The sequence below is a fragment of the Nycticebus coucang genome, chromosome 8 (assembly GCF_027406575.1).
Source record: "Nycticebus coucang isolate mNycCou1 chromosome 8, mNycCou1.pri, whole genome shotgun sequence".
NCBI classification, from domain to species: Eukaryota; Metazoa; Chordata; class Mammalia; order Primates; family Lorisidae; genus Nycticebus; species Nycticebus coucang.
Genome location: NC_069787.1, coordinates 133015435 through 133159613, shown reverse-complemented (window position 1 = coordinate 133159613; position 144179 = coordinate 133015435). Strand labels below are relative to the sequence as shown.

The window sequence follows — 144179 nt, the reverse complement described above, 5'->3', positions numbered from 1 at the left end:
GTGGTATATGCTTGAGTTCATTTCTGAACTCTCTATTGTGTTTTGCTGGTCTTTGTGTCCGTTTTATGCCAGCACCATACTTTTTTGATTATTATATCTTTGTAATGTAATTTAAATGAGAAAGTATTATGCCTCCAATTTTGTTTATCATTCTCAAGATGATTTTGATATTCAGAACCTTTAGTGGTTCCTTATACATTTTGGATTTTTTTCTATTCCTATGAAACATGCCATTGAAATTTTGAGTGAAATTGCATTAGATCTGTATAATACTTTGGATAGTATGGGCATTTTAACAGTATTAATTCTTAACCATGGGATACCTTTCAATTCATTTATGTCTTCTTCAATTTCTTTCATTGGCATTTTCTAGATTTCAGCCCACAATTTTTTTATTTCATTGATTAAATTTATTTGTAAGTGTTTTAAGTATTTTTGATGCTGGTGTAAATGGGATCATTTTCCTAGTATCTTTTTCAGCTAGATCATTATTAATGTAGAAAAATGCAACTAATTTTTGTATGTTGATCTTGTATGCTGCTACTTCACTGAATTCATTTTTTAGTTTTAACAGTATTTTTTGGAGTATGGGGGGCACACAGGGACAATTTTGCATTTTTCTTTCTGATTTAGATGCCTTTTATTTCTTTTTCTTATCTAATTGTTCTTGGCTTGTATTTCTAATACTGTTTTAAATAGAAGGGGCAAGAGTGGGCATCAATGCCTGGCACCTGATCTTAGAAGAAAAACGTTTGGTTTTTCCTCAATGATCATATTAGCTGTGTGCTTCCCATAAATGGTCGTTATTACATTTAGAAAATTTACTTCTGTATCTATTTTTGAGAGATTTTTTTAAAAAGATGAATTAATATTAAACTACATCAAACTAACTTGTTTCTGCACAGGAAATAATGAAATGAAGTCATCCTACAGATTGGGAGAAAATATTTGTAAACCATGTATCTAATAGGGGATTAATGCTCAAAATATAGAGGAACTCACACAACTCAGTATTTTAAAAAATCCAAATAACTCCATTTAAAAATAGGCAAAGAACCTGAATACACATTTCCTCAAAGACATAAAAATGCTCAACACATGGGGCGGCACCTGTGGCTTAAAGGAGTGGGGCGTTGGCCCTATATGCTGGAGGTAGTGGGCTCAAACCCAGCCCCAGACAAAAACTGCAAAAAAAAAAAAAAAGGTCAATACCTATATAAAAAGAGGCTAGACATCATTCTTCATCAGAAAAATACAAAACAAAATCACAGCAAGACATCACTCCACACCTTTAAGGATAGCTATTATAAAAACAAAAAAGAGACAACAAGTATTCCTAAGTGTGTAGAGAAAGGGAACCTTTGTGTACCGTGGGTGTAAATGTAATATAGTATAACCATTATGAAAAACAGCATGGAAGTTCCTCAAAAATATTAAAAGTAGAATTACATGACCCAGCAATCCATCTGCTGTCTATATACACCCAGGGAATGAAATCAGCATCTTATTGTGATATCTGCCCTCCCACAGCCACTACAGCACTATTCTCAAGAGCCAAGTTATGGAAGCAGCCCAGGTGTTCCTGGACACATGAACAGATAAAGGCATTGTGGTATTCAAATACAACAGCATAATATTTACCCTTAAAAAAGGAGATTCCCAACAACACGGATGAGCCTGCAGGACATTGTGCTGAGTGAAATAAGCCATGACAGAAAAACAAATACTGTATGATCTCACTTATACAAGGTCAGACAATGATGTTTGCAAACTTGTCCTAGAAAAAGTGCTACCTGCCTCATTGCTGACTATCACTGTGGTCACCTTCACAGCACTCCCCTCGGAAAGCAGTACGCCCACACCAGCACCTAGTCCACCCTTCAGAGCAATTTTGAAACTCTTTTTCTAGCATGTCCATCAGAGCTGTCATCATACAAGATCTGATTAGAAAGTTCACAAACTCATCCTAGAAAAAGTGTTTTGTGAAATCTAAAAATAAGTTGAATGCATTGAAGTAGAGAGTGGAATAGAGGTTACCAGAGCAAGAAGGAAATATGGGTAAAAGGAATACGAAGTTACAGTTACATACCAGAAATAGTCTGCAGATGCCACGTACAGTGAGAAGACTACCATTAACAACATTGTACTGTTTACTGAAAGTCTGTTCTTAACACACACACGCACGCGCAGCATGGACAGCCATGGAAGGTGATGGGCATGTTTATGTCCTATAGTAATTATTTCCTATAGTATTAATAGTAATAAATAATTACCTATAGTAATTATTTCCATGTGTATATATGTATATCAAAACATCATGTTGTACATCTTGAACATATTTGAGGGCTCTGGAAAGTATCTAACCATGCAATATAAGAAGCAGAGGCACATGTGGCTGGGTGCTTCCCAGGCAGCCATGGTATAATAATAATTTTTAAAGAACAGTGAGAAGGTGCCTGTGCCATTCAGAGAACTACTGTGAGTGGAGACATGGCCATTTTAGGGGCTGTGGTCTGAAAAATCTTCTGGGTCCTGCCTCCCTGAGTTTTCTAGGGTTTTTCATCCTTTCTAATTCCATAATCTTTGGGAGAAATGACAGAGCTGAAACATCTGCATCCTTTGCCCTGAAATAAAGTTTTGTGACGTAACATCTGAGAGAAAGTAGAGTCAGTCGCACCTGAGTCCTATTTGAGAAATCAGAAGTGTCATGGTGTCTTATCATGAGCATTTTCTCAATTAATTACCTTAATATTAAGCATTAAAAAAAATGGAAGAAGAGCTAGCCATATGTCCTAGAAACTCCTACTAAATATGAACAGGAAGCCTAAGAATAGAACTAAAGACAAGTAAAGAATCTATATAAGAGCCTTAACTTTTCCAAATTTCTAATTAATTAAATGTGATAGAACAAAGTCTTGACAATGTGGCTACAGCTACTTATTTTTAACTTGCGTCTCCCACATTCCCCAAATCAATGGAAAAATCTCTAACGGCTGCACTGGTGTGATCACAGCAAAAACAGTTTCTATTTTTGAGTTCCTGCTTCCTATTATTCAGACACACTTTGGAATTTTTTCTCCACAGTTTGAATGTTGGTTGCTGCCCTGTTACTTAGCCAACATTGCATGATTTTAATTGAGTGTGGCTGTATCTAAGAGGAAAAGGGCACCAGGTTTGCAGAGCAAACATCACACCCACAAGGCTCAAGGCTTGCTAGTTGTTTTCCTGGCTGATTTAAGATTTCCAAAGATGTTAGAAACGGAATCATTACAGAATCAAAGTCCCCATTAAAATGCTTCATTTATCACACTGAATCAATAAGATGCTGTAAGTTAATAGTGGTTTCCTGACAATGAATCAATGGAATATTTTGAAGTTATATATTCAATGCTTTGTTCGTTTGTCTTGGGAGTTTATTCAAGGATTACATAATCACTCAACTACCCTACTATTCCGGGCCCAGAACTCCTGGGACACTTTCCAACACATTTTTCTCCTTCGTCAAGATAGTTTATTAGTAAAGTATTATATAACCTAACAGACTGATTATTAAAACAACTTTTTTTCTCCATGGAATTAAAAATCTACAAACATTTAAATAAATAAAAAAATATTTTTTCCTTATGAATACAATAGACCAGCACTACCCACAACTAAAATATTAAGAATAATGATGTTTATCATAATAGTGATCCCAAAAGCACAAACGGAGCCCTCCTGAAGACACAGGCACTCAAAGTCTTCCCTCTTTCTTCTTTGCCAACAGGACTCGACAATGACCTTTAAAATATACACCTTCCGAAACTCCCTCCTAGATGAGGACGACCATGTGTTCGAGGCTGTAACATGGAGTCTGAGATTTTCGGTAAAATTTTCAGGAAAGCTATTTTTTTCCTGAATGGATTTTTAAAAAATGAAAAAGGAAAAGTGGAAAAAGAAAAAGACTTTCTGCTGCTTGGCCCCGAGAAATGGCAGCCAGCTATAAGGTGATCAGTCAGCAACAGTCGTGTGACAACTTTGCTCTACAAAAGGCAGACCAAGGGACAAGACAGCCTGCACCTCGGGTCCTTCTGAGCAGCTGCGCCTCCAGTCTGGAATTCCTGCTCCAGATTTGTCTGATTATTTGAGAAGAAACCCCTTTATGTTCAAGGAAGAGTGGTCAGAATTTGTGGCATGTGGTTGAGAGAAACGCAAGGGGTAGACGGCTGAGCCTCGAATTTGAATTTGAACCCTTGAATTTGAACTCAAAGGCTCCATTTACACATAAATGCATATTTTCTTCTGCCTCTCCAAAAAAGATACTTTGAAGATGTAACTCCAGATATCTTGAATATGACTGTATTTGAAAAGAGGATGTTGGCAGATGTAATTAAGATACACCTATAACTGATGTTGGCAGATGTAATTAAGATACACCTATAACTGAAGATGAGGTTATACTGGGCTGAGGTGGGTTCTAAATCCAAGAACAGAGGACACACAGAGAGCAGAAGGCAGCGTGGTGACAGAGGCAGCTGCCAGCCCGGGCGCACCAGGAGCGCCACAGGCACCAGCTGCTCAGAGAGAGATGCCCAGCACACAGAGCCCCAAATGAACTAACCTGGTCACACCTTGACTGGGACTCACGGCCTGGGGAGCTGTGAGGGAATCCGTGCCTGTTGTCTAAAGCCACCAAGTTTGTGAACTGGAACACCATCATACTTTCATTTGCCTTCTATCAACTCTATTTGTTCTGGTAATTTTTCTTGGTACTTTATTTCCAGCCTGGCAGATGCATGATGGGAAAGGAAAGCCTTAAAGTCCAGAAAAACTTGAACACTGACTCAGCCTATTTTTAACTCTTTAAATTTAGGCGAGTTACTTAAGAGAGTCTGAGTCTATTTTCTCAAAGATGATAAACAGGTTCATCCATTCATTGGTTCACCCATTCTTCTGACTGAGCTGTCACCGTGTGCTAAGTGTTGTGCAACGTGCATGGGTAGATATTAATGGGAAGTACTGAATCCTACAGGGAAGAAGCAGGTGCCAGAAAAGGGTCTAGCCTGACTCTGGAAGTTAGTTCTGGAGATGATTCCGAGGATTAAATGACGTACATATGAATGCACTTTATAATCTGTACCTCAAAATGAAAATAAAATTATTATTATAAATATAATTAGATGAATTGATGAAAATGTTTATCGTTATTACCCCTGGTCTAATTGGTAAATAATAGGTAAAAATTTTTTTTTGAAAAAAAAATTTTTTTTGCTGGGATTGAAAAGAAATGGCAAGAGAAACCCTAGAGAATCGTGAGAGGGGATAGGGTTGTGAGAGACTCGTGAATGTGCAGCACTCACGGACACAGCGGATCTGCTCAGGCCCCTCCCCAGGTTTAGCCCAAGCCCACCTTCTATCACGTGCTGTAATTAAATGAGATGGTTGGTCGTTGTTTCTTTTTTCCCCAAAAGAAGATGAAATGCACAGTCATGTTTACTCACGGAGCAGTACACACAGGAAATGATATTGGTATATCAATAATGCAACTCTCAAAATTTAGCAACCAAGAGTTTTCCACCCTTGAGGATAAGTGCTGTCCCCTTAAAACTGAATAAAGTGACAGAGAACCCTGTCCTTCCAGACAGAAGTAGAGCCATGCAGACCTGCAGCTACTCCATATTAAAATTCCCAGGCTGGGAGGCGCCTGTGGCTCGAAGGAGTAGGGTGCTGGCCCCATATGCTGGAGGTGGCAGGTTCAAGCCCAGCCCTGGCCAAAAACTGCAAAAAAAAAAAAAAAGAAAAAAAATTCCCATGCTAAGGGAAGTCACTTTGCATTCTCTAAGCGAAGACTGCATCGGAGTGTGGAAAATCTCCTGGAGCAGGACCAGGGCTGTGTGCGCTACACAGCTGGAGCGACTGGCCCCGCTCAGGACCTGCCTAGTCTCATGGGTCGATAAATTCCCCCCTCACTTTTTCCACCAAAGTTAAAAAAAAAGGCACACAAAAAAATACTGAGTGTATGTGTTTGTGTAAATAAATACACAAAGCTTTGAGTTCACTTTTTAAATATTGTTTATAATAAAAAGATAGATATCTTGCTATTATGGAACTTGGTACATCAAAAGACTTCAACATCACAGCTAACATTTTTTCATGGTATAAATTTTATGTAGAAAAAGTCAGATTGAATATCTTTCATCCATTCAAGTATCAAAGAAAAGGAATTATAGCTTCAAACCTTGCCTTCAGTAATCCAAAATAAACAACCATATCAGCAAGAGGAGATTTATTTCAAGGACTTGAAGGGAATTTTGACAAATGAGGCTATGTTTAACCAGCATGAAAAAAAATGTGAGGAAAATGCAACGACAGGAATGGTAGCTGAGTTAAGTAAGAATCGTACCTACTCCGGACCATCTCCCAACTGTATTGTTAAGTTGCCCCCAAACTGTCCAAACCTCTGAAGTTTTTCTACCATATATCCTGAACACCAGACCCTGCTTAACAATCCCTTGGTATTTCTCTTAGAGTTGACTGAACCAGCTGAAAGTGAAGTGGGTTTATATGGTTTGAATATGGAAAAGATAGGACTGAATGGAGAGACCATTTGAGGGCCAGTGCATTCTACTCAGAGAGGATGATAAGGAACTAGGAACATTTAGAGAGAACATGAGGACTCACAGCAGGAGCTAGAAGGGTCTAGAGACGGATGCATGTTCACACGGACAGTCATCATCTAAAAGGAGACATAAATATGGTATCTGATTTCTCATTTTAAATCCCTAACTTCAGTTATAGACTGTTGGTGTTGGAAAATCAAAAGAGATCGCCTAGCTCATTTTTCTCGTTTCACTGGAGTACACCAGGCAGGAAAGGCAAGGTTACTCAGGACACAGCGCAGAGTGTTGGGAGGAGGTGGGCAGGCCAGAACGTGACCACCAGTGGTTGGGACAGGGGCCTGGCTGGGGGGAGCTCGGGGAAGAGGAATCGCACTAGAGATATGCCATGGAGAAAGCCCTCTCCTCCTTCCTTTCTCCTTTCTGTGGTCCGAGTGTTCACCCCATGCCTCACCAACCACATGGGCTCCATCCACAGTGCTCTCACTGACAGTCCAAGGGAACCTAGTTTCTAGTTTTCTGCTTTTTTTTTTTTTTTTTTACTAGAAACCAGCATGTCAACTAACAGGGACCCCCCGTAAACCTTCATTCATCTGTGTTTATCCAGCAATTACAAAGACATGCTCCTTTTGTGTATGGTATTTGATTACTTGATGAGAATCCAGAGTTTTCCATTCACTCTAGTTCACTTATTTCCTCTTACACACCTAACACACCACACTGTTCAAGAAGAAATTTTAAAAATGTATGTGAAGCAAACCAGTCTTGCTTTACATATTGACTTTAAAGTGTCATTTTTTTTTCTGTCAACTGCCCACAGCTGTTTTTTTAAAAACAGGACTTCTTGAATTCAGTATCACCAATTCAGTATCACCAATCCAATAAAATGAGCAGCTGGGCCCTGGGGCTGCTGGGCTTTGAGGCCCTGGGGCTGGAGAGGTGTCTTGTCTTCTGACTTTTCCTCCTGAGGCTCAGGCTTTGAAGAGAACAAAGTAGTTCTGGAGTTTCTCTCCCTTCCCTAGAGTCATTATTATCTGAAGAGTGAAGAAAATAAGGCAGAAAGTTGCTTCACTGCGGCTTCTCAGTCTTTCATGCCTGTTTCATCTTGTGGTCGTGGTGGCAAAGTTCCAGGCTATGGGGAAAACAGTCTCTTGCAGGAACTGCTTAAGCAAAGAGTAATTTATTAACACTAACACAGAGGAGCCATAGGAACAAAAAGGACTAAACAAGAGGAAGAAGTCCTCAGGCACTCGCCACAGTGAAGCCACTCTTCCCCCAGGAGCCACACTCAGAAACAGCTTCCGGCTCAGGCTCCTGGCCCTAAACTTTCCCGCCCTTGACTGCTCTTTCTCGCAGCCCCAGTTTATTCCCAGCTGGACTTGGTCCCCTGTCTCTGGTCAGTCACAACAGAAGATTGCAATCAGGCACACATAAAATAACGTTACTTACTCACATCAGATGTCATTGCTTTATGGAATTGGAAACAAGTTTAGCTTTTCAGGTTTGGGGTACAAATTAAATATAAAAATATCTATGTGATGATTTTTATTTAGTCAGTCACTAAGGAGAGAAAATTAGTGGCAGCATTCTCCCCCTTGAGGCACTGGATAATTACTCTTTCTACACAAAACCCTTTTTTAAAACCTTAAGATTTTTTAAGTGGGAATCTTTCTAAAATGCCTAATAGGTTTACAGGACTTTGTCAATAGGGCAAACAACACATAATTTAATTCTTTCCTGGTCTCAGGGCTAGTGTCTAGGGCAGCACGCTTCTCCTGAGTGGCTGGGGCCGGCCAGCAGCTGCCAGGTGGCAGGGACAGCTCAGAGACACTGGGCCACTCAGACACTTGGCATTAGGAGAGTCAAATGGAGCCCTGGCATGATTGTTCTCAGAAGTTCTGGGAAAGATTCCTATTTAACTTCTCCAGAGCAAAGACTTGGCATGTGACCACAGCTACACCCAGAACAGCAGACGGGGCTGCCTCATGATTCCGTGGGAAGTCTTCTTCCCGTGGCTGAGCTCTTGTTCACTGCCCACAAGCTGGAAAAGGAGCTCCTGGGCCTCCTCGCTGAGTATGCACACAGAACGCCAAGCCAAGTCTGTGTGCCAAGTACAGATGCATAAAGGACAAAAATAAATAAATAAGATAACATCTTCCTTAAAAGTATTTCACCTGAGTAATACTACCTAAAGAATGCGCTGTACCTTTGAGCCTGTAAACAGTTCAAGTCAATATATCCAGCCCCACCCTTGGGTACAGTTATGAATGTGTTTTGAAGTACTAAAAAAATAATCCACGTCAGTCATGGCAATAACTGATCTATGCTTTGTGGCAAAAGGTTAATCTTTGACAAATATAAGAGTGGTACTAATTTAAATCCTGCACTTTCTTGCACACAATCCACTGTAAATATGTTCTGCTGACAGCTATTGTGAACAATAGTTAAGGAAATACTGTGAACGAAACGAGATTTTCCAAGGTTCTAACCCACATTATCAAACCTTCCTTTCCCATCTTCTGGCATTACATACTGTTTCATTTTTATGATACTGGGTGCAGTTTGCAATATTTGATCATTTTGAAAATCCTATCATGTTTTCCTTTTTCCTAGTAAACAAAGCCCATATGCCTTAACATATTTATGCTTATCCTAATTAGGTCTTAAATTTCGACTTAATTTCTAATCTTCATTACACAAAACCTGTTTTCCTCCTTTTCTGAAAGAGCTTTTCACTGTTCCTACACCATTTCTAAATGTCACCTTCTACAGGAATCTTCTGTGACCCCTCCAGACAAAGGGGCTGCTTCTTTACCTGAGTTTCTGAAGCCCCTTTCCACTTGGCATCTATCATGTATTTTTCTGTTATTTTTTATGTACATCTTATCTCACTCGCTAGATTATCAGTAACTCAAAGACAGACTATGGGTTATCTGCCCATGTGGAGATCATTCATAGCAACTACCTCAATGCCTTGTATATACAAAGTGCATGAAAACACATATACATTAGATCCTTTCAGCTGCAATGTAACAGACCCCCGATTCAAACCAGCTTAGTTTCTGAAAGAGAAATGTATTGAGTCACATGAATAGGCAGTGCAGAGACGCAGCTGATTCCAAGTGTTAGAGGGCGGAGGACCTCCAAAAAATGACATTCCATTTCTTTCTCTGTCCATGTCCTGTTTATTCCTTTATCTATTTGACTTCATTTATCACAGGGATATATTCTACAAGGTGGTCAAGAGAGGCACCAAAAGCCACAGGTCACATCTTCCAGGAAAGACAACCATTAGCTCTGCTTAAATTTCCTGGGGTCACCCCAGACATGGCAGGAGCCCTAGTTACTCATAGAACACAAACAGAGAAGGCAGGGAAGCATCTGGACTGATAAAAACTACAAAATTACCCTACAAATTATAAGTTAACTCTTTCAGAACCTAACAGATTAACAAAAGGCTTAGCTTTACCATTTTTTAATTTTAGTAAAACTATCAAATCAACATGCACGCCTGATACAACTTTGTATTATGTTCGAGGGACACAAATGATAGAAAAGCCAAACTTGTAACCACCAATGGATCAGTGAGGACTCTCAGCCTAGGTGTCTGACAAAATGCGAGGCATGACAATTGGATGAATCTAATAAAAGATATTAGCCAAGTTATAAAAATCACAGCACAGTTTATGACCTTAATAACAACTCAGAAAAGAAACAATGATTGTGGGATAGAATAATCACTGAAGATTTTATGAGGTGGTGAAACTGTGTTGATTAAAGAAAGATAAATTGCTTTTGAATTGCTGGAAGAGAGAGGGAAGGAAAGAGAATGAAATGGTCTAGAATAGGCATTTTATTTGCTAAGGCATAAGTGTAGATCCATTTGTCATGCAGAATTCATATTTCAAATAAGCCTAGATTGTTATAATGAGGTTAGCGCAAAGGTTTGAACACTAGGCTTATGAGCTTCCCTTCCCTTCCTTCCCTCCCCCCTTTCCCCTCCCCCCTTCCTTCCCTTCCTTTTCTCTTTGTTTTTTACTCACCACTATACTAAGGAGGGTGTAGGAGTCTGAACTTGATCTAGTTGTTACAATTTCACTATATATAAGTTCTGAGAATGGACATGATGATCCAGCTGTGTGTCGTGACATAAGAGGGGGACAGAATTAGAGTATTTCTACCGTGAAACAGGCGTCCCTCTTACATCTCTGCAGCCTGTGCAGCACTCAACCCTGCAGGGCAGCAAGCCCGTCGCAGCTTCTAAGGCTGCACCATCCACAGCCCTTCTGACAGTGCACGGCCTGTCTGGATGACTTTCAGGACACAGAGACCACAGAGAAGGTTGAAGAGGAAAAATGAAGCCTAGATTGTAGAGCGAGTTTGAATGCTAGCTTGTGTTTGATGGAGGGGAGCATGGGGGGAAGCTGTCAAAGAACTTTGAAAAGAATAGTAAAGCTGTGGCCAGTGTTTTAGGAAAATTAACTTTAGGCTCTAGGGTTGAGAATCGGAGCAGAAACTGGCAAAACTGAGAGCTGCTATAAAGATTTTGAACAGTGCAGAAAGAAAGGTAACTGTGAGAAGGAGAGCAAAGGAGAGACTGTGAGGCATTTAAAAAAAATAGAAAGAAGACAACAAAGGGATTTTGTGAATCTCTTACAAAAGAAACACAGACCCTGGACTTTTTACTATTATTTATGTAGAAAATAAACAACAAAAGTCCTTGAAATCATTCCCGGCGACTCCGTTGCTCGCCACAGTGCCTGTACAGCTCTGTCACACGCGTCATCACATATCAATATAGACGACTTTTTGAAATCATGAAATTCAGCAATGTTCAAAGCTTATAGGAACAGTCACATGTATAACAAAAGGAAACAGACCTATAATAGAATGTGATTTGATATCGTACCAGCAAACTCACCTATGTTCATCCAGACCAGAAAGGGTCAGACGGGGTGGGTCTGAGGTGGTCTGTGCAGGGGTCTGGACTCCGTCCCCCTCTCAGCCTGCGTCCTCTCCCCAGGCCCATGAGTCGGAGCTGCTGCAGGCTGGCGTGTGGGGTGTGCTACTCTTTTTCTGCACTGAGTCATTTTTCCATCCATTCCACCCTGCAGTTCTCCTCCCTGAAAGTAATGTGACTCTCCTGCTGGTTGTATCTCTGCGAACTTTTCAGTATTTGCCAAACTTATTTTCTCTGCAATGGCTGATGTAATTTCCCTCCCCTTCATTCCTGAAGCTTTTGCCTCGCCTTCCTGGTCTCATTCGGCCCTGGCTGTCCTGCCTGTGTGCCCTCAGCTTTCTCTAGTCTCTCGTGCTGATCACTGTCCAGACTTCCATCTTCCGCCCTCCGCTTTCCTCATGGTGCACACGGTCCTAGGGGATTTTGCTCACTCTCTGAAGCTTGTGTACTGATAGCTCTCCGTTCCGGATCTTCAATCCAGATCCAACGCTGTATGTCTATAATTAGATGTCATACATGGACCTCACAGACTTGCCCAGCCCTGAACTTCTTACCGGTGCCCCAAACCTGTTTTTCCTTTTATATCCTGTTCAGAGTTTATGGACCCATCATTCATGCAAGGAGCTAAGGTAGTTTAAAAAAGGAAAAAAAAAAAAAAGTTTTCCTCGATTCTTTATTTTATCCTCTATATGGTGGTTAGTTTTATGTGTTAATTTGGGCCACACAGTGCCCAGATATTCGGTTGAACACTATTCTGGGTAAGAGTACTTCTGGCTGCGTTCAATATCTGAATCAGTGGACTGAATAAATCAGACTGCCTTCTCCCAAGTGGGTGGGCATCATCCAGCCCAAGGAAGGCGTGAGTAGAATCAGAGGCCCCGTAAGAAAGGGTTCCTCTGCCTGGCCATCTTCAAACCAAGGTGTTGGTCTTCCGCTGAGACATCAGTCTTCCTCTGCTTCAGATGTAAACTCAGACTGGAGCTTGACTATCAGCTCTCCTGGTTCTCAAGCCTTCCACCTCAGACTGGAACCCTGTGCTGTCAGCTTTCCAGCGTCTCCAGGAGACCTTGGACCCCACAGTCTCAGTTATCACATGATCTAATTCTCTATAGTGAATCCACTTCTGTCATAAAAATGATGCCTTTCGGATTTGCTCTATTTCTTAGAAGAAACCCAGACTAATGCAGATTCTGGTACCAAGAGTAATAGTAGAGAAACAGAATTTTTAAGAATGAATGCTCAGATTTGGTTCTGTTGTTCCTGGAATTGGCTCTTGCTGTGATCTGAATGTGTCAGCCTCAAATTCATAGGTATGACTGGGGGAGCCTCGCCTCTGGTTATAGGAGGGCCAGTTGCAGTGACTTGCCCTTCAGCCTCGTTAGCTGTCTCCTCGTGCCCCACACCACTGGGCTCCTAGAACTTTCACTGAGACCCTTGAATTTTCAGGTCCAGATTTATTTCCCATCCTCTGATCTGCAAATATCTCACTAGTAAGTCTAGAGAAGTCACAACATTTTTTCTTCAGTCTCACTCTGTCACGCAGGCTGGAGTGCAGTGGCCTGATTACAGCTCACTGCAGCCTCAACTCCCTGGGCTCAATCCTCTAGCCTCAGCCTCCCAAGTATCTGGTAACATCTTTACCTGTACTCATATGAGAGAGCCGTGTCAGCATGCAGTAACAAAATATCTTAGATGGGGCAATGTATACGCAGCAGAAACTTCAGTCCCCCAGAGCTAAATGGAAGTGGGATACGTGGGTGCTTGACAGGCCCTGGCAGGCCCTAAAGGCACAGGGAAGTTGCAGGAATAATCCACACTTCCCACTTCCCTCTTAGGCTATGTCACCTTCTCTTGCCCTCCCTAACCTATGGCTCCATGGAGAGTTCCTGGTGCTCAGCTGACAGAGGAAGAGATGCCTCCGGCTGCTTTACAGATGGATCCCAGCAGTGTGTACACCAGCTGTAGCACTGGAGGCTCTTTTTTGGTACTTCCCCGAAAGACAATGGTGAAAAGGAACCTGCCTGCGGGGCATAACTTTAGAACAATAAACCTAATTGTTCACTTTCCTTGGAAGGAGACCTGGCCAAATGTGCAATTATAAACCTATTCACGGGCTGTGGCCAATAGTTTGGCTGAATGGTTAGGCTGGAAGAAACATGGTTGGAAAATTGGTGGGAAGAGAATTTGGGGGAAGAGGTGTTTGGATGGGCCTCTCTGGATGGGCAGAAAAAGGGGGAGACATTGGGTCCCATGGGAATGCTCAGAATGATCTCAGCAGAGGAGGATTTTAACAGTCAGGCAGACAGGATGCCCCATACTGGACTTTCATCACCAAAGCCAACCTGGCTATGGCCACCACTGAGTGGTCTAATATTTCAGGAGCAGAGACCAATGTTGAGACCCCAATGTGGCACAATTCCCAGGTGATCTGTGTGCTACCTAGTGGCAAGTTGAGTATATGGAATTGCTCCTATTGTGAACACGCAGCATTTTGCTCTTTGTGGAATAAACACTTGGAATATGAGTTTGTCCTCTGTCCATGCCACGCTTCTGCTAGCACAGCCATGAACGGCCTCGCAGAGCACCCTATTCATCATGAGGGTATTCCAGGCAGCATTGCTTCCAATTAAGAAACTCAGTGCACAGAAAAGAGTGTGTGGCAATGGGCCAAGCTCAGGAAATTCACTGGTCTCACTGTATTGCCCACCGTTCTGAAGCAGCTGGTTTAAGACAACAGTGGAATGGCCTTTCAAAGAATCATCAGGGGTCTGGGAAAGGCTCTCTGGGAAGCTGTGTGCAGTCTGAAGCAGCATCCAGTCTGTGGCTTCTCCCAGGGCCAAGATGTACAGCTCCTCGGATCACAGGATGGAAACCACCCCACTCACCATCACGCCAATGACAGATGACCAGATCTCTGCTTTCTGTTTCTATCTACCCTTACGCTCTGCTGGCCTAGAAGTCCTGGTTCTAAATTCTTCCACCAGGAAACAAAATAAAACAAAAAAACAGTAATTCCATTTACTGCTGGTCAGCCACTTTTAACCCCTCAGGGCTCTGAACCAACAGACAAAGAAAAAAGGGGGTTGCTGTGTTTACTGGAGCGATTGGTGTTGACCAGAACTTGGATGGCCTCACATGGAGATAAGATAAAACATGGCAAGAGCACAAAAGATCCCTTAGGACATCACTGAGCATTACCATGTCCTAAGGTCAAGGTCAACAGAGAACCACAGCAACCTCATCCAGGTGAGATCACTAACAGCCCAGGCCTCTCAGAGATGAAGGTTTGGGTCCTTCTGAAGGTGAAGTACGAGAACCAGCCCTGGGGGTTGCTAAAGGCAAAGGAAATATAGACTGGGTAATGGAAGAAAGTTGTTACAAAAGCAAGCTGTGACCACACGACCAGTTAAGAAATGAAAACTATACCTGTCCTCAGAAGTGTCCCTCCTATTTGCTATGAATATGTTTATGGATGTGAATATAAGTATATAAATATAGACACAGACGCACCTGTATATACATACACATACCAGGCAAATATCTTTTTTCATCCTTCTTTTATTTCTTTATCATGTAAAATAAGCTGTACTGACTGTATATCATAGTACTTATTTTCAATTTCATGTCATTGCCCTTACATTATGGAATGTCAGAAGAATAAGCCTCACCTGAAGACTTTATGCCCTCGTCTGGAGAAGGAGTTAGAGCGCTGTTGGTTATGAACCCTGCAGTTACATATGGCAGGTTAAATGGAGTCATGACCTTCTTTTTGTCTCTCTCTGGAGATTAAATGTGCTCACAAACACACATGTGGGTGCCAAAATGACAAGAGTGAACTTGTGATGGTTAATTGTATGTGTCACGTGACTGGGTCAGGTGTTTTCCAGATATTTGATGACATATTTTTCCAGGTGTGCCTGTGAAGGAGGTAATATTAGAATTGACGAGTCAGGTAAAATAGATTTCTTTCCCAAATGTTTATGGGCCTCATCCAAAGTGTGGAAGGCCTGAGCAGAATAACAGACCCACAAGAAAGAAGCATTCTCATGGCCTGTCTTTGATCTGAGACATGCCTTTAAACTGGAGTGTAGTTTTCTCTTGCTTTTGGACTTGACCTCAGGCTGGACCTTACACCACTGGCTTTCCTCCTGCTCAAGCCTGCAGGTGTGAACCAGAACTAGAACATCAGCTCTACTGTTTGCTCCCTGCCAACTGCAGATCTTGGATTTCTCAGCCTCTGTAACAGCATGAGCCAGTTCCTTCTATCAGTTCTGTTTCTATGGAGAACCCAGACTAATGCACTCACGTATAATGGGTCATCAATTCAGTTCTCCCTGAAATTTCTCTGGAATCTAACAACCCCTCTGTATCTCAGTTCTCATTGCCAGTCTTAGCTCAGTGACCTTCTAGTCAGTTGGTGTCTCTCACTCTCTCTTTCTCTCTCTCATTCTTCCACTCTACAGTCTGTTATTCACACCCCTCTCACAGGAAATGTGCTAATTAAAGACATTATCTTCCTTCCTTTTTAACAACCTTTGGTAACTTCCCAATGCCTGGAAGAAAAAAAAAATCAAAACTTAATTAGGATGACTTTCATAAATTATATATACAGTATTCTTTATTATCTGATGTACCTCTCTCAGAATAGTTGTTTTGAGGCACATCTGTGTTATTCTGTGTGTCAATAGTTCATTCATTTTATTGCTGAGTAATATTCCATAGTGTAGCTGCACCAATATTTGCTTTTGCATTCATCTGATGATGGACTTTGGGGTTATTTCAAGTTTGGGGCTATTACAAATAAAGCTGCTATAAACATTTTTTTTGATGGTCTTTGTATGTTAATATGTGTTATTTTTCGTGTAAATAAATAGATGATATATGGCTGAATCACACTGTAGGTATACTTTTGAGAAACTGACAGATTATTTTCCAAAGTTGTCGCATCATTTTATATGCCACTAACATTGTGTGTGAGAGTTCTGGGTGCCCCCCCCATCTTCACTCACACTTTGGTTTACTGAGATTCTTTGATGTCCCACATTTGGCCCATCTAGGTAAACGACCTATGTGCCCTTTAAAAGAACATGCATTCTGCTGTTTGTTGGGATATTTTGCTAATGTTAGTTAAATCATGCTGAGTGATGAGAGTTTCCCTGGGTCCTTTATATGCATATAGTTTTCTGGCTATTTGTTTCATCAGGTATTGAGGGAAGAGTGTTGACGGCTCCAACTATAACTGGTGATTTGACAATTTCCCTTCATTCTTTTAGTTTTTGCATCATGTATTTAAAAGTCCTGCTACTAGGTGCATAAACATTTAGGATTATTATGTTCTTTGGATAAATTGACCCCCCCCATTATCAAATAACCCATCTTGTTCCTAATTTTATTCTTGATAATATTCTTTTCTCTCAAACCTACTTTGTCTGATATTAATACAGCTACTCTGTCATTCCTTTGCTAAGTGTTACCATGATGTAATTTTTCATTTAGGGAGGGGGATTATTAAAACATTTTTATTTTGAAATGATTTTAGACTTACAGAAAAATTGTGAAAATAGCTGAGTTCTTATATCCCCTTCACCCAGCTTCCCCTGCTACACAATGTCCCTTTATTCTACTTCAGCATCCTGTGTTATAGAGAGTGTCATGCTCCCGCTGGACTCCCCCTTCTCCAGACCATATTACAAACAATCATAAGATTTGCCTCTTGTGTTTTATCTCTCTCTAGGATTCCTGTTGCCTGATATCTAATGTTAGAGACCTTGGGTCCTGTATTCTATAGAGGTTTTAACTTATTCACACTGTAGTATAAATCTAGTCCTCCTGTATGGCATTTTGAACCTTATTTCTGTTCTCACTGAACATTCATCGTATCATTGAGTACCCTTTGAAAGTTCCAAATTAGCAAATATTATAATTTCTTCATTCATATTCACCTGAACACCTTTACTATTTTCTGGCACTCAGGCTGCCAATGTACTTTCACTCCCCATAGCCAGTAACTGAATCTTTGTTAGACGACTGTCCAAAGGGTATTTGCACACCAAGGGCAGGACAATTCCTAGGAATTTACTCCCCTCACTGTGGCCCTTAACCAATGACCCCAGGAGCAGGGAAATAAATACTCCAGCTGTGTTGAGTCTAATGGGGCCAACCGTAAGGTATGATCTACACTTTCTCCAAAGCTCTTCTGAGAGATTTAGCAAGTGTTACTTTCTATGTGATTCTGCTTGTTTGCAATCCTTCCCACTACCATGCTGGCTTTTCATAGGAAATTCTCCCCAACATCCCTCTTTCATATTATTCCTTTATTTATGATCTATTTCTAAGGATTCCAAGCTATAATAATCAGTTTTAATTGCCGGTTAACATTTTCATCTCATAATTTATATAACTATTCCCCAATATTTGAATAGTAAGCTTGTTTTTCTATTTAGCTACCTTTGTAATGATTATCTTAGCATGAAAATATGTTTTTCTGAGATGTGGATTACTTTCTATGGATAGAGCCCTAGACAGGAAATCACTAAATCAAAGGGCATGAATATTTTATAGCTTGGTCTGTGTTGCCAACATATTTTCCAGAAAATGTTATCAATTAGTAGTTCACTTTGCAGCATGCATACCTTTTAAAACTTTTTACCATATTAAATAATTTTATTATCTACTTTTAAAAAAATCTTTGCTAATTTCATGGGTGATAAAAGATTACTAATATTCTCTTCATTTCTTTGGTTATTAATGTGATTGAACATTTTCCACATTATTTTCTGGTTGTTTCACCTTTATGAATTGTGTATTTTATGAACTTTCTAATTATTGATAATTTTAGTGTTTTTGACAATACACATAAAGTATTTTAATTCGAATTCATTAATCTATGCAATTTATACAACCTATGTGATGTCTACAAATATTTTCTCTATGTATCTCCTTTTAAATTTCTTAGTATTGCTTGAAATGAAAGTTTTAGTTTTCAAGGAGTCCAGCCTATTTTTTTTCCTTTGCCATTTTTTCCTAAACCTTCTCTGCTTAAAAAACTATACTACATTTAAAATCTGATAAATTTTACCCACATCATTTTCCTCTAAAGCTTTTTCTTTTCTTTCTTTTCTCTATTTTTGATATTTACTTTGTGAGTTCCTTTGCTTTTTACCTGATGTAGAGCAGGAGTAGAAGAGAGATACCGTCTTGGGATCTTGGATGCCATGTGTACTCATGCACTCAATAAAAATGTATTCAGGTGACTCCTGTGGCTCAAAGGGGTAGGGCACTGGCCCCATATACTGGAGATGGTAGGTTCAAACCCAGCCCCCAGACAAAAACTGCAAAAAAACAAAAACAAAAACAGTTTATTCAGTGTTCACCATGTTCTGGGCACAGTGCTAGGTAGGATTGGAGGAGGCACATGTTGGGTGGCTATTTAAGTCATATCCGGGATCAGTGGGAAAGAGAGCTCAATCAATTAATGATGATGTGAGAGGGAAGAGGAGGGGGAAAATGGAGGCATGGCAACCCCAAGGCTGGGGAATCTTGCCTTCCTTCCATATGGTGTTTAATATCAAGTCACTCTTCGTACAAAACAGAGCAGAGAATGGCTCAACGATATTAAAGACTATGAGTAAGTACAAAATATCATTATAATGAGGAGAATGAGTAGATTTTCATGGGTTATTGAAAATACCTACTTTTTTTCTCTTCGTCTATTTGCTTAAATGTAGTAATAAATATCGCAATAGGTTTACTATAAATGTTTTAATATTGTTATGATAACATTGTTTATACAACTTCACATTCTACGTTTTTCATTTAACATTATATTTGCCTACGTCATGAGCTACCTAGGAAGCATCAAGTCTAAGACTTACGTGTAAAAGGGTTTTCAATGAATCAATTACTCTTTTCAAAGCTGAGTTAGTTTCCCTTCTTAAATAAATTGGTATTGTTTTACAGATTTCCTATTTGGGAAATTATCATACACCTATGCCCACGTTTTCAGTGTCCACATTTAATCAATGTAAATTAATATAGGCACGTAAGATCTTAGGCTCTTGAACGTTTTGTTCAATTGTTTAGGTAATCTTTTCAATTTCTTCCTTTTAGTAATTCTTAAGATCATTTATTCAATAATTTGTTAAGTCTCTAATATGGAAATATGAACTCCATATAATTGGGTATTACCACAAGGAATAATGGTCCATACAACCTCATGATTGAGTCAAACCCTTCTTTATTTCTTAAAATCTATATTTAAATGTAGCACTTCTAATCTTTTTTTTTTTTTTTTTTTTTGCAGTTTTTTTTGGCCAATGCTGGGTTTGAACCCACCATCTCCAGCATATGGGGCTGGCACCCTACTCCTTTGAGCCACAGGTGCCACCCAGCACTTCTAATCTTTAACCTGTTTTTCTCTGCTGGTTCCTTTCCAAAAGCTCTTAAGTGTGTGCTATCCAAAGAAAGCTAAAAAATAAAACAAAACAACCACCACACAAAAAAAACCCACCCCAAACTGAAACAAAGCAAAAACCAAACTTTCTCTCACCCTAGTTTCTTCCTGAAGCTGTTCCCAATTTTACCTCCCTTCTCTGGCAAACACATCAAAAGCAGAGCCACCCACACCACCTTTTCCCCATATTTGCCTTGTAGCCATTTGCTCCCTAACCTATTGCAGCTTTTCACCCCACCCCTAAGCTGTTAGCCCTGTGGCCTTGTTGTAGGTTTTATTTTACCCACTCTCCCTGTAGTCCTGCCTGTAACATTTTCCTTGAAGAATTCTCTTCTCTGTTCCCTTAGTCTCCTGGTTACTGCTCTCACACGCCCTTTTTATTTTTTTAAATCACCAATTCCTCCTTTTCCCTCACAAGCCACTCTACTCCGTCCAATCAACTCACTAGACTGGGGTGACTCTCCCATTCTTTGTGAGTCAGGCTGTCTGCAGCCTCCCTGCCCCTCCCCTCCTTACTCCAGGGCTACAGACTCCTGGCACATGAACGATCTCTAATAGCCTGTACAGGCCTACTGAGCTGAATGCTTAGTGGAGACAAGTGGTTTGTTCCAAAAACTGTTTATGCAATCACACTTGCTATTTTAATTGTGTAATTTAATCAAATCTTATGTAAGCTCAGAAATATGAGGGTGAAAAAAGAGTTGTTTCTATGAAAATTAAGATAAGTGCCTTGGAAAACCTCCACAATGGCTGACAGCTTAAAGAAAAATTACCGTCAAATTAGGCAAAAAATAACACACACACACACAAAAACCCTTTCAAATTTGGATGTTTTCTACGTTGAGATTACCTTACTTTCCACCACTCAATGAAGCTGAAACTGAATCTATGAATGATGCTCTGTGGTTTAAAAGACAGAGCTGAGCTCCGAACAACAGATCTACACACAAAGCAAAGGCCTTGGGCCTACATCAAAGAGAACTCAATGAAAGCACATTCGTGTGTTTCAAGGTGCCCTGGTATCACTTTATGGTCCTCAGCTTTAATTGCCTCTACTGATTAACCAATTACCTGTCCTGCCTGACTTGTTTAAGAGGCCACCTTCTCCAGGAATATCTTGATTACATTATGAGTCCTCTTTTTTTCCCTTGTTCTTCTCTCTCTTTGAGCAATTAAGTTCCAACTAGAACTTCAATATAGCCCTTAAATCAGGGGTCCTCAAACTATGGCCTGCAGGCCACATGAGGTAGTGTGATTGTATTTGTTCCCATTTTGTTTTTTTACTTCAAGTAAGATATGTGCCCTCCAATGGTCTGAGGGACAGTGAACTGGCCCCTGTTTAAAAAGTTTGAGGACCCCTGCAAATGTATAGGTGTGATCTTCAAGTTCTTTCCAATGGGGGCCCCAGGCTCACCTGCGACTGAATCTCCAGCTTGAAATTCTGTCCCTGTCCTGTTACTTGCACATAGGGACTACCTTTAAAAGTTAAGATTTAAAGTGTATTAAAGGAAAGAGAGGAACTAAGCTGGCCCTGGGAGTCTGGAAATCCATGTTGAAAATACAGCAAAATTAACCTGGGATCACAAAATGAGAAAGCAAGTTGGCCTTAAAAAAGTGTCATTCTGGGAAAAGAAGCTTTCTGGGAAAGGCACTTTCTAAACTAGAGTTCATCTAGAGGGAACATTTGGAAGAGATAGAAGGTAGAAAAGTGAGAAAATGAGAGTCAGCTAGGAAACTGATCAGAAAAAGACACAATGAATGGGGAGAGAGAATGTGCCTATGAAGTGAGGCCGACATCCAGAAGGTGGGAGAGAACACACCATCCTTGATCACGAGGAGCTTCATCTGGGACAAGTGAATTTAGTATTTGAAATATAGGAACCAAAGCAAAGATGGCTGACTGAAGCCAGCTTTCCACAGAGGCTCCCATCCAGAAGGAGAGTTAAAGGGCAGAAATTTAGCAAGTAACCTGGTGGATTAGAGCTGCACCAAAAGAGAAGGTTGAAGAATGCACATCAACCCTGCTGAGTCAAGCTGCGACCCCAATATACAAACAAAAGGCAGAAAATCCATCACCAAGTGGACAGGAGTCCCCTCCCCACGAGAATGGCTTGGAGTGCCCCAGAAACAAATGAGCAGAGTTCAAAGCTCCTCCCACTACACTCCACGGGACAGATACTTTAAAAACTGGACCTATCTCCCCTACTAGGGTGCCATGGCGTTCTCCTGCCAGGCATAAAACAGTATAAAACTGTATATATTCTCTACCTGCAACTCTGAGCTCTCAGCACTCCCCTCCACTCTCACTCTGAGGTCTGGAGGCCTGTCCCCCAGGAGTCCAGATTCTTGGGTGATTTCTTGAAGAGTTTGGACAGCACCTAAACTGCAGTTGGTCAGTGCTGATTCTGTGGCACAGGAGTGAGGAGAAGACGGTCGGCTGAGAGGGAACTACACCAGAGCAGCAGTGCCCTGAGGCGCAGAGCAGCAGCCATCTTTTAGCAACAGTAGGGCTCACCCACAGATATTCCAGAGCCACGCCCCAAGTCTCCCTGGGCAACCAGAGGAAGCTGGGCATCTTCTCAGGTGGCAACCACCACGGAACAGATATGGGACTGAAACGCAGGCCCCTGAATAAAAGGTTTGCCTGAGGCGGTACTGGCCTGGGTGGAGCACGGGAACTAGAAAATGCACTCACAGAGCTGGGAAATTCCCAGGGCTGGGCTGACCCAGAGGACCGCTTTACTGAGCCTAAGATGCACCCAGCCCTCAGAGGATCATCAGCCTATAGACAAAGGAAGGCAGGAGGCTAGAACCTACACCTAACCATGCTGCAAATACAAACCTGCAGGAGCACAGGGCCAGAGGCGTAGGTTCTGGGAACTCAAAACAGCTTCTTTTCTGCAGGGGAATTTAGCAGGGACAGAAGCAAATTCCTGCAGAGTTGTTCTGTTCTGTCAGTAACATCAATCAGGGACAGGACTAGAACTGTGTGAACACCCCCAAGCCTCTATCAATCACCTGAGGTTGTCAGGCCTCACCTCCCCCTGCTGGATAGAGGCAGAGAGCAGTGGCCTGGCTGAGCAGATATAGATTTCCTTGTGATTCATGCAGGTACAAAACGTTGGAGTATCTGCTTACTGGAGACAACTGGTTCACAGCCCTGCGGGGCTTTCAGTGACTGAGTGTGACAGAGTAAAAGGTGGGGAAGGAGCCTTCCCAGACTAATCTATTTTCTGGGTGGGTCCTTCTGACTTCACGGAGCACCGGAGCAAGTCATATTTGACTTGTCACCAGACCTCTGCGATCCAATTGCCAGAGACCTTTTATTTTTTTATTTTATTATTTTTTTTAAGGTGATCTATTAGTTTTATTTACCTAAGCTTATTTGCATGATAGTAAAAATTGCATACAACAATAAGAGTGAAGCTTATAGTATGAATTGCTTGGATAACATAGAGCACTTTTTATAGGCAACTGTGTAAAGCACATTTTCTCTATTTAAAACTTTTAAGACACTTTGTTTTACTGCCCATCAAAATACATTTATAAATAGAAAAGAATCAGTATGGTAACAAGAGAAGCAATATTACATTTAACGGAAACTTCCAAAAAATTAATTATAACATGATGCTGCAGGATCTACAAATAAATAATGAGGACTAAATTGTGTTTCACATTTTCTTTTCCTTTTTTTTTTTTTAAAAAAAATGTAACAATGAGAATGAAAAAAAATTACAGTAAACTTTTATTTCCAAAATAAAAACGAATTTGAATTATGGCAGTGCCATATAATACAAGGCATTTGTTGGCATATGTCATCTTTAAACTGCATTCCACAGTCTATAGTTCTTTTGTAACATACAATAGAGTAACAAACTCTTTTATTCTTTTTTTTTTTTTTTTTTTTAAATAAGGGGCGAGTTTCCAAAGATCAGTGTGGAGTGCTACAGAAATAATTAAAGGAGAGAAAATCATAATCACAGAAGTTATAATGCTTGTTTGAGGCTCCAGAATAATAATAATTAAAAAAAAAATCACTGGTTTCATACTTCCGGGTACACACCTTGGTGTGTCCCGTGAACATAAATTTTAATACCAAACAATCCTCAATGCTTCACCTGGGGCTGCCAAGCAGTTTGTAAAACAGAGTAAAACATTTAGTGCAGTCTGTATTATCCTTTCCCAACTTTTCTGTTTGTGCAAGTTTCTGAAGATTCATTGGCCAAACAATGAATGACAAAGGTCTTCTGAGAGAATGCAAGGTGGACTCTTCATTTTGTTAGCAAATACCAGTGGCACTGTTGAGTGAAAATAATACTTTGATCTCAGTCTTTTAAATCCGCATTAATGTCTGTATTTCCTTCCACTGACAGCTCCTCTTCTAGTTTCACTGAAAAAAGGGTGTTAGCATTTTTATCTTGGACACTCTCCTCTAAATCCTTAAGCAATTCCTCTTCTTTATACTCTGCCACATCCACCTCTAGACCGGAATTGTCCTTCAGTTTGCCATGGTGCTTGAGATAATACCATTGGTTCTGAAAGAACTTGATGATGGTGTACTTGGGAAGGTCAAGCTGGGCGGACAGAGTCTGGATGGCCTCTTCATCCGGGTATAGGCCCACATCTTGTATGAAACTCTGAAGGATTCCCAGGGCTTCCACGGAAATTTTTGTTCGTGGCCGGGTCTTCTGCCGGTTCTCGTCGTCTGACTCTGCGGACGAGGCCACAGTGGGCTGCCGTGGGGGGAGGCGGGGGCCGGCCTGTGCCTGTGGCTGCGGCTGCGGAGGGGGAGGCACCTGCTGCTGCTGCTGCTGCTGCTGCTGCTGCTATTGCTGCTGCTGAATCTGCTCTGCTGGAACATGGATAATATGGGGCGGCCTGTCGCCATGGTGATGCACCGCGTTGCTCTCCTGTTCATAAATGGCATCACGTTCTGGCTGAGGAAGACTGAGGAACCTTCGGATCATGGAGAGGTTCTCCCACAGGGTCCTGTTTTCTGGAGAAGGATCTTCTTTCCAGCGCAACAGCTCGCACAACCATCCCTGGCTTTTGGTTGCTGCAACCTTTGCAAACAGTGCCTGGGACACTTTAGCGCGCTTCATTTCCTGCTGAATCTCATCATAAATGGAAGCATTAATGTTCATGGTATTGTTCTCTGGTTTCCCATTCCTCTCAGTGGCAATAGTAGCTGTTTTCACCTGGGGAGGGTGGCTGGGCGGTGTGCTTATCAGGGGGGCAGGTCCCATGGCTGAGGCAGCATTCAAGCTCCTTTCCCTTTCGTCTTGGTATATTCGGTCTCTTTCAGCTTCTGGTAACTGCAAGAAATTCTGCATAGCCCGAAGGTTTACCAGCAAAGACTGGGATGCAGTCTTGGGGTCCTCTTCCTTTCGAAGGATTTCTGAAAGCAAGCCCTGAGTTCTGTTAAAAGCCACACGTGCAAATACTGCCTGGGAGATTCCTGCTCGTTTCAGTTCATCACGTACCCACTGGTAGATTTCGGAAGACACCTCTGTGTTGGTTGAAACCTGTTGCTCCAAAGGCTTATTCATAGATCTACTGACAGGGGGAGGGTGGTTCAAGTATTGTTGGTTTAAGGACTGCTGGGCTAAAAGTCTATTCACTGCATACTGCTGGTTCAGCAGCTGAGCCATCACCAGCTGCTGGTTGACCAATTGAGGACTGATAGGCGTTGACACAAGCCCAGGGTGCAGGTTTGGAAGAGGGGTCCGGATAGAGGGCTGACTGCCATGCAAGAGCTGCGCGGGGGATGGAGGCTGCTCTGCTGTGTTCCCTGGGACGGGCTGCTGGCCAAAATTGACATGGTTGGCACCTTGCTGGGATAGTTCAGAAAGACTATCCATTTCAACCATCATATCTTTTGTCTTCTTGAAATGTTTGTACCACCTTCCAAATTCTTGACATTTTGCTGCTGAGACATTTGCATAGTAAGTGCTGTTCACGATGGAAGAGATCATACTCTGTGAAAGGGGGCACTCCTTGGCCAATGAACTCTGATTCATATCTTTCAGTAAGTCCTTCAGAGCATTCCTCACTTTGGTGTGCGACCATTGTTCTGGAGGCAAGTCTTCTAGTTTGGGGCAACTGTGTAACTGAATTTTCAATGTGACCACATGATACACGTCTTGAAGCATATCTGCTACTGTGGCATCAGGTGCATCTGTCACATAAGACAGTGGAACTGGATTCCACTTTCCAACCTGGATTAGCCCTTTGGCCTGGGCAGCAGAGCTGTGTGAATAACCTAGAGACAGCAATGCCATTTCTATCAGCTGGTTGAAAAGCATATCCTTTCTCACCAACACAAATTCTGCATGTTCCTCCTTACAATCATACTCAATGGCGTTTTCATAATGTTCTACCACACAGAAAACTGGTAGCATGGTTCCTTTCCTAAGGTTGGTTTTCATCAGATGGCCCGAGTGTTTTAAAGGCATTCCCTGCATTTTTGCACCTGTACTCCCAAGCCTTCCTCTTCCTAGCGGGCTCCCATTCTGCTCCAGGCGGGCAATCTTGGCTGGTGGACCCTTTGGATCGCTCACATTGTTAGACATTTCTGAATGTTCTTTCCCCTGAGTTGCCTCGTTCAAATGATCCATACTCAGTCACTGTCTAAAGATCACCTATTTTTTGCAATGTGGGATCCTTTTCAATGAGTTTCTAGCTGGATCGCCTCCCTCGCCCCCACAGAAGCCTATAATCTGCCAGAGACCTTTTAAACTCTCCCACCTGAGACAGGTGATGACTGAGACAATTGATTTGGAGCTTTTGAACTAAGCCAATCACACAAGGACTATTCAAGTAGTGCCCTGGGTGTGTGGTTGTAAGAAGGTTTGATTTTCTTTTCTAATTGTTGCCTGTGGGGGAAGAGGGAGCAGGGTAACTTAATTGCTGGTATTTCTCCACAGCTGAGACTTCAACCCAGAGTAACTGTTTCACTAGGGTCAGGCAGAGACCAGCTGAAAACAAGACAGAACCTCTTAGCTCCACTGCACCAAACAGGTCCCTAGTTTCTTAGGCCATAGTACTGTACGGGTCCTTGACAAAGCTCCAGAGGAAAAGTCAAATGGTGTCAAATAATCATGGAGTGGAATCAGTGGAAAAACTCTGGTAACATGAATAACCAGAATAGATCAACCCCCTCCAAGGAAAGATATGGCAGATGTAACTGAAGATCGCATTCATAAGCAGCTGACCAAGATGTCAGAAATCAAATTCAGAATTTGGATTGCAAACAAGAGTAATAGAATGGAAGAATATTTGGAATTAGAAATAAGAGGAGAAATTCAAAAGCAAGAATTAGAAATTCAAGGAGAAATTCAAAGGTTGTCTCAAGAATTTAACGGATTTAAAGAAAAAAAAACCACCAAAGATTTTGACACACTGAAGCCAGAACTTGCAGCCCTCAAAGATCTGAAAAATACAGTAGAATTCCTCGGTAACAGAGTGGAGCAGGCAGAAGAAAGGATTTTTGACATTGAAGACAAAGCCTTTGAATGCTCCCAAACTCTCAAAAGGAAGAGAAATGGAGAGCAAAAACAGATCATTCTCTCAGAGAGCTCTGGGATAATTCGAAGAAGTCTAAAATCCACCTCACTGGAATCCCTGAAAGTGATGAAGTGGCCTCGCAAGGCACAGAGGCCCTCCTCCATGAAATTATGATAGAGAATTTTCCAGGCATGCCAAGAGATTCTGAAATTCAGATAGCAGCAGTTTCAGAACCCAAGCACGACTAAATACAAATAAGACATCCCCCAGGCATATCATAATTAACTTCACTAAAGTTAATATGAAGGAGAAAATTCTGAAAGCAGCCAGACGTAAGAAATCCATTACGTACAAAGGGAAGACTATTAGAATGACTGCAGATCTCTCTGTTGAAACTTTTCAAACCAGAAGAGGGTGGTGATCATCTTTTAATTTCCTAAAACAAAATAACTTTCAACCCCGGATCCTGTATCCCACTAAACTGAGTTTTATTTATGATGGAGAATTTAAATACTTTAATGACATTCATATGTTGAAAAAAATTGCCATAACCAAACCAGCTCTTCAGGATATTCTCAGACCTATCCTCCCTAATGACCAGCCCAATCCTCTACCACAAAAGTAAACTCACTCAGAAACTTTTGCTCAAACTCCAACTTCCACAGTGGCAAATGGATCAAAAATGTCCACTAGACTTTTGAAAAACTCGATACCCAAAATTTTAGCAGACTTATCAATATTCTCCATTAATGTGAACAGCTTAAATTGTCCTCTAAAGATGCACAGGTTAGCTGACTGGATACAAAAACTCAGGCCAGATATTTGCTGCATACAAGAGTCACATCTTACCTTAAAAGATAAATATAGACATAGGGTGAAAGGATGCTCGTCCATATTTCAGGGAAATGGTAATCAGAAAAAAGCAGGTGTTCCAATTCTATTTGCAGACACAATAGGCTTTAAACCAACAAAAGTAAGGAAGGATAAGAATGGTCACTTCATATTTGCTAAGGGTAATACTCAATATGATGAGATTTCAATTATTAATATTTATGCACCCAACCAGAATGCACCCCAATTATAAGAGAAACTCTAACAGACATGAGCAACTTGATTTCCTCCAGCTCCATAATAGTGGGAGATTTCAACACTCCTTTGGCAGTGTTTGATAGATCCTCCAATAAGAAGCTGAGCAAAGAAATTTTAGATTTAAACCTAACCATCCAACATTTGGATTTAGCAGACATCTACAGAATATTTCATCCCAACAAAACTGAATACACATACTTCTCATCAGCCCATGGAACTTACTCCAAAATCGATCACATCTTAGGTCACAAGTCTAACCTCAGTATATTTAAAGTAATAGTAATTATTCCTTGCATCTTTTGGACCACCATGGAATAAAAGTTGAACTCAGTAATAACAGGAATCTGCGTACTCATACAAAAACATGGAAGCTAAATAACCTTATGCTGAAAATAGCTGGGTCAGAGATGAGATTAAGAAGGTAATTGCCAAATTCTTGGAACAAAATGACAATGAAGACATGAATTATCAGAACCTCTCGAATACCACAAAGGCAGCCCTAAGGGGGAAATTTATAGCACTGCAAGTCTTCTTCAAGAGAACAGAAAGAGAGGAAGTTAACAACTTAATGGGACATCTCAAGCAACTGGAAAAGGAAGAACATTCCAACCCCAAACCCAGTAGAAGAAAAGAAATAACCAAAATTAGAGCGGAATTAAATGAAATTGAAAATAAAAGAATTATACAACAGATCAATAAATCAAACAGCTGGTTTTTTGAAAAGGTCAATAAAATTGATAAACCTTTGGCTAACCTAACCAGGAAAAAAAGAGTAAAATCTCTAATCTCATCAATCAGAAACGACAAAGACGAAATAACGACAGACTCCTCAGAAATTAAAAAAATCCTTAATGAATATTACAAGAAACTTTATTCTCAGAAATATGAAAATCTGAAGGAAATTGACCAATACTTGGAAGCATGTCACCTTCCAAGACTTAGCCAGAATCAAGTGGAAATTTTGAAGGGGCCCATATCAAGTTCTGAAATAGCATCAACCATACAAAATCTCCCAAAATCTCCCGGGACCAGATGGCTTCATGTCAGAATTCTACCAAACCTTTAAAGAGAAACTAGTACCTATATTACTCAACCTGTTCCAAAATGTAGAAAAAGATGGAAGACTACCCAACACGTTCTATGAAGCAAACATCACCCTGATCCCTAAACCAGGAAAAGACCCAATAAGAAAAGTAAATTATAGACCAATATCACTATCATTAGTGATAGTGATATAGATATAGATGCAAAAATATTCAACAAGATCCTAACAAACAGTATCCAGCAACACATCAAACAAATTATACATCATGACCAAGTCAGTTTTATGCCAGGGTCTCAAGGCTGGTTCAATATACGTAAATCTATAAGTATAATTCAGCACATAAACAAATTAAAAAACAAAGACCATATGATTGTCTCAATTGATGCAGAAAAAGCTTTTGATAATATCCAGCATCCCTTTAGGCTCAGAACACTTAAGAAAATTGGTATAGAAGGGACATTCCTTAAATTAATAGAGGCCATCTACAGCAAACTCACAGGCGTTAAATTCAAATCATTTCCACTCAGATCAGGGACCAGACAAGGCTGCCCATTGTCTCCACTGCTCTTCAACATTGTAATGGAAGTTTTAGACATCGCAATTAGGGAAGAAAAGGTGATCAAGTGTATCCATAAAGGGTCAGAAAAGATCAAACTTTCGCTCTTCGCAGATGATATGATTGCATATCTGGAAAACACCAGGGATTCTACTACAAAACTCTTAGAAGTGATCAAGGAATACAGCAGCATCTCAGGTTACAAAATCAACATTCATAAATCAGTAGCCTTTATATATACCAACAATAGTCAAGCTGAAAAAATAGTTAAGGACTCTATTCCATTCACAGTAGTACCAAAGAAGATTAAATACTTGGGAGTTTATCTAACAAAGGACGTGAAAGATCTCTATAAAGAGAACTATGAAACTCTAAGAAAAGAAATAGCTGAAAATGTTAACAAATGGAAAAACATACCATGCTCATGGCTGAGAAGAATCAACATTGTTAAAATGTCCATACTACCCAAAGCAATATACAATTTCAACGCACTCGCTATTAAAGCTCCACTGTCATACTTTAAAGATCTTGAAAAAACAATACTTAGTGTTATATGGAATCAGAAAAAGCCTTGAATAGCCAATACATTACTCAGAAATAAATACAAAGCAGGAAGAATCACGCTACCAGACCTCAGACAATACTATAAATTGTTAGTGATCAAAACAGGATGGTACTGGCACAAAAACAGAGAAGTAGATGCCTGGAACAGAATAGAGAACCAAGAGATGAATCCAGCTACTTACCATTATTTGATCTTTGAGAAGCCAAATAAAAACATTCAGTGGGAGAAAGATTCCCTATTTAACAAATGGTGCTGTGTGAATTGGCTTGCAACCTGCAGAAGACTGAAACTGGACCCACACCTTTCACCATTAGCTAAGATAGACTCTCACTGGATGAAAGATTTAAACTTAAGACATGAAACTAGAAAAATACTAGAAGAGAGTGCAGGGAAAAACCTTTGAAAAAATCGATCTGGGTGAGTATTTTATGAGGAGGACCCCCCCCAGGCAATTGAAGCAGCTTCAAAAATACACTACTGGGGCCTGATCAAACTAAAAAGCTTCTGGACAGCCAAGAACACAGTAAAGCAAGTAAACAGCCCTCAGAATGGGAGAAGATATTTGTAGGTTATGTCTCCAGAATCCACAGAGAACTCAAACGTATAAGCAAGAAAAGAACAAGTGATCCCATCGCAGGCTGGGCAAGGGACTTGAAGAGAAACTTCTCTGAAGAAGACAGGTACATGGCCTACAGACATATGAAAAAATGCTCATCATCTTTAGTCATCCGAGAAATGCAAATCAAAACTACTTTGAGATATCATCTAACTCTAGTAACATTAGCCCATATCACAACATCCGAAGACCAGAGATGTTGGCGTGGATGTGGAGAAAAGGGAACACTTCTATACTACTGGTGGGAATGCAAATTAATACATTCCTTTTGGAAAGATGTGTGGAGAACACTTAGAGATCTAAAAATAGATCTGCATTCAATCCTATAATTCCTCTACTAGGCATATACCCAGAAGACCAAAAGTCACATTATAACAAAGATATTTGTACCAGAATGTTTATTGCAGCCCAATTCATAATTGCTAAGTCATGGAAAAAGCCCAAGGGCCCATTGATCCATGAATAGATTAATAAATTGTGGTATATGTACACCATGGAATATTATGCAGCCTTAAAGAAAGATGGAGACTTTACCTCTTTCATGTTTACATGGATGGAGCTGGAACATACTCTTCTTAGTAAAGCATCTCAAGAATGGAAGAAAAGTATCCAATGTACTCAGCCCTACTATGAAACTAATTTATGGCTTTCATGTGAAAGCTATAACCTAGTTATAATCTAAGAATATGGGTAAGGAGGAGAGGGAGGGAAGTGAGCGGGGAGGATGGGCAGAGGGAGGGTGATTGGTGGGATTACACCTGCAGTGCATCTTATGAGGGTATGTGAAACTTAGTAAATGTAGAATATGAATGTCTTAACACAATAACTAAGAAAATGCCAGGAAGGCTATGTTAACCAGTGTGATGAAAATGTGTCAAATGGTCTATAAAACCAGTGTATGGTGCCCCACAATCGCATTAATGTACACAGCTATGATATAATAAAAAATAATAAAACAATAAAGTGTATTGAAAACATTAGTTTATAAATTATAGCCCAGGAATTCAAAATTGTGCTGGAATGAATGTGTCACAAGAAAATCTACTTTGAAGTTATAAAGTACCCTCTCAGCCATTAAAAAAAAGAAGCTTGGTTGATAATTATGATCAGAAAATAACCATTTTAAATTGAGTAGCTGAAACTTAATTTTTATTTTTTAATTAATTAATTAATTAATTTTTTGAGACAGAGACTCAAGCTGTTACCCTGGATAGAGTGCCATGGCATCATAGCTCATGACAACCTCTAACTCAGGCTCAAGCGATCCTCTTCCCTCAGTTTTTCTATTTTTAGTAGAGATGAGGTCTTGCTTTTTGCTGAGGCTGGTCTCAAACTCGAAAGCTCAAGCGATCCACCCACCTCAGCTTCCCAGAGTGCTAGGATTACAGGCAGGAGCCACTGAGCCCAGCTCTGAAGCTTAATTTTTAGAAAATAAATTGTAGTTTTTTAGAAAGGTATGGACAACTTTTGGTGGATAATGACAAGTCCCACTGTAGGTTTATTTTTAATTTAGTTTTATCTGAAGTCTGAAAGTTTGCTTCTCTCTTCATCCCTGTGAACGAATTTTTTCCAAAGTAAATTTTCTCTGAACTAGACAGGATTGATAGGACTGCCCTTTCCACTTTACAGGTGAGAAAATCAGTTGTCCTAACGGTCACCGACTTCTTGACTTTACAGTAGTTTGTGACTTAAAAGGGTGTTGTGCCCTGACACTGTCTTGAGTCACTCCTGAGCCCCTTTATAACTGGACAGGAGAACTGGGGATTACATATTACCATTATTACCCATTTTTTTTCACCAGGCTGTCTAAGGATTGTGCCATTAGACTTTAGTCTTTTTTTTATTGTTGAGGATTCATTGAGGGTACAAGAAACCAGGTCACACTGATTGCATTTGTTAGGTAAAGTCCCTCTTATAATTGTGTCTTGCCCCCAAAAGGTGTGTCACACACCAAGACCCCACCTCCTCCCTCCTTCCCTCTCTCTGTTCTTCTCTTCTCTCACCCTCTCCCTCCTCTTCCTTTACCCACACCTCCTTCTTTTTCTCTCTTTGCTCCCCCCTTCCCCTACCCCCCACTATGTACTAGGACATGAATTGTCCTCATATCAAGATTGACTACATAGGATTCATGCTTCTCCATTCTTGTGATGCTTTACTAAGAATAATGTGTTCCACGTCCATCCAGGTTAATACAAAGAATGCAAAGTCTCCGTCTTTTTTAATGGCTGAATAGTATTCCATGGTGTACATATATCACAGCTTGTTAATCCCTTCCTGGGTTGGTGGGACTTAGGCTGTTTCTACATTTTGGCAATTGTAGACTGAACTGCAATAAACAGTCTAGTGCAAGTGTTCTTATGGTAAAAGGACTTTTTTCCTTCTGCGTAGATGCCCAGTAATGGAATTGTAGGATCAAATGGGAGGTCTAGCTTGAGTTCTTTGAGGGTTCTCCATACTTCCTTCCAAAAGGGTTGTATTAGTTTGTAGTCCCACCAACAGTGTAAAAGTGTTCCCTTCTCTCCACATCCACACCAGCATCTGCAGTTTTGAGATTTTGTGATGTGGGCTATTCTCGCTGGGGTTAGATGATATCTCAGGCCTTTGTATACGCCAATAACAGCCAAGATGAGAAGCTAATTCAGGACACAACTCCTTTCACCACAGCTTCAAAGAAAAGGAAATACCTAGGACTATACCTAACAAAAGAGGTGAAGGACCTCTATAAAGAAAATTATGAAACCCTAAGAAAAGAAATAGCAGAGGATATTAACAAATGGAAGAACATGCCATGCTAATGGCTGGGAAGAATCAACATTGTTAAAATGTTTATACTTCCCAAAGCAATCTACCTATTCAATGCCATCCCTATTAAAATACCAACATCCTACTTTCAAGACTTGGAAAAATAATTCTTCCTTTTATATGGAACCATAAAAAACCCCGTATATCTAAGGCTTAGTAATGAAAACAAAGCTGGGGGCATCAGCTTACCAGACTTTAGGCTGTACTACAAGGCCATAGTGGTCAAAACAGCAATGTACTGGCACAAAAATAGAGACATAGACATTTGGAATCGAATAGAAAACCAGGAAATGAAACTTACATCTTACAACCACCTAATTTTTGATAAACCAAACAAGAACATACACTGGGAGAAAGCATCCCTATTCAATAAACTGTGTTGGCAGAACTGGATGTCCACACGTAAAAGACTGAAACTGGACTCACACCTTTTCTCCACTCACAAAAATTGATTCAAGATGGATAAAAGACCTAAATTTCAGGCATGTAACGATAAAAATCCTTAAAGAAAGCATAGAGAAAACACTGGAAGATATTGGTCTGGGGAAAGACTTTATGAAGATTTCTGTGGCAATTGCAACAACAAAAATAAACAAACGGGACTTAATTAAACTTAAAAGCTTCTGTACAGCTAAGGAGACAACAACCAAAGCAAATAGACAAACTGCACAATGGGAAAGGATATTAGTTTGAATCAGACAAAAACTTGGTAACTAGGATCTATAGAGAACTCAAATTAATCCATAAAATCCATGAATGAAAAAAGCCAACAATCCCATATATCAATGATCAACAGACAAGAATCGAACCTTCTCTAAAGAAGACACACAAATGGCTAGCAAACATGAAAAAATGCTTAGCGTCCCTAATTATTAGAGAAATGCAAATCAAAACCATCTAGAGTTCAGTCTTTTGGTTTAACACATTGTCCCACAAAATTCTTGGGTGGATTAATAAGTCAGTAATTTATTTTTTAATATATTACTATTAATATATCCAACTTGCTTTTTTTAATTAACTACCATATATTCCCATGTAAAAGGGACACTTTTTGGCCTAAATTTTAGGGGGAAAAATAAGGACGTATATTAAACATGGGTAGTACTAATTCTGTATCTATATAAAGGTTTTTAATTTTTTTATTTATGCCTAGGCATTAAAAGTGTAACTCTAGAAAGCAATAACAATATCTGTATGCAACATAATACCCTGGGATACGGTAATTGCACCCCTGTGCACTAACCTCCTCCCTAGCCACCCCTCACTACAGCTGCAGAAGCCGGCAGTCCTCTGTTGGATACCGGACACCACTGAGGCCACTGTCTTGGAAGCAGGCACACCACCGAAGGCCACACGAAGGCTAGCATTAGGACCTTGGCAAATGCAGAGTGGAATCAGCCCCTTCTTTTGGGAGGGGTGCAGAGTACATAGCCCGCTGCTGGGAAGAAGCCAGGAGTGAGCTTAGCCAGCAGGGAAGAGTGGTCTGTGGATCTGAGTGTCTGACCCCATCTGTCCCCTCCTGGCCCACTCTTGTTCTCAGAGTCTCTCATTTCCACCAGTGGGAACATGGCCCCAGCTGCTCCCCTGAGAACCCCAGTGGGCTTATTTCCCAGGAAGCTGGTGTGAGGGGCCTGGGCTAGGGCTGCCTGCCCCAGGCTCCTGGAGGTAGATCCTGCCCTTTCTGGCTACCTCGTCTCTCCTGCAGCTGCTCCATTCTGAGGCCCCCGGGCCACTGCACTGTGGAGGAAGAGCCCTGAGCTGGGGTCTGGAAGACCTGGGTTCTGAGGCCTGGTTCTACTACCCTGTTTACCTGAAAATAAGACAGTGTCTTATTTTAAGGTGTGCTCCCAAAGATGCGCTAGGTCTTATTTTCAGGGGACATCTTATCTTTCCTTTAAGTAGGTCTTATTTTCAGAGGACGTCTTATTTTCAGGGAAACAGAGTAGTAACCCACTGGTGTGACCTTTTGCCTCAGTCCCCATGAAGTCTTGTCTGCGAGGGCACCTGGCAGAGAAGCACAAACACCTGGGCTATCTGAGCTCACAGATTGTGATTGTGAGCCTCTGACTTGTCTGCACCCCCAAGGTATTGAGTTGTTATAATGTCACAAACTTTCCAGTAGGAACTGTCCAGGATGTTTGTTAAAGGAAGGCATACCCAGGTGATTCTCCTGGAGAGGGGATCACCATATTTGGATGTGTTGTTCAGGAATCTTATTTTAACCAGTCCCCTGTAGGGTTTGAAAGTTTGGGAAAGGCTGGTGTCATTCGTTCTGATGTTACTGAGTACACAATGTCTGGATGGCTCAAGGAGGTCACGGTTTAGTCACCAAACAGAAATGTAAGCACAGAACACTTCAGGGGCACATCAGGAAGGCTCCTGCTCAGTGTGACGTCTTGTACTGTGTGAGAGACAGTGCATCCCGGTTAGAGCAGGAGCCACCATCCAGGGCCAAGGACAGGCAGAGATATAATGAGCTTCCTGGGATATAAACCTGCAGGGGTTCTCAGCAGAGCAGCTGTGGCCAAGTTTCCACCAACACGGTGGAAGGGATAGGTAGGATGGGAAATGAGAGGATGTGGGAATGAGGGTGGGCCCAGCAGGCAGACCTCAGGTTGTGTGGGCCACTCTCACCTGCTCTGTGGACTTGCTCCCGGCTTCTCCCTAGCAGCCAGCTCTGCAACTTGTGCCTTTTGTGAGAGAGGGAGGTGCCACTGCATGGCCACTTCCACCCTCCTTTAAAAAATTAAAATGAAAGATTTTTTCCTGAAGTTTGGGCCAAAAACATGGGCACACATTATACAAGGGAGCACATTATACACAGCAAAATAGGTAGTTACGTGAAGGAAAGGAAATGACAGTCATGGGCGTTTTGCAGACTGGCTTACTTTGTCACTAAGCAGGGAAGTCCAGTGTGCATGTGTGTGAGAGGACAGGGGCGGGAGACTGGGAGAGAAGAGCACAGAGTCCAGAATCCCAGGAAACCAAAGGGGATTACTGAAATATCGAAGGGAAGAGTTGAAGAATTGATGTGGAGAGTAGAGTGAACATAAGCACAGCAACCCAAGACAGATATCTCTATCTCACGGTTTCAACGTGGGATGGATTTAATGCTGAGATGATTAAGATTCTTATTTTTTTAGTTAAAAATTTGCTATACTTTATTTCTAAGTAAAAATATTAGTAATCTCTTTGTTTCACCTGAAAATATTCCTGGAAATGATAGTATTTATTTATTTATTTATTTTTATTTTTATTTTTGCAGTTTTTGGCCAGGGCTGGGTTTGAACCTGCCACCTCCGGCATATGGGGGCAGCGCCCTACTCTGAAATGATAGTATTTAAAGTGTTATGAAACATGTCATGGTTTCTGTTGGGAATACAATAGTTCTAAAATTGTTGAATTTCCAACCCAGGACTTGGCCTTGGATGCCATAAATATGACCAGCCACCTGTCATGACAATGAAGAATTACTGTATCACACAACATACTACATTTTTTTTTTTTTTTTTGCAGTTTTTGGCCAGGGCTGGGCTTGAACCCGCCACCTCTGGCATACGGGGCCAGCACCCTACTCCTTTGAGCCACAGGCGCTGCCCCAACATACTAAAATTTTAATACCAATTCTATAAAATTATCATGGGTAAACTAAGTATGTCTTTTACACAAAGGAATCTAACCAACTATAAATTTGGTTAGAGGATGTTAAAAATGCCATATTTTACTGGCCACTGATTTTTCTCCATGGTCTCTCAGCTCATCTGAAGTTTCTGAGTTACCAAGGCAGTGAGGTAGTAAAAAGGTAAAGAGTCTTTGGAAGATTTGGGAATTTTTACTTCACTTCTGAGGTTCACATATGGTTCCTTTCCATTCATTCTAACATTCTATGAAACTAACCTTTTTTTTAGAGACAGAGTCTCACTTTGTCGCCCTCAGTAGAGTGTCGTAACGTCACAGCTCACAGCAACCTCCAACTCCTGGGCTCAGGCGATTCTCTTGCCTCAGCCTCCCGAGTAGCTGGGACTACAGGCACCTGCCACAACGTCCAGCTATTTTTTGTTGCGGTTTGGCCGGGACTGGGTTTGAACCCACCACCCTTGGTATATGGGGCGGATCCCCTACTCACTGAACTATAGGAGCCGCCTGAAACTAACCTTTTTTCTAAAACTAATATGCTAGCTAGTTTATTACATGGTAGCTATATAAACATTAATGTTAATACACCTTCATACTAATCCTGTGTGCTGCCTTAGAATTTGGAGGAGTTTAGGGTATGCTACATGTCTTGTTTTAGAATATTGTTAAAGGGGGTTGAAATGGTAGTTCCTGCTTCTAGCTACACATCTTGCCCCAAATAGGGCCTTCCAAATGACTTCCTCTGTTATTAAAAGCAGTCTATTTTCAAAAGGTATTTATTGTTCATTATTGTTCATGATGAAGTTTCCCTCACTGAAAGCATTTTACAAATAAGAACCAATCGTGTGCTTTGCCTTCCTCCAATTCCTTAAATGGTGGAAAGTTGCAAAGGTGACAGCTTAGTGTACACACCGATGCAAGGAAGGCCCCAAGATGGGAGGGGTGGGGTTCAATTACTCAATTACGCTGTTAGCCACAGAGCTTTTTCATAGGTTGTTAATCTGTTAACAATTTCTGTCAGGTCACTGACAAAATCTTACGAAAAGGGAGGTTTAGAAATCTCTCTCATAAATCCTCCCTTGAACGAATCTTTCTTTGCCCTTCCAGACCGGTAGACGTGGCAAGCCGGAAAACAAGCGTGTGAATTAGATGACAGCAAACAGGAAAAGTGGCAAAAGGCAAAGCCATGGAGAGTGGGGGCTCTTACAGAGGATAAAGGGTAATTTCCGTAATTGTCACAGGAGAAGTTTTAAAATGTGGCTTGTTAAGACTGAAAAACCGTTCTAAATTTTATTTATTATTCATCACTTATTCTTAAGTGTTTATTTCTCTTACAAATTAAAAAATAGTGAGTGAAATCTGAATGAAAAATTTCTGAAAATGATAATTATTTACTCTAGGATCTTGAACATCATTAAATTAGAATCAACTCATTTTTATAAATTAGACATCAGCTGTCTCTCTAAACCTCATGTTTACACTTGACTTCTCCTATTTTAAAAATGAATAAATTTGATTAGTGTGACAAATTCACTTAAGCTGGAAAGAACGCTGAGGTTCCCAAATGTTACCTTAGTCCTTCTCAAATGTGGACTTTAAGCCTCTTTAATTTCTTCCTGTCTTACAAATAAATACTATTAGTAAATTGGTAAAATTTCTCAGGATTTACGAATTTAATCATATATATTTAGGCATATAGGAATATGATTATATACTATTTTTAAAACAATAAAATAAAATAGAATCAACAACAGACCTTCCAGGACCAGTATAAGTAGTTCATATATTACAATTTCTGCCCAAAGGCAATGTTATGTAAATTTAGTTCTACAGGCCCGGGAGAGCTTCCTCATTTTGGCTGCTCAAAAGCTCTATAGTGATATTTTCAAGAAACTAGCAGCATACTTCACCTTGAAATGCAATATTATAAAGACATTGCCATTAGTGATTTTATGTACTTCACATACCCTTCCTGAATTTGAAATAATGGATAAGTTCAGGTAATAATTTTTGCTCTCTTTCAAATTTTATGACTAAAATATTGAGTTGTGTTTTATGGCCTACATTTATTATATTCTGTAGAGTCAGCCAGCAGCTTCAGGCAAAGAATACCTTTGGAGTCTGGCAGCAGATACAAAGAAATCAGAGGTTTAAAATGGGTAATCATGTATTCAGGAAGTATAAGAATTTCCCAAAGATTCTAAAATGCATGTAAATACTGTATAGTGTATAATATATGAGCAATAATTTTCCAACCGTCTGTACAATTTCTTTTTCTTTTCTAAGGTAATTTTCTATTCAAGTGTGGGCCAGGATTCTTGCTCTAAAATTTATTTTCTCCAGAGCAGCTGGGGTAGTATTTTGGGAAGAAGAGTTTTTAGCAAATTTTACACTAACAATGGTAAGTTTTTGTAGTTATGAGGAGTTCTAAAAGGACTCCAGTAATTTCGCTGCCTCAACTTCTCAAAGGGAGACTGAAATAACAAGTAAGGTTATTTACATAACAGGACAGAACTCCAAAACTTACTCAGATTGCTTTCTTTTAAAAATTAGTTTCTCATTTTCATGGACCATACAACTTCTTAATGTTAACTTGTTTAAATAGACCAAGAGCACTGTTTCTAAAAAAACAATCAAAAAGTGATACAGCAAGATTCTGATCTGGATTCTTTTTTTTTTTATTTATTTTTTTTTTTTGGCCGGGGCTGGGTTTGAACCTACCACCTCCGGCATATGGGACCAGCGCCCTACTCCTTGAGCCACAGGCGCCGCCCTCTGATCTGGATTCTAATCTTGCTGAGCAGTTAGCTTTCTGCAAGGCTCCAAAAGGTCCTAGTTATCACAGTAACTTTGATAAACTTTGGTTTCTTTACCAAGTCTAATACTTATCCTGGTTGTAATACATATTTGTAAATGAAAGCATTTTGAACAATGTAGTGTATGTTATTATTTATTAAGGTAAAGCACATTCCAGGAACACCTAAAATTTACAGTGGTACAAATCTCACAGGCTAGCTTGAGTGTAAATTTGCTAAATTTTATGGCTTTCAGAGTCCACCTTGAAAAATTGTGCACCAGGGTCTATCTTTACGTTGTGTCTGGCCTGGTTGGTCTACCCTCATTTTGAGCGCTCCTTGCCCATTACTGACGGTGACAACTAACATCTACGTAGAATATCATAAAAACTGAGCAGTATGTAAATAATTCCACCACACTAGTGAGGCATTTTAGAAAAAATTTACTTTTCTTAGAATTTAGGTCAAGAGCAGAAACAAACTAGTCACTTACACATAACCTCCACCCCCTCCCCCAAGTACATAGAATCAATTCAGTACAGATTGCTTTGAAGAGGTTCATCGTTATTACTTTCCTTGTACTGTAGTGATTTTTACACAGGGTGCCTTTTTGGCCTTGAAAACGTAATTTTAAAATGTTACTGATGTATTTTTGCCCCCAATAAAACTAATGCATATAACAAAACGAATGCATACTCATTTCAGCCTGTAAAATTTGTTTTTATTCTATTTGCAGCCGGGGGGGAAAAAAGTGAGATCATTTCTTTCCCTTCTCCGCCAAGGGCAAGCGGATTCCCCCAGCCCACGCGGACGGCTGAGCACCAGGTCCAGCGTGCTGCAACCCCACTCGCGCCGCGCCACTGTGGGCACACCGGCATCAGGACAGTTACACCGAGTGGGGTACAGGGGTCGACCTGGCAAGTACAGCAGGCGGGGGACGCTCGGGCTGTGCGGCTCCCCCGTGTGCCCGCCGCACGCGTCCCGCAGAGAGGGAAAGCGCGCGTAGCGAAGCGCACGAGCGGCTGCCGGCCACGCTTTCGTACATACACACACGGTAGTTCTCTGTCCACGTGCGTTCCGAGGGCTGGCTCACAACCAAACGCGCAAACACCGAAACTCAACCCGCCCGGGTCGGGACACGTCCGGGTCCCCCCCAAGCTTCCCTCCCCTCGCCCCCGGTCACTTCCCACCCTCTCTGACTCCACGTGGGTCACTCCGGCGCCAAGAGGCCGCGCTGCCCACGGAGCCCCCCGTCTGCCCCCGCGCCGCGAGGGAAGGCGCGGCCCCGAGGTCGGACGGACAAAGCGGGCGTCCAATCGAGCCCGGCACTGCCTTCCCGAAGGGAGGGAGCCGCGTCTCAGACGGGCCCAATGAGCGGGGAGCCCGAGTGGGACTTCCTCCCGGAATCCCGTTGGCCAGAATAGCGGGGCCGTGGGTGACACGTAAGTTGGGTGGGAGGTGGCGGCGGCCGAGACTCGAGCAGTCCCATCAGTGACACTGGCCCGCCGATCCCCCAAACCAGCCGGCGCCACGAGCCCCCAGCCACCCTCCGAGCAGCCAGGCCGCGCGCGGGCGGCTCGGCCGGAGTCGGGGTCCCTTTGTTGGGCGCGCACTCCCTCCTTTAGGCGGCAACAAAGTCGTGCAGGGGGAGCGGCCGGGGAGGGAGTCCAAGAGCTGCCAGGGACAGCGGGGCCGAAAAGTAGGAAGGAAGGGAAAAGGCAGACGGCATCCGGGGACGGGCGCAAGGGCAGCGGGCTCAGAAGTATGCGGAGGGCCCCTTCGCGGGCTCGGGCACTCGCGGGGAGCGAGCCTCGGCCAAGTTGGGCGGCCGCTGCCCGGGCGGCGTCGATGGCTGCGCGCCCCGCGGCGCGCGGCAGCTGAGCGGGAGCCACTTCCCCTCCGGCCCGGCTTTTGTGTCTCGCGTCGCCTCCCCATGCTGTGTCCAGCCACCTCCTGCGGCGGCCGCTGCTGAGGCGCTCGCGCGGGCCCAGGCGGGAGGAGACGCGCGGACGGCCGCGGGTCCAGGCGGGACTATGGGAAACGGGATGTGCTCCCGAAAGCAGAAGCGGATCTTCCAGACGCTGTTGCTGCTGACCGTGGTGTTCGGCTTCCTCTACGGCGCGATGCTCTACTACGAGCTGCAGACTCAGCTGCGGAAAGCCGAGGCAGTGGCGCTCAAGTACCAGCAGCACCAGGAGTCCCTCTCCGCCCAGTTGCAAGGTACAGTTCGTCCGCCGCGCGCAGCGCGTCGTCAACTTGGCCCCGCGCCTCCGCCGGGCTGGAAAAGTGGCTTTGGTGAGCCCTTGGCACTGTGAATGCTACCTCTGACCTTCAGGGACCTCAGAGGTGAACCGTGCAAAACTGCCGACTCCCATCAGCGTCCCAGTGTCCGGGGCGCTCATGACATTCCCACCCTCCCGCTTCCTCCTGCAGTTAGGTCTGAAATCTGCAGCTCCGGCCCCTCGTCCAGCCGGGCGTTGGTGGGAGGGGTGTGCTGAGTCCTTCTCCAGAGCACTTGTCAAAGGCCCAGCTGCAATTTGGGAAAAACAGAAGCCCTCCCTGCCACTTCTGCCAGCCCATCCGTGAGGCCGCGGTCCTGTGGCATCCTTGGCGATTGCCTTCCGGTTGACTATCATTCTCCTAAAAAATGCGGAGTTTGGGAGAGATTTCTCAAACTCTGCTATTTTTCAAGGAAAAATTAAGCCATGATCCAGTAGCTCAAACTAATGGCCCAATGGAATGGAAATTAGATCTGCAAGTTTCTTACTCCTTTTTCAGTTGGTTTAATGGGGTGACTTCAGAGGTGCTGGATGTGTTGGAAAACTCCATACTGCTCAATTGTTCACCATCTTGCAGGTGTTTTAATTTTTTTAGAAAAAGGTTTACTTGTCTTCCTGGACAGCTTTTAGTTGATCACAGAGCCACAGAGCTGTGTGTGTGTGTGTGTGTGTGTGTGTGTGTGTGTGTGTGTGTGTGTGTGATTTGCAGTTACCCTGGGGAAGTCAAAAAGCTCTGGAGAAACACCATTTTTCACTTTGCCAAACACAGCAAACTTGAGCAACCTGTAGGCCACCAGAAAAACTTACATCCTTTTATTTTAGAATCTCATACAATGTAAATTTCAGAAACATAAATGATGCCTGGTTGAAAGTAAGCACAGGTGGTCTTGTTCTGTCAAGGACACAGTCATGTTATACGTATTTTTTGAAAGTTTTCCCTTGTACTTGTGGTTAGTTTTCAACACATATGCAGCTCTCTCCCCAACGAAAAACTTACAGTAAAAAGCTGTTAGTGAAATGTTGACAGTTTTTGCTGATAATGCAAATATAGCTTATTTCATAGTACTGGGCAGATACAAGCTGAAGAGGTGTTTCTGCTGTGTGTGCATATACAAATATAAAACAGATGCTATTCTTAGTGTTTTTAGTAAAAAAAAAATTGTGAGAAAATGATACACAGCTGATGGCTTGCTCTTATTTGCTTTTCCCAACTTAGAAGAAAAAAAAGTATTTTTAGCTTACTGACGCTGCCTAGCCACGGGCAATGAAAATATGTGACTTGACTTGGTGTAATGGGAAAACCTGTTTTGGTAACACTCTTAGGTTCAGAAAAGTTTCCTTTAAACTTGTTGAGATTTGCCCATGAGTTATTGTTAGTATAAGGGTGGATATTTTACATATGTGCTTGTTTATTTGGAAGATACCAGCAGCTTCCCTGTGAAGTTCAGCACGATTAGATGATGGCATGGCAGGTCTGGGTTTTCAGGAATGTGGCTGGAAGAGCTGTGTGTAATGGACTCCGTTAGGCTATGTGCCTGGGTTTCTTAGTTTAGGGTCAGGAGGGACTGTCATTTTCACCATTATGGCTTCAGAACCACACCTGGCTAACACTCACGAGGAGAATCAATACATACTTGCTCAGCAAACAGAAATCATTCTGAGAATGGTGACAAAATTAATCCCAGGCACTTTGTCTGCTTTCTTAGGCTATGCTTCTGTGTCTCCGCTTTTTGAAAACCAGACAAACCAACAACAGAATATTTTATCCAAGCAGCTCCTGTGCCTCCACTGCCTGTGCTGGAATTTGTTGACTGAGGCCCTGAATTCTGAACCATAGCCTTTATTTGCAGTATTCCATTTTGAAAGTAAACCTCAATTTCTTTGCTCCTCTTAATTTGTGTTCTTTTGGTGGTAGTGGTGGGGGAGAGAGGTGGTAAAGGTTCATACAGGATCGTTAAAATGTACAGTGTTTTCTTTCTTTGTAGCAGGAAAGGAAAGTGTTCTCTCCAGTTGGAATGAGTTTAAAGTTCATTAAGTCCATTTCTTAATTTACTCTTTTGCCATTTCCTCTTGCTCTGTGGTTGTGGTGCTGCAGCACTTACACTGTGATTGTGCATGAATTATTTCACGAGCATGCAAAAGGTTCTTTTTAATGGATTCACTGTTGAATTCTCTGGCATTTATTTCGGATATCACATCTGTAGGCCATTTAGAGAACATTGTCCGGTGGTATGCAGCTTCTGTTTCTCTTCTCTAATGACACATGACATTTTACTCAGCAGCTCTGTGTACCACTTGCATACCTGGTTTTTAAGGGATCAGACTCTGCATTCTTAAGACTTGTTTAGTTAGGTGGGATCTCTTGACCTGGCTGGGATTCAGATCAGAGTTAATTACAAGTGGACATCTTTGAAAAAAAAAAAAATGACTCCTGAAAAAATTTAAGTACTTTAGACCTGTAATTGATGGTGCTATGTATATATTTATTAAGTGACATATTCAGACCATCTTCCTTTTCAGAATGGGTTATACTCTAGATATTCCATTTAAAGTAGTGACTTATAAACCCAAGTACATTTTGCTGTAGAAGAGCCTGATAAATAGGAGATGGTGGGAGTCTATGCAGAAAGGTCAGAGCCTGCTCCCTCCCCCACTAAAAACAATGTCTATGTCTGCCTGTCTGTCTGTCTTTTATCATCTAATTATCCCGTCTCCCAAACTAGTACCTTAATTATGCTAAGGAGTAGGTCCAAGGTCACAGACTGGTGGCAGAGGCACTAACAGTCTTTGGCAGCACAGTGTTTTTGTACCTGCTAAACACTTTTTAACTACTTTCAAGTGGGCCTTACCTATTCTCTGTATCTATAGACAGTGTTTCTCATTCTATGGTGCCCATTAAAATCAGCTGGTCAGCTCCTGGATTAATTAAAGCGCAGTCTATGGGGCATGGAATCTGGGCCTCAACGGTCTTTAAAGCCTCCCAGGTGGTTCCAGTCTGCAGCCAGGCTTGGGAGCCTCAGCTCTGTAGGCTTAAATCAGCCACTTCACACATTTACTTTACTTGCTTGGCCCCAAAGACACTTGATGTTTTTTGGTCTCAAGCATGTGGTTAAAGGCAAATTTGTTTGTAGACTGTGATTCAAATTTTAGTTCTGCAAGTTTTTGTGTGAACTTGGACCTTGTTTTTCTTATCATAAAATGGAGATTAGAATAACGTATTTTATAGAGGTATTGTGAGGATTAATTAGATAATGCCTGCAGAGCTCTTAGCACACAGTTGGCATGTAGTAGGCTCTGCTCCGTAGAGTTAGGTGTTATTCCCCTCAGAGTCACTGTTGGGGCTATTTCATTTCTCTTTCTCTTGCCAAGCATTGAGAAGGATGCTTGTTCACACCTTCATGCCCTAAAAGAAAAGCATCAGGGAACAGTGAACAGAGAGTGGGATGGGACATGGGTAAAATTTTGAAATTGGCGGAGTTTGCTTTTTATGGTAAACTACTTCCTTTTATTGTACCTAAATGAACATTAAGGAAAAGAGGTAAACTGGCATAAATCCAGTGCCCTTGACTCAGAAGGGACCTTCTTTTACAATGTAAAATTTAGACTGTGGTTCCTGATTAACTGTCTTCTAGAGCTTAATAGATTAGGAGAGGGTGTGACTGCCGGGTGAGGACTACATGCCGTAAGATCTGGGGCAGAGACGAGGATCTAGAAGTAGACCTGCCATTTGATCCTGCAATTCTTCTACTAGGTATATACCCAGATGATCAAAAATCATTTTACAACAAAGACATTTGCACCAGAATGTTCATTGCAGTCCAGTTCATAATTGCCAAGTCATGGAAGCAACTCAAGTGCCCACTGACTCATGAATGGATTAACAAATCGTGGTATTTGTATACCAAGGAATATTATACAACCTTAAAAAGATGGAGACTTTACATCTTTTACTGTACCCCATAAATGCGTTAATGTACACAGTTATGATTTAATAAAATAATTTTAAGGCATTTATTTTATAGGCGCACCCCACATTCCTAAAACACTGTATTACTGTGTTTTTGGATTTCCTGATGATGACCAGAAACTCCCAAGGAAAGGCTTGTCCGGAGTTTCACATAATCCTATGGCAGATAAATATGTTGTGACTGTTTAAAACAAATAAGCTTGGTGCTTCTAAGAGCCACGTTTGTTATTTAAGTTAGATGTTCTTTGCGTCGGGCTCCCCGAGCAGTTATGATGTCTCGCTTGCTTGGGATGAGCACATCATATTATAATTGGGTACTTTGTTCTCAACCTCTGCAAAATCTGCTTTCAAAAAAAAAAAAGTTTCCTTCAGCTTGGGGCCCGGCTTCTCTAGGCTTTGTTGTTCTCTCTGCCGGCATATCACAGGCACTCAGTAAACAGTAGGTTCACACCTGAACAGTATTTCTGCTCTGCCTGTTCACCTGCTTGTATGTGGTGGGCAGTGACGTGCAGTGGACATGGGCCGAGGGGTCAGAACTCTTGATTTCCCATTACTTTTTTTACCAGCTATGAAATCTTGGGCAAATTACTTAACTTCTCCATGCCTTTATTTCTTCCTGTGTGATAACTCAGATAACTTCCTGGTGCTTACAATAGTTTGTCATGAGGATCAGTCGTAGCCGTGGCGGGGGAACACTGCTCAGAAGGGTGTGGACAGGACAATGGCGTGTTGAGGAAGCCCCTGGGCAGCAGAGTGGCTCGCAGACCTCCATGATGGAGGCTTCAGGAGTCGGCGGTACATGGTGGGTGTACTCATTTTCAAGTGCAAAGCTAGCACTTAAAATTCCAATTAGACATTGTGTATTGAATGGATATCTTCACTGAATAAATCTTACAGTTAAAAGGATATATATTTATCAATCTGTGTTGTTTAATTCTGCTCCATTCTATAGTATTTGGAACAAAAATAGTCTTTAAGTTCAGTAGTTTTTGCCTATATGTAAGTTTATTCCCTGAATAAAAGATAAAACTTCTAGATATCTTTTCAAATTGACTCAGTGAAGCATTCTTCTGTAGATACATGATTTGCACAAGAATCTATAGCGGATTCCACACAGTGTGCCCTGCAAAGTGGAACACGCCAAGTCTGTAATGAGAGTACTGGGGTCCACACACATATTGGTTGACTGTGTAGGAGAGCAATTGATCGTGATCAGGGAGCCATCAGTTTAAGTCCCAGGTAGATTGGAAGCCTTACCTTGACATTTTTTGTTCTTTCTTGTGTGAGGGAGGACAGTTTCCTGCAGGGCTGGAGCACAAGACCAGACATCAGTGGCTGACGGAATAAGTGAATTAGCACTGGAGGAATGAAGTCTGCCTGAAGATGGTATAGACGAAGAAGCAGATTATAGAGAAAGCAGAAAAGAGGAGGAAGAGAGAAAGAAATGGCTTTCCATAAGCAGCGAAGAAGATGCCTGTTCCCATGTCAGTACCTGAAAGAAAAGCAGCCCGGTGCTGGAACCTGGGTAGGGGGAGCGAGCCGGGCGACAGCGGGAACTCTGGTGCCCACCAGTAGGGTGTCCTGAGTGGTCAGGTGACCTCTCTGAACTTCTCTTCTACCCAGGTTCCATTCACACTGCCGCTGGTGCCCAGCCCACTCTGCTTACCCAGGTTCCTGTAATCTTAGTGCTTTGGGAGGCTAAGGCAGGAGGATCAGTTGAGGCCAGGAGTCGGACACCTCCCTGGGCAATATAGTGTGATTTTTACCTCTACAACAAACAAACGAGAAAAGAATTTGCATGAGGAATATCTGAGTGTCTGAAGTTTAGGAATTGCATTAACTTACCAAATCTGATAAAGCATTAATATTTACATTTAATAATCTGAATTCAAAGTTAGATAAAACACGGACCCTGTGTCTCAGCTAAGCCCAGAGCCCACGTATCCTGACTGCGGTAGAAGATAACATTCTGCCACTACCCCACCCCGTCTGTCACTGTGGACCGGCAGAATTGGGCACTGCTGTTCTTAAACAATGCTGTGCGTTTCTGAGTGGCTTGTTTGTGCTCTTTGTTTTTCTTGGCCCACGTGTGCTTGTGCAAGAGACACGTCAGTCATTGCCCTCTGCTGATAAGCTTTGCTAAGTAGGCTCATGGCCTGGCGGGACAAAGCATAGAATAAACGGCTCTCTATAGCAGTATGCCATTTTAGAAAATATTGCCTGAACTATTTCTTATATATAAAATGTTATGATAGATAATGAATAGAAAATTAAAAAGATGTGCTGTCCTTCTGAAGGATAGGCATTTTAGAACATTTGAATGATACTATTTGCTTTCCTTGAAGAGTGAATTTAAAAATATATACATATGTATTATATACACTATTTTTAAATATATTGATTATATATTTAAATAAATGATTATATATATAAATGATTTTATAAAATCATTTTAGGAGAGTCAAACATTACATTTTCCAGTTCTCATGTCATTTAAAATGCCTTTTTATTTATTTATTTTTGAGACAGTCTCACTCTGTCACCCTGGGTAGAGTACAGTACAGTGACATCACAGCTCACGGCAACCTCAAACTCTTGGGCTCAAGCCATTCTCTTGCCTCTGCCTCCCTAGTAAGTGAGACTACAGGTACCTACCATGACGCCTGGATAGTTTTAGAAATGGGGTTTCGCTCTTGCTTAGGCTGGTCTTTAACTCCTGAGCTCAAACAATCCCCACCTAGGCCTCCCAGAGTGCTAGGATTATAAGCGTGAGCCACCATTCCCAGCCCTAAAATGCCTTTTTAAGTTGGAAACTTTGTTGCAAAAAAAATCTACAATCAGATATTTAAGAGAGCTTTGACACTGTTCATTGCTCTCTTGACAGTAGCTATAATGCTATGGAGTAAATATCATAAACATTGATTAAAATTGAGCAGTTGATAATTATTTGATTATTTAATTTGGTTTAAATGGAGCAATTTATCAAGTTTTACGTTAGTGAAATTTAATGTGATAAATCTGTAAGTCTTGCCCTTCTACATCAATATTTCAACCTTTTAACAAACAGGAAAATTTTAGAAGGTCTTTCTATTCAGGGATGTGGATAATATAAAACAAGGTAAATTATACTGACGTCAAATATCACTTTTATTAGAACATGAAAAACAAATCCTCTTTTTAATGTGGCATAATACTATCTATCTCTGCCCCCTTCAGTCCAGACTGACAGTGTTTCAGTTGATAGAATCATCTCAAAAATTTCATAAGTCTCCTGTGAAGCTTTTTGGAATTTTCTCCAATACACAAAACCACACCCATAAACTTCTTAGAGATGAATCTCCACTTCAGGCTTGTGCTAAGATTGGGGAAAGGTAAGACCCTTGACCTTCCTGCAGGCTCATTGTGAAGATCTGTGAAACTGTTCAAGGTCTCCTGGTCTGATTGACTAGTACTCTGAGACACCATTTCTGATCTCCAGGGTCTTATCAAAAGGGTTTTATAGCCATCCCTTTGGCCTTTGTTTTCATACTATGCTCTTATGATAGTGCCCTGGAATGTGATCTTTGCTTGGAAGCTGTTTCTAATTTTAGCATGATTTGATGTCTCGAGAAACAGAGAATTTCCAAAATCAAGTCCCGCTTCCTTTTCTTTTAACAGTCCTTCCCTGGTCTATCTCTTTCTCCCCATAGTTTACTATAAAACAGTATGAAGAAATCAGGTCACTTCTTTAGCAGTTTTCCAAGAAATCTTCTTAACTGGGTCACCAAGTCCATTTGGCACAGTTTTTTACTTCCTATATAACTAGAAGTGACTGCAGGTCACATAACTATGCCCGGGTGTGGGTATTTCTAAACTTTCTGCCCCTACACACTTTCTGGTTTCCAGTAAACATTTTCTCACTTGCATGTAAGCCCTTACATTAATCGTAAAGTCCCACGTTCTGCAAACAGCGTCCTCAAGGCACCTGACACTTTCACACTCTTCAGGGCCACTCATACACATTTCCGGGGCTGCTCCCCCTTTAGACTTCTAGGCAGCACCCCACCTCTAAGATCAATATTAGTTATCTTTCCCACAAAGTTAATGACCCCGAACTCAGTTCACTGAGAACAATGAGCACTGTCTGACAGTTTCCATGGGAAGGAATGTGGGCTTAGCCGAGGGCCTCTCTGGTTTACTTGCAAGGCTGCTTCAGTCTCCTTGCTGTGGTTGTGGTCATCTTAGAACTTGACTGAGGTCCGATGATCTGCTTCAGAATTCACTCATGTGGCTCTTGGCAGGCTTTAGAAAATCCACTTCCCATATGGTCTATAAAACCAGTGTATGGTGCCCCATGATCGCATTAATGTACACAGCTATGATTTAATAATAAAATGAAAAAAAAAAAAGAAAGAAAATCCACTTTCAATCTCTCTTGTCTGGGCCCTTCCACAGGGGGCAATGACAGCATCAGCTGGCGGGCCTTAGGGAAGGAGCTCCAGGAGGGTGAGAGATGGTGTAAAATCTAAGGGGAAAGTGACAGCGCCTCACAATCTGGTCTTAGAAGTGATGCCCCATCACTTGTGCCATATTCTGTTCATTAGTTTCTAAATTCGGCGTATGCATAGGGGACGTGGTTTCTGAGGATCTGGATTACAGAAGGTTGAGATCAGTGGGGCCCCAGAGTAGCTGCTACCGTAAGACGGCAAGGCTTCCTTGAAGGTGTCGGCAGCACCATCATTGCTGAAGTTGTCAGAAGCTAACTTCACTGAGCATTTGCTGTGCACCAGGTGCTCTTCTAAATCATTTTCTTGGGTCGTCTGATTTAATACTTTTGTAAAACTGTTTACAACATATTAAAATGCGATTTGCCATTGAAATTTGAAGTTGATTAGCATGAAGTGGCGTCTGAAATCATGGTACTTCAGAAGGAAATCATCTGGTATTTAAACCTTCTGATCTGGGAAAATTAAAATCCCATGTGACTCTCTGAAATATAAACCTAATTTGTAAGTCGTCAGGGGAAAATACCAAAGAGGAAGGCACCACGTTTTTGGAAAGTTTGAAAACTTTCCCACCTGTAAGTGTTGTATTTCTGTATTTATTTGGCAAGTAGCTAAGACACGGCGCAGTGTGTGTGTTCATGCAGAGTTTCCGTGCGTCTGCATGTTCATTTTGACTTCATAGACTGTGTCCTTGGTGAACATTGTTTGATAGAAGATAATTTTTTTACATAATTTTGCTGGTCTTAGAAAGGTATCTTTGATCAAAGGAAAGAGCATTAATTGTATTACTGATAATTTCAGCTTGTTTATTCACCCCTACTTTGAAAGTCAAGTTTGAAAAATTACGCGTGGGCGGCGCCTGTGGCTCAAGGGAATAGGGCATCGGCCCCATATGCTGGAGGTGGTGGGTTCAAACCCAGCCCCAGCCAAAAACTGCAAAAAAAAAAAGAAAAATTACATTACATACGTACCATGTAAATACATGCAACCGTTATGTTCCCATAATTTTTAAAAACTTTAAAAAGGAAAAATTGCAATATATAAATATCCTTCCACAGTATCAATGAAATCAAAAGTACACATTAAGAGCATGTTATGAGAAGTCTTTAAATGTGTTCTGAACAGTTGTAATTCTAAGTGTATAGTATGACTTTGTTCATCTGAACATATTTTAGTGATCGAAATATATAAGATAAGTATTTTCATTTTTCTTTTTTTTTTTTTTTTTTTGTAGAGACAGAGTCTCACTTTATGGCCCTCGGTAGAGTGCCGTGGCCTCACACAGCTCACAGCAACCTCCAACTCCTGGGCTTAAGGGATTCTCTTGCCTCAGCCTCCTGAGTAGCTGGGACTACAGGCGCCCGCCACAACGCCCGGCTATTTTTTGGTTGCAGTTTGGCCGGGGCCGGGCTTGAACCCGCCACCCTTGGTATATGGGGCCGGCGCCTTACTGACTGAGCCACAGGCGCCGCCCGTATTTTCATTTTTCATTTGACTTCCATTCTGCTTTCCAATACTTCTCTTAAAGAGTTTAGATTGGGGAGTGGAAAGATGGATAGTGATATTCTGTTAAAGTGTGCTGGGCCGGATTCCAGGCCAGGGTCAGAATCTCTGCTCCTGTCAGTAGGAAGCTGCTGCTGAGTTTCTGCAGAATCTGTGATTCACCTTCTGCTTGTTGCTCTGAGTGCGGGTCCCAGGCTGCTGCCGTGATGGTCAGTGGTCCTCTGAGTCACTGCGGACTGACGCTCTTGGTGATATTCACACTGATACTGTAAGTCTTGTGTGACATCTTCTCTGTTCTCTATTCCTGAAGCCAAAGTGGGGCGTTTTCCAGGTGATCTGGAATGTGTTGGATGGTGTGTCGTGTGGGTCTTAGGGAGACTTCCATACTGTTTTTTCTCGCATGCCTTTTTGCTCTCCGAGTTTGGTTAGGATCTTTGTGGACTGAGCTGCAGGGTGTTCCCTTCTGTCGAAACTGTCCGAGGAAGCATTGGCTACCATTTAGCTGTGATCATGGTATTTGCGAGTGAATGCCTGACTCAGAAGACTCAAAAAGTCTTCATCTGAGGGTCCCATGGTCATAATCCCAGTCTTCTGAGTAGGGCTGAGGCTTTAGAGAAAGTCTCCTTGGTTTTCATGCTGCCTCCAACTGTTATCAAACCTGCCTCCTATCCAGCAGCAAGGCGCTGCTTGAGACCACACCGAGACTGTCTCGTCCACAGCCCTCTCTCTTTGTAAAGAGTGGCGTTTTCAATTTGGGATAGGTGGGGATCCATGAACTTCCTGAAAATATGTCAACTTTGTCTATGTACCTTTTTGTAAGACAGAAGCTATGACTTTAATCAGATCCTCAAAGCATCAGTGACCTGAAAAAGGTTAAGAACCACTGCTTTGGACAAATGCCTTCTTCTGGGTCCTTTAAAACCCATCTTGGGATCTGAGCTCTCTAGATGTGAGTGTAATAGACGTGTAATGGGGTGTTGAGTGCTGGACGCTCTCCCTCTGAAGCCCTGACCATCTTCCTCCTCCCCAAATTGAAGAGGAATCCTGATCAGAGACTTAAAAAAACTGCATTTAAAAAATTGCATTGCCTGAACCTGCTAGTAACTGCTTAGTGAATATCTTTAAAACTCTTGGAATTACATGAGAAATTTGTACTTTCAGAATTGCTGTATATTTGATCCCGAAAACAACACTGTTCTAGGCAGTGATTTTCAATTGGTGTGCCACAGCACATTGGTGTGCTGAGAGGATGTTAGGTGTGCTGCAAAAAATTTTTAAAGAGCATTAAATTATTTTTTAAGAAGATCAAAACACAGTAAGTACATTCTTTCTTTACTCTTTTATTTGATCAACATAATTTGAATGTGCTGTGGAAGTTTAACTCTAGTTCAAGGGTGCCGTGAGATTAAAAAGGTTGAAAAACAGTATTATAGAGCATTATATTTGATAGCATTTGATCCTGAAAGCAACTCTGTGTCAGAGGAAAGCAGTGTGTTATCTTCATACCATTGTAAACCTGGAGAAACAAATCACACAGCAAGACAGTGACACAGGTGGGATTCATGCTCAAGTTACTTCACTCTAACGTGGGAGTCTTACTAATATGTGTACTTCTTCATTTCCAAGGCTCCCTCACCCTGGAACTAAAAATGGGGTTTAGCTGTACCCCCCCAAACATGTTTCTGACTTTGCTGCCTCTGTGTGCATTCTGCTTGTACGGATTCTGCCAGTTGAGTGTATTCTCAGATGGTTACTCACCTGTGCTTTGAAGAACTGTTCTCCTCAGAGTCCACCTGTCACCCCCCACTCCCTTCCGCTGTATCCAGGGGAGGTGCTGACGGCTGCTCAAACGCAAACTGCTAATTCTTATTTCACTTCCGCAGGTTTCCGCTGTTAACACCATGTTTACCTTGCTCCTTCCTGGATCTTACAGGCCCCGAAGGACCCCCTTAGTCTCTGTATGGACTGGGTCCCAGGGTAACAGGGTGGTGGTCACTGCTCAGCTTCACCACATTTTCTTCTCTCTCTGGGACGTTTTTCTTGATTCTGCACTAGGGGCTTGGGTGTTCTCTTACCTTTTTTTTTTTTTTTTTTATTAAGTCATTTGTACATAGATGATAAATACATTTATGCCATTATGGGATTCAATGTGTTGATGATTTGTACAAATTGGAGTGCTTAACATCCTACTAATCAACGTAGGCTTCACCTCATTTACCCAGTTACAGCATGAAGACATGTGTTCTCTTGCCTTAGTGTGATCCCTTCTTTTTTTTTTTTTTTTGGTAGAGACAGAGTCTCACTTTATGGCCCTCGGTAGAGTGCCGTGGCCTCACACAGCTCACAGCAACCTCCAACTCCTGGGATTAAGCGATTCTCTTGCCTCAGCCTCCTGAGTAGCTGGGACTACAGGCGCCTGCCACAACGCCCGGATATTTTTTGGTTGCAGTTCAGCCGGGGCTGGGTTTGAGCCCACCACCCTCGGTGTATGGGGCCGGCGCCCTACCGACTGAGCCACAGGCGCCACCCGTGTGATCCCTTCTAAGACCCTCCTGCATCCTGGCTGTCTCCGGTCCTTACACTCCTGCAGAGTTCCCGCTGACAGTCACCAGGCTGCCGCTACCTGGTAGCAGGGTCTTTACTGTCGTCAGGGGGCTCTAAAGCTCCCCACCCACCTGACTCTGCCCCTGTGTTTTCAGATTCCAGACGTAGAAGTCATATTACTCCCGTAAATAAATCATGAAATGAAAGAACAGGAAAGAAAGTTCTTAGAGCCCAGGTCCGTGGATATGCTTTAGTTCGGCCCATGTGGTGCTTTGAAAATTTTCATCGTAAAGTCTACACAGAGAGAGAGAGATATTTTACGTTAGCGGATAGGTTTCCGTTTCCTCTTCCTTTTGGGAAAAGTTCTAGGACCCTGCCCCACTGCATGTCTAGGTGGTGAAGAGCTGTGGGAATGGGGCGTGTGGGGTTCAGGTGGCCAAAATTCCTAGTGTGATTTCTTTGGGCATTTGTATTAATGGCCTGTCCTCTGTAAGCACCTAAATTTGAAATTCTTTATCTTGAATTACTTTTTTTTTTTTATTTATCAGTGAAGAAAGTGATCCTCAGAGAGAGAGAATCGTGTAACAGCTGGTCTGTCTGCTTCAGCGGCCACTGGTCCCGTGTAGTGTGACTGAGGGACTGTCTCTTACATTTTCTTGAATTTTAATTAATTTAAATTTGAGATTTTAAACCATAGCTATGTAAAATATTTTTCTGTTGAACACAACTTTATTTTAGCGGGCCTACATTTTGACTCTTGTGTCATGTGAGACATTGGTGTGTAACTCGCACTTCCCACTTTTAAAGAATGTGTCTAATAGAAGTTTAAAGATGGCACACAATTCAGAATGTATTTTTCTTGGGCAGCACTGATCTAACACGAGCCAAACAGCTTGTTGGTGACAGGTTGGGATTTTTTTTTTTTTTTCAATTTCAGACTATGAGGGTACATTGTTTGCATTTGTGGGGTAAAGTTGAGTTACAGTTATGTCCTTCACTAAGGAAGTTTGCCACATACCCGTGCTTTGTAGCCATTGGCTGGGAACTGACCGAACCCATCCTCCTCCCTATTCTTGAATTTATGTGAGTTTTTCTCCTATTTTGCTATACTTTTTAATCTGCTAGTTTTAATTTAGTATAGGATATGGGATGCTTGTTTTTTTCCACTCTTATGATACTTAACCTAAGAGAATGCTCTGTAAATCCTTCCAGGTTGTTACAAAAGACAATCTGCATCTCTTTTTATGGCTGAATAGTATTCCATGGTGTACATATAACACACTTTATTAGTCAATTCATGGGTTGAAGAGTGCTTGGATTGATCAGCCATTGTGAATTGAGCTGCTATGAACATTCAAGTATAAATGTCCTTATGATAAAATGACTTTTTTTCTTTTGGATAGATACCTAGTAATGGGATTGCAAGGTCTACTTCTAGATCTTTGAGGACTGTGCATACTTCTTTCTGTAAAAGCTGTACTAGTTTGCAGTCCCACCAGTAACGCATGAGTTTTCCCTCTTTCCACACCCACACTAACCTCTCCTGCCTTGGTACCTTTTGATGTGGACCATTCTCGCTGTTGTTAGGTGATAATCTCCAAGTGGTTTTGATTTGCATTTCTCTGGCGATTAGGGACGATGAGCACTTTTTCGTCTGTTTTTTGCCTATTCCTCTGTTCTCGAGAGAACAATTCTGTTCGTATTTCTTGGTCGGTTTTTAATGCGATTGTTTTTGGTCTTTGTTGTTGATTTGGTTGAGTTCTTTGTAGATTCTGGTTATTAGCCCTTCGTCAGATTTATAGTATGCAAATGTATTCTCCCATCCTGAAAGTTGTCTATTTGTTTTATTGATGTGGCCTTAGCTGTGCAGAAGGACAGCTGACTCCGGCCCCTTTAACTGGATTGAGTCCTGTTTGTTTATTTTTGTTGTTGCTTCAGTTGCCAATGGGATCTTCTTAATAAATTCCTTTCCGAGGCCAATAAGATTCAGAGATTTTAGAGTTTCATGTCTTAAATTTAAATCTTTTATCCACCGTGTGTTAATTTTTGTAAGTGGTAAGAGGCGTGGGTCCAGTTTCAGTCTTTTACATGTGGCTAACCTGTTCTCCTAGCACCATTTATTAAATAGGGATCCTTTTCCCCCAGTGAGTGCTTTTGTTTGGTTTACTGACGATCAGGAGGGGATATGAGGCTGCTTTCATCTCTGGGTCCACAGTTATGTTTCGTAGATACATGCGTCCATTTTTACACCAACATCGTGCTCTTTGAATCACTATAGACTTGGTGTATAACCTGATATCTGGTGGTGTGACACCCCCCCCAGGTTTGTTCGTATTTTGAAGAATTGCCTTGGCTATTTGGTTTTTTTTTTTCTAGTTTCCTATGAAATGACAGAGTGCTTTTTCAAGTTCTTAGAAGTATGGCATTTGTATTTTAATGGGAATTGCATTAAATCTGTAGATTTCTTTGTGTGTTATAGACGTTTCAATGATGTTGATTCTTCCCAGCGATTAGCATGACATGTTCTTCCATTTGTTAACATCCTCTGCTATTTCAGAGTTCTCTCTGTAGAGATCCTTCATATCCTTTGTTAAGTATATTCCAAGGTATTTTATTTTCTTTGATGAAATGCCTTGGAAGGTACTGAAGGGATTGTATCTCTGATTGGATTCTCAGCTTGCCTCTTGTTAGCATATATGAAGGCTACTGATTTGGTGAACATTGACTTTATATCCTGAGACGTATGCTAATTCTTGATCATTTCCAGGGGTCTCCCAGTTGAATCCTTGGGTTTTCTGCATATAAGATTATATCATCAGCAAAGACTTCCCTGTGCTCATTCACTGATCCTTCTCTTCATTGGCTAGGACTTCCAGCACTGTGTTGAATGGTAGTGGTGACAGTCTGGTTTCAGTTCTTTTTTTTTTTTATTAAGTTGAATACACATGGATCATGAATACGTTTATGCATATGTGGGGTACAATGTCTTGATTTTTTTTATACAGTCTGACATGGTTACATCAAACCAATCAACATAGCTTTCGCCTCATTTACTTGATCATTGTGTTAAGACATTTATGTTCTACATTTGACAGATTTGACTTGTACCCTTGCAATATGCTCCATAGGTGTGGTCCTACCTTTTACCCTCCCTCTCTCAAACCTCTCCCCTTCCCTCCCTATTCCTCTCCTTCATCCTGGGCTATAGTTGTGTTCTATCTTTCATAACAAAGTGTAAGTAAATATAAGTAGGTTTCATAGTAGTACTGAGTACATTGGATACTTCCTCCATTTTTGAGATACTTTACTCAGGAGAATATGTTCTAGGTCCCTCCATGTAAACATAAAAGAGGTAAAATCTCCATCTTTTTTTTTAAGACTGCATAGTATTCCAAGGTATACATATTCCACAATTTATTTATCCATTCATGGATCGATGGACACTTGGGCTTCTTCCATGACTTGGCTATTATGAATTGAGCTGCAATGAATAATCTGGTGCAAATATCTTTTTTGCGAAGTGATTTTTGGTCTTTTGGATATGTTCCTAGTAGAGGAATTGCAGGATCCAACGGCAGGTCAATATTTAGATCCCTGAGTGTTCTCCAAACTTCTTTACAAAAGGAATGTATTAGTTTGCATTCCCACCAGCAGTGCAGAAGTGTTCCCTTTTCTCCACATCCACGCCAACATCTGTAGTTTTGGGATTTTGTTATGTGGACTACTCTTACTGGAGTTAGATGGTATCTCAAAGTGGTTTTGATTTGTATTTCTCTGATAATTAAAGATGATGAGCCTTGTTTCATGTGTCTGTAGACCATGCGCCTGTCTTCTTTGGAGAAGCTTCTGTTCAGGTCCCTTGCCCATAGTGAAATGGGGTCACTTGTTCTTTTCTTATTAAAAGGTTTGAGTTCTCTGTGGATTCTGATTATCAGACCTTTGTCAGAAACGTAACCTGCAAATATCCTCTCACAGTCTGAGGATGCTTTACTTACTGTGTTCTTGGCAGTGCAGAAGCTTTTTAGTTTGATCAGATCCCGTAATGTATTTTTGGTATTGCTTCCATTGCCCTCGGGGTCCTCCTCATAAGGTTTTCTCCTGGGCCCATTTCTTCAAGTGTCTCTCCTGCACTCTTTCCAAGAATCTTTATGGTTTCATGTCTTAAAACTAGTACTTCATTTTATGTGGAAACAGAAAAGAAAGAAGGGTGGCGCCTGTGATATTGGCTGTGGATTTGTCATAGATGACTTCTAAGAACGTAAGAAATGCCTCATGTATGCCTGTTTTCTTTCTTTCTTTCTTTCTTTTTAGAGACAAGAGTCTCACTTTGTTGCCCTTGGTAGAGTGCTGTGGCATCACAGCTCACAGCAACCTCCAGCTCTTGGGCTTAGGCAATTCTCCTGCCTCAGCCTCCCGAGTAGCTGGGACTAACACCCAGCTATTTTTTTGTTGCAGTTTGGCCAGGGCCAGGTTCGAACCTGCCACCCTCGGTATATGGGGCTGGTACCCTACTCACTGAACCACAGGCGCCACCCTTCTTTCTTTTATTTTTATTGTTGGAGATTCATTGAGGGTACACAGAACCAGGTTACATTGATTGCATTTGTTAGAAAAGGACCCTCTTATAATTGTTTCCTGCCCCTAAAAGGTGTGTCACACCCCGTATCTCCTCACCCCTTCCCTCCTTACCTTTCTCAACTCTCCCCATCCCCGAACCCCCACCGTGTACTAGGTCATTAATTGTTCTCACATCAGAATTCAGTACATAGGATTTATGCTTCTCCATTCTTGTGATGCTTTACTAAGAATAATGTGTTCCACATCTATCCAGGTTAATACAAAATATGTAAAGTCTCCATCTTTTTAGTGAGTGAATTGGTGAATTGTAAATTGTATTCCGTGGTGTACATATACCACAGCTTGTTAATCCATTCCTGGGTTGGTGGGCACTTAGGCTGTTCCCACATTTTGGCGATTGTAAATTGAGCTTCAGTAAACAGTCTAGGCCAAGTGTCTCTGTGGTAAAAGGATTTTTTTTCTTTTGGGTAGATGCCCAGTAATGGGATCGCAGGATCAAATGGAAGATCTAACTTGAGGTCTTTGAAGGTTCTCCATCCATACTTCCTTCCAGAAAGGTTGGATTAGTTTGCAGTCCCACCAGCAGTGTAAAATCAGCTTGAGAAAGGACTTTATGAGGAAGACTTCCATGGCAATTGCAACAACAATAAAAATAAACAAGTGGGACTTAATTAAACTTAAAAGCTTCTGTACAGCTAAGGAGATAACAAACAAAGCAAATGGACAACCTACACAATGGCAAAGGATATTTCAATATTTTGAATTGGACAAAAGCTTGGTAACTAGGATCTACAGAGAATTCAAATTAAATACAAAAAGGGCCAACAATCCCTTATATCACTGGGCAAGAGAGATGAAGAGAACCTTCTCTAAAGAACAGATGGCTAACAAACATGAAAAAAATGCTTAGTGTCCCTAATTACTAGAGAAATGCAAATCAAAACCACCCTGAGAGACTATCTAACTCCAGTGGGAATGGCCCACATCCCAAAGTCTCAAAACTGCAGATGCTGGCGTGGTTGTGGAGAGAAGGAAACAATTTTACATTGTTGGTGGGACTGCAAATTATTTTCTTATGTGTTCTTACCAAACAAGGATGCTGAATTTTGTCAAATGCTTTCTGCATTGATCAAGAGGATCATAGGGTCTTTGTTTTTACTTCTGTTTATGTGGTGGGTTATGTTTATAGATTTGCTATGGTGAACTGGCCTTGCATCCCTGGGATGAAGCCCAATTGGCTGTGATGTTTTAATTTTTGATGTGTAGCTGAACTCCATTTGCTCAGATTTTATTGAGTATTGCTGTGTCAATATTTATTAATGAAATTGGTCTGTAGTTTCTTTTTTTGTTGTTGAGTCCTTTCCTGGTTTTGGTATCAGGGTGATATTTGTTTTGTAGAAGGAGCTGGGGAGGCTTGCTTCCATCTCCATGTTTTGGAATAGGTTTTACAACATAGATGTGAGCTCTTGAAATTTTGGTGGAATTCTGGTGTGAAACCATTTGGTCCAGGACTTTTATTCTTGGAAACTTATTTATTGTTGTTGCAATTTTGATGGTTGATATTGGTCTGTTCAAGTGTTCTATTTCTTCCTTTTTTGAGCTTAGAGAAGTGGTATGATTCCAAGTGTTGGTTCATTTCCTCCACATTTAAAAGTTTCTGGGCATAGAGTTTTTTCATAGTACTTAGTGATTATCTTTTGTATCTCTGTGTTACTTGTAGTTATTTCTCCTCTGTCTTTTCTGATGGAGCTTATTAGAGATCTTACTTTTCTATTTCTAGTTAGTCTGGCCAAGTGTCTATTGATTTTTATCTTTTCAAAGAACCAACTAATTTTTTGTTAACCTCTGGAATGGCTCTTTTGTTCTCCCTTTCATTTAGTTCTGATCTAATTTTAGTTATTTCTAAATGTGGGATTAGATTGCTCTTCCCTTTTAATTCTTTCTTTTTTCGAGATGATTCATTAGATTGTTGATTTGTGTTCATTCAGATTTCTGGATGTTTGCATTTAATATGATAAATTTCTCTTTTAGGACTGTGTTTGCAGTATCCCACAGGTTTTGACAGCTGTGGATTCATTGCCGTTTTGTTCAAAAAATCTAATGATTTCCTTCTTTCTTTCCTCCTTAACTCAGCTATAGTTCAGCAAAAGGTTGTTTAGTTTCCATGACTTTGTATGGGAATGTATATTTTTGTTGGAGTTGAGTTCTACTTTTATTGTTTTGTAGTCTGTAAAGATACAAGGTATAATTTCTGTTCTTTTAAATGCGTCGAGCTTTGATTTGTGTAACTTGAGTCCTTCTCATGTGGTTTCTTCTTATTTCCTACCCCACATCTCTCACTTTCTTGTTCCCTTTGATCTTCTTTGTTTCTGTTTTTTGAGGTTGAAGTAGCTCCTTCGGAAGAGGGAAGAAAGGAGAAAAAGAAGAGAGAAGGAAAAACCAATAAAAAGAAAGTAATAATAATAATAAGGTAAAAATTAAAGAAAGATAAAAAAGAAATGGATGTATAGCTGAGATTAATATAGTCCTCTTTGGTGCTATGCAAGAGGTAACTAAAGGGAAAAATAAAAAAAAAATTGTAAATACTATGAATTTGGGTGTCTAAGAATTAAAAAAAGCCAAGTGGGAGTACTAGGTCGTGTCCCAGTATTAGGAGAAAACCCCACAGCCTCTCAGTTGGTAGCCATAGAGATTGGGTCTGGTTTTCTTGTTTTTTTTTTTTCTGGGCTTGTTAGTGGCACCAGGTTTGGGGGTAGGGGGTGCGTTCCTGGAGGGTACCCTGGACATCATTAACCACTTTTGTGGTCAGTCATGGTACTCTATAACATTTTTTTTTTTTTTGAGGTGGGAGACATGCCTCAGTGATCCAAATGGTGATTAAAAGGCGGTCTGTGTGGAAGACAGTGCCTCCCTTACCTAACTGGACCATAGCACTGTGTTCTAAGCCCGAAAACACTTGCCCTTGACTGGGGAGGTCGATCCAGAGCCTGGCCTGGGCCCATTTCCTGGAGAGCTGCCAAGCTGGGGCCCTGGGTGTCTGCTGACTCAGGGCCTCTGCGATCTCTGCTCCCTGTGACTTACTGAAGTCTGGTGGCAAGACCCAGGCAGCCAGGTTTCCTGCTGACCATCTCCACCCTAGACCCACCTGCGCTCTGCAATAGGGTCCCCGAGCAGTTTGTGCTCTCTCCAACCCTCCACAACAGGGCTGCTTCTGTGCCCCAACAGTCCTGTGGGTCCCCAGTTCTGCCCTGTTCACACACACTCTCAGCTCAGGGATAGGCCCACCAGAATTCCAGCTGGTTCCCAGTACAACCCCACAGGGGCTATGGTGGGTAGAACAGATTTTCTGGGCCTTAACCCCTTGGGATTCCACATGCAGGCTCTGCTTCCGGGTCACTGCATCCCTCTGCACCCACTTTGCAAGCTGTCCTCCTTCCCCACTTGTCCTCCTCACCCCTGGGGTCCCTCACTGTCACTCTGTACCTTCTCCAGCTATTTCTGGGTGGGACTGACCAGTCCAGGTAGAGGGGGCTGCTGAGAAGATGTCTCCGCACCCCCATCTTCTGCATATCTGGCAGGTCTGGAATTCGTTAGCAGATCTCTACAGCTCTAACTGTAATTTTTCTCCATTATTAAGGTGTAGACCCACTTTCCTACTTTGCTGAAATGGTTACATTCTTGGAACTGTTTCAGTATAACATAATCTCACAAACTCTTACCAGAATTTTCTTTTCTTCATTTTTACATAGTACACGATACAAAAATGATTTTATGTAAAGGAAATTTTAGTCTTGTATCGTATCAACAATAATATAATAAAGGCATTTTAAAGATTAATTTTAAATATAAAGGCTATCTTTTTTTCTTTGCCTTTTTTAACTTTATGTGACATTGACCATTTAATTTTCTCTGAAGTATTTATGTGAAACAATTTTTCACATATTTAAAATGACATTGTGTTTGATTGTGGAACAGAAACATATTAAAATACCATGTAAAATTAATTACGTATTATAGCTCTAAAACTAGATAAGAATTATTTTTATAGCTAATGTATTGAGCTCTTATATTTTATATTGAAAAGAACTTTTTAAAAGTTGTTTTTATTTATCTAAATGATAAGAATGATTCGCATATGTCAAAAATAAAATATAGAGCATATGACTAGTCCAATCAAATTTAGCATTCAGTTAGATGGAATACATTTTTTTTAATAGCTTATTCAACTTTGAGACACATAAAAGTACATAAATTATAAGCAAATTGCTTGATAAAATTTCAAAATTGTGTGTATAACCAGCAACAAAATGAAAACAAACAATGCTAGCATTCCAGAAGCTTCTGTGCACCTCTTGCATTCACTGACTGTCCCCCACCTACTAAGAATAAGCACTAGGGTTAGTTTCGCCTGTTTTTGTACTTTATGTAAATGAAAGCATCTGGCTTCTTTCGTTTAACACTGTAGAATTCATCCAAACCGTTCGGTGTAGTTGTGGGTTTCCCATTTCTATTAGCATGCCACTGTGTACGCCTTTCACAGTTGATCCATTCTACTATTGACAGACATTTGGATAATATCAGCTGCAGCCACTACAAATGTTCCCGTTCTTTGGATTCACTTTGTGATGTGCTTGAAGACCTTTTTAAAGGTCATGCAACTTAAGGACTCCCTGGAGTGCTTTGGCAAAATTATCTTACTCCACCTCCACTAGGGCTATTTACCATCCTCATACATCTGTAAACACTGCTCTGCTCTCAGCGCAAATATTAAAATGTGACCACAAATAAAAACAACTACAACCTAAACGTTCAAAACACAGGTATATTGGTCAGCCGACAGGTAGGCTGCCTGGTGCCGGCTGGCTTCTCGGCTCTCCGTTAATTACACTCACACCCGCTCAGTCCATGCTTTTCCATTTGTACACCAGGAAGAGTTGTTTTAAAAATGACTCACTTCTTTGTTTATTTTAAAAAATAGAATTGCAACATACCAACCTATGGTGTTTTGCTAAATCAATTTCCTGAAACAGATTCACCAACACCTGGTTTAGAAATGCCGCCTGTTGCTGGGAGGATTCACACTGAGAATTCCAGAGGAAGATTACAGACTGAACACAGATGTCTGGTACTAGTTTGAGGAAACAATGATGAAAATAAGGATTAGCAACCTGTACTGAGTCTCATTCATCAATTTATTGTACACGTTAAGTTTTCACAGTATAGTTTTTTTTTATTTATTTGCCATTTTATTATATATAAATGGCCAGAAGGGCAAAAGCATTCATAAAATTTCTCCATAAAATCTCATTAAATTACTTTTGTGATTTGTGATAATTTGCTTGCATTAGACTGAAGTTTATCACCAAATTATGAAAGAAACAAATTAACAAAATATTTGTGTAAACAAAATCTGCCCAAGTTTTTAAAAGAGCAATGTTTTAAATTACTTAGGAATGTAAGAAGGAAAGCTCTCCTTCCATCTAAAAAATTAACAGAAGAGTCTTATCTAGTAATCCAGGCACATCCTATATGTATTGATACTCAAAAACGATAAATTGTACTTAGTACAATTGTTTTTTTTTTTTTAGAGACAGAATCTCACTTTGTCATCCTCAGTAAAGTGCTGGGGCGTCACAGCTCACAGCAACCTCCAACTCTTGGGCTTAGGTGATTCTATTGCCTCAGTCTCCCAAGTAGCTGGGACCACAGGCGCCCCCCACGACGCCCGGCTATTTTTTTGTTGCAGTTTGGCCGGGGCCGGGTTTGATCCTGCCACCCTCAGTATATGGGGCTGGTGCCCTACTCACTGAGCCACAGGTGCTGCCCGGCAACATCTTTTTAATTCAAAATTTTTACTAATTCATACTGTTCCCCCTCCCAACACTAGTTTGTTATACGTGTAAAGTTTTGAAGGGAAGCTACTCAGAAAGTACAAAAAATAAATAGAGAAAGAAAGAAAAAAAGAACTCGAGTATGATAGATGTTTAGTGTTTTCTTTTGGTTCACTTGGAGGACTGCTTGGTAAGTTATAGAAACATTTGAGGCTACAAAATTATAACTTGGGTTTTTTTAAATACAGTTCATTGAATATATTACAGTTTATTTCTGGAAATTAGACTTTAGTTATAAAATGAATGTCTTTCTGTGACAACTTTGTTCTTTAAAATTTCTTTATTTAAAAACAAAATTCTGAGTCTGTTTTCTGAAGCAGAACACCACCAAAGAAAATCACTAGTAGGGCACGGTGGGTCACGCTTGTAATCCCAGCATTCTGGGAGGCTGAGGCAGGTGGATCGCCTGAGCTCACAGGTTTCAGACCAGCCCGAGCCTGAGCAAGACCTCGTCTCTAAAAATAGCTGGGTGTTGTGGCGGGCACCTGTAGTCCCAGCTACTAGGGAGGCTGAGACAAGAGAATAGCTTGAGCCCAGGAGTTTGAGGTTGCTGTGAGCTGTGACACCACAGCACTCTATGGAGGGTGACAAAGTGAGACTCTGTCTTGAAAAGAAAAGAAAAGAAGATTGGTACTAGTTTATGATTAGGATAGGTATATCAAAAAGGTGTGGTTTGGTTCAACTAATGTTATGTGAGTAGCTATGTAAAGATGCAGAGTCAGTGTATTAGTTTTTGGTGTGTATCAATTTCAAAATCTCGGTAGCTTACAATGGCATCCTTGGAATACTAAACCTAAGTGTTCACAGATCTGTAGTTTGCCTGTGGCTTAGCCGTTGGGCAGAGCGTGGCTGGGCCTGAGTAATAGGTTGTGGTCAGTTTCAGACAGGCTCCAAGTTCTCACATTCTGCAGCTTGGGCTGAAAAGATCCTGTCTGCCTGGGGATGCTTTTCTGCTGGTAGATCACAGGCACACAGGAGGGAGGCGGTTAGTGCCTTGGAAGTGGCACTTTGTTGCTCCATTAGCATTCCATTGGTCAAACATTAATAGGAGGGGAAGAGTGCTCTGCCCACAAGGATAAGCTGTGCAGAAGGCAGGCAGGTGCGGTGTGTAACTGGAATGGGGTGAAGGATTTGGCATGGTGAGCCGTCTACCCCGGTCAATTTAAAAATAGGTACAGTGTGAGGTAAAAGAAGAAAACCTCTTGTGTGGAATAAACATTTTACAGTTATCTGATACAGACCTTCAATAAGATTAATGTGAGATAACATACATTTAGTCCTACTTCTGTATTTCTAGGCAGAGGTTGTGGGTTTATAATGAACAAGCACCTTGCATGGGCTAAACAGAAGGCAATAAGGAAATATTTTCTGCCATGCAACAGACTTCTCCCGAAGCTCCTCCTGCCCACAGCTTTCTTGTAGGACGTAAATTTGATTATTTAAGTGCTGCTGTCAGGAAGTGGATTGTAAATGAAGTCTGGTAAAGGCTTTCCATTGGGTTTGAATGACTTCTTTAGGTGGCAGACAACAAATGGAACATCTTTACCAAAGTATTTTGACATTGAATAGGCTGATTTTTGTTGCAAAACTACATATAATAAGCCTTAGGATTTATTGTTATATACTAATATATGTGGGTAGAACGAGTTAGAGCATGGACGTAAGCTTGGACATTTTAAATTTCACGTAAACTTATGGGGAACATATGTAATACTTTGCTGTATAAAAAAAGTGATGTACGATCAGATTCTTTTGGGAAAAAAATGAGAAAATTATGTTGTTAGTATAAACGTAAAGATTTTAATGCCTATTATCACAGCCTGTACCCAGGGCCTTGTTTTCTGTTTTTGTTTTTTTTTTTTTTTAAGAGCTTCTCTGATTTTTAAGCATTACTTTAAACATTATTACTTTTCAAATTGCATATTTATTAATTCTTTTCGCTAAGGTCTCCGCGTGTACGTATGTCTCTGTGATTGTACGTGTGTGACTGTAAGTGGAGGGTGTGTGGACTTGTCACCTTTCACACTGGCCTTCTGTAGTAAAATATCATCATAGCAACTTGTTTATATTTTTATTTTTAAAAACTTGATTCTTCGTATCTCAGCGTAAGAGTATCGGACGCTGGCAGACCCTGTGAGAGGTCTGGACATGTCTTTGTGTACGGAACAGAAGAGGCAGGAGGCGGAGGCAGCTTTCCTCACTACCACTGTGTCTACGCTTTCTGGGAATAGCGCCCGCTCAGACAGCGTTCAGAATGGGGACATGTCGACTCTTGTTAAGCGCCGGCAAGTGAAACTCTAGGTGCCTATGAAACCAGTGAGCAGTCTGCCAATTACCAGTCTAGGTATTTGTTTTTTAGCTCAAAGAAATTCTTTCTGTCATTAACTTTGTTCCCTTAGAAATAGGTTGATGTGGAAGGAAAATCTGACTTTATTTTTGGTATTCCTCATCTCTGTTTTATTAATTCTTTTTTAACTTTGCTAGTTGATCACTTAAACACTTATTTTAACATTGCTTGGCACCATCAACAGGCACCAAAGGGAACTTTTCTACTGACTGCTTAATTCTTTTTTAAAAGGATATTTCCTTCTTTTTAGCTTCCACAGTATAATTCCTAACTACCACACCTACAAATTACTTGTTGAATTTTGAGTTATGTCTCACTAGATTGTACCTAATTTTCCCCTGTCCAGCTCTGTTCTGGTGTCACCTGGGTCACTCAAAAGCCAAACCCTATTGGCATGATGGAGGCTACAGGGATACAATTTTTTGTATAGTTGTGTTCACTCTGTTTTTAAAACCCGTGTTGTGAATCTTACCAAGCTGTAATATTTTTTTATTTCCAACCCCTAATCTGAGTTCCCAGAGATGGTAGCCATGATCTTCTCAACTGGACCAATGAAGTCAGCTTCTGCGTGATTTTCTTGCCGTATCACCCTTACTCCTCCCATCATAGCTCAGCGGTTTACAGAAGTTATTCATTGTAAAATATTAATCAGACGAAGTTACTTCCCATCCGTCATTGAGGGAAATGTTAACTCTTCTCTTGCTACTTGGTTGAACTGACAGCGTTCCAGCCACTTAGGCCTTTTAGCTGTTTCAGGGACATCCCAGACGCACACCTTTTTCGGGGCCTCCACACCTGCTGCTCTTATGTCTGGGATGCTCTTCTCTGAGCTCTGCTCATCACCCTTTCCTTGTCATTCAGGCTTCCGCTCAGATTTCAACAATGTAGACCTTTTCCTGAAGAGTTTACTAGTTACCTATCCCTGTTTAACAAATTATTTCAAAACTTAACAACGTCACTTCAAACAACGAACATATTATCATTGATTTCACAGTTTCCTGAAAGTCAGGAATCCAAGAGCAGGTTAGCTTGTTGGTTCTGGTCCTGGGTCTTTCCCAAGGTTGTAATTGGCAGGGGCTGGTCCTCAGGGGGGATCCACTTCCAAGCTTATCCATGAGTCTCTTTCTCACAGTCGCCCACGTACCACAGTTTCTCCCCCACATGTGTCCCTGTAGAGAATGCCCGTGTGTCTTCCCAGCACAGTCGCTGCTTCCCACTGAGCGAGGGGTCCAGGAGAGGGGGAGCCCCGCAGAGAAGCCAAAGTCTTCTACAACCTGATCTTGGTGGTGATGTCACGTCACCTGGACCGTCTGCCGTTCTGTGTGGGAGGGACGTACCCAGGGGTGTGTGTGCCAGGAGCTGGAGGTCTTCAAGGACAGTGTGGAGGAGGGTTCCTACCACATTTCTGCCATCCATGGAGATTTCATGGTTGCTTTCAAGGAGCCTGTGCATTTTTACCTCTGAACAACTTACAGAGGTCATAACAGTGCCTCTTCCTTTATGTATGTGGGAGCACCCTAAGAAAATAATAACAGTCCATCTACCCAAGTCTACCCTGTTAGCTTATATCATTTTCTTATTTGCATTTACCACTATGTGAAATTTTTGAAATGCCATTTTGTATTTCCTTGTTTATTGTGTGTCTTCTGTGCCCCCTGAGGTTATAGAGACCCTCACTACAGAAAACTGGCATTTCCTGTGCACAATTCCAGTCCTAGAGCTTGGAACCATGTGGGAAACATTGTAGACAATCCATTATTTGGTAAACGGATAAGTAGATTTCTATGTCTCTCTAGTTGGTGTACACACACACACGCACACACACGCGCGCACACACACACACATATATTTTTTAAGACAGAGTCTTAGTCACCTTCGGTAAGAGTGCTGTGGCATCATAGCTCACAGGAACCTCAAATTTTGGGGCTAAAGCAATCTTCTTGCTCTATCCCTCCAGGTAGCTGGGACTATAGGTGCCTACTATAACATCTGGCTATTTTTAGAAGCAGAATCTCAGTCTTACTCAGGCTGGTCTTGAACTCCTGAGCTCAAGCAATTCACCCACCTTGGCCTTCCAGAGCGTTGGAATTACAGGTATGAGGCACTCACTGTGCCTGGCCCTCACCTATGTTTTAACAAGTTTTCTTAATAAAATATTATTTTATTTAATTTCCTCTTGAACTTTTTGCCTCTATTCAATATATTATAGTTGGCTTTGGAGGTAGAATACCTCATGGCTCTGCCAACTTTTAGTTTTGGGTCCTTTAAGCCTCATTTAAAAAGAACTCCTATCTTTACGAAGTTGGTATGAAGCGTAAAGGGGCTTCATTAAGGGCTGGAATGTTATCTGGCACCCCGTTTCCTCCCAGTGCTGCCCCACTGGGTGGATGTGGCCTCATGCTCCTTTGCTGGTGCCTGGGGACGGGTGCCTTGGGAAGGAGCATCCATGGTACACCCCACGTTGGCGAGGACATCCTTGTTTATCTCCTTAGGTGTAGGGCTGCACCAAGAACACCAGCCTTATAGACCGTTTTCCTCCCTGAGATCTCTGGCGCAACTTGAGGGGTGACCCCAGTTGAGTTTCACTGCAGAGCCATCCTAGGAATTTGGCCCTATGGAAAATCCAGAGCTCAAAACTGGCCGTAAAATTAGACTCACCCTCTAGGTATCCCTCAGTGGCCTTAACTGCTATGCGGCACTCCACGCCCTGCCTGGAGCTGAGGACAGTGGATCTCAGCCGGAGGCATGTCAGCTTTGAAGAGCGTAAGGTCGTGGGGATCCCGTCGGGGATGCCTCAGATGCTGCAGATGCTCCAAGTTAACAAAACATGCAGAGCAAGGAATTTCTTAATTAAAGTAAATTCTACAGCCCCCATTGATTACTCCCATTTTTCCACTCCCTCACGTACTGTCTCAGGTTGCCCACCCGTGTGACTCATGCGGTATCAAATGAGTGAAGTCGGCATTCCCTTTCAGTCTTCAACCAAAATGGGTCATCTCCCGGCCTGCTGGGGCCGCTGGTCTGCCCGGGAATCTCATTTCGGTTTGGACGTCTTCCTGGCTGTGCTGCCTCACTTTTCCCCTGGGCTGGTTTCTGCCTCCCATCAGGACGGCCACCACGGCCAGCTTTTTCTCTCCAGGTTTCTCTCTAGAGAATGTTGCACTTCTGTTCACCATCACCACACCCCGAGAAGCAGGGCTAAGATTCTATTTCTCCTTGTTTAAATTCAGCTGAAATTCTTCGGGTTCCGACTGTGTACTTTATGTGGAATTAGACATTTATGCTTAACACTATTGATTAAAAGCAGGAGGCTCAGAATGGCTGTATGTCCAAAAGGGTGAAGACAGAAGGAATTTGAATGCAAATCTGCTGACTTCAAATTCATTTCTCTCTCATTTAGCACAACTGCCCTCTCCCCAGGCATGCCAAGAGGTGAGAATCACTGGTGATGTGAGCCGGAAGCCTTGGTCAGGTCCTGCTTGAGTCCATGCCCCTGGAACCCTTCCTCCCAGGCTTCGGTGACGCTGTGATCAGTACCTGGCCCCGGTGCCATTCTGTGGGTCCCCTTTGCCTTTGTAATTCCAGCCTCCGGCTTGTAGGATGGAGAAGGAGGTGGCACTTTCACCATTGACTTGGAAAGGACTTGTCTTAGAATAGATGTAGCAATTTTGGATAGAAAAACGTCTATTCTTTGAGAAGAGTTAACTAAATATCAAAGTATAGAAGTTGGGGAGTTCCTCTCTGACTTCAGTTACATCAGAGTATAAGTTTGATCTTTAATCACAAAGGTGTTCATTTAATAAGCTTTCACTTTTAAGTTAAAAAGCTATATGCCTCCTCCTCCTCTGGATGGGTTCCCCAAAATTAATTTTTTTCTCTTTTTAAAAACATTTTTAATGGAAAAGTAAGTGGTTTCCATAGGCTTAAAAACACTGGCAGTGAGTAAGTTTATTGTTAAAGCAGTAAAAATAATTCATTTGGGGTTTTATAATGCATTCTTTTAGATTGCCTTTGAATGACTCGGTATTTGCTGAGGCACAAGATTACTTTTGGGGCTCAAGCTGCAGAGTGAATCTGCAACTCAGAGATGAAGAAGCTATGTATTGTCCCAAAATTTGGAATGAGTACAGATCTGAGTTTAAATTTGGACTCTGTTATATATCTGGATGACCTTTAGTAAACTACTTAGCCACCTCCCCAGTACCTCTGCCTATTAAAATAAAGATTATACTTGATTTCTGAATATAAGTCCAATGAAAGCACCTACACTGTGCCCAGCACATTGGTGGGCATTTTGAAAATGTTAGTAATTTAATTTGTTATTAAATTACAACTTCCAAAAAAAGTTACAATTACCCTGCTAATGGTGAGTGGATGACACCATATTTCTATAAAAAAACTTGATATTTGAAAGCCAGATTACTGATTTTATGTAATAACTTGGTGAATAAAAATAGAGATTACATAAATCTCTGATGACCCCCTTTTAAGATCTCCATTAAGGAAAAGTAAATTTAGCATATTATAAGACATGATAATTTTAGCAGGTGTTTTTATTTCTCTCATGTGGTGTATTTTGGAATGCTCTTTGAAAGTCTGCCGTCTCCACCATTAATTCATTTTGCTCTGAGACTATGAACATCAAAGCAGCAAAACTCAATTAGAGGAACAGTTAGGGAATGAAATATTCTGGTGAATTTACATGCCCATGTTCAATACACAACTTCTACCTTCTCCGCCCACATAGTTCTGGTCTCCATATTCACATCAGCCCATTGAATCTGAGTTTTTATTGAAACCTCTGTGCCAGTCTTTTTCTGGAGAAAGAAAGGTAAATCAATTAAAGAAAATTATTTTTGTTTCAGGTTATATTACTGAAAATCGTTCTAAACTAGTAATCACTTTATTTCATTGGTCATTGGAACGTTGATTTTCTTCTAGTGTTGGTGATGTAGATACGCTGTGAAGATTCCAGTAAAGGTTTATAGTCCTGCAGGCAAAGCAGGGAACTAGTCTAATCAGTAGGTTTTGACCTGTCATTTCTTCTAGAAATTGAGTCTAAAATAAAACTAGCAGTTGAGTTATAGTGAAACGTGTATTAGCATAATTAACTGATATGATTAAACTTCAAAAAGTTGTTTGTGTATAAATTTGAAAAGTGGAGAACATTTTTAATAGACCAAAAAAGCATTCATAATTTCAACAGAGAGAACTGCTGTACAATTTTTGTGTTTAATCTCTATTTACAGAATCAAAAGCAAATGGGTACACAGTTCCTTGTTTTATCCAAGTTGTTCTGCTTTGTGTATTCTTATTTTCATTTTAAATTTTAGAGAAATTTTTAGAAAAAATAGGTGAATAGAAATAAAACTTCCCTTTATAGACTAACAACGAAAAAAAGCAAATCCTGTTCTTAACTTCACCAACATTATAGTATTTTATGTAGAATGCAGCAAAAACAAAGAACAGAATTTATTTTGTTTTGTTTCATTCAAGATTTTTCTGTTTCAGCAGATTAGGGGTCATAAATGTGTTTTGTCCCATGGATGAGTCGCATAAGGCTGAAGTCAGGGTGTTTGGTGAGCATGTCACCGGCGTAGTTAACGACGGGCCCAGTGGGTAGATTTTTACCCCCCCCCGCACACACTCCTCCCTTCTTAGTTTCAAGTGTCCGTTACAGCATTTTATGGCTACATGTACCCATAGTTTAGCTCCTAAGTGAGAACATGCAGTATTTGTTTTTCCATTGCTGAGATGCTTCGCATATGATCGTGATCCCCAGTCCATATAACTTGCTGCAGAAGACAGCATTTCATTCCTTTTTATGGCTGAGTAGTAGTTCATGGTGTGTGTGGGGGGGTCTGTGTCTGTCTGTCTGTCTGTCTGCACGCACCACATTTTTTTGCAGTTTTTTTTTTTTGGCCAGGGCCAGGTTTGAACCCACCACCCCTGTATATGGGGCTGGCACCCTATTCATTTGAGCCACAGGCGCTGCCCCACGCCACAGTTTTTAACCCATTCATCAGTTGATGGGCACTTAAGTTGATTCCCTATCTTTCCGTAAATACCCAGTCCCCAGGTTACTGGACCGAATGGTACGTCTACTTTTCGTTCTTTGAGGACTCTCCATGGTGTTTCCCATCGATGTTGTGCTAGTTTACGTTTAGAAGAACAGAGCATTTTAAAACATTTTTTAACCTGCAGGAAGTTGCTGTGTAAACAATAAGTCACATTATCTGTTTTCAGAATTCAAAACAAAAACGTGCTCTGAAAAATTAAATCATTCAGAAGCCGAATTTTAAGAGATTTGTTTTCTCCACTTTATTTTCATATTAAGAATGTTGAGTGAGCAGTTTTTATCATGGTAAGTTTTTGTTGGTTTCTTTCGTTTATTTTCATCCCGGTGAGGAATACAAGCCCGCAGACGGATGCATCCCTCAAGTGTCAATATTTGTTTTACCCTACCTAGAGTAATTTCTAATTGTTAACCTTGTAAGGAAAATCCTGTGAAAGTTACTTTCATTCTATAATGTAGTATTATCAGATATATATGGTCATATCTTATACATTTATTTAAATTCAGAATGAGAAATCAACCTCGTACCATTTTTGATTTCTTAATTCTAAAGTTAAAGAACTGCAAAATTATTTTTGTAGATTCCTCGTAAAACATGAGGCAAGAAAAATATGAACATGCTCCTGTTAGATTTCCTCAGTGTTCTTTCTGATATATGAAACTGGGAAAGAAAAGATGAACACAAAATAAATATGTATATTTTCATATCAGGAGTGTAGAATTTTCCTTTTTTGCCTTACAGGAATTTTTTTCTGAGTCTTGGCCTTATTTTTATTTCTCTCGTGTCCGTTCTGGGTTTCTCTGCTGTGTTCAGTATGGGATGGTTTGCTGAGTTTTGTCATTACTCCGGCAGCTACTTTAAATCAGAGGGGTTTTTGCTGGGTTTTGATTCTTTTTACATTATGTGTGTGTTAGTGTATTTGGTCACCTTCTGTTTTTGTCTTCCTGTATCTACTGCTAATTATTATTCAATTAGGAGATAAAGGAACACATAATTAAAGTGCATTCCTAGGTTTATTGCTTTGGATCAAGGGCTAGAATTCTTAACTCATAAACATGTGGTATTGAAGGGATGAGTTACTTGTAAGTATGGTAATTTTTATCGTGTCCTTGAATAATTGATAACTTAGCCATTAAATTACCGTCATTAAAAGTAGTCTTTCTGTGAAACCAGGGTATGGTGCCCCATGATCACATTAATGTACACAGCTATGATTTAATTAAAAAAAAAAGTAGTCTTTAAAAGTAGGTCCTTTAAAATGTTAAACAGAAAATTTACCTAGTATGCTCTCAAGATTCTAAGCAAAGATGAAACACCCAAGCACGAATAGCAACTAGAATGTGTTGTTTCTCTTACTTTTCTCTATCTGTGCAACTTTCTTTGGGGAAGGACTACATTGTATAGAGGATTTGAAGGTAAATTTGAAGATAATAGTCTGTTTCTTTCTCACAGTTTTTTTGAATGACTTACAAAATTACCATATTAAGTGGATTTCTTTTCTTAGGAGGTAACTCTTCAGAAATGCAGAACAACAAAGCAAGACCATACCCAATCACCAAAAAAGCTTAATTCTTCTTAAGCTGATGCATTTTTAAGCACTGTACATGTAAGATGAGCTAATGGCTAAAGAAGGGTCCCTGTATCTTTTAATGGGGAGATGGAAGTAATTTCTAATTAGCACTTCACTTGTTCACCCACAAATTGCATGTGAATTGGGTATAAAAGCCCTTTGTATATAAACTGTAAAGGACTATAAAAGCGTAGTTTATTATGATTGCTACCAAAGTTGATTTTAGAGAACACTTTTTTCCTGAATGTATGAACACTCCTCTGCAGATATATTTCACTTCTTAGTTACAGATTTACCTACAAGGTGATAAAGAATAGAACCAGGATCTTTAGTGGAAAAACTGGTTTTCCCTAAGAAATTCTGATTTACAGTTTGTCGGTGAAAAAGTAACATCAAATAAAGGGAAAATGTCTAGTATGTTAATGGGTCTTATGTTAAAGGCTATAGCTATACATAGTTTTACTGTCGTTGCTTGAAAAGGAACGTGTGGTATGATGACATCAGCCACTCATGTTCAAGTTACTGTGGCTATTGAATTAGTGGACTCTGGACCTAGTGGGGTTATTCTGGGCCTGAACTTCCTGTTTGCACCTAGCTCCAAATTACTTGCAGCTGTCAAAATAATTTTTTTTTTTGAGACAGAGTCTCACTTTGTCGCACAGAGTAGAGTGCGGTGATATCACAGCTCACAGCAACCTCCAGCTCCTGGGCTTAGGCGATTCTCCTGCCTCAGCCTCCAGAGTAGCTGGGACTACAGGCGCCCTCCACAACACCCGGCTATTTTTTTGTTGCAGTTTGGCCAGGGCTGAGTTTGAACCCACCACCCTTGGTATATGGGGCTGGCGCCCAACCCAGTGAGTCACAGGCACCGCCCTTTCATAATAATTTTAATCATTTTCAGATACTTTGCAGGAAAACAAAAAGGTATTAACCCCCACACACACACCACAAAGATACCGTCCCTCCTCTTCTTTTACCCATTTGTATCCCCACTGAGTGGATCCTGTCCAGGCGGGGCAGTATTCTTTCCACACATCGTTATTCTCTAAGATGTTAAATGCTTATCCAGGTCTTTCCCAAGTCTGATTCCATGTCCTTGCCTGCTAAAAGCGGATTAGAGGACTGGAGAATGTTGGAGTAGGAAGAGGCCTTCAAAACCAGTGGATAAACTCGTTTATTTTACTGATAATGAAACACAAGGCATCAAAGACTTTTCAGATTAAAAATTAAACCCAATCTCCAGGCTTCCAGCCTTTGACCTGTTGCCTGCAGAGACGTGTGCCCGAGCTCTGTCACCCCACGGAGGGACGTTTGCCAGCAGGATTCTCACCTCCGTGTCCAGGCTGCCCACCAGATACACTTGGTTATTTCCCAGTGTGGGGAAGGCTTATGACAGGAAGGGCAAATGGAAACTCAGGTGAGACAGAGAGGACTGAGCAAGCTGCTCCTTAGACCCATCTGCAGGCACGGCGTCAGGTCCTCACGCTGCACCTGTTACTAGCGTTCGTTCAGTGTCAGCACAGGATAATATGTTTGCATTTGTCACAGTTAAACACACAGAAAAGGAGAATTCCACAGTGGGACACCTTAAGTACAGAGTCTCAGTATATACACAATCGCTTCCACGTTATTGAAAATCATAGGTGACAGATACTAGAAATGGTCTCCTTTGGTCAAGAGCCATTTAAAAAAAAAAAAAATTAGAGCCTTCCCCAACATTCTTCTAAACTGACTTTCTTCTCTTATTTCATTTTAAGTCATTAAGAGTATTCAAAACCAATTTGGAATGAATTATGTATTGCCAAGGCCACTCTCTCCTTTACTGTAAAAAAGCATATTTAGAGTCATAAGTTTTAGCATTGGAAGGGCCTTGGCACTTAATTCTTTGATTACTTCTTCTTCTTCGTTTTTTTTTTTTGAGGGTGTAGATAGGTGATATTTTGAACTGGTCAGCATCACCATTCTCAGGCCCGTGTTAGGTCCCCAGCGTACTTAAAAGTTCTCGTTAAACTATCTGTTGGTACCATTGGTTTCTGTCTGTTCTTCTGTCTCTGTTTTTTACTCTTTCCTCCCTTCTGGGATAATCTATCTCAGTCCTATTTGATTATTTTCAGTAGATCTAACCTGAGTTTTAACTGTAAAATGGAATCGAAAAGAAAACCCAGAAGTCTACTTAGAATGCGGATATAGATCATCACGTATTTTTTATTTCTTTCTTTTAGCATCCAGTCATGGAACTCCCCACAGGTCTGGACTGTTGCTTGATCACAGTGGCTCTTTAAGAAGAGCCTCATGTGCTCAGATAAACAATGTGCATAGATTCTCCACCTTCCACGTGGAAACTTTAGAGGTTGTTAGTGGTGTTAAGTTAGATGTGTCAAATTTAAAGTTCTTATAACTGGACTTTTAAAAATCTGTCTTGACGTGCAACCATTAACATTGTTTGTATGTCAAGTTTATGAAATAATTGATAGGAAGAGTAGACCGTTCCTAGCATGTGTATGCCTTGGATCCAATCATTTGTGTGATTCAGCTATTTGACGGACATTCAGCGGGTACCCATATTGGTGCAGTTTGCACAGATAAAGACGCCAACTTTCTCGTCATTAATCCCGTCATGCGGCAGCAATGACAGATCTGTGCATAGTTTATTCAAGGCTAGAGATAGGCCTAGGGTCCTATGGAAGGACGGAGGACGAGGGACATCCAAACTGCTGGTAGGCCTTTGGGGATTATGGTGAGGGCCGTGCTGATTTCACCTTTGCTGGCTCAGATGATTTTATTTGCACAATGCAGGCCAGTGTAATGCAGGTATCTTAAGGTCTCCTCACCAGAAGCAGCTTTCACAAATCGCCCAGAAGTCACAACATCAGCAATAGTCTCCTGTGATCCCCTAGACCTCACAGTGCCTGATAAATACTGTGTCTTAAAGGATGACCTTGGAGAGGCCCACCCAGTGATCTCAGCCTTCTACTCGTATCCATGCCGGGCAAGGATAAGTGATTAAAATGCGCCTCCACCCCACATTTGGAAGTCCCAATATGTCTGTGCAGAAGATGTGATTCACTCAGAGTCAGGTGTGTTTTTAACATCCAGAAAATAATTCATTTTTCTGTAGTAAATAGGAGGACAGAATTATACAGGTGGTACATGGGAAACCTCTGCATACCTCCCTTTTGGTTTTGCTGTGAACTTAAAAGTGCCCTAAAAGAAAATGAAGTCTTAAAAAAATTATACTTACCAAAAGTGAACAGAGAAGGCAGAATGTCACTGAGAATTCCAGTCCAACTGGAGAGGCCGGTTTCAGGCATCTGGAGTGACTGTCTCCCCTCCACCCCACCCTGGCTTTGTCCCCACTGTCTCTAAATAACATCTTTTTAAGTTTCTGCAGTGGTAAATGTAAGTTGTTAAGCAGTTTGGTTGTGGAGGAAAGTAAAATGCCAGGAAGGCTCCGGGCTGTGGTGAGCAGGCAGGCCTGTATTTCAGAGGGTCCTCGGGGCAGGGCTCCGGACGTGGAATTGGGGTGCAAGTGGGCCTTCCCTCCAGCTGCCTGGTTACTCTTCACGTCCCCGTTAACAACGTCCAGAGTGGCACATGGGACGCTGTCCCCGCCCCCCCCCCCCGGCACCTGAGCCATATCTCCCTCAGCAGCTGAGCCAGACACATCAGCGCCATCCTAGACCCATTTCTGTTTCCATCCTCGGATCCATTTTTTCCGTCCTCCCTCCCTTTTCGTAACGTACTTCACATCAGTCGCTGGGGCCTTTCCTCTTATTTCCTGAATGTATTTTGCACCTGTGCATTCTTCGCACTGTGTGATAACACGTGTACTTGAAGGTAAGATGAGGTCCTTTCGCCCTGCAAAATTACCCCTTGGGAAAGAGGTAGTTTCGAACTGGAGTCTGTGCAGAACATTTGCTGTTCCCGGGTGCTGTCCCGGCTGCTCTATTTCAGACAGCAGAGCATTTGTGAAGGAGGCACCGTGGCCCCAAATGACCTTGTTTGATGTGGTTAGATATTACGGACGGCACCTGACAAAATCTCAATCTCTCTCTCTTTTTTTGAAGGCTGTAAGTGATGTTTAAAATAGTGTAGGTATTTCAGGAATGTGTCCTCATAATTGCAAATATAAAATGTCTTTGTAAACAAGCCTTTTCACATAAAAAGAAGTAAAATACAAGAATAAAGAACAATAAATCTCCAATATATTCAGAAATTAGAGATATAGAACGCATGTATATTTACCTATAGGATAAATAGAAACCGCAACCATCCTAATTTTTACTACATCATACTGATGGCTTAGGACAGGCTGCCCAGTGGTGGAGCACCCCTCCCCCAAAGTGGGTGTGCTGGGAACTGGCAAGGGGACTAACAAGGCTGATTGGACTCATGTGAAGAGTTTGAATCAAATTGTTTTTGGGAAGGGAAAGTATACTTGTAGAAAGTGACATCTAAATATGTTTTGTATTTTACTATTAATTTCATTTATGTAGCTAAAGATAACAAACACCATGTTATTGCATAAACAGGTAGCTGCTTCATACAATCTAAATTCTTGTAAAACTAAATTTGAGTTATATGTTCACAAAAGTATATGAATTATAAATAGCTCGATGAATTTATACGAAACACTGAAGGCCAAGAATCAGAGCGTTTCCTACACCTTGTAACGCTCCCTTTTTCTCTCTTCTAGCCAGTACCTGATCACTCCACATGCCCAGTGTAAACCACGCCCTGTCTCTGTCACCAGAGAAAAGACAGTCTCACTCCGTCACCTGGGTAGAGTGCTGTGGCATGATAGGTTATAGCAACTTCAAACTCGTGGGCTCCAATGATCCTCCTGTCTCGGCCTCCCAAGTAGCTGGAACTTCAGATGCCCTCCCCCACACCCAGTTAGTTTTTCTTATTTTAATGGAAACTGGGTCTCGCTCTTGCTCAGGCTGGTTTTGAACTCCTAAGCTCAAGTGATACACCTGCCCCAGCCTCCCAGAGTGCTGGGATTACAAGAGTGAGCCATCGTGCTCAGCCTGTTTTTGAACTTTTTATAAATAGAATCAGTAAGTATGTACCGTTGGCTGTCTGGGGTCTTTCCTTCACATTATGTTTGTGGAATTCCTCTGTGAGTACTAATTACCTCCTGTTTTACTGTTTATTGTGTTTGCTTTGTGTCATCTCCACCCCTCTGCCAGAAGGTAAGCTTCCCAAAGGCATATATATATTTTTTTGGGGGGGCGAGGGGGGGAGACTATATTGTGAGTTAAATAGTAAAAAATTACTATTTAACTCACAATATAGTCCCCAATATTAGAATGATGGCTGATGTATAGTAGATGCTTCATAAATACTTGCTCGATTTATTTGGATGAAATATTCTGGATATGAAAGATAGGAACCTCCAGGGACTGTCTGTCTTCACGAGTCAGATTGTTGTGGAACCTTTGCCAGCATGGGCTATGTATTCTCACACTTTGAAATGAAACCTGGAATGGGGAGTTTGGATGAAGGTGGCTGCCCGTGTCCTGCTTCAGTGGTTTGGAAGGACAAGCCAAGCAGCATGCAGGCTCGTCCTGAGCTGGGCGAGGGTACTCTCCACAATACAATTAACAACCTTGTAGGGGTTGATACTTGAGTGCTGAGTTTCAGGTCGTTCCCTGTTTGCCAGCATTCCTAGAAGTGTCCGTAGAGGCAAATTCTCATGAAAAAATCAGACAATTTACGAAAATTAGATGTCTTTTATCTTTGGTTCACGCATATCAATTTTGAAAAATGTATGCATCATGTATAGTTCCATTATAAGTAAAAGCAACGTGCTTTTGTATACTCAACCCATCTTAACAGCATTCTTAATACGTTCTTACATCAATTTTGCAGGACCTGGAACAGTCTTTTCTCCTCTTCTCCCTCACTCCTCTTTTTCTCTTGTGCATTATTTCCTGAAATGCTATGATGCTGTACAGATGAACTCTAAGTGCTAGATAAGAAAAATGTTACTGTATAGGGCCTATTTATATACATCCAATTTTAGAATGACTTTTGCTTCTACTAAGTTTCCAATGTACAGAGCGTGCAAAAAAAAAAATCATGCATGTTTAAAGAAAGGAAAAAGATTGTAATAATATATACCAATAACAAAAGATGAATACAAGTCTCCTTGAGCACCTCGTAAAATCACAGAAGTCGAATGTGACTTGAATATTAGAAATTCAATACAGTTTTCACCTTAAGATGAGTGTACGTTTTTTGGCGCTGTGTATGTTACGTGTACACGTATCTGTGTCTTTGTGAATGTGATGTTTGCTTGTAGAGCGCAGCATTTTCATGGGACAGGAGGATGTTTTCTCTCTCAGCTCTCAAAGGGATTCTGTTTAAAAATCTGCCAGCTCCTCAGTGGATTGCCTGGTCCCAGCCTGCCCAGCCGTTGGCGATCTCTAATTGTCTTCTGTTCTTCCTGTGTTAGCCTCTTCGCGCAGCCTGAATTGATGGTAAACTTTGTCATGAGAGTAACTTCTGCACTCTGGTGTTTCTGAGGTGCCTCCAGCACTGCTGGCCTGTGATGTCTCAGCTCTGAGCGCCTAGGAGAAGGGTCCTTTCCAGAGGAATGAACAGATTCCATCTAATAACAGAAAAGCTTGTTAGCTCACCAGTTGAAAGAATGCCAAAAAGCAGAGTCGTGTGAAGAGATACAGCTAAGGTCAGGTAATGCAGTGCTTGTCTGCAAAAGCCACCTTTCAGTTAGTGCTGTGAAGAAAAGCCGGGGTCTAAGTTTTATCCAAAATACAAGAGCAGCCGTGCAGCAGTTCCAACCGCGGTTAACACTGCACTCAAACTACAAACTGAGGGCATTAGCAAACTTAAAATAGACACTTGCGTGAACTATTATGGGAACTTTATTGTACAGAAAAAGAAAACCACTGCAGTTGCCAGGTGGTGAAATCTAACCAAACTATTCTTTTTCTCTCAGGGTTCTGAAGGCATCCCAGTTTCAGGGCTATGATTTAACTAATGCACCAACAGATCAACTTGATTCTAGTCTCTGTTCTGTGCCTGTCAGTTCTCTGGGAAGTGCGGGTACTAGGGAGCCAACAGCAGTGGAAATTCACTTGAGCTGGGGCGCAGAGGGCGGCAAGCAGAGGAAGAGGAGCCTGATGCGTCTCCCCAGCCTTCCTTCCCTGGACCAGTGCTGCTGAAAATGACTAGACATCAGGACCCAGGGCCTGGGGTCCACACGAGGACAAGGAGACAGCCTGTCCCCACCTTCAAGGCACGGGGTTGCGCCTCCGTTCCCTCACTCCTCACCACGTGGAGGGCCTGCTGTTCGGTGTACCAGGGGTCAAGAGTGCAAGAAAGTCAATCAGAAATTCGTGCCCTAATTGAACTTCTATTGGAGGAGGATAGACAGGCAGTAAATAAATAAAAAATATAGTGGAGCGTGCTAAGCACTAAAGAGAAAACAAAAGTTGGAAGGTGACGGAGTGTTGAGGGCGGGCAGCGGTTGCAGTTTTAGGCAGGTGGTCATGGGTGAGAAGGCAGCATTGTTAGTAAAGATCTGAAAGAAGTGAGAATCTTGTGATCCAGATTCCTGGAGGGGAACAGTGGGGACCTGCGGGGGAGGAGGAGGCCGTGCCAGGTTCTGATAACAAAGCAGACCCATTATGTTCCGCAAGGAGGCCTCCAGCCGGGGCAGGATGAGCAGAGGGGCAAGGCCTTCTGAGGCGCTGGAGGTCACTCCAAGAGAACACAGGTGACAGGAAACTGTGGGGAGGGTTTGCCCCAATCCTGGGGCTTGAATATGTAGGGAAAGGTGAATTGATAATTAAATTCTGCCATAAGTTGTGAAGCAGATGGGAAGGATTGAATTATACTAAAGACATGACACTGGAATTGAGTGAAAAGTAAAAGCTGGACTTAATGAAGCCAAGTTGTGAAGGTGGGCTCAGACCTCGGAGGGGACATTGTCAAGAGAGATGGGCAGAGGCAGCAAAGGCCATGCCCTGTGCCCACCGGAGACCATGTCCAGGGATGCCCTCCCGTGCTCATGGTTGCACTGTGAGCCTCCGCAGCAGCAGCCGTCCGCCTCCCTTGCTCTTTCCTTGTTTGATGTGGGCTGCTTTCGAAGTAGACCTTCCTCAGACTTCTTATGAGGTAAAATTATTGAAGAGGGAAGGAAAAATGTACCTGTGGTGTTGCCTTTGCGTTCAATTACCAGCTGACCTCCACCTCCTTCTGCTGATTGAACAAATATTGTCGTAAAATTGTATTAAATATGTATGATTTTCGGCCTAAAATATTCTCAAAGGCATCGTCTTCTGCGAACCCAATTGATTTTATTTTTTGTCATCTCTCTTGCTATCCTCTGTAAAAATCTTCATCCACAACTCTTATAAGCATAGATTGGTTCATTTAAAATTTTTATCATGTATCAAGTGATAGAAGTCCTTCTACATGTTAATAGTTTCACAGGGTGAGTTCTGGGACTTTCATACTAACCCTTTTTGTTTGTTTTTTAAGGATGAAATATTATAGGCAGAACCCAAAGCAACATTTCACGGGCTTTTCTTCTACCAAAGAAACATTACCCTCTTTCTGCTTATGGCGCTGAAACACTCCGTGCTGTTTTCTGCCTGATTTTAGAGTGTTGTTTTTTGATTCTGAATTGGAGCAGTTTGCCCTGAAATGACATAGGTGTGCATTCTGCCTGTAGTTAATTTTTCTGGTGACTTGCAGATGGAAGTTAGAGTTAAAATGGAAGATTGCTTAAGAAGCTGGTATGTTATGAAAACCCCAAGCATTTTTTAAGAGAAAATAGTGTCTCTTTTCCTTTCATGATTGGATGGAAAATACTAAACTCCTTTTAAGTAAGCATCAGAGGATGTGAGTGTAATGGATGTTCATCTTTCTCTCATGAGTTCTTATGATTCGGATCTTATCTCCGTTGCAGCATTCTTCTGTGTTTAAGATCTTGAGTGCTGGGACAGACCCATTATTTTTCTGTTTATTTTTCCTTCCACTTGTTTGATGCTGTGAAGATATTCATTCTGTACCTTTTTGTTGCAGAGATTCTAGTTCATCTCAACTGATGTCCTTGACTTGAGAATATAAATAGACAAATAGAGACAGGTGACAAGGATTGATTAGCAGTCCTCCTGCTAAGTGAAGCAGTAAACCTATCGAGATAAATCACTAGCTCCAAAGCGCAGAGAATGCATGATCATGGAAATAAGGGGAGTGTGTGTATGTGTGCACTTTGTGGTGAGATTTTCTAGAAGAGCTACAAGGACACAAAGATTCTATCTGGGCTGTTTTACTCTCCTTCAACTTTTATTGCTTTTTTTAAAAAAGCTTGTGTTTTTTTTTTTTTTTTGTAGAGACAGAGTCTCACTTTATGGCCCTCGGGTAGAATGCCGTGGCCTCACACAGCTCACAGCAACCTCCAACTCCTGGGCTTAAGCCATTCTCTTGCCTCAGCCTCCCGAGTAGCTGGGACTACAGGCGCCCGCCACAATGCCCGGCTATTTTTGGTTGCAGTTTGGCCGGGGCTGGCTTTGAACCCGCCACCCTCGGTATATGGGGCTGGCGCCCTACCGAGTGAGCCACAGGCGCCGCCCAAGCTTGTGGGTTTTAATAATTTAATTTGCTTTCTCTTCCAAGAAGGTTGGAAGATTATTTGCTTTCTCTTCCAAGGAGGATTTTTTTTAAGCAAAAGAAACCTGAGATCAGTAGTATGACCTTTTGAAGTCAATATGTGTGTGTGCATGTCTGCGTATGTATATGACTTTGTTATTATTAGGCTTTAATTATAGGATGGGAAAAACTCATAAGAGATCACCAGATTCCTTCTCTGACACTTATAAGCCATCACAGACAGGTAGAAAAATATTTTTAGCATTTTAGTAGCATTTCTTGTTATACCAGGCAGTATATTACCTCATTGAACTCTGACGTTCACCCGGGGAGACAGGCGTGTTAATGTGCCCATGTGCTAGCCAAGGATGCTGAAGTTCAAGCAGCTCAGCTCACCGTGTGGGGAAGGAGTGGGGCTTGGCCAGGGCACGGCTCTGCTCCCAGCCGTCACATGGCCATTCGTCTCTCTCCTTCGCTTTCTCCCTGTTTTTCCCGGAACTCTCAGTTCCAAGGGCTACTTTTCACTCTCATCTCCCTTTCTCTAGTGTGGTTTCTTCACTCTGAAAAAGGCTCCTCTTCTAGTTACCCCTTTTTTTTCCTGCACCTGATGGGGAGCGGCACTTACCCACCTGCCCACCTTCCGTCTCAGGGGCCCCCTGTGCTGCTGTCCAGGCCGTCTCTGAGCCCCTGAGTTTGTCAGGACCCGGAGCTGCTGCTGGCCGGTTCTGCGTGAGGCGGTAGTGACAGAACGCTTACGGCCTGGTTTCTACGTGCGTCCTCTGTTCCTACTCTACTTGCAAAAGCACATGCCTTACAGTTTGCTCTTGGATATGTCTTAGATTGCCCAAGACCTTTGAATTCTGACCATAACTTACAAACATGTTTGCCTTTGTGTGGACGTTTGATAGGATTTATTCAGGTTGTTTATGAAAGTTTATGACTGGTTATGTTAGGGTCTCCAGGATCTTGAGATACACTGCCATTAATTTGTTAAATATGTAAATTCCCACTGAGCGTGAAACTATCAAAGACAGTTGTAGGACTCAGTGTGCTAAGTGGGCACTGGAGACCAGCTTTGGCACGTTGCCTCCCTGAGTCCCAGAGAAGAGAAGGGAGGGAGGACCGTCTGCCCCTTCCAGTCCCTCTCACCATATCTCTGTGCTCTCTGTGGCTTATAGATCCTCCCCTCCCCTCGCCTCCCCTCCCCTCTCTGTGGCTTATAGATCCTCCCCTCCCCTCTCTGTGGCTTATAGATCCTCCCCTCCCCTCCCCTCTCTGTGGCTTATAGATCCTCCCCTCCCCTCCCCTCTCTGTGGCTTATAGATCCTTCCCTCCCATCCCCTCCCCTCCCCTCTCTGTGGCTTATAGATCCTTCCCTTCCCTTCCCTCCCCTCCCCTCTCTGTGGCTTATAGATCCTTCCCTCCCCTCCCCTCCCCTCCCCTGTCTGTGGCTTATAGATCCTTCCCTCCCCTCCCCTCTCTGTGGCTTATAGATCCTTCCCTCCCCTCCCCTCCCCTCCCCTCTCTGTGGCTTATAGATCCTCCCCTCCCCTCCCCTCCCCTCTCTGTGGCTTATAGATCCTCCCCTCCCCTCCCCTCTCCTCCCCTCCCCTCCCCTCCCCTCTCTGTGGCTTATAGATCCTCCCCTCCCCTCCCCTCTCTGTGGCTTATAGATCCTCCCCTCCCCTCCCCTTTCTGTGGCTTATAGATCCTCCCCTCCCCTCCCCTCCCCTCCCCTCCCCTCCCCTGTCTGTGGCTTATAGATCCTTCCCTCCCCTCCCCTCCCCTCCCCTCTCCTTCCTTCTCTCTCACAGAGTTTCACTCTGCGCCCCCTAGTTATTATTTTTTTTATTGTTAGTAGAGACAGGGTCTCACTGTTGCTCAGGCTGGTCTTGAACTCCTGAGCTCCAGTGATCTACCTGCCTCAGCCTCCCAGATGGCTGGGATTGCAGGCATGAGTCAGCACACCTGGCTGACCCTCCGCTTTCTTACTGAAGATGAAATCACGCAGTTGAGTCTCTGCTTCCTTTCTAAGCCAAAGGTCATTATTACCCGATTACCTGGTACCATGTAACACTGAGTTTGCGAAAGTGAGTTAACAGTGATTGCTGCTGTATGTCATTAAGTAACAAAGAATTTCAGAGTTGTAATTTGTAAATTCAGTTTTTCTCCTCTATCCACGACCTTCCACAGTCATGTTTAATATTTAAGTCTCCGACGTGAACAGAGTGGGCGGTGAGCAGTTGCCCTCACAGATGGGTTTTTTAACTTTGTTATTGTGGGTGTGGCCAGGCTGTAATTGTTCCCTAATGGCCCTGACGTCCTTCCAGGAGCCGCCTAGGCTGGGGACTTGGCTGCTGCAGCTCCAGCTCACCACAGCGGGAGCTGGGCAGCTTTGCCTGTTCGTTTCCTTAAAGTGATGTGTACTGGCTGAAATCCAGCCTGTAATCTTCTTGATGAGTGCGCCCAGATTCCCTTTAACTGGTGTTTATGCCCCTGTGACTTTCTGCCCTGCCCATGGGAACTTGGGCCTGTGGATTGGGTTGGAGGAGAGTTCTCCCTTCCTGCTGGGAAGTGCCTGTGTCTCCACAGCTTCCTGCTCCTGCTTCTGTGGTTCCAGGGTCCCACGTAGCACCTCTTTCCCTGTCATCTCCCCTACCTCCCCAACCTTCCTGACTCTGCGAGTGCACAGTCCTGGGGTGGCTGGGTGGGTCCACGCTTCCCCTCCTCACTCCAAACATCATCCAAGGCAGGCCTGCGAGTACCAGTCCAAGTGATCCAGCAGACCCTGGTCTCAGGAGGCTTCTAGACGTTGTTTGAGGGACTTGAGATGTTTGCAGAAGTCATTTCTCCACCATTGATGTGCCCCCCTGGCTTTGTAGTCTAGTTCCACACTCCTGTCAGTTTATATAGTTAAAGAGGCAAGAAATGTGGCGTTGCAGAGAATTCCTTTGTAATAACAGTGCAGGGGGAACGGATCATCAGATGAGTAGGAAAGGAACCCCGTGGAGAAAGGGAACTGGCAGGATTATTACAACTCCTGGCCGAGGCGGAGGGGAAAGATGGGACTGGGGGTAGATGACACACACCAGCTGGGGTGGTCACAGGAGTCCTGGGAGAGGTTGTAGACAGAGCTGGGCATAGAGGCGGGTTTGCCATAGCAGTAGCAGTAGATGGAGCTCTGGGAACGGGTGGTAAGATGAGGGGTGCAGAGGGCAGGACGGTGCAGGGTCCAGGAGACCACGGCCATGGAAGGAGGATGAGAGCAGCCGCTGGTAACTCAGCTGTAACAACAGGGAGCATGCAGGAGAAGCAGGGAATGCCTGCAGCAGCGAGGGGTTTCACAGGGACGATACTGACTTTGACAGTCGCTGGCTGTGCGGGGGCAGCACTGTGCATGGTATTTGGTCAGCCCGTGACTGATGATGGAGTTGTAGGTGGTCACGGGGAGCTTGGCACCGGTGAAGAACTCAGCTGCATGTTTGGGTCAGCTTGCCCAGGAATGGGATCAGACACACAGCCAAGTGCTGAATGCACAGGACTCAGTGGGGACATCAAAACGTAATTCATTCTCTTCCTCACTTGGTATTCAGACCACTCTGACCGACAGAGTTTTCTGTTCCTGGATAAAATAGAAGACAAACTTAGTTGCTTCTCTGTTTTATCTGATTAAAAAAAAAAAAAAAAGACAGTAACCACATAGCTGCGTTCAGGGATCCTCTCATCTTGTCAGGTCCACTGTAAGGACACGCATTTTATTCAGTTCAAGGTGAGGCTCCCCCCGTCCCAGCCCCTGCTCATTGCAGATGTGGGGCCTGCAGTGGCAAAGGGAGTTATGCCCGGCCCTTCATCCTGCCCCCAGGGCACCTGCTCTTCTCCCTGCTCACCAGGCAGCTCTGGCTGCTTCAGAGCAGACTGGGGGAGGGAGGATGGAGGGGAGGGAGGACTCACAGAACTGGTGGTGTTCTGCCTTTTTTCCTCTTCTGGCCATGGCAGGTGGTGAGCCTGATTTGTCCTGTAGACACTGTCTAGTTCTTTGGAGGGTCCCACCCTCCTCCGCCCTGTGTGTCTCTGGCCCAGTTTCCTTCCCTTGGGAGGAGGAAGGAGATTGCACTTCTCCTCTTCATCCCAGTCCCCTCCCCATGCACAATCCATGTCAACTTTGTGTGTTTATGGGGTATTTGGGCAGAAATACTCTTCTATTGCCTAAGGTGAAACTAGAATTGAAGGGGTAGATGTGGGGTTAAGTGTTGCGGACGGTGGTGAAAGTCCTCAGCATGAACAAGGCTGCCCAGGAAGAGACAAAAAAAACCTCCCAGAGACACTCGCATTTCAGCAGCAAGAGAAGGAAAAGGAGCCGGCGGGGAAGGTGGACCCCTCAATCCCTCATTCTGAGTCATCCCGGAATCAGGCCAGTTAGCAAGTCTCCTCTTTACCTGCCATGGGGGAACTTGCAAAGATATTCTTATTTTAATTATGTAAAGACCCTACACTCTTTTCTTCCTGTTTTGAAAACTGATGTTCATTTTGCTTTAGAGTTTCTAACAACAAGTTTTAATTCTTTCTTTTCCAGTTGTGTATGAACACAGATCAAGATTAGAGAAATCCTTACAAAAAGAAAGACTCGAACACAAGAAAGCCAAGGAAGGTAAATCAATGAGATTTGTTTCCTGTGCTTTTCCCACATTCTTTGACGTATTATGTCTTGGCTTTACTATTTTATTTTTTTTTTTTTGTTAACATACTTCTCAAATCAACCCAAATTCAGTATTGCGGTAGACAGAGAAAATGTCACATGTATTTTCCAGAATATGACCAATTTTATGTATACACACACTTTTAATATAACAAATTAATCCCATTGTCTAGTATCTTTTAAGTTATGCACCTGTTTTTATCTTGTGGAAGTTTCCATTGGCATAGCTGATGGTTCAGCTAGAAAATTAACACTTAAAGTGTGTATTAGGCAATGCTGTTCATTTTTATAAGAAATTTTCTGTCAAGCACAGACCTTACAGCTCTCATGATTTTAAGTTATCTGCATTTTTCTCTGAGAGCATCTCATTCTGTTGCCCCCACTAGAGTACAGTGGTGTCGGCCCAGCTCATAGCAGCCTCCCACCTTGGCTTCCCAGCGTGCTGGGATTACCAGTGTGAGCCACCACACACAGTCTCTAGTGATCTGCATTCTAATATTTATTTATTTGTTCATGGTTTATGATAAATCTTAAAACAGAAGTTGTTCTGTCTGCTCAACCTGCTGGGGCAGGCGTGGAGCAGAGGAGGGCAGTGGTGGTGAGGATGATGCTATACTGACCCACGGATGGAGCCCTGGTGAAGAACAGAAGTGTAACATCATTAAAGTGCTTTGCTAGGATTTGGGCTTTTCTTGTCTTCAGATGCAGAGTGATTTTACAGAGCCATCTAGTGGATAATGAAGTTCTCAGAGCTTTGCTGGTAGCTTGGACCCCCAATGCCTTTTTCCAAGTCCTGAATGATTTTCTTGTGCCCTCTGGTGGACAGCAGTAAATCGTCCTCCTCTTCAGATGAGCTTCCCCCCTTCAATTTCAAGGAGAGTCAATCTCAGAGAAATTCGAAATGCACTTTTAATAAATTGGCTATAATATGGATTTTTTGATGTTAAGATTTGCCGCTTTAACGTAAAGAGGAAATTATATTTTTCCAACTCTTCTAAAGCATTAAGAGCCAAAATAAAGTATATAAATAACCAAATAGATTTTTTTAAAACTAAAACATTTTCGAAAGCCTGAGTATAATTTACCTTTATTCCTTTAGATGTTTTTAAATTCTGTAATAAATTAACTGTATTCTGTTTTCTCCATTTTCCCCTAGATTTTCTCGTTTATAAGTTAGAAGCGCAAGAAACGCTAAATAAAGGAAGGGTAAGGGTTTTCTGTTTGCTTGTGTTTTGTTTTTTTCTTAATTCATTTTCATGAAACTTGAAGGAAAGGGAAATGGAGTTGCAAAAGTTTCTACTCTGTTGATCACTAGGATTATAGAACTGAAAGATTTATTTCTTTTTTTTTTTACTGCCAAAAATTCTAGAGGGATGACTTTAAACATTGTTCTTCTAAAACCTGCCTTTACTTATGTTATTGATGATAGTGACCAATTAGAATTAACCCTAATATTCAACAGTAAAGAGAGGATTGTCGTATTCATTTATTTTCTTGTAGTCTTTTCTTTCTGTGGAATGTAAGGTTCATTTGGTTTGCCTTTGGTTGTATAACATATAACCCAGGACCTAGCCTTGAGTCTGTATTTGAAACCATTTGTGGAATGAATGATTATATTGGCATTTAAAAATCTCTTAAAGTCCAAATTAATTGGAGAAGAGCGAGTCATTTCCTTACTCTAAGAAGAACGTGTAAGCCTTCTTACACATCTTAGTTGATTGATGAAAACATTGGCATTTGGGGGGTATTAAAGCTGAGAAGAGTTTCTTCTTGGTAGCCTAGGAGGCACTTATTTTTTCATTACTAAAATCTAGCAAACATATAGGAATGTTAAAACTTTATTTCTGCTATAAAATAAAGAAATAGTCCTAGAGACTTTTGGGTTCAAGTACAGAATGCATTTTACCTAAACACAAGTGAAATGAATGAAAACATTTTAAGAGCAGTGAGCTGTGTCCAGCAGGCGAGCCATACTTGTTTTCTTTGTGTTGACTTTTGTTTTAATTTACAGCAAGATTCCAATAGCAGATACAGTGCGCTGAATGTCCAGCATCAGATGCTGAAAGTGAGTAATTTAAAGTTATTCATAATAAAAGAAATGGGTGATTTTGAACTAACGGCCTTTAAAGTGATTTTAAAGGTTTATAGGGAGTGGATTTCCGTGGTAATGTGGCATAGGAAAGCCATCTTATGATAAAATTTTATGTAGTTGTAATGGCCCATCATGTTTACCACCTGATTACTAAGAACATGTTTAATTATTGCACATTTTTTAAAAATTAGGGCTCCAGTCACCTGATTTTTATTTTTTCTTCGTACATTCAGGCTGCAGGTTTTATTTCTTGCCACAGTTTTCCTTAGACATCTTTGTTTACCTTACACAGACTGAAAGCTGTAGAACTATGAGAATTCTTTCTTTATGTTACTGATATTTAATAAATGTCCTTTTACTTAACAAAGGAACACAATTTACTATTTAAGGATTTCCCATCCTCGGCCCTTGGATAAAGCTCCTTGAGTGCCAGGGAGAGAGTCGTTTCTGCCAAGAGGAAGTGCAGGCAGCCTGTGTCGTGACATCCTCCCGTGTGTGGCCATGACGCCAGCTCCTCCCGCCAGCCTCCCTGGCTTTCTGTTTGGCTGTGTCTTTTCTCCTGGTGTCAGCAGGGTGTCTGCTTTTTATTGAAAACAGAACCCTTTCTGTCATCAAGAGTGCAGTCTGTAAATTAAAGCAGACGGTCCTCACACAGAGCACTGTAGATGGTGGAGTTTCCCTAGATTGAGATTACCCTGTAGGGTGAATAAGAGTCACTTCTATACATGGTTGATTACTTCCCCCAAAGGGAAAGAGTCTCTTCTCTTCCCTTCTCTATTTATTTTTTTTTTTTTGGCTGGGGCTGGGTTTGAACCCGCCACCTCCAGCATATGGGACTGGCGCCCTACCCGCTGAGCCACAGGCGCCGCCCTCCCTTCTCTATTTTAAACTGAGTTGCCCCAAATGCTAAAACACCAAAGAAGAGAAATCAGATGTGTTCCTGGAAAAACATCAGATTAAAGAGGAAGCCGGTGACATCCAGGAAGGGGTCATTGTGTCTTCAGCTCTGCCTTCTTTCCACAGTCCTTTAGTTCCTGGGAATTTTCCCCAGACCCTTTTTTAAACTATATTTCATGCTAACTTCTCATTGTTTTCACCTAATGTTAAAAATTAGGAGGAAAATTTGGGGGGCTGTGACCTCTATTCATTTGAAATATAGGGGAACTGTACAAATTGAAAGCATCCTGAGGGGAACGCAACCTCTCTCTCCGTCCGTTCTTGCCTCTCTGGAGGAGGAGGGCTGTATGAGGAATGGACTGTTCTGTAAATTGGTGGACGAGTATCTCCACCCGAGTTTTCATTTGCAGAGTCAGCACGAGGAGCTAAAGAAGCAGCACAGTGACTTGGAGGAGGAGCACCGCAGACAGGGGGAGGACTTCAGCAGGACCTTCAGTGACCACAAGCAGAGGTACCTGCAGCTGCAGCAGGAGAGGGAGCAGGAACTTTCCAGGCTGAAAGGTATCCGGACGTCTGATGGCCCGTGTGTCTGTACATAAGCGCTCACGTTAGGGTGCGGTAGAACAGGAGACTGTTCTGTGTGGTGATTGATTTTCATTCATCCTGTGGTCTTGTACCAGACACTTGGTTGTTCTTAACATTTCACATCATCTTTACTTTTTTGGGTTTGGAGAAGCAGACTAGAACACCCAGTGCATTCTTCTGAATCTCAGTGGGGCATCAGTCTTGGCAAGACGTTTTTCTCTTCTGAGTGTTGGGAGTTTTCTGGTGTCTCTTATCCCTAGCCACTAAATACTACTATCAATGTTCCTCACTTACCCCACAATCAAAAATTACTCTAAAAGTGCTCAAAGGGGAAGATAGAGTTCCCACTGATCACTAATAGTAGCTGCAGAAATCTCATGCTGTAGAGCCAGGGTGTCCAGGTCGGTCTCGGGCTTAAACCGAAGAGCCAGGGTGTCCAGGACAGTCTGGGGCTCACACTCTAGCGCCAGGGAATCCAGGTCAGTCTGGAGCTCACCCTCTTCAGCCAGGGTGTCCAGGTCAGTCTCGGCTCACGCCTTAGAACCAGGGTGTCCAGGTCAGTCTGGGGCTCACCCTCTTCAGCCAGGGTGTCTCGGTCAGTCTGGGGCTCACACTCTTCAGCCAGGGTGTTCAGGTCAGTCTGGGTCTCATGTTCTAGAACCAGGGTATCCCAGTCAATCTGGGTGCATGCTCTAGAGCCAGGGAGTCCAGGTCAGTCTGGGTGCACGCTCTAGAGCCAGGGAGTCCAGGTAAGTCTGGGGTGCATGCTCTAGAGCCAGGGTGTCCAGGTCAGTCTGGGGCTCATGCTCCAGAGTCAGGGAGTCCAGGTCAGTCTTGGCTTCTTCAACAGTTACTTGACCGTGGACACGTTGTGTAATCCCTGTAGGCATCATTTGTTTTTCTGTAAATTTGCGATAATTCAAAAAAGTATCAACCTTGTAAGGTTGATTTGATGATGAAATAATTTATGTAAAGCCATGAGAATAGTGATGTACATTAACTACCCATCAACATCAGCCCCACAAGTATTTCAGTAATAATAGGGAGAAAAATGTACCACTTCTCTGAGTCTGTGTGAGTCCTGGAGAAGCAACCAGTGCTTTCTACAGTCAAACATATATGTACTGAAGAAGTTTAAAATGAGAGAATTATTTTTAAGAAGCATTATGGCACATGCAGAAACAGTGGTGAAATCTGAACGAGGTCTGAGGTCTGATTCATTTTATCATAACATGCTGCATTTACGGACGATGTGGCTGTGGGTGCCACCTGCTGATGGGTCCTTAGAACTAGCATATACTTCTTTGGTTTTTGTCTGTAAGTATTTAAGAAAAACAAGTTACAACAAAAGGGTGCATAGGAATTAAGCTGTCGCTGGAACAGTAGTACAGAGGGTTAAGGTGGTCTTGATAGGGTTGGGCCAGGTGTCAGGAGATGATGCCCAAGAGCTGAGGGGTGAGGGCCCTTGGCTTACTCTGATGTGGCAGGTGGTGAGGGGTCGTTGAACATAACAACACAGAGAATCAAAAAAGGGCTGGAGACTGGACACCAGTGTCTTCACAAAAGTATTCTCCAGGGGAAGAGAAGCAGAGGGCTGATGTGTCGGGTGGTGCTGGCCTGTGAGGGGCTGCGCCTGTGTGTGGAGAGGAATAAGACATTTGGCTTATTGGATATGCTGTTTAACATTCACTAAGCAGGGGAAATAAATTATACCAATAATAAGTAGCTGTAGGAATGAAAAATAACATTCTCTAGGTGTCTGATCTCTGCCCAGCATACTTTCAGAACTTAGTACTTTAATTTTAGCAATGGGCACCAAAGGGCAGGTTTTCATACTTCTACTCTGTTTGCTCCCTTTTTAAAACAAAACAAGGAAGGTCCATGTATAATAAAATTTTAACAAATTGTGCATAGAAGTAAGAAATCAGAACCATGGGAAACAGGACACACGTATGTGAGCTCAGAGTACGAAGGTGCTTCAAGCCTTATAAACCCGTCTCTAGTTCCCGGCACCAGGACATTATGCAGTGAGCTGTAGAGTGTATTATACAGGACAGTAAGTCATAAGGCAGAAAGAAACGTACTTGTCTTAGGAGAGAGAAAGAGAAAGAAAACATTTCTGGTACCAGTTTTGGAAGAAATTTCCCAGAGGCCTAAAGCAGTGGAGTGGGATGGCGCCTTTGACACTTCCACGAGCAATTTTCACATCAGCACATCTTTTTGATTGTGATTTTTGGCAAAAGCTTGGGACAGCATTAAACTCCCCTATGGTCCATGCAGGTCAGTAGTGGCTAAAGAAGGGGTGTAGTCCAAATAGTTTTGGGGGGTTTAATGTGATCCAAGGAGCAAATTTAAAGCTCCCAGGGAGCAAACGGGGAGCCTGAGAGCTTACATAATTAATCTTCATTATCAACATTATATAGCTGACACTTAACAAATGTTTTCTGTGTGTCAGTTCTGGGCGAAATTCCTCACGTAGACCTTCTCATTTAATTCTGGTACCAATCTGTTAGATAAGTATTATGTTTAACCTCATTATACAAATGAAATTGAGACCCATAAACCTAACTAGCTGGGGAAATGCTGCAAAGGCTTGGGAGTACTGCCATTAAGTTTATAATCTCAGATTCTTTGAAAGGCTGAAAAGTGTGTGTATGTGTGTGTGTGTTAAGCTGTGGTCCTTTTCACCCAATGATGCACGTAAGGTCCTCTTGAATCACCTGTTTTGCCCTATGAGAAAACCCACCCACTTTGCTGCTGATCGCTCCCACCAACCCCACCATGTCCATATCTTTTCTCCCACCAACCCCACCATGTCTGTATCTTCTCTTCTACAAACCCCACCATGAATCCAATGTCCAGGATTCCAGCAGGGACTATAAAGGAATAGAAATTCCCAGAAAGTATGAGACATGCTGACACTTCCCTTCAGTGCTGGGTATACCCTGAGAGGTGGGGCTTTGTCTGCAGGGCTGGCTGCCATTTAAAGACAGTTTGTCCAACACAGTCCAGGTGTGCACCTGCTGCCCCAGCAGAATTGTTAATGCTCCCCCACTCTGAAAAGTGTTTTCCATGGGAAAGTGATCCTGTTATCACCTGCCACAGTTCAACTTGCATATCATTGCATGAGAATTGCCCTGGTGGTGTCAGATCTTACGAATTCCAGATTTTCTATTTGTAATGCTGACCGCTGTTCAATGCGGAAGCCACTGTGTAGCCCAATAATGTAGGAGCCAACACATAAATGAGTTTGTGGGTTGTGTTTGGCCCAACTGCTGCCAGTTCAAAACATCCAATGTCCAGATACAGGAGATAACGGGAGCCCGTTCTTGGTGAGCAGCAGGGTTTGGACTGGAGGATTTCAGAACTTCTCTCTGACTGATGCAGTCCCACCCTATTTCTCTGGAAAAAAAAAAAAAAAAGACTTTCCTATAGCTATTGGACGTAGAATTTGGATCAATCAAAAGAAAGAAGAAAATATTGAGAAATTTTCAACAGATTTAAGTAGAGTATTCCTCTGCCTCTTATTTCCTGAGTTGCCTTTGTAAATGAAATACATTTTAGACACTGGCTATTATTTATGCTGTGAAAAATAGGTCCTGTACTTTCTGACTTTATTTTTTAATTATCATTTTTTAATTTCACCAAAATACTGAACCTTTATTTTTAATTTGTGATGAGACTCAAATCTGAGAACGCTCCTACCGGTTATTTTAGTGTCAGGGGCTTGCTTATTGACAGACATATTTCATTTTTTGACTCCTGAGTAATTCAAAGGCCCTTAACTTTTGTCTGTAGTGTGTAGCTTCCTTAAAAATATTTAAACTACTGAACCAGGTTGTATTGGGATGTCCAGGTAAATCCATGCTACATCCCAATGCAATATAGTTTGGATGATTTGATTTCAATATTATACTGTCAAGAGTTCACAGCAAATCCTAAAGTACATTCATTGGAGGCTGCAGATATGAAAAGAATACAGTCAAAAGCCTGCAGATTGCAAGGCAGCTTTATGTGTGATTTTTCTTTTTCTAAAATAGAAACTGTGTACAATTTGAGAGAAGAAAACAGACAGCTCCGGAAGGCGCACCAGGATGTGCACACGCAGCTCCAGGATGTCAAGGTGAGATGGCGCTGAGCGCCTGGCTCTCTGGTGTTTAATTGCCTTCCCTTGCAGATAAGGTCACTCCCTAATGGATTCGCTCTACAGATCCATGGTTCTTGTGGGCTTTGTCTGAACTGGAGCGTGCCTGGTAACTTCTTTTGCCACTTTAGCATCTTTAGCATAGAGGGATACTCTGCAAATCTAAACATTTTCATTAGTTCCAAAATGATTCTTTTGCAAGTTGGCTGCATTTTAATAAGCTTTTTGTTCCCAATGTGTAGCTAATCATGAAAGACGCATTCTTTTGGTTTTGATTTCGTTGTGATTGACCGCGGTGTCTGGTCAGTACACCCCGGGTCTGGGAGCATTGCAACACGCACCGTCTTCTGTGATGATGTTTGAACTTTCCAAGGGCTGATGCAGCAACAGATAACACAGCCAGGCACGTTTGGGTGGTCATGTCACTGTCAGCCAGAGCAGAACTTGTCACCGAGTGTTAAAACTCAACCTGTAACATTCTTTTTTGTGTAGCAACAGCATAAGAATTTACTCTCCGAGCACGAGCAGCTTGTAGTGACTCTGGAAGACCACAAGAGTGCGCTCGCGGCCGCGCAGGTCAGAAGGGCGGCAGCCTCGTCCTCCTCTCCAAACCGCTTAACATCTGTGATTTCCTTCCTGCATGCAGTCTCTCTCACAAGCAGTCTGCAGGGAGTGCCTTAGGACGGGCTGTCCTGATCTGAGGACCATGCATGCTATCAGAAATCAAGAGAATACTAAATCAGCTGCTGATTAGTGCTCGCCCCAGTTCTGTGCTGATACGACTGTCTCTGCCCCTTCCAGGGCCTACGTGTAGTGGTCTAGCATTTGCTCACATGGCAGAAATTAATGCACCTGTGTGGCCTTTACAGCTCTCTGATCTGTGTCGACTCTTAGCCTAGGATCTGTAAGATTTTACCATGCTGACTGGGTGAACTATTGTCACACCTTTTCCTCTGTCCCTGCCTTGCTCCCAGCCTTCCATCCTGCACATAGTTCTGGGATAAGGCTTATGTGTTGTCTGGCAATTACAGAAAAGAAGAAGCGAGAAAGAAAAACAAGAGTTATAAGCCCCATTTATTCAAAGTAGAGAAAGAAAAACAAGAGTTAGAAGCCCCATTTATTCAAAGCCCTGAACAGCCCCTGGCACAAGCCGGCTCTCAGTACATGTTTACTGAACGAACCAGGGAACAAATGTAACCTTTGGAGAGCTCATCTGAGTGTCCTGCCACTTTTGGGTAGAAGCAAAACAGAAATGGCTAGTTCAATCGGTATTTTAAACTGACTTCTTGTTAGAGGAATTATGAAAAAAAATGAGCAAAGGGAAGCTGGGTATCTATGCTCATCAGAAGACCATGTGTTATTTTTTGTTTTATAAAATTATTATTATTATTATTATTATTTGCAGTTTTTGGCCGGGGCTGGGTTTGAACCCACCACCTCTGATATATGGGGCCGGCACCGTACTCCGTAAGCCACAGGCACCACTCTGTTTTATAAAATTATTAAGAGGCATAACGTGTTGGGCGCTGACCCATCTCAGAGGCTGTAATGTCTGTGTCTTCGAGACTTCTTTTCGAGGTAGTCTCCCTACTAAACCTCAGCTGCTGCGTGGTAATTTTTTACACATATATAAATTAAATTGACTTTAGAGGAGATTATTTCATGCCATATCTTCTTCATAACATTTTAGTTAAGCTGGGCAGCACCTGTGGCTCAAAGGAGTAGAGCACCTGCCCCATATGCCAGAGGTGGCAGGTTCAAACCTACACCCGGCCAAAAACTGCAAAAAAAAAAAAAAATTTATTTAAGTTATATTAGGTTATATGAAACTGTTCTTCAGACATACAATGTGATGAACTAATTTGAATCATCTGTGCTTTAATGGCCATAAAATTAGACTAAGCAACAATTTGAAAATTCATGGAAATACAAATAAAACAGTTCATTTAATGACTAAAACCAAATTCTGAAGGAAGCACATGGGCAGCTTTATTGACCAGGTTTTGTGATAGAAAAATTTTTTTTTTACTTGAGCTATGTGTATTTTCCTATTTCGTTAAATATCTTTTTTTTTTTTTTTTTTTTGAGAGGGTGCTCTAAGTTTGCGCTGCCTTTTTTATGAAATGCCAGAACTAGCTACAATTCTTAATTAGAGCCATGCATCTTCGTTTAGGCTGCTACAACAAAATACGGTATAGCCTGAGTGGCTTGAAAAAGATGCAGACTTATTTCACACAGTTTGGCAGCGGGAAGTCCAAGGTTGTGGCTGGATTCTGGTGAGGGTCTCTTGTAGACTGCAGCCTGCTGACTTATCCTCATAGCCTCACACGGCAGAAAGAGGTCAGGAAAGTTCCCTGGCTCAGGGCCCGTCGCTCTGTGTTTAGGGCACTGGCCACATACACAGGGGCTGGCGGGTTCCAATGCAGCCTGGGCCAGCTGAACAACAATCACATCTACTACAACAATAACAAAAAATAGCTGGATGTTACTGAGGGAGCCTATAGTCCCAGCTCCTTGGGAGGCTGAGGCAAGAGAATCACTTAAGCCCAAGAGTTGGAGGTTGCTGTGAGCTGTGACACCACAGCACTCTACTGAGGATGACATAGTGAGACTCTGTCTCCAAAAAAAAAAAAAAGGTGGTGCCTGTGGCTCAAGGAGTAGGACACCAGCCCCATATACCGGAGGTGGTGGGTTCAAACCCAGCCCTGGCCAAAACCTGCAAAGAAAAAAAAGAAAAAAGTTCCAGGGTCTCGTTTTCTCATAAAAGCCCCACCCCTTGATACCATCACCTTGGGGTTTGGGGTTTCAGCATAGGAATTCTGGGAGGACACGTATTCAGTCCATAATAGCATAAAACTTTCCCCAAATCTCTTTCCACAGTAAGCACTGCTTCAGGCCTCAACATTCCTCGTGTAAATCACCTTAATGAGACTCTGTCTTGACAACCTGCATTCTAAATGTAGTTGAGGATTTTATTTATTTCAAGATTCCTTGCAATCTAGTGATTTATGTAACTTTTATAAATAAACCAGTGGCCAAAAGGGCAGTAGAATAGCTGCCCCCAAACTGGTGACCAAAACCAAGATTGAAGTTCATGTCGTCCTGACATCAAACTCAGTGCTCAACTCTGAGGCAGTGTTTTCTGAGACTTTTCCCCCATCCCGGATCCCTGGGTCTTTCCCCAGACTTGTTATAATATCTAGAGTGGGCACCTCGGACCCTACATTTTTATCATGGTCCTTAATGCCACAAATGTTTGAGAACCACGGCATTACTGCCTTCAAAGAGAGTGTATCTGGGAAGAGGAGAAAGGGCAGAACTGAGTTTTGTGCATTCTCATATGAACATGTAGGGCTAAAATATTAACCACGTCACCAAATGGATGACATTGGTATTTTTTTCTTCAACCTCCAAGACTGGCTTACAAATACAATAAGTTCCTGAGATAAAGAACCAGATGCCAGTCACCTGGTGCATCTTGGTGTAAATTGTGAAAGTGTCTCCTGGAAGAGAGTTAGCAGCAGACTTCTTCACCTTAGTATAAACTAGAAAGAGGCACCAAGGCAGCCTTCACTGGGGTGGAAGGGCGGTGTGCCATGGTGCATGGCTGCAGCAGCGGGAATGCAGGGGGGCTCCCCTGAGGGAGGCAGCCCGGTCTGAAAAGCTTGTTAAGAAACAGACGTCTGTGTTCTTTTCTATGTGTTTATACACACTTCAAGGTAACAGTTTGGTGTGTGTGATGAGCAACGTATACACAATTCCTATGGATTTTATTAAAGTAATTTGGGTTATTTCTGCCTTTCTAGCTCCTGCATTAAAAATGCCGCATAGACACCCACATATCCACACATCCCACCATGTACACATGATGCACCTGTCTGAGGAGATTCTAGTCTCCAACACGCATCAGGACCCTTCTCACTTCAGGAGGAAAGGGCCTTCTGAATTAAGGAATAGACATCCAGCTTCATATCACACCTATGCCACTGCTTTCCAAAAACCAGAGTGCAGTGTAGGAAGCATTCTGGCAAAAAGTAAGGGACTTTTCTTGAACACGAATTAGGTGGAGGCATAGGGCAGCCTAAGTAATTTTTATATACATATAAAATATATCTGTATGTATGTGTATGTGTGTGTATTTTAAACTTATGATTCATTTCCACTGAAAAATGTTATTCAGATCATATTAGTAAAGGTATCTGCACTTGCATTTGTATGTATTTTAATAGATATAATAGCTGTCATCTTTTAATGATATTTATACTACAGAGTTAAAAAGTTACATACAAAAGTTATGGTTTTCTTAATGTGGCATGAGAAACTAACACCTGTCTTAGATTTTTTTTCTGTTCTCTTTAACTCTGATTCTAATTTGCATGTGCTCAAAAACGGTCCAGCTGTCCACGTCCGGGTGGTAATGCATGGGCGCAGTCCGCACACTTCCCCGGCTTGTACTCAGGCACAGTATGTTTAGTCTAGTCTTCAGTGAGCCCAGATATCCAGCTATGAATGCTCTCTTCCCCCCTCCAATTGCGCAATTTATATACAGACACAGGTCGCAGAATATAAACAGCTGAGAGAGACTCTGAACAGGATTCCAAGCTTTCGAAAACCCGATGAACCAGCCCAGCAAAATCTGACCCAGGCAGCACATTCTCCACCAGGTCACAACACAGCAAGGCAGGGGCCCACTGGAGAGCCTCGGGAGGTAAGAGGCTGTTGCACCTGTGGTTAGGACGCTTCTCTGCCTGCAGCCCTAGGATGTGCTCTGGGTAGTGCCAATTCCTCTGCAGAGCAGTGGTTCTGGAAGTTTTGTTTAGCATATATCAGAATCCCCAGTAGGGCTTGTGAAAATGCAGATTGCTGGGCCTCAACCCCAGAGTTTCTGATTTTGTTAATATGGAGCGGGGCCCTAGAATGTGCATTTCTAACGATTCTGGGGTCTGGTCGGCAGGCACACTTTGAGAACTGCTCTTGCAGTGTTTTCTGGAAAATACTGGCGCCATCTTTGTCATGTGGGTTTATCCATCTTGAAGGAGCTACAGTGCCTGAGTTTTTTCATGGCTGGTTTTCTTTTGCAGGAGACTGGCAGGTAGGGTGAGAAGGATGGAGTGTGACAGCCCACTCAAATATAAACGCCAATCATGACCGTGTGTATTCGAACTTGGAGCATGTGCAAGGTTCACACAGCACACACCAAAATCTGTGTTAAAAGGACTTTTGCAAACACCACCAGGGGCAGGTGTGCTGGCCTCAACACACACTTTGTTCCATTTTTATTCTTCACAAAAATTAAGCCTGGCTTAGGGATATCTCATAAGTGGAACATCAAAAGTAGCGTCACTCATATTAGTTCTTACAAAGTTGTTTTTAACAACAACGTCTGCCAATACTTTACCCCAAGGTACCATCTTATGGGGATAATTAAGTTAATGTGAGTAGACGTCACATAAAAGCATCTTCACTCTGCTCCGAGGCCTCATGCGCTCTGGATCTGATGTTCACAGAAAGCACGACCACATCACTGCCCTGCAGTTGGTTCTATTCTCTACCCTTGTTGGACTCCTGGTTTACTGGATTCATCCACCAGTGATGGAGATCTTCGGTTTTCCCATCTGTGAGCTGGAGGTAGCAGTTATCTGCCCTAACCTTGCTCACAGGGATATTGTCAAGATAAATGACATGTGTTTTAAAGGCACTTAGGACTCTTCAGAGAAGTATTTCCTATAAAGCCCAGGCAGCATGTGTCAAATGTACAGTCGGGGAGCACATTGTAGATGTAACATGTACATCTACAGAAGCTGTCCTCAGATGTCAGAGAAAGGATTTTTCTCCCCAGCTTTATTATCTACCTAGTCCATTTCTTCATGTTTGATAATTATATGTGGGTTAATTAAAAAATAGGATTTCACATTTGTTTGAATTATGACAGAGCTGTCTGACCCAAATAGGTATTCTTTCCTGATTTAAAAAAAAAAAAAAAAAAGATAAGAAAGGGAAAAGGGTGATAAATTTTTCTATCAATATTATGTCATCTCCTTTCCCCTGCTTTCTGAGTAATGCACTTTTTTTGGACGTATCTGAAACTTACCGGGAAAACTATTCGAATCAACCGATTTTAAAGGTGGAATATTCTATTAATATAAAAAGACATTTCTTTTTTTGGTTCAGAGTTTTCTGTATCGACAATATAATATTTATAAAAGAGTCCCTGTGGGTTATGAAGAAATTCTACTTTAATACATCAAGAATATTTTATTGTGTCTTGTTCAATGGGCACTACTTTTCACTAACATATGTTCATTAGTAATGGTATTCTGTTTTTTTAAATTAGCAAATCGAACTAATACGAAATAAACCCACTCCTCCTGAATTTGATATTATCCTTTATTCAAATACTTACTGAAACTGAAATTTACATTTGCAGAAATATTATGTAACACATTTTATCTGAAGTTTTTTTTTAATTATTCTATGGGGAAAAACAGAAGTCAGTTTGCTTTAGAGGGAAGGATTTACTTCTGAGATATGGTTACTTGTAGGCTTTATTTTCCCGGTTATTTAAACGTATTTTTTCTGAGATGAAGTTTTGCTAGTATTACCTCTGTTTCATAGATGAGATTACATAGTGAGGGGAAATTAAGTGACTCTATTGAAACCATATTTGTAATGTGTAATCTCATAGATGAGATTACATAGTGAGGGGAAATTAAGTGACTCTGTTGAAACCATATTTGTAATGTGTAATCTCATAGATGAGATTACATAGTGAGGGGAAATTAAGTGACTCTGTTGAAACCATATTTGTAATTTCTAGATTGTTGTTTATGTTGTAGCCCCATCAACATGGTAATGAAGAAATTACAGCTCTACTTTTGAAATAGAAAAATGTCATTTCCAGTGATGTGCTTGGCCTAGGTGTCTCGAAATAGTGACGTGTGGCAGAAGCGTGAAGCAATTCCTGGAAGGCCAGAAGACTTGAATCCTCAGGCTCCCACCTACAAGGAGGTGGCGCTGCAGGCTCCAGCCGCGCTGAACCAGCAGGCAGCCGCAGGCAGAGAGCCCGAGCGGCAGGTGGGAGAGGAGCACAGACGGGCCCTGGAAGAGGAGCAGATGCAGCAGGCTGGGCGGGCCGAGCGCCTGGAGGAGGAACATGAACTTTCCCCGGAGGAACAGGACCGGGAGTGGAAAGAACCCCGGGAGCAAAGAGAGGAAGCCGACTCCCTGGACGGGCATGCCCACATGCAGGTGCCGGGTCTCCTGGGACAGGGAATGTGGCTTTATTATATTTATATATATATTATTTTTTTTTGAAGCTTCCCCATATATCACAACCTCCAAAAGAAAAAAATGGAGTGATTTCACTAAATACTGTGTACATATTGAAGTTTTCTCTTATAAAGTTAATAGCGACTTATACACCACAGAAAGGTGAAAGGTGGGGAGAGTTCACTGTGGGTGCCTGTGTGGGTTCTTTGCTTTGTCAGCAGCAGACACAGGACACTCAGGCCCACGTCCCCTAACAGGACAGCAGGCGAGCACCAGATCAGCAACTTCCCAACGCGTGCTCCAGTCAGGTTGAGTGTCCCAGAGCAGAGAGAAGTCTCATTTTCTGTGATCAAGGCCCTGCCTCCATTCTTTTTCTGTCAGTTAGCATGCTGGCTTTTGCACATTCACCTTCAAGGCGGATGTTTGGTGATCAGAATGCTGTTTTACCACTCAGGGCTGTTCACTAGGTCAGCGTGTTTAATCACTCTCTGTTCCTTTCTGAGCTTGCCGCGCAGAGGTAAGTAAGACTTTTCCCTTTCTTAGAAAAATAGCCACAATTATTACAAATGATACCTTAGCTTACAGTAAGCCAACACCGAGTGCGGCCAGGTGCCTTCTTTGTGTAATCTGGAAACTGCTGCCCAACAGCTGCCCAGCCTCTTCCCAGGTGCTGAGAGCTACAGGAGGCTCGGAGCTGGTAGAGGCTCAGAGCTGGTGAGTGTGAGGCCTGGGGGCTGCCCTCTGAGGCAACTGCAGACTGGGCCTTGGAAAGCCTCCTCCATCTCAGGTCCTCCCCACAAAGGGAGGTGACCCCCACAGGCCTCCTTCCCCTTCGCTCTCTCCCCTCTTCCCTGTGGAGAGAACTGTGTGTACACAGGCGGGAGAGGAGCAGGGCCCGAGGAAGCATGATTGTCTTACTGATTCACACCAGGCGGACATATCTTCAGGGCAGGTGGAATGCTCTGATGCATCCATATTATATGTGAGGATCAAGTCGAGGTGGTCGGGAGATCCATCACTTCAAACGTTTATCATTTCGTTATGCTGGGAACATTTAAATTCTCCTCTTCTAGCTATTGTGAAATATACAATAGATGATTGATAATGGTAGCCCCCATCCTGTGCTGTTGAACACTAGGTCTTAGTCCTGTTTCCTAACTGTATTTTGTACCCATTAATCAACTTCTCTTCATGCCCCAGCTCTTCGACCGTTCCCAGCTTCTGGTAAACACTAGTCTACTCTGTCTTCTGAGATCCATTATTTATTTATTTTTTTTAGCCCCCATAGATGAGTAAAAATGTGATATTTGTGCCCGAATTATTTCACTTAACATGATAACCAGTTGTGTTCACATTACTGCAAATGACAGGATTTTATCATTTTTATAGCTGAACGAAAAATTCCATCACACATACATCCCAGCTTTTCTTTATCCATCCATTCATTGATGGACACTCAGGTTGGTGCCATGTTTTGGCCGTGGTAAATAGTGCTACAGGGAGCATGGCATGGCAGAGACCTCCTTGATGTACTGGTTTCCTTTCTTTTGGATATATGCCCACTAATGGGATTGCTGGATCACATGGTAGTTCTATTTTTGGTTTTTGAGAAACTTCCACCCAGTTCTCCATAGTGGCTGCACTAATTTACGTTCCCAATAATTGTGTGCAAGGGCTCCCCTCTCTCCACATCCTTGTCAGAACCAATTTTTTCCTGTCTTTATGATAAAAGACATATTTAACTGGGGTGAGATGGTATCTCAGGGAAGCAGAGTTTTTTGAATTGCCATATCTGATTTTCCTTTAATCAGAAGATACTATCTTCTTTGAGGAAAATTGCTTCTTTGCTTTTCCACTATAGTCTGGAATTTGATATATTTATTAGAGGTGCTTAGCCGGGGGTTAGTGTATATATTGCTAGAGTTAATTAGCATCCCTGGGTCTTTAGCTCTTCATGGAAAAGCCTTAGCCACAGCTTTGGGCCCCCAGTTGCCCGAGTCGTGCATGGTTGCCAGGTGCCTGCTTGTGTCAGCCTGTGAACATGGGTTTAATTACGGTCTGAGAGCGTTTTCTTCTTCTGGGCCCTCTGTTCCACTGGAAAAGGGAGTACATTGAAAAATCTGCACTAGTCCCAACAGACAGGGAAGCGGAGTTGCCGAGAGAGCCAGGGGTGATGCAGAGAAGGTTGGGGAGTGGGAGTGCCCTGCCTTCTTCACCTGAGAAGGGGGTGTCGATGAACCAGCCCCACCTCCTGGGTTTGCCGTGAGAAGCAAATGCAGGGGAGCAGCCTTCCCTGGCTCAGAGTCAGCTCTCCTTCCCAGGCGCACCCTTCACCCAAGCCGGCCACCAGATTCCGATCAGCCTACGAGGAGCAGCTGGAGCAGCAGAGGCTGGCGGTGCAGCAGGCGAAGGAGGCGCAGCGCCTACGCGAGCACCAGGAGGCCTTGCGCCAGCAGCAGCTGCAGGGACACGTGTGGCGGCCACGGCAGGAACAGCAGCAGCAGCAGCTGGCCCGGGAGCTGGCCGCCCAGGTGCAGCAGGTGGCGCGTGAGGAGGACCGGCCCCTGCGCTCCGAGCAGCCCAGGTAGCCCACCCTGCCCTGTTCTCCAAACAGCCTTCTGTATTTTGTGACTCATGAAATTGAGCGTCTCGTGTCTTGTGTAGCCAGAGTAGGACAACTGCTTGAGAATTAAAGGCCTCATATTTAATTTTTAAAATAATATATATTTTTTTTTTTCTGCTTAAAAGTGAGAGTTCAGGTCTCCAAACAGCCCATCAGGCTTTGTGCTAAGTTCATCACTGGAAGATGTTTGACCTTCTTAAGGGATCTTTTGAAAGTATATAGGGGACGTAACAACCATGTACATGAAAGTTTTTAGCATGTTTCTATGGCCTTTAAAAAAATTGAAAATCTTGTTTGTTGATGTCTTTAAAGGTAAATGACATAGCTTTGTCAAACTGTGCCAGTTAATTTATGCTACTGAATTTATAATATCCGTGTCCCTTGTAGGCAGCAGGGTCATTATGATACTCTGGATAATGACATCGTTCAGGGAGCCGAGGACCAGGGAGTCCAAGAAGAGGAAGGAGGTGGTGAGACTTCTTAGATGATGTTTTAATAAAATCTCTTGGGAATATTATATCATACCCATGAGCTGTGTGCGTGCTGGAGTAAGGGGCTCTGTGAATCCTGGGTCTTCTCGTTGCTGCTTTCACATTCTTCTTAATCCTCTTAAAGCGTGCACACTGGGAGTGAAAACTCCCCAAGATAATCTCTTTCTCCTCTAACCCTTTTCCCATAATTTGAGTTTTCTGTATACGAAACAGTTATTTCTAACAAATTGCTGTAGGCTGATCAGGCTTTGGGAAACTTCTGTGTTTTCTTACCTTGCAAGTCTTTCCAACATCTCTGTAAATGTTTTCAATATTAGTCAATGGTAGCTTTCCTTTATGGTAAGCATCTGATAATGTAATTTATCAAATATTGTTTACTGTGGTAATAGATCCCAAAGGTAACGCTCTGGCACCATGAACACTTAGATACGCACCCGTCTCTAAAAAGAGTCTACAGGAAAGTGATCCCTAGAGCCTCCCTAACACCTGCTGTGATGTTTTATAGCCTTTGGAGTCAAAGAATTGTTTTCCTTCGGTCCCCTGTGAGGCATTTTACGCTTTCTTTGTTGCACTGTCAGTAAGACTGAAGAGTTTGTTCCCTGCCGTCCTTAGCAAATCTCTGTGCACCTGCAGGAGGATGGCGAGTTACCTGGTACCATTACTTGCTATAGGCTACGTGCTGTCCATATACTTAACCTTTCCTCTTATATCTTCTTTTTAAAAGCTATTTGTCCTTCTCTTTGTGTGCTCTCACCGTTCTCTTCATTGAATTTTTTTTTTTCAAAGAGCACAAGTCAATGTGTGCATACAAAGTGTGCCGTGTCTGCCGTGACAACGTGGTCCTTATCATGGCCATGTCAAAAAATATGCAAAGGACGGTATTTATTTTTGAGTTCTACAGATGGGATTGGTCTTTCTTTAATTTCCTGAAACATTGTCAATTTCTTCTTTTGGAAATTTGCTGTTTCCTATGATATTACCAAACCTTAGGTGGTTATTTCAATGGTGTTCAATTAACTAGGGCTTCTTTTATTGAGAATATTTTTTTTGCACAGTAGAGGGAAAATTGCACCTTTTGTTACAAATATCTGTTTTAGAAGGTTGGGGTAGCATCACCCCTCTGTACCATCTTTTCACACAGTCTGGGTAAAGAATATAACTTTATTCAGACAAGGTGAGACACAGACTTATGCTGAGTTAACTGAGGCAGAGAGAGATTGGGTGATAGAGTGAAATCTACTGTAGCTCTTCCTTAAGTTGAAAAGGAAGATTCCTATTTGATTTGTGCAGGGCTGATTTTAATTCCTTTGATTTATTTGCCAGCCTATGAAAGAGACAACCCCCACCAAGATGAAGCAGAAGGGGACCCAGGAAACAGACATGAGCCTGGCGAACCAGGACCCCCAGAAGCTGACCCCGAGTCTGAGGCAGATGTGAGTGTGCTCGCCTCTGGTCCTGACACTTGCAGATTTGCGAGGAGGAGGGCAGCTTGAAAGGTTGGCTCACCCAGCCTTGGGCCCCAGAAATGCCTGTTATTTCATCAGCACAGAAGGAAGGTGGCTTGCATAATTATATACAAGCAGTGTTTCTAACTGTAAGCCATGTTACATGTGTGGGATGAGATGGGATGAAATGTTGCTCTGAGAAACAGAATCCCAGGATTTTTTCTCTGGGGAATTTTTTTTTAATAAATTGAAAACCTAGAAAAGCAAAATCAAGAGACGTTGAAATATGTAGAAACTCTGAAAGGTGGAGGTTGTGGGAGCGGGGGGGGTGAAAGGCAAGTGTGGAGGTGGAAGAGGGGACCAGGGGAGGGAAACTCACCTTCCAAAGCATGTCGAGCACTCTGCTAGGGGAATAGGGGTGGTGTGTGACCTGTCGTCTCCTAACTGTCCAGTGACTGTCTTTAAAATCAGTAGACCCTCTGTAGTCGACTGTCCAAGGGACTGTAACAAAGTGGTCAACATACGGATATGGCCAATAAATCAAAGGCCTTATAGGTCTGGTCTATGAAAATTAGATCAATTTAAAGGTGTGGTCAGCTATGGAGGTTCTACTGTGTATGGATAGGGATATGTGGTTCAAAATATCAAAAGAGTTTGTTGGGTTTCACGAAATAGAAATTTTACAATATACATAAGTAGACACTTAATAACCTTACCAAAAAAGAATAGACACTCCGGCCCAGCTGTGTGGTCTGGCCTTGGCCCTACCTACAAGTGAGGCATGCAGGTGCTGAGTGAGTCTGTTCTTATGTGTAGGCTTAGAAAACTCTTACCACTCATTTTAGTTCTTCTATGGTTTGCCAGTAAATCAACTACACTGTTAAAGACATTCAGTCTGCACTATCATGTGGGTCCCGTTTATATTGAGCCAGTGGATTAAAAGGAGCGTCATTGTCCTTCCTGGGTAATCATCCACAGAGATTTCCTGTTGCTCCCTAACGCCCCCGTGAGGGCAACGGTGTTTCCACTTACCTTGCACCGAGGTTTGGCGGAACACCTTTCCCCTTGCCTCTGCTTCAGCATTTTGAGAAGTATGGTCCAGGGAACCCAGCTCTGGAATATTTTCAGGAAAGAGCAGGAACTTGAGAGCAGGTTTGTATAAGAGACCAAAAAAATAAGTGTGCAAAAGCCCGTGAGTGTGCACAGGAGGGATGGGGGACTTTTGTGGGCTTCCATTGCTATTGACGCTTTACTTTCCCATCATCTGTTTATTTGTTCTGGGGAACACGTGGGGGAAAACACTGGCATTTGTACCCTGCCTTCTTTTAATTAGAAACTGTTAACCTCACTTGCCCCTCTGTTGGTCTTATCTAACATTATGTGACTGTAATAACCGTGCCTGTTAACTTGCCCTTATTACATAGTTGAAGTTGGGCTAGTGTCTACACTTGTATGAACTTTTAAAAAGATATTTGGTACTTTTTAAAAGAGGAATATGTTACTTTATCCTGTATTTTCTATATAAATTATTGATCATGCACTGAAGGAAATTCATTATGACAAGAGATGGTAGAAGAATTAAACTTCAGAGTGAGGGTGATGATTTGTCCCCCACCACATTCCCAGGAAAGGCATCGTTTGCACTTGAATAAAATGCCGGTCCAGGGACGTCCAGACAGTAGATGAGCGGAGACTATGGTGAGCTCAAGGTTCTTCAGTGAACTGAAGTGGAGTCTTGTCTGAGGAATACTGATAGAGACTGGATCCCGCTCTGTGGCTTCAGCGTCTCCTGAAGCATTTACGGCTTTAGCAAGTGGCGCACTGTGACCTGGGAGTGACTGGGGAAGCTCATAACAAGCGTCACCAGTTCCTGCTCTGCTTAGATGCTGAAGTCTGAATCTCTGTTAGGACGTGTATTATTTGAAAAATGCTTTGGGAGCTTAAGTGGAAAATTGAAATAAGTCTCACGTTGATAATGTGTGAAGGGCATTTGTTGAACACAGTAACGGAGAACTAGCTGGGGGTGTTGCCTAATAGGGTAGCTCAGACCTTCTGTCTTACCATTCCTTGCCAGTCCAGCGTCTCTTGGTTTTGTGGTGGTGTTTGCTGATAAACAAACGTGATCCATATTAGAAACTGACCATTTATTTTTGAGTTAGCCTTTTTCTTGTCTCCTTTTCAGATCTTCTCGAGTTGTTTCCGTTGTGGGCCTACTTTTCTTTCAGCTACTTTTCACCTGCTTACGTGTTAAAAATTGCTTGAACTTGGAAGTTTGTCTGTATGAAAATCAATGTAGGAGTGAAAAGAGTTAGTATTTGCCCATCTAAATCTCCCACCTAAATTACTATTGATTTTTTTTTTATTTTTTGCCTCCTTGGTCCTCTGACTTTTATTAGGTCTTGTTTCTTGTTGTCTATTAAGTTACGTCCACATTACTTGTGTCATAGAGTTTTTAAGGACTTCTTTGGAGTCCTTTGCAGAAAAGAAGTGCACTTCATTCTGATTAATGAGCCTCTGACCTGGAAAGCGGGAGTTGTCTCATTGGACAGTGATGCCCGATGCTTGTGACTCTTGGCAAGGATGGATCTGGACGGTCTGGTGAAGGGTGATTTCATTTTCTGCCTGTGTGTGGCCTTTCAAACAGAATTAAACTTGAAGTGGTGGTTGCTTTCTTTAAACTTTTACAGAGGGCAGCTGTGGAGGATATAAACCCAGCAGATGACCCGAATAATCAAGGTGAAGATGAATTTGAGGAAGCTGAGCAAGTGAGAGAAGACAATTTGCCAGATGAAAATGAAGAGCAGAAGCCAAGTCATCAAAAGCAAGAGGACACAGAAATGGGGGAACATTTGGTGGTGAGCAGGTGCCCCTGGGAATGGGGCTTTAACTGGGGTATTGTAATAAATGCCCGAATTTGGTGGTGAGCAGGTGCTGCTGGGAAGGGGGCTTTAAACAGGGTATTGTAATAAATGCCTGAATTTGGTGGTGAGCAGGTGCTGCTGGGAAGGGGGCTTTAAACAGGGTATTGTAATAAATGCCTGAATTTGGTGGTGAGCAGGTGCCGCTGGGAAGGGGGCTTTAAACAGGGTATTGTAATAAATGCCTGAATTTGGCGGTGAGCAGGTGCCGCTGGGAAGGGGCTTTAACCAGGGTATTGTAATAAATGCGTGCTTTATGCAATAGTTAGTCACCATCCACACTGACGGAAGGGTTGCAGCTCTGGTGGTTTTAGGCCATCGTGCAAAATGACATGCTGCACTCAGAGAAAGGGTAACGGGCTCCTCCGCTTTGTGTTAGGAGTGACTGTTCATCATTTCCTGGTCACAGGCACATTGAAAGTGCACTTTTCATGGTGGCAGGCTTGTCCTTTGTCCCAGAATGCAGTAACAGGCATCTCTGATGTGCAGTGACACGAGCCTCCCCTTTTGTTTCAGCAGATGGCAGGAAATCCAGACCAGCAGGAGGATGTCGTGGACGAGCAGTACCAGGAGGAGGGAGAGGAGGAGGTAGTGGGCTGAGCCTGAAGACCGGTCAGATTGCCCGTCCAGCGCACTGACCTTATTAGACATGAGCAGCGCTGCCTCAGACAGGCCTTCTGTAGAAATGTCCCGGGCGATGTATAGGAGAAATGGACTGTAGCAGTGGAGACGTTTGCTTAGAAGTTAACAAAAGCAGAGTGGTAGCATCTATCCCTCAGCTTCTCACTAGCATTTTTTTTTTTTTTAATTGAGGTGGCGTCTTGGAGTCTTGCTATGTTGCCCAAGCTGTTATCAAACTCCTGGGCTCAAGCAAGGAGTCTTGCCGCTTCAGCCTCCTGAGTTACTGGGACCACAGGCACATGCTACCACACCCAGCTTGGCCAGAAATTTTGATTTAAGACATTTGGCTTTCCAGGAAAGGTGGACTTAGATTTGTGTAATCTTTTGTAAGCGTATTTCCTCCTGGCCCCCTCTGCACATTGAGGGCATCTGGACTAGCTCCTGTAACTTACTCTGTGAACAGCCCCTATAGCCCACCTCTCAGGGTCCCCCCTCAGTGTCCCCTGAATTCCACTTAACATCCTCTAATTTGTAAATGGCTTTCCTTCTGGCCTTCTCCCTCATAGTAATTCAGTATTTAAATTAAATTTAACAAAAAAGAGAAGGGAAATAGGTAAGGAGCTCAGTTGAATAAAACGCATGAGGGTAGAATTTCTTAACATTCTTTCTTAGTTTGATTTTTGTTATAAACTTCTGGCATGTTATTGTTAACTACGTATATACAGTGTATGTGGTGTGCCACGTGTGACTAGCTGGTGAGTGCTGTGTGCTGTGTAGACAGGTGCAGTGAGGGGGGGAGTATGATACTGATGGTGCCTACACCCCGTGTGTAGTCTCTCCATAGATGAGAAAACAGTAACTAAACTACAGCCTTGTTTCAGAGCTGCTTCTCAGCTAGGTATCTTACAAATATGTCCCTTTGAGAAACCTCCCGGGAAGGTGGACATAGGGCAGATGAACCAACAGACCCCCCCAACTGGCCCCCTGAACAGAAAGCACGTGCGCTGTGCCCCCACATGTCCCCCAACCGGGTCTCCTTTCTCCCACTTCCTGCTTGTCTCAGCTTGTCAGAGCTAATGCCGAAATTTGTGCTTCTACCAGGCAAACAGAAAACGGTATTGCCCTGCAATCACCGGCCACATCTCTGGCCATGGGCACTCCAGCTGGCTTAGTCTTCTCATCCTCTCTTTTCTCATCCTAATCAGGACCCCGCTGTCTTATCAGAAAGAACATTAGAGGAACCAGCAGCCTGAATATTAAGACATTTGGCAAGAAAAAGATAATCACCTGGGCTTCAGTTGTAATAGGATGTCCAGACTAATATTACTTTATTTCATTATGTCAGATACAAGGAATCTTTGAAGGATTAAAAGAGGAAAGGTTCACCTTGGCTTCTTTTTAAAAATTTAGAGGGGTAAACATCAAATTTTAATCGGTATTTACTGATTCCTTTTCACATCTCTGTTATGATCAGTGAAGGTAAAGGAGTGAAATGCTGAGATCCAAAGAGGAATCAAAGATAGAAAACAAAGAGAGAGAGGAATGAGGAAAAGAGAAATGGTGGCAAGGCAGAGGAGGCTGTGCTGGCCCCGTGATGTCCTGAACTCAGGCCTGCCCCTAACGCTGCTGTGCCTCACACCCTGTCAACTCGGCTGAATTTCAGGGCTCTTTTCCTCTTGACGCACCCAACTCCAGACCCTAATCTCTTTACCCAGTTCCCTGCTCAGAACTCATATGGCATTTTGATCCCACTTTCCAGCCCCCTCTTACAAGGGCTGCAGCTTCTCCCCTGCCCTTCAGGACTGTTGCCACGTGAGCTGGCAGCAGAAGCCACACGGGCTTTCTTCTTTCTGCTGTCAGTTTCCAGCCTGCCTCCTGAGTGTCCTTTGTTCAGGCAGTGTTGTATTTTTGTGGTCATTTCTGAGATGATTAATGATTGCATTTTTCCATCTTTTCCCATTATTCTCAGGTCATCTTTTGGGAGGTTCTCAAATACCATTTAAGCACTAGTGGTAATCAGACATGAAGCTCTCAGTGACTGTAGCAAAATGGGAAAGGAAAGGACGCCGTTGTAGGTAGAAGCACACACTGTGTTGCTGACACGTTATTGTGTGTGTGAAACAACACTTGCGTGGAACTAGGCATTGTTTTTTGGTTTTTGTTCTTTTTTTTTTCTTTTTTTGCAGTTTCTGGCCAAGGCTTGAACGTGCCACCTCCAGCATATGGGGCCAGTGCCCTACTCCTTTGAGCCACAGGTGCTGCCCAACTAGGCATTGTTTTTTATGCCAGGACCATGCTGTTTTGATCACTACAGATTTATACTATAGCCTAAAGTTTGGTAACGTGATACCTCCTGATTTGTTTTTATTTCTGAATAATGCGTTGGCTATTCCAGTTTTTTTCTAATTCCATATTAAATGAAGCACTATTTTTTTCAAGCTCTTTGAAGTATGACAATGATGCTTTAATAGATATTACATTAAATCTATAGATTGCTTTGGATAGCATGGACATTTTAACAATGTTGATTCTTCCCAGCCATGAGCCTGGTATGTTTTTCCATTTGTTAACATCTTTAGCTATTTCTTTTCTCAGAGTTTCATAATTCTCTTTATAGATCTTTCATGTAAGATAAATTCCCAGATATTTCATCTTCTTTGGCACTATTGTAAAAGGAATAGAGTCCTTGACTATATTTTCAGCTTGATTATTGTTGGCATATATAAAAGCTACTGATATGTAAGTATTGATTTTGTATCCTGAGATACTGCTGTATTCCTTGATCACTTGTAAGAGTTTTGTAGTTGGGTCCCTGGGGTTTTCCAGTTATAAGATCATATCATCTGCGAAGAGTGAGAGTTTGATCTCCTCTGACACTATTTGGATACCCTTGATTGCCTTCTCTTGCCCATTGCAATGGCTAAGACTTCCATTACTATGTTGAATAGCAGTGGAGACAGTGGGCATCCTTGCCTCGTTTCTGATCTGAGTGGAAATGTTTTCAATTTTATGCCATTCAATATGATATTGGCTGTGGGTTTGCTGTAGATGGCCTGTATCAGTTTAAGAAATGACCCGTATAAGCCTATTTTCATGTTTCTGATCATGAAAGGATGCTGGATATTATCAAAAGCTTTTTATGCATCAATTGAGAGAATCATGTGGTCTTTGTTTTTTTATTTTACTTATATGATACATTAAGAAGAAACTAAACAAAGAAATATTAGACTTAAACCTGATCCTAGAAAAAATGGACTTAACAGACCTGTACGGAACATTTCATCCTAATAAAACTGAATATGCATTCTTGTCATCAGCCCAGGGGTCATCCTCCAAAATTGATCATATCTCAGGACACAAGTCTAACCTCAGCAAATTTAAAAGAATAGAAATTACTCCTTGTATCTTCTTGGACCACCATGGAATAAAAGTCGAACTCAATAGCAACAGGAATCTTTATAGTCAAAGTTGGGGAAACTAAATAATCTTAGGCTGAATGATATCTGGGTCAAGATTAGACAAGATAAGATAGGGAAGGAAATCATCAAATTTTTGGAACAAAGTGATAATGAAGACACAAATTATCAAAACCTGTGGGAAACTGCAAAGGCAGTTCTAAGAGGGAAATTTATAGCATTGGAAACTTTTATCAAGAAAACAGAAAGAGAGGAAGCCAACAACTTAATGGATCACCTCAAGCAACTGGAAAAGGAAGAATATTCCAACCCCAAATGCTGAAGAAGAAAAGAAATAGCCAAAATTAGAGCAGAATTAAATGAAATTGAAAACAAAGGAATCATTCAGAAGATCAGTGAAACAAAAAGTTGTTTTTTTGATAAACCTTTGGCCAACCTAACCAGAAACAGAAAAGTAAAATCTCTAATATCATTTATCAGAAACAATAAGGAGAAATAACAACAGACACTGCAGAAATTCAAAAAATCCTCAGTGATTACTACAAAAACTCTATTCCCAGAAATATGGAAATCTGAAGGAAATGGACCAATGCCTGGAAGCACACCACCTTCCTAGACTCAACCAGAAAGAATTAGAAATCTTGACTAGACCTATACCAATCACTGAAAGGGCATCAACAATATAAAATCTCCCAAAACAGAAAGTCTGGGACCAGATGGCTTCACATCTGAATTCTATCAGACCTTTCAAGAGGAACTAGTACAGGTTATACAACCTTTTCCAAAGCATAGAACAAGAAGAAATACTTCCCAACACATTTTGTAAAGCAAATATCACCCTGATCCCCAAACCAGGAAAGGATCCAACAAAGAAAGAAAATTATAGACCAATGTCATTAATGAATACTGATGCAAAAATATTCAATAAGATCTTAGCAAACAATTTGACAATACATCAAAAAAACTATACACCATGGTCCAAGTTGGTTTCATTCCAGGGTTACAGGGTTGGTTCAACATATGCAAATCTATAAATATATATCACATAAATAAAATAGGCATTGTTTTTTAATTCCCAGCAAAACTCAGTCTTGCAGCTGCCCCAGCTAAGCATGGGGAGGCAAGCCTGTGGGTGTCACTGGTTCCCTCCTTTCTAGCCACAGTCAGAATTAACTTCTGTCGGCATCTGCTCCTGGGGAGGAGTTGCATTTGGCCAGTGCCGCACCTGTTCAGAGGCACAGTGCCCATGATGTAGAGACTAGAGCTCTAGTAATGGAGGACCCAAAACAAGTGTGATGTAGGAAATTTGAACTCTCCTGACTTAAAATCTTAGTCGAAGCAGTGTTACTTGAGACATAAAAATGATGGCTGTTAACAAGCATTCCTTGTGTGTTGTTTGGGATTACTGGAGCACAAATATTTGTATTGTGACCCCACCCTCCTTTTTTTTAAAAACTAAGTCAGATTTTTGGAAAAGGTGGATATAAAGTGGAACTGGGGACTTGGTAGGCAAGAGGCAAGGGCTACAGGACAGAAAAGCCTGGGAGCTGCAGGGGCCCCGGGACTCAGGAGGAGATGCTGATTTAGCTCATAGATGACCCAGTCCTGGCCCCGGCTGTTCCCAAGAGGAGACTCTGAGTCGCCAAGGGAGGTGGATAGATGGAGGAAAAATGAAAGAGGTTTGGGGCATCTGGCTGATCCCCTATGGCCAACCACCTCCCTCCATAACCTAGTTCTTGCCCCCCACAGACTTAATGGGAAATGAGAGGGAGAAGAGGGCTCTAAGTCCCAAGAGATAGGTTAAAGGATATGTGTGTGGGGGAAGGATGGCCACTGTTCCATTTGGTATGTGGGGACAGGTGGTGTGAAAGACCCTTGGTTCCAGGGTGGTGGAAACTGTACATGTCCCTCTGTGGCCTGTAACCCCTGGGGCAGAGTGGGTGGTTCCTGCAGCTCACCTAGTGTTTTCCCTGCTAGCGGCGCCCACCCCGGTCCCTCACAGGTGTGCTCCGACTCCGGCTTCTGCTGTGGTGCTTGGTGTCTCTGCGATCCCTCTCCCTGCCTCTTCCCTGTCCCTTTCTCTATCACGATCTCGGTCCCCCCTGTCCCGCTCCCTTTCTCTCTCTCTCTCCCTATCCCTCTCCTGGCTGTGCTCCCGTTTCTCTCTCTCCAGTTGTTGGTTCCGTTGCTGCTCAGCTTCCTTTTCCCATTCTTTTTGCTCCTCTTCTTGCTCCTTTCGCCACTTTTCCTGTTCCTTGGCCCTTTCGGCCCACTCTGCCTCCTTCTGAACAATCTGGCTGTCAGTCAGTGGCAGCCAATAGATGCAGGGAGCTGCCTTGGTCTTTCGGAAAAGGTCATCCAGCAGCTTGGCAGGTGGCTCCTCCTGTGCTTTCTCTTTGTTATCACTCTTCTTTTCTTTAGACTTTGCTTGTTCCTTGCGGCTGAGGTCACGGGACCATGATGGAGAACGGGGACCTTCTCAAACTTTGTCCCAATCCCACACACGCTCTCATGGAGTTCGTTCCCACAGCTCCATTTCCCATTCCCGCTCTGCCCGGGGGTGCTGTGTTGGCTGAACTGGGGGTGGGGGTGTGGGGTGCAGGGGCTGAGGTATCCCCTGTTCCTCTGTCTTAGCTTCAGAGGGATGGTACACCAAGAAGCCCTGGTGATAATCCAGCTCATCTTGCTCAGCATAGTCAGCACAGAGGAATTTGGGATTGGACTGGGGCCATTTGACCCCATGTAGAGCTGTGTGGGTGGTAACGGCTTCCTCTACTGTTGAATACGTTACAAAGCAATGAGATTTGATCTTGTCAATCCATTGCTCCATGAGCGGTGGCCTCCATCACTGCAGCCAGAGTTGAGGTCTTCTTTTTGTCACATGCCATCCACCTCTTGGGCCCTAGTGTTCTCCACTGCCTGACGTCCAGCCTTCTGGTCTCGGCTCATCCTGTGACATCTTCGCTATATAAAGAAACATTGTGAAGACACACAGGGGCAGGGTGGCCAAAGCCCATCTTACCCTCAGCTTTATTTTCTTTTGATCATTTACTACTGTCTCCTCACACAGGGCTCATTTCTAAAATGCCTAAATCATTAGATTTCAGTGGGAAAAAAATTAGTAATGAAGAGTAGTGTTGGGAAATCTTTGACAAAGCGTTTTGTCCACTTTGGCAGGATACTAATGGGGTAAGCATGAGAGAGAGGGAATCGCCGTGTCCACGTTACACACGGGTAACATTTGCTTCTGGTTATTAGTCTAAGCCTGTTTTAAAGATTAATTAGAAACTTCATATCATTTTACTTCTTTTAGTGATATCTTTAAGGCAAGTTAGAATTATTTTTGCCCCAAACGTGGGTAATGTATTTTTCTACAACAACAATATGTACCTCACAGCCTGTTCTCTATATGTCTGGAAAAAATTTTAAATTTCATTTGTGAATTCTATAAATTAAAGTGATTTTCAGATCAGATTTTATTGACAACTGGTAAGTAAACAAACTTTTCTACAAAAGATCCAAAAGGGAGAGAAGAAAGATTTCACAGAAGGGTGGTTGGTTATCTTACTATCCAGTTCATCACTGCTCAAGGAAGTGGTTTGCAGTCTTAGCCGTGGATAAGAATCAACTTAAAGGGTCTGTGACAAATACAAATCCTTGGACCAGATTTTACTCTTGGAGATTTTGATCTTATCTGTTTTTGAATCTAGGAATTGGTGTTAATAACCCCCACCCCCACCAGCCCACCTGCAGCTAAGGCTGATGTTTCAGGATCCTACTCTTTAGAAAAATAGTCCTAGGATGCTGTGGATGGGCTTTGAGAACTGTGAATCTCCTGCCTGGGTATCTGTGTCCCATTTGCTAAGACTTTCCAAACAAAGTCTTAAAACGGCCTTTGACTCCCCAGTCACACATGCACGGGTGCACATGCACACACAGAAAATTAAAGATCATTGACTTTACCCAACCCTTTTATTTTACAGATAAGAAATTTGAGGTTCGTAGAGGGTAGTTACATTTTTGAAGGTCATACACCTGGTTATTTATTGTTAGAAACATTTTAGCCCCCACAAGTCTGATTTTAAAGGCCATTCTAATCAGTCAGTGTACACTAGGCATGGTCACTATGTAGTTTAGTTTTTATTTATTTATTTATTTATTTTTTATTGGTAAATCATAGCTATGTACATTAGTGCAATCAAGGGGTACAATGTGCTGGTTTCATATACAATCTGAAATATTCTCATCAAACTGTTCAACGTAGCCTTCATGGCAATTTCTTAGTTATTGTATGTAGACATTTGTATTCTGCATTTAGTACGTTTCACCTGTACCCATTCTAAGATTCACCCTAGGTGTGGCCCCACCCATTACTCTCCCTCCACTCTAACCTCCCCCCTCCCTTCCTCTCCCATCCCCTTCCTTGGCCCTTTCCCTATAGTCTTGTGCTATAGTTGGGTTATAACCTTCATAGGAAAGCTATAAATTAGCTTCATAGTAGGGCTGAGTACACTGGATAATTTTTCTTCCATTCTTGAGATACTTTACTAAGAAGAATATGTTCCAGCTCCATCCATGTTAACTAAAAGAGGTAAAGTCTCCATCTTTCTTTAAGGCTGCATAATATTCCATGTATACATGTACCACAATTTGCTAGTCCATTTGTGGGTCGATGGGCACTTGGGCTTCTTCCATGACAAACTAAACTTCCATGAATTATGAAGCGGGCTGCAATAAACATTCTGGTACATATGTCTTTGTTATATTGTGATTTTTGGTCTTCTGGGTATAACCCTAGTAAAGGAATTATAGGATCAAAAGGCAGGTCTATTTTTAGATCTCTAAGTATTCTCCAAACATCCTTCTAGAAGGAATGTATTAGTGTGCATTCCCACCAGCAGTGTAGAAGTGTGCCCTTTTCTCCACATCCATGCCAACATCTCTGGTTTTGGGATTTTGTTATGTGGGCTACTCTTACTGGGGTTAGGTGATATCTCAAAGTAGTTTTGATTTGCATTTCTCTGATGATTAAGGATGATGAGCTTTTTTTCATGTGTTTGTAGATTGTGCGTCTGTCTTCTTTAGAGAAGTTTCTCTTCAAGTCCCTTGCCCACCCTGAGATGGGATCACATGTTCTTTTCTTGCTAATACATTTGAGTTCTCTGTGGATTCTGGTTATTAGACCTTTATTGGAGGTATAACCTGCAAATATTTTCTCCCATTCTGAGGGCTGTTTGCTTGCTTTACTTACTGTGTTCTTGGCTGTGCAGAACCTTTTTAGTTTGATCAGGTCCCAATAATGTATTTTTGATACTGTTTCAATTGCCTGGGGAGTCCTCCTCATAAAAATATTCACCCAGGCCGATTCCTTCAAGAGTTTTCCCTGCTCTTTCTTCAAGTATTTTTATAGTTTCATGTCTTAAGTTTAAATCTTTTATCCAGCGAGAATCTATCTTAGTTAATGGTGAAAGGTGTGGGTCCAGTTTCAGTCTTTTACAGATCACCAGCCAGTTCACCCAGCACCATTTGTTAAATAGGGAATCTTTTCCCCACTGAATGTTTTTAATTGGCTTGTCAAAGGTCTAATAACAGTAAGTAGCTGGGTTCATCTCTTGGTTCTCTATTCTGTTCCAGACATCTTCTTCTCTGTTTTTGTGCCAGTACCATGCTGTTTTGATCACCATCGATTTATAGTATAGTCTCAGGTCTGGTAGTGTGATTCCTCCTGCTTTGTTTTTATTGCTGAGTAATGTTTTGGCTATTTGAGGTTTTTTCTGATTCCATATAAAATGAAGTATTATTTTTTTCAAGATGTTTAAAATATGCAATGGAGCATTAATAGGAATTGCATTAAAATTATATATTGCTTTGGGTAGTATAGACATTGTAACAATGTTGATTCTTCCCAGCCATGAGCATGGTATGTTTTTCCATCTGTTAACATCTTCAGCTATTTCTTTTCTTAAAGTTTCATAGTTCTCTTTATAGAGATCTTTCACGTCCTTTGTTAGGTATACTCCCAAATATTTCATCTTCTTTGTTGCTACTGTGAAAGGAATAGAGTCCTTGACTGTTTTTTCGGCTTGGTTATTGTTCGTATATATAAAGGCTACAGATTTATGAATGTTAATTTTGTAGCCTGAGACATTGCTGTATTCCTTGATCACTTCTAAAAGTTTTGTAGTAGAATCCCTGGTATTTTCCAGATATACGATCATATCATCTGCAAAGAGTGAAAGTTTGATCTCTTCTGACCCTTTGTGGATACCCTTGATTGCCTTTTCTTCCCTAATTTCAATGGCTAAAACTTCCATTACGATGTTAAAGAGCAATGGAGACAATGGGCAACCTTGCCTGGTTCCTGATCTAAGTGGAAATGATTTCAATTTAACTCCATTCAATATGATATTGGCTGTGGGTTTGGTGTAGATGGCCTCTATTAGTTTAAGAAATGTCCCTTCTATACCAATTTTCTTAAGTGTTCTGATCATGAAGGGATGCTGGATATTATCAAAATGCTTTTTCTGCATCAATTGAAAGAATCATATGGTATTAATTTTTTAGTTTGTTTATGTGCTGTATTTCATTTATAGATTTACGTATATTGAACCAGCCTTGAGACCCTGGGATAAATCCCACTTGGTCATGGTGTATAATTTTTTGATGTGTTGTTGGATTCTGTTTGTTAGGATCTTATTGAGTATTTTTGCATTAATATTCATTAGTGATATTGGTCTATAATTTTCTTTTCTTGTTGGGTCTTTCCCTGGTTTGGGGATCAAAGTGATGTTTGCTTCATAGAATGTGTTGGGTAGTATTTCTTCTTTTTCTATATTTTGGAAGAGGTTTAGTAATATAGGTACTAGTTCTTCTTTAAAGGTTTGGTAGAATTCTGACGTAAAGCCATCTGGTCCTGGGCTTTTCTTTTTAGGGAGATTCTGTATAGTTGATGCTATTTCAGAACTTGATACAGGCCTGTTCAACATTTCCACTTCGTTCTGGCTAAGTCTTGGTAGGTGACGTACTTCCAAGTATTGGTCGATTTCTTTCAGATTTTCATATTTCTGAGAGTAAAGTTTCTTGTAATATTCATTAAGGATTTTTGAATTTCTGAGGGGCCTGTTGTTAATTTCATCTTTACCATTTCTGATTGATGAAATTAGAGATTTTACTCTTTTAGTCTTGGTTAGGTTGGCCAAAGGTTTATCTATTTTATTGATGTTTTCCAAAAACCAACTTTTGGATTTATTGATCTGTTGTATAATTTGTTTTCGATTTCATTTAATTCTGCTCTGATTTTGGTTATTTCTTTTCTTCTGCTGGGTTTGGGGTTGGATGTTCTTCCTTCTCCGGTTGCTTTAGATGTCCCATTAAGTTATTAACTTCCTCTCTTTCCATTTTCTTGAGGAAAGCTTGCAGTGCTATAAATATCCCTCTTAGGACTGCCTTTGCAGTATCCCAGAGGTTCTGATAATTCGTGTCTTCATTGTTGTTTTGTTCCAAAAATTTGGTTGTTTACTTTTTAATCTCATCTTTAACCCATCTATTCTTCAGCATAAGGCTATTTAGCTTCCATGTTTTTGTATGGGTACACAGATTCCTGTTGTTATTGAGTTCAACTTTTATTCCATGATGGTCTGAGAATATTCAAGGAATAATTTCTATTTTTTAAAATTTGTTGAGGTTAGATTTGTGGCTTAGATGTGGTCGATTTTGGAGTATGTTCAGTGGGCTGATGAGAAGAATGTGTATTCAGTTTTGTTCGGATGAAATGTTCTGTAGGTGTTTGTTAAGTCCAGATGTTGAACATTAAGTTAAATGTAAAATTTCTTTGCTTAGCTTCTTTTTGGAGGATCTATCCAGCACTGCTAAAGGGGTGTTAAATCTCCAGCTACTATGGAACTGGAAGAAATCAAGTTGCTCATGTCTGTTAGAGTTTCTCTTATAAATTGAGGTGCATTCTGGTTGGGTGCATAAATATTAATGATTGAAATCTTATCATATTATTACCTTTAACAAATATGAAGTGTCCATCCTCATCCTTCCTTATTTTGGTTGGTTTAAAGCCTATTGTATCTGCGAATAGTGTTGCAATGCCTGCTTTTTTCTGCTTTCCATTTGCCTGGAGTATAGATGACCATCTCTTCACCTTGAGTCTATATTTGTCTTTTAATGTAAGATGAGATTCTTGTATACAGCAGATATCTGGCTTGAGTTTTTGTATCCAGTCAGACCACCTGTTCCTCTTTAGAGGACAATTTAAACCATTGACATTCATTGAGAATATTGATAAGCCTTTTGAGAGTCTGGTGGACATTTTTAATCCTTTTGCGATTGTGGAATTTGGAATTTGATCAAAATTTTTCTGGTTGGGTTTACTTTTGTGGTGAAGGATTATGCTGGTCTTTATGGACGATGGGTCTGAGAATATCCTGGAGAGCTGGTTTAGTTGTAGCAAATTTCTTCAACATGTGAATGTCATTAAAGTATTTAATTTCTCCATCCTAAATGAAACTCAGTTTAGCTGTGTACAGGATGCTGGGTTGAAAGTTATTTTGTTTTAGGAGATTAAAAGTCTATGACCATCTTCTTCCAGCTTGAAAGGATTCAGCAGGGAGATCTGTAGTCATTCTAATATTATTCCCCTTGTAGGTGATGGTTTTCTTTCATCTGGCTGCTTTCAGAATTTTCTCCTTCATATTAACTTTAGTGAAATTGATTATGATGTGTCTGGGGGATGTCTTATTTGGGTTGAGTCATGCTGGAGTTCTGAAACTGCTATCTGAATTTCAGAATCTCTTGGCATGTCTGGAAAGTTCTCTTTCATATTCTCATGGAGAAGAGACTCTGTGCCTTGTGAAGCCACTTCATCACTTTCGGGGATCCCTTTAAGACAGATATTAGTTTTCTTTGAATTATCCCAGAGCTCTCTGAGAGAATGATCCCTTTTTGCTCTTCATTTCTCTTCCTCTTTGAGTGTTTGGGAGCGTTCAAAAGCTTTGTCTTCAGTGTCAGAAATCCTTTCTTCTGCTTGCTCTGTTCTGTTACTGAGGGATTCTACTGTGTTTCTCAGATCTTTGAGGGCTGCAAATTTTTGTCTCAATGTGTCAAAATATTTGGTCATTTGGTCTTTGAATTCATTGAATTCTTGAGAAATCTCTTGGGTTACTGCTTGGGATTCTAATTCGATCTTATTTGCTATCCAGATTCTGAATTTGATTTCTGACATGTCAGCTATTTGTTTGTACATGGGATCTTGTGCTGTGTCTGCCCCATTGATCCTTGGGGGAGTTGATCTACTCTGATTATTCATATTGCCAGAGTTTTTCTGTTGATTTCACATCATGATTGTTTTTCACTTTTGCCTCAGTTGGGGAGGTGTCTCTCCAAGATTAGACCCCAGCGGGATCACTCTATTGTTGCTGGATCTTTGTAGGGGGTGACCCTGTGTAGCTCCTCTGGGTCTGCCCCAGCCAGGGAGTTCTGGTTGTGGGAGCAGCTCCGGAGTGTGACACACCTGTATCCAGCAACAGGGCGGGGGGTGGTGCACACAGTTCTTGGAGTGCCTAGCGCCCAGTGACTTTGGCACAGAGGGCCCAAGGCTCCAGCAGTCTCTGGCCAGGAGAAGGGCTCCGTTCAGGGGCAGGGAGGACTCCGTGGGGCACACGGCTACCAGCATCCCTGGCCAGATGAACGGGCCTTTGTGGAAGCAGGTAAGGTACAGGAGGGAGGACCGGGGATTGCGTGTCTCCTAGAGTTCCTGGTCAGAGCATGTGGAGGCCCGGCTGGCGCGGTGCACCTCTTACCCAGGTCTGGGCGCGCAGCAATCGTGGGTCCGGCAAGTGGCGATCGCAGTTTGTGGTGCAGCTCTTCCGGAGTTCCAGACCATAGTTGTAGTTTTTATAGAAATTTGTGAGTGCATGAAGTGTGATGGAACTAGAAGGTCACCATTTTTTGTAACTCCCAGCTGGAGCAGTTGATTTAAACAACAATCAGCAAAGGATGATGTCATTACATGAACAGAGGTCAGGAGACTTGACTCTGGGGAGACCGGGCTGTCACCATCTGGGCTCACCACCTCACCTTAGCCTTGTCAAACATGGGAAAAACAAACTATGTGTCTCCTGATGTGATAAAAATACGGAATATACACCATCATCCCTTAAATAGCTTTGCTTTTAAAATTGAACCTGAATTCATTCAAACCACTAAGCTAATTTCCATTGATAGGAAATGTGAGGTTCCAGGAATGAGTTAAGTGATTCCGTAAAGAATCACATAAATTCAGAATGTGGGTCATTCTGTGGGACAGCAAATCCATATCCATAAGGGAAGGAAAGGGGAGGGAGCCCTTGCTCTGAGGATTAGGACTTTGTTAAGACAACTAGAAAAATATAAATCTGGATTAAACATCTGATGATGTTGGAATTATTTAATTAGTAATAGCATTCTATAAGAGCATGTCCCTTGTTTTTAGATATGTGTACTGTAACGTGGGGGCAAAATTACATGTCTTTAGTTGTTTTTTTTTTTTTTTTTTTTGGTTTTTTGGCCAGGGCTGGGTTTGAACCCACCACCTCCGGCATATGGGACCGGCGCCCTACTCCTTGAGCCACAGGCGCCACCCAGAAGTTTTAAGAATAATAGAAAAAAGATAGAAAAATAATAGATGATGAAAATATGGCAATATTGAGATAACTTGAAATTTGATGATAACGCGTATAAGGGATTTATTGAATGATTTCTTTTATTTGCATGTACTTGATTTTCATAATAAAAACAATTGACCTTATTATTTATATAGCCAAAAAAGTTGTATAGCCAAGATTTTGGGAAGGTCTACCTGACTTCATAGCACATGGTAGGAGTTGACAAACCCCGGCCTATAGCCTGTTTCAGAAGTGAAGTTTTACTGGAACACAGACAGACTCATTTATTTACAGACTGTCCATTGCTGCTTTTGTACTATGGCAGTGGAGTTGGATAGCTGAGACCTCATAGCCCCAAAAGCCTAAACCCTTGCTATCTGGCTCTTCATGGAAAAATCGGCCAACCCCTGATTTATATATATTCCCCTTCACCCCACGCTGCTTACGTGGCAATTCTTGTCCGCTTTCCCCTCTCAACTATACCCCGTTTCATGTTTATAAATAATATGTCTTCATTACTAAGGGTATAGAAGTTGTGTCACACTTCAGCAATTTGATGATGTTTCAATTAGGCCTCGTGAAATGGTGTCCTATGGGGTGTCACTCTGAGGCTCTGTGACTGGGCAGGAGAGATGTCACGGGCCTCTGGGGGGGTCAGGTGAGACACCATCTTCAGTTCACTCCCCCAGGAATGTGAACACAAAATATGCCCAATGCCTCTGTCCTCATAATATGTCTCCTTGGCACCAGTATTGTTTAAGAGCTGTGCGTCCAATTGGTATTGGGCCAGATGGAAGAGGTTCACAAAGACATGGCTGTGCCTCAAGCATCTTTGAAGAGTTCCGTTTGTAGCCACTGCCTGGCCACCTGCCACCCAAGGCTTGTCTGGGAGGCCACAGTTCACGCCTGTCTCACCCGGGCTGGGTCTGCACTGACTCTGTTTCTGCTTCATTATAGTGCCTCTATAACTCATCCATTTCTCAGTTATTTTTAACAGCTGTCCCTCATACCCCCAAATAAGTGTGAATTTTTATTATTCAAGAGGATTTGCATTTATACCATGATCCTTGAAGACATCAGGCTTTCTCTGGTACTAGGACATGGCATTAGACTTAACTGGCCAGCAGTTTTTTGAAATGTATTCAGCTGACTTAAACCTTTTGACATAAGTATTGTTTTCAAAATAGTTAACAAGTTAGAAAATGTTTTACCCTGTATGTCTGTGAGATATAATCACTAAATTGAGATAATATAACAAAAACGTGCAGGTGCTTTCTTTGGGTTACATTTTGAGATAAATAATTGAGATTAAAAAAAAAAACAGTAATAATAGTACATAGAAAGGAAAATTTCCTCAGAAAAGTCCTATTAGAACCCTGAAAAGAAATAGGTATTTCAGGCAGTTTGAATCGCTATTTCATGGAGAAATCGAAATGCTTGTATTCTCTTCTATATGTGAGCCAGATAAATTTATTCTTGTAGAATAGGTGCATCAGTTTTCAACGACATGTTTATAGGTAGTGGTATCTGTTATTTTGTGTTTTTACAGAGAAGAGTTTTTGCATTAATTAGCAATTCCAATACTTTTGGTGTGCATTTAGTCATTGAAGATATTAAACTGAGTAAGGGAGGCCGTTCCTGCCTTCAGAGAACTTAGATTCTGTCTGAGCTTTTAGATTTCTACAGTTCTTCCATTTGGAAAAGGGGAATTTTTAATTGGATAAGCTGAATTTTTGTCAGGTGTTAACACTAGAAATGTTAATAACCCTCATTTCTTGTGTCAGAAATTCAGACACAAGAGTCCTAGATTCAGAATAAATCACATCAGTTTTTGTAACAGGTATATTACACGTTTCTTCTTACCAGTAGATAAGTCAAACCCTGGACTTTTATCGATTTACAAGTTTATTTCTGGTTTAGTTTGTTTCTGCCATTTTGAATGAACTTTCTGGAAACCATAACATGTTGCTGCAAGTGCTCAAATGACAGAAGTGTCACATGGTATCTGTGGTTTGTTTTAGGTTCAGGAAGATTTGACCGAAGGAAAGAAAAGGGGGCTGGAGCGTCATGCTGAAGAGACCTACGGTGAAAACGATGGCAACGTACGTGAGGCGGTGCGGTGCTGAGCACCTGTGTGTGTGTGGATGATGTCTGCCTGCCGTGGGCACCGGGGGTGGGGGGATGACACTTCTAAGGTGCCGACATTACCCAGCCCACCTGGCATCAGAAAAGTTGTGAGAATGAGGTTAGGCGGGATGGCAGCATCGCTGACTTTAGGGTCATTCTTCTCCACTTGTCCTTCTCTAAAAGAGAGTAGCTTTACAGATGCAGTTATCTGTCACCAACTCTGTTTTTCTTTTTTCTTTTCATTGCAAGGCCGATGATAAAAACAATGGTGGAGCAGACCAGGGAGCCCGAGATGACAAGCGCCCCGAGGGCCGGGAGGAGCAGTATGAGGAGGAGGAAGGGGAGGAGGACGGAGCTGCAGTTCCAGAGAAGTCACGGCGCAGAGCTGAGATGTAACCCGTCCCCACACAGGGCTCCACCAGTGGATTCTTATCAAGCTGCTCAAAAATTAAATCTGCCTACTGAACTCTAGAATATTTAATTAAAAAAAAATTAAGAATTTAGACTTTAAAAAGTTTTGTATTAGAAATGCTCTTACATTTATATGAATATATTTTGATAACTTAGGTTAGAGCTCCTTTTGTATTCAAGCTAAACCTGACCAAGAAGAAAGCAATAAAGGAACCCTTGGTCTCTGAATCGCTTTTTTATAGACTCTGTGATGCTGGAAAGTGTTGATTCTGTGTATGTTTTGACCTCTCGCCTTTCTGTCTCCTAGCTGACCCTTGTTGTACTGTTTGCCTTTAATAACATAGGAGGTTTTGGAGCAGGGAGCACTGCAAGACGCTGTCCCACCGGTAAGGAGACGGCCAGTGTTCTGACTGCTGCCCTTCGGAGCCTCTTCTGCAGGGTTCTGATAGAATGTTCACCAGTCTGTAGATCTGTGGAGTGACATCCATGGATGGAGTGACACATGGTGGGAAAAGCCATTTTTTTTTTTTTTACAGGGTAAAGGCATTGTTTTTTAAGACTTTTCAGAGCAGTTAGGAAAATGTCTGGCATTACATAAAATCACAGTTGTTCTGCTCGAGAGGAATTGGCTTTAAAGATGAGATGATATGAAATCTCACGGCAGCATCCTGGACTTGGTGGGTTTCCTTCGGTTTTCAGATCAGGTGTGGACACATCCACATGTTAACCTTTCTGGAGGACGGGAGACTCGTTTAAAAACAAGTGGCGTTTTCTGTGTGAGCACCATTCTCAGTCTGTCTCTTCTGACATCACCTAGGGATATATCCTGTTTCAGTATCAGGTTCCTCCACTGCTGTCTGTTCCCCTCTAAGCCCTGTGCCTCAGTATATAATACTCATGATAGGTGTGAGATTGAGGGCACACCAGACTGGACAGTGTAATGGAATTATTTTTCAAAACGACATGGTGTCAAATACATGGTGATAAGGTTGCCCCTCATGATTCCTCTATTTTCTGAGATTGGGCCTGCTTTTTGCTTCTGTATAAGGCATTTTAATGATTATGAATTATAATAAATTCCTCAAAATAAGAAAATTAAAAATCAAAAACTTCTCTTGGTATAGAGACATATTTCAGTTGCAATCATAAATATTTTTATAATATGTAAGACTAGGTTATGCAATTCATGTGTTTGGTTTTATAATAAAAACTGTCAAGTTAATAAAAACAAATTTCATTTTCTACCATAATTGTATGAATCTAATTTTATTTTTTAATAACCACACCCGTGTATGGTTTTGATTATCCCACTTGCCTGTCTGTGTATGCATTGGAATATTTTGTTCAGATGAATTTGGGATTTCCAATAATCATAAGTCAAACCTTACCTTTTCTGTATAAACCCCCTTTATGTAATGTAAAATGTATAATATTGTACATAATATTCAGAATACAATTATTTTGATAAATTAGTTTGTATTTTTAATGTCCTAGTTGCAGTATTTAATTATTTGAACCATATTGAAACTTGGTAATAGTTAATAAAGCTATAAAAAGCAAGTAGTAAATGTTTAAAGTATGTGATTTCTGATTAGTTTCTGATCTTCTGACATTTTTCAGTTCTTTTTCATAAAAAGAAAAACTTTAAGAGGTCCCTGTGTAAGTTAATAAATTACAAAATGCCTCTCCTTCTATTTTCTGTATCCTTTTCTACTTAATTGGCATGTGCTTTTTAAAACCCATTGTTGTGACCCTTAAGGCCCTGGTCCCAGTTGCCTCACAAAGGAACCAGGTATGACACGGATTAGAAGTACAAGCTTGCGGGAGGTGGGGTGACCTTAAGTGCAGGGTAGCCCAGAGTCCTCTCCACAATGGCTATTTATTAAGGTTATACACAGCAGGTGTGGAGAGTTAAGGTAATGACGTATGAGGGCTGCATGCTTAAGGATTGCCACATGCTTTTTCCCCACAACCCTCCATGAAGAAGTACCAAGCATCAGTGTTTCACACATGCTTACAAGTGCAAGACCAATCTTGTCTCATTCCAGAACGCTGAGTTACTTGGGCGACTTCCCCTAAGTCACAAAACGTCTCTAGGCTTGCCAGGAGACTGTCCTGTTCCAGCTTTTCCTTTTAATGTGATAGGAATCAGTAACTGTTCTTTGCAAGCATGGTGGCCATTCCTCTACAACCCATTCCTAAAGAAAAAGCTAAACCCAGCCCCGGCCAAAAACTGCAAAGAAAACAAAACAAAAAAAAGCTGTGACCACAAACCGCTGTACTCCACAGGTACCACCAAGTCACAGGCCACTGTGATGCCTGATGACAGCGCTAACCTCAGAGCGCGCTGAACAGAAATAAAGTGTTAGTTGTATTGATCCTGCCAATTGATCTATGACTTTGGTGCAAGCAGTAAGTGAAAGGATTTGGTACCAGTGGCATGATCACAAGGAGGAAAATGCATGTCTTTAAGAAACTGATACCATGGGACACACAAAAAAACGAGTACAAATGTAATGACTGTTTGATGCACAATAGTGATTTGGAAAAGATCTGTCACTAAGAGCATGACATTAGCCACGTGTGCCAGTGACTCAAAGGAAAATTGTTGACGTGAATCAGACACCTTTATAATACAAGAAGTGTGTGATAGAATCCAGTTGAATCCCCACGTTACTCCCTTGAACTTGATGGAATTCTCTTCCCACAAATGAAAAACTTTATCTTCTGGAGCATTTGATGTTATTGACCTTTTTTTTTTTTTTTGCAGTTTTTGGCCGGGGCTGGGTTTGAACCCGCCACCTCCAGCTTATGGGGCCTGCGCCCTGCCTCTTTGAGCCACAGGCGCTGCCCTGACTTTTTTTTATTTATTTATTTTTTTTTTCACTTCGTTTTGTGTTGAGTTGTTGTATTAGCTTGTGGTACGTCCATCAGTTTGTGGCACAGTGCACAGCCATTATGAGAGTGAATTAAGCCAATTTCCATTCCAATTGCTTCCTTGTGGCTTCTGTCACACTGTCTTCCCCTAGCTTTGTTCTCAGCATCCTGAATCTCCTTGTCATACAGTAGATCTTCAATAAGTACAGTATTGACCACTCAGGAGACTGTGACAACCTGGTCAACCCACGGAGGTAGGCAGTACAAGGGACACGGCCCACTGGACTGAGACCTACGTGTGGTGCACGTCCAGTCTGTGAACCTTTGGTCAGCTTCAGGAGGTAGTCAATGTGGGGAGGTGGGCACCTGCAGAGGTTCTACTGTATTTATTAAATGAGCATATTATAGTCCTCTATAAAAGGGTAATATAATTATTTCCAGATGATACAGTGAAGAAGTAGCAAAACTAGGAATTCTTCCCAGCTGAATCAGATTCCACCATTAATTCCAAATATATCTAGTGTGTGGGAACCATTGTTCAGCGTCATACTGTAAGTTTCATATATTAAGGAGGTGTGTGTTAAATTTTGCAATGACAGATAAGAAGAGAGTCAAAAAATTAGGGAAGTCTCAGCTCCAGGCTGTTGGAATTACTTGACCTGAGAAGGAGACAGTCAAAGGGAGAGGTAACATTGTGGGTCTGTCTTCTCTGGAGCACCAGTTGTAGCATAAGGAAAGATGAGTTTCTTGAGAAGCAGATGAATGAACGAAGGTGTAAAATCCAGAGAGATTTCCAAACTGGAATGCATTTAATAATTAATTATGATTCATGAAAGTCTGCCTAAGCTAAGAAGTAGATACAATATCCTCTTAGAAGTTCCTTGGGTCTTATGACTTTTAGAGGAGGGCCGCTTGAGAGGGGGAGTGGCCTCACACTTGCACAATGGCTGTTTCTGTCTACCCCCTCCCCCATCTCTTCTGCCAGCCTCCCTGCAGCAGGCCCCGTAACCACAGGAGTGGACCCAGGAGCTGAGCTGGCCAGGCCACACACCCCATCTTCTAGGCCATCGTGATTGACAGAAGAAAGGGAACATGTCCCAAAGCAGCCGTCAACCTCTCAGTCCGGGGTCCCCACCTGGCTGTGTGGTGATGGGTGGGACAGACATGCCAGGGGCCTACAGGAGTCAGACCCACATCCCATGGAGGAAACCCAGTCGCAGCAGAAAAGAGTGATGCCAACCCAGAGAAAGCAACAGGAAGAGGGAGGAGAGAGATACAAAGAAAGCAAACAGAGTTCAGATTTCCAGGTTCTGCCTTCCTTTCAGTTTACTTGCCAATAAATTTCCCTTCCTCCCCAGTCTTTTCTTAACTAGTCTGAGGGTCTTGAACTAACTAAAGAAAACTGACTTAAATATTGTATTTTTCTATGGGCTAGAACAATATCAGCATAACAAAGAAAATAATTTTTGATTAACTCTTAGACATTTTGCCCCAAAGGTAGCAAGTTTTAACAAATAATGACAAGCTTTTTAACTAATATTTTTGTCTCTTAAATCTTTCAGGAAGAGAAATCTGTGATAAAAGCTTAGGGATTATTGTAATGAAGTTATGAATACTCCTTGTATCCCCATTTTGTCTGCATCAAAAATCGGCAAACTTATTCTGTAAAGGGCCAGACAGGAAATCTTTGAGTCATTTCAAGCTATAGATCCTCTTTTGAAATTACTCAACTCCGCAGTCGTACTGTGAACACAGCCAGAAACAATGGGCAAAGAGGTGAACATGGCTGTGTTCCAATAAAACTTTATTTACATAGAGGCAGGCCAAATTTAGCCTGCAGACCATAGACACTTGGTCTGTATGGTCTAAACACTTGCTGGACAAACAATTATCTCAAAAGAAAATAGAAGATTTTGAGATCTTCTGCTATTAAGACTTTCTGGTACTTTGCTATAATCTGTTTTATTGGACATTGGCAAGCACCCAACACTATCTTAGCTGCTACATCTGTGCACTATTTTAAGTAATTGAAAATGAAATACTTTTCTGTTTTACCATCTTGGCTGACCTTGTTCTCCTGATTCCCTGTATGTTACTAATGGAGCTTGAAATTAAATGTCATTTCTGTTTATGTGGTATCACGTACACAGCATTTCCTGTAAAGCATACAGGAAAGAACTGGTTCATTGGAAAACATGAGCTTGAACAAGATGAGATGGCATCTTTTGATCTGGTGTGTCCATCTTTTAAATATAAAGTTCAAGTAGCAATTCTAATAACTGTCCCTTGACTCATCAGCATCCAGTTTGTGGGCTCATCTCTGAGAGTGTCTGTGGGTTCTGCAAGCATCTCATTCCTGTTACATTTATGTACCCAGTAGAATTAGACTTTTTTTCCTTAAGGCAATGAAAAACATCTTTTATATTTCCTTAGCCTTTGCCTCGTATCTTCTGGAGATGGTTTTAAAATTCACTTATGAGATCTTTGATAGTCTTCCTTTCAAGAGGTTCTTGTTTCCCTGGGCTCCCCCTTCCTTCAAGTTGGGGCTGGAATTAGTTACTGACTTCAAACAAATAGAATTAAAGTGAAGTCACCATGAGTGGCTCAGAGATTAAGTCATAAAAGACAGCTCAGTTTCATCCACGTTCTCGCTCTGATCACTCACCCCAGAGGAAGCTGGCTACCATGTTGTGGAACTCTTCAAACAGCCCGAGGGTGAGACCTACAACCATGGGTGTGAAGGAGTTGAGGCCTCTGGCCAACAGCCACCTGAGTGAGTTAGGGGCAGACCCTCCATCCCCAGTCAAGCCTTCAGATGACTGAAATTTGATCACAACTTCATTAAAAATGCTGAGCCAGAGTCATCCAAGGCTCCTGACTCACACAAACTATGAGAAATAAAATGTTTATTCTTTTAGGCTTAGAGTAATTGGTTACAGAGCAATAGATCACTAACACATTTTCTAAGTAGCATTTGTGACTCATAAGGAAGAGGCCAGTGTAGATATGACGTGTGGCCGAGTGGTGTCCTTGGACACTGGTCAGTTGCTCTTCTGGGAGACAGGTATAGATGTGCTGGGGAGGGAAGATGGGATTCAACCTAATGAGTTGAATAAATTTAAGCCAATTTGTTTGTTGTAAATTATTAGATGATTTTGGCAGGTATTATTAGTAGCTTCTCAACCTTGGCTACGCACCCAGGGAGTTTTTAGAAGAATGATGCCTAGGTCCCATTCCCAGAAACTCTGAGTCAATTGCTCTGTGGTACAGTCTGGTAATCAGGATGTTTAAATTTCCCTAGGTGATTTTAACATGCAGCCAAGATTGGGAACTACTGCTTTGTAAGTTAGAAGTTGGAAAGGGCAATGTTCCTATCTCGACATTTCTCTACCAGATGGTAAATTACAATAAAAACAAGTCTCAGGCCAAATCTGAAAAGCAAATATTTATGGTGAGTATTAAGCAAACATCTAAACTTCTCTGAAGCCTCAGTGACGTTATAGCTCCCTGTCCTTTCAGGCATTCGAGAAAGGCATGAGGCGTGAAGGATGCTCAGGATGGAACCCCTAATATTCCAGCAACAGAAATATGCCTGTGTCCCATTCTCTCTGTAAGAGGCTGATGCTCTTCTGCGGGCATTGCTGGACTCAGCAGATGCTCACCCTTCTTTGTGAGCATGAGGAGTCCTGGGTAACACTTCTTTCAACTTCTCACATATTTTGAACATCATCTGCCCAGTTGAGAAGAGTCTTCAATATCCATATCCCTGGTGCTGTCCAATAAAATGATTGATGCCGCTTTGAGAGGAAAACAGTGGAAGTTCCTTGGTGGCAGCCTTTGGAATGTGGGCTTGGATGAGAGCACCAGTTTCTCAGCCCTGGCTGCACACTGGAGTCACTGAGCGAACATTTTCAGAAGACCCCAGGCCCTGCCCCATTCTAGTTAATCAGCAACTCTATGGGCAGAGCCTGAGAATTGATGTCTTTTAAAAGCCTCTCAACAAATCATGATTGCCAGGGCAAGGGTTGTAGTGAGACTGTGATTCTGAGGGTACAAAGCACACAGGGGAGTATTTGGGGGTGGCAAGAGCATTCACTGTTCTGAAGTGGACCTAAGAGTGGTTATGCAAATGTACACATGCATCAAAACTCACTGAGCTCTACAGCAAAAGAAAATAAAAGAGTGATGCTATAGTATGATAATTAAAAAAAATAAATTACATTAGCAATTAAATTCTTCTTGAGAGCCTTCAGTAATCCTAATGCACAGCCAGAATTGAGTCGCTGGGTTAGATTCTTTTCAGAGCTGGTCACCCCAATTTTGCAATGTGTATTCTTAGCTAGGGCACTCCCAGTACTAACTTCCTAAGTCAGCCGACCTTCCCCAACCACACACACGCTGATACCCTCGTATGTAAGCACACCTCGTTGTGTGTGCTGGAGCATTTTTAAAAAATGACAAATGCTATCAAGTGAGATATAGGTGTCTTTCTGAGATTCACACTGGGGGAATTTCAGAATATTGTCCCAGGGAGTTGTATGAGTCAATCATTTTATTTATCTTTGCTCCTAGAGAAAAAACTCATAACATTGCTGCTCTGCCTCAAAACTATGTTTCTTAAACTTATCAACAGTGGGCTTTATAGAATTACAAAGAATCCCAAAAGGAAAGCAAATTTGCAGCTTAATGAGTTTCATTTCTGACTAAGACCACAGGAAGAAATAAACAGGTTACGAGAACAGTGTGTCTGAATACGCGTGTGTATACATAATATAAATGGAAGAACGCAAGTTTCAGGAAAAAGCACTCAAGCCTTTCCTGTCTGTTTTATTCAGTTTCATGACATGCTGATGACTGTCAGGAAGCCAATCTCAGCCGGCACGTTCCGCAACAACAGAACCAGGCATTTCTGCCTTTCCCTGCCTGAGACAGAGTCCTGGGAATGCGACCCAGGACTAGCCCATTCACAAGCTCTCTGAAGTTGGAGATGTCTCATGGCCCTTCTGTCCCTCCACTGTTTCACTTGCACATAGGAATGATCACAGCAACTTTCAGGGTGTGGTTACGATCACTGAGTCTTCCTCTGCCTCACTCAACGCCTGAGCTTTTCTTTTTTCCCTCAGTATTTAAGTCTCCCTGAGAAAGAAGCTGGACATAGAAGCCCTGAATAGCTGTCTACGTCAGAAGCTGGGAAACTGAACTGGACTTACCATCTTCTTCCTCAGAATAATGTCACATCCTGTCGTAACTAGGCCTTATCACATGATGTAAACACCTCAAAAGCAGCATAAATTCTTTAACGGCTGGTGATTTGGACGCTCTGGCTGAACACAGAAGAAAAACTGAAGCCTTTGCTCTGGCCAAAGAGGGTTGGATAATAATCCAAGCTGATCTGTCCCACTCGTACCTTTACTTTAACCAAGAAAGTTTCACTTTCGTGGATTTGACGTATGGAAAAGTGTAGTAGTGTGTTAGGGAAGAGTTGTACAGTCTCTGTGGAAGAGCATGGCCACACAGTCCACGGTCCCTGGAAATTCACTTACTTCCAGAAAGTTCCAAGGCATCTCTGCAGCTAGCAAACTTAGCAGAGTTTATTCAGATGATTCACTTGGGCACATCACAAAACTTCGGAGACAGGGAACATATACTGTGCATATAGAAATACAGATCACGCCGAGCTCAGGTGAGTACCAAGCAGGGAATCACAAGGCCAGTGAGCCTGCTTCATCCAGCCTCTTGCTTCCGTTATTTTAGGCAGAGGCGGGGGAGAGGATGTTGTACCACAGCTGGACATCCTTGCTGTTCATTCACAATGCGGACAGCAGTTCAAATCCACAAGCATGCGCTGTTTGGCTAAGTGTCTATGCAGGCCAGAACCAAGGCAATTCTGAGAGGTAGGGGAAGGCATAGCGAGCCCAATGCAATGTTTGTAGTTAAGTTTAGGTAGTTCAGTAGATTTAAAACTCCACTCAGGTTTTTAGGTTATCAAAGCTAGCAAAGGGCTGCTCTATTAAAATAGCTAAGAACACAATACTTGTCTGATAAGAATGAAAGCAGATTGGGAGAAAAAAATCAGCTGTAACATAAATTCGGAGAGGGAAGAAATACCAGGATGTAGCCTGAAAATAATGGGTTCACTCTGCTTGGACACAATACAGGAGGAAACTACAAAATGAAAGGCTGGTTTGTGGCTTTGAGAACAAGCACCTACATGGTAAAATTTTGACTTTTGTATGATGACCATAAAAGGCGAAAGTTCAGGAGTATCTCTCTCCAGGAACCTCTCCCTGGTGCCCTCTGAGTCTTATTATTGCAACGTCTTGCAGGGTTGTTACAAACTTCACACCATAGCAGGTGCTCCCAGGTTGTTCTTTCTCCTTTTATGAATTTCTTCGTTTAATTTGGTTTTGTTTAGTTTAGACTTTTTTTTTTTTAACTAAAAAACATGGCATTTCCTTGTGGTCTGCTCTCAGCGCTTGTATTTATGGTGCCCCCTTGTGACAGGCACGCACAGCCCTGTCCCTGTCCTCCCCAGGGTAACTGTACCCCTCATTCCCTGTGCACCATCCGTCGAGGGAAGCCCAGATGCAGGGAGCCATGCTTCAGTGTGGAGGACCAGCTGGCCTCTGGCCAATATCCCAGGGTTTCCTGACCTGTTTATGTTTTAATTTAATATCATAATGATAACAGGTAAGACAAAGTCTACAGTAAGGCAGTGCTGACTTCTGGAAGGAATCTTAATGTTTTACTTTCTGTTTTGAGATAGCTTGGCAAAGAAAATATTCTAGGTCTTGCTATTACTAGTGATTTTTTATATAATATCTATTACAGAGAGAGATTTCTTATTTAAAAAGAACTTTAAATAGCCATTAAGGATTGCAATGGGCATTATAATGAGAAGCACAGAGTACAGCGTGAATTTGGCATGTCGCTGAGCTCCTGATATGAGCTTTTGATCTATTTTAATGAAGTGGTGATGGAGCAGCCTCATTCATACGTAGAACTGGTGAATTCAGAGAGACTATAACATTCACTTGCACATATTCTCCAGCTCAAAATTTGAAAAGAAATCATTCGATTATTATACTGTCTTTCCAAGTACCTTTTTTTCCTGTTTAGAAACTATAATCACACCCCTCCTTTACATATAAAGAATGTATGAACTGACACTTCTATTTTGAGGCAGAATAAAGAACTAGTCAGCACTTCACCTCACACTCTTTCCTCGTTTCTTTCTCTATGTTATTTCCCCGGGGATTCATTTCCAGCACATCTTTAAGTCTGTAGGGAATCCCAACAGCAAGCAAACTATTTCAGTGATCCCAACACACTGAAGTCCCAAATGTAAGATTTGCAAAAATTCCAAATGTAAATATTTCTTTGCACCAATTGAAAATCACATATTTCAGGCAGCACCTGTGGCTCAAAGGAGTAAGGCACCCGCTTGTATGACGGAGGTGGCGGGTTCAAACCTAGACCTGGCCAAAAACTCCAAAAAAAAAAAATCACATATTTCTCCCTGGTGCCTGAAAATTCACGTAGTCTCTTAAGTGGTATTTCTTAGAAAGCCAAAACATTTCTAAAATGGGGAAAACTTGCAGTCCCCTGTTCTAATTATCATCGTCATCATTTTAAAGGATATACGTGTTGTATTCTCATAATTTAATGCAGAATATAGGAGACGCTGGCATTTTTGAGACAAGAGTCTACCAGACTCCTCATTTGCCAGAAAATTAATGATTCTCTTTCCTCCTCCTCAAAAAAAGCAAAATATAAACATAAAATAAAACAAGTTTTTTGTCCTTTTTGTCTTAACGTGAACATCCCGAGAGTAAAAAAGAATGGGCTATGTGAGCAAATAATGCAAATGGCTAAACCGTTTCTGTTTAATTATAAAATGTCTTCATACAATCAGAACTGACTTAAGCAAGTTTTTTCTTTTGTCAACTTATAAAATAATTTCCAAGTGTATTATTCAATAATTTCACATAAACCTATTGTATTATCCATATGAACCACCAAGAAGGCAAAATTATGCATTTTGAAAAGACATTGTGGGTAGATCTGACTTGCCCTTTACCAAGAATTCTAGGGAATTAATTGTACGACATGAGAAGCATAAAACATTGTCTGTCAGATGAGAATACAACAATCCATTATTAATGTTAAGGGAGAAAATATAGTTCTAGTTTTTATCACTGTATAACAACAAATTAACTGGCTGAGAATGAACTTATTCAAAAGCTTAACTATTTAAATACTGTTTTGAAAAGTGATCATTTTAGATAAATTAGTATCATGTATGTTTAAAATAGAAATAATGAGGAATATTTATAAAATATTTGCTAGCTAACAGCTAGACAATTGACGTATTAAGACATTTCTGTCTGGTGGTGCACAGTGGTTCATGCCTGTAATCCCAGTACTCTGGAAGACCGAGGCAGATGGATTGCCTGAGCTCAGGAGTTCAAGACCAGTCTGAGGAAGAACCAGACTTGGTCTCTACGAACTAGCTGGGTGTTGTGTCAGGCACCTGTAGTCCCAGCTACACAGGAGGCTGAGACAGGAGGATCACTTGAGCCCAAGAATTTGAGGTTGCTATGAGCCATGATGCCACAGAACTCTAGCCAGAGTGACAGGGTGAGACTCAGTCTCAAAAGAAAAAAATAAAAGAAATTTCTAACAACAACGAAATATTAGAATTCAACATAAATGTCTATATTAGTTTCCTGGAGCAGCCATAACAACTTATCACAAACTGTGTGGCTTAAAACATTTATTTTCTCACAGTTCTGTAGACTAGAAGTCTAATGCAAGTCATTGGCAAGGTGCATTCCTTCTGAAGGACCGAGGGGAGAGTCTGTTCTGTAACTTTCTCCTGGCTTCTGGGGGTTGCTGGCAACTATTAGTGCTCCTGGGCTGGCAGCTGTGTCGCTCTTGTCCCTGCTCCACAGACACGGGTGTTCTCCCTGTGTCTCTGCGTCTCTGCCCTGGCACACGGCCTTCTTACCAGGACACCACTGTAGGATTTAGGGCCCAGTCTAACTCACTATGGTTTCATCTTAACTCACCACGTCTGCAAAGACCCTACTTCCAAGTAAGAGCACATTCTGAGTATCTGGGTGAACAGGAATTTCAGGAGGATACTCTTCAACCCAGGACAGTGACTTAACTTCTGCAAAAATTAATTAATTAATTAACAGTTTAAAATAGTTGCTCAGAATATATTTTTGATATTTCTATGTTGAACTGGAGGTTAGCCAATTATATTTGTGAAATACATTATTTAATTTTTGTTGAATTTTTGCCATATTGAATTAGGAAGAATATTATTTTTAGGAAATGTTCTCCTATTCTTCACATACTTTAGCCGAAAGAAGCCACAAATATTTACTGAACTTTTACTATGTCCAAGGAGCATCATCATAGAATATTGGTCTTTCATTTATCTGGAATGTGATTACTATCGATAAAAATATCCTATCCATTCCTGAATGTTTGTACTATCTCAAGGAGAGCATCAGGTCTGGAAACAGGTACTCAAACAAAATAGGGTACTTTTCCTCAAAATCTTTAAAATCAAAAGACACTACATTATAAATAGAGTAGCTGGTGAGAACATGACAGATGCTCCTTACCACACTCCTGACTGGTCACGACTTACCTGATAATACGGACAGTTTCTGCCTAAAATTGCCAGTCGGCCGTGTGTCCATATAGCGGCTGTTCCCTGATTCATTTTTCCCACTCTCAATTCCCAGGTGTCCCGAATTTGAACTATTTTACTCTTTCTCCCCACCCCATCTCTCAGCTGCTTATAATATAGAATCACGTAGCACCTCTCACATCTTAACACATTGCTGCCCAGCAACTTTACGCAGAAACCATCCCTGTGAACGGGCAATTCGTGACCAGTCGGCAATGAGTTCTTAGTCAGGCGGCTGTGGGCAGGTCCGTGAACCGCTTTGCACCTCAGTTTCCTCACCTGTTCTGGGGGCAGCGGTATTTGTATCTGCCTCAGAAGACAGGGGGATCACTGAGTGAATGCCCGGGGAGCGTTGAGGACCCCTGAGTACATGGCATGCTGCCTAAGAATGAACTGTTATCACAAGGAAAATTAATGTACATAAATATTTAACAACAAATATATGGTATGGAGGCAAGACTTAAAATTTTTAGGAGACTGAAATATTCTCCAGAAAAATGGTTTCCAGTAAACATTAGGCAGCTTGGCATTTACAAACAAATTATTTGAGATGGCAATTGATTGTCTTATTTGGTAGGAATCATTTTGTCTGTTTCAATGAATGAGTAGTCTTTGCTTGGATTGTGTTTGATTTATTCTGGTGTTGAGTTTGCTGTTACATGTGAATCAAGTGGGAAAACACAAAATATGTGAGGAATTGTATTCGTATTAGGGTGTTTTTTTTTTTTTTTTGTAGAGACAGTTTCACTTTATGGCCCTTGGTAGAGTGCCGTGGCCTCACACAGCTCACAGCAACCTCCAACTCCTGGGCTTAAGCGATTCTCCTGCCTCAGCCTCCCGAGTAGCTGGGACTATAGGCGCCCGCCACAACACCCGGCTATTTTTTTTTTTTTTTTTTTTGGTTGCAGTTTGGCCGGGGCCGGGTTTGAACCCGCCACCCTCGGCATATGGGGCCGGCGCCCTACGGACTGAGCCACAGGGTGTTTTTGACGCAGATGGGTTTGAATGGTTTGAATGGTTCTCCTTGTGAGAATAATGTGACAGGATTCTAATCCCTTCTCCTAGATAGACACCTAGAGAGAGAGAGACGGGGAATTGAACACACCTTGGTCATAGGTCATAGGTCATAGGTCTCCACAGAGGATTCCTCTGGGGCTGCTGACCTCTCAGGCCAACCACATTTCCTTAGGTAACTTCTGCCACAGGGAAAAAAGAAAAATACCACCTGCAGCGATTGAATTACTTTGACTTTAGTATTTTCTTCCCCAACCCAGCCAAGTCCAGAGTGGAAAATGAAGGGAGGCTAAGTGATCACAAGAAAGCTTCTCCACCACCTGCTTTCAGAGCAGTGTGTATTTTTGTGTGTGTGTGTGTGTGTGTGTTGATCAGTGGTTCTTAACAGGGATAATAGGTAGTAGGTGGTGGAGTAGTAAGTTTGGGTAGCTCAAATAGAGACACACAGACAAGCTGCTGTAGTCTGTGAAGCCCCAGCAAACTTTCCACAAGGCCCCAGTGAACTTGCCATGATGTGACGCCCCAGTGAACTTGCTGTGACTCCCCAGCCTACTTGCTGTGATGTACTGAGCTGGGAAACCCACCAGGGGCCTGGTTCCACCTTTGGCTGTTCCCTGCTGAGATTTAACGATTTCTTCACACCGAGAGAAAGAGTGTACACGGCATCCTTCTCCCACACTCCTTCAAGTGCTTCCATTTCCTTCCATCCCATCTGC

The 144179-nt window shown here is 42.0% G+C and overlaps 2 protein-coding genes and 1 long non-coding RNA gene across 8 annotated transcripts in view; 1 reads left to right on the top strand and 2 right to left on the bottom strand.

The window, feature by feature from the left end:
* Nucleotides 1-4727, bottom strand: part of LOC128592373 (uncharacterized) — a 15737-nt gene extending 11010 nt beyond the window's left edge. Inside the window, exon 1 of the long non-coding RNA XR_008381851.1 lies at nt 4601-4727. This is a non-coding gene — a long non-coding RNA (uncharacterized LOC128592373). The remainder of the gene's footprint in view (nt 1-4600) is intronic.
* Nucleotides 4728-24326: 19599 nt separating this feature from the next.
* On the bottom strand, nt 24327-26645 carry LOC128592503 (DNA-binding protein SATB1-like). The gene has a single exon (XM_053600447.1). The coding sequence runs from the start codon at nt 26623-26625 to the stop codon at nt 24835-24837; it is 1791 nt and encodes a 596-aa protein (XP_053456422.1). The 5' UTR covers nt 26626-26645; the 3' UTR covers nt 24327-24834.
* A 15624-nt stretch (nt 26646-42269) lies between these two features.
* On the top strand, nt 42270-131429 carry GOLIM4 (golgi integral membrane protein 4). 6 transcript variants are annotated; one of them, XM_053599564.1, is made up of 16 exons: nt 42270-42838; nt 90056-90130; nt 91335-91384; nt 92190-92243; nt 93578-93728; nt 97793-97875; nt 98389-98472; nt 102446-102604; nt 104815-105144; nt 107487-107749; nt 108176-108255; nt 109603-109712; nt 112412-112579; nt 113162-113230; nt 129350-129430; nt 129705-131429. In XM_053599564.1, the coding sequence occupies exons 1-16, from the start codon at nt 42652-42654 to the stop codon at nt 129849-129851; spliced, it is 2091 nt and encodes a 696-aa protein (XP_053455539.1). In that variant the 5' UTR covers nt 42270-42651; the 3' UTR covers nt 129852-131429. The 6 variants fall into 6 exon arrangements, with proteins under 6 accessions (XP_053455539.1, XP_053455538.1, XP_053455537.1 ...); XM_053599563.1 differs by having other exon boundaries at nt 113159-113230; XM_053599562.1 differs by having other exon boundaries at nt 108176-108258.
* Nucleotides 131430-144179: the final 12750 nt, after the last annotated feature.

Bases quoted from the DNA above. Each gene is read 5' to 3' on its own strand.
- LOC128592503 (XM_053600447.1), bottom strand. From the start codon at position 26,625: ATGGATCATTTGAACGAGGCAACTCAGGGGAAAGAACATTCAGAAATG.
- GOLIM4 (XM_053599561.1), top strand. From the start codon at position 42,652: ATGGGAAACGGGATGTGCTCCCGAAAGCAGAAGCGGATCTTCCAGACG. The intron at 107,750-108,175 runs GTAGCCCACCCT...TGTCCCTTGTAG, and splicing joins CTGCGCTCCGAGCAGCCCAG to GCAGCAGGGTCATTATGATA. The intron at 108,259-109,602 runs GTGAGACTTCTT...TTTATTTGCCAG, and splicing joins CCAAGAAGAGGAAGGAGGTG to CCTATGAAAGAGACAACCCC.